The sequence below is a fragment of the Aquila chrysaetos genome, chromosome 24 (genome assembly GCF_900496995.4).
Source record: "Aquila chrysaetos chrysaetos chromosome 24, bAquChr1.4, whole genome shotgun sequence".
NCBI lineage: Eukaryota > Metazoa > Chordata > Aves > Accipitriformes > Accipitridae > Aquila > Aquila chrysaetos.
The window spans coordinates 8,162,409-8,267,038 of record NC_044027.1 but is presented as its reverse complement, the minus strand read 5'-3'; the positions used below and the strand labels follow the sequence as shown (position 1 = coordinate 8,267,038).

Here is a 104,630-nt window from a genome sequence, read left to right as displayed (position 1 = left end):
GGAGGGGATTACAGGGGTTATGGGGACCACAGGGGGCTACAGAGGTCCCAGGAGAGGATTAGAAGTGTCCGGGGGTAGGGTCCCAGGGATGCTGGGGTGACCCCAGGACAGGATTATAGGGGTTATGTGGGTCACAGGGCAGCTACAGAGGTCCCAAGAGGGGGTTACAGTGTTTATGGGTGTCGGGGGGGCTACGAAGCTCACAGGAGGGGATTGCGAGGGTCTTGGGGGGTGTATGGGGGTCCCAGGAGGGGATGACAGGAGTTAGTAGGGTCACACGAAGGGACTGCGGGAGTCTTGGAAGGGTTAGGTTGCAGTTGGCCTTGGGGAGGGGTCACAGGGAGTCCTGGGGGTCGCGCCCACGGCCTGCCCCGGCCCGGCGGGCCCAGGACACATGCCGGACCCGCCGCCGGCTGCGCTCCGCGCCCGGCTGGCCCCTGCCGGCCGCCGTAGCCGGCGCCGCGCGCGCCCCGTCCCCCGGCGGCGAGGCGGAAGAGGCAAGATGGCGGCGGCGGCGGCGGGAGCCCCGCACTGTCTCCGCTCCCCGCGCCCGGCCCCGAGCGCTGGCGCCCGGCGGGGCTGAGCCGCCGCCCCGGCCCCACCGCCCCCTCCCCCCCGCGCCGCCCCGGCCCCGGGCCATGCCCGGTTAGCGCCTCCTCCCCGGCAGACGGCGGGGCCCCGGCTGAGCCCCCCTCCCCGCCGCGGCGGGCCGGGCCGGGCCGGGCCGGGCCGAGCCGAGCCCGCACACCTCCGCCCCGCCGAGCCCGGGAGGCCCCTCATGGCCGGACCGGCCCTGCCTCAGCCCTGATTTACCCGCGCGTCCCCCTCGAGCCGTGCCCTCCGCCTATGCCCCCCCCCGGGGCCGCCCTGCCCCTGAGCCCCGGAGCAGCAGCCCTTTTCCTGGAGGTGGTGGTGCAGGTGTGGGACCAGAAAGATGTTCTCGGCCCTGAAGAAGCTGGTGGGCTCGGACCAGACTCCGGTCAGAGACAAGAATATCCCCGCGGGGCTGCAGTCCATGAACCAGGCTCTGCAGAGGAGGTTTGCCAAGGGAGTCCAGTATAACAGTGAGTCGGAGCCCAGCTTCGGGGGGGTCTGTCGGGGGGCACAGCCGGCCCCGGGCGGGAGGCCAGCCGCATCGGTCCGTCCCGTCTGATGCCCCATAGCGTGCCGGGGGACCCCGGTGGGACTGCGAAACGCATACGCTTTCCTTGCGCGTGGTGGTGCTTTTGCCAGTATTCACCCAAAGTCAAGTTTGCAATTAAACGTTAGAGCTTGCGGAAGTGTGGGAGGAGTAAGGGATGGGAAACTTTTATCTTTCTGTGTGGGACTTAGGAACCTGTAGTGCAGCAGTGTCCCCAGTCAGTAGATGTCCTGAACGGCTGCCTGCTTTCCGCTGACTGTGGCACAAGAGAGAGTTCCTTGTAAATCAATTTTTGTCAGTTAAACCATCAAGAGAGTAACTCCCCTGAGTGTGTGGGTGACCTTCCCTGCAGCCCAGGATAATGGTATTTATAATTAAGCTGTAGTGGTTATACGATAAGGGTCTATTGAAAAAAGCTCTGCCCTGCCAGGCTTTAATAAAAGGTGAGTGATGTATGCCTTTATGTGCCCTTGGCACATAATTTCATTCTGACTGTCTTTGCTGCAACTGATAAGTTAGCTCATTTCTCAGGGAACATTTTCAGAATTTTTTTCCTTTCAGTCTTGAGGCTTATGGTTGCATTCTTCCCTTGAAGCTCAGTAAAGGTTATTTCTAAAATAATGTTTCAGGAGGGCACTGCAAGTATGTGAAATACATCCCAAAGTAACAATTGTGAGACGGGGACGGTAGTTATGTCATCCTTGCTGAAAATAGAGGTGGTACCAGAGAGCACTGCGAGTACCAGGTCATCTGTGTGGATCCAGGCAGGCAGTGAAGTCAGATTGCAGAAGGCTGAGAGATTGGCAGCTGGGGAGAGAGACTGATTTGTAAACATGGCACTGAATAATTTCTGTAAAGGCACAAGTGTTGGAGGAATAGAGCTTATGTTAGATCTTAATCTGAAACAGAAAGTGAAGGGAAAGGTTAACACTTTGGGGCTTGGGGCTTTTTTTGCTTTGTTTAGTACTATCACTATTGACTGTGCTTTTGAACTGATATGTTTTGAAGCTCTCTGCTTTACAAGGGAGAGCATAGGTGCCTTTATCCATAGCACATCTATTAGATATGCCAGTAGTACTTAATTTAGAAAATTAGTGTCTTAGCAAGCAGTCATGAATGTGAACAGAAGCACGATGTTATTGTTAAGACACTTGATTTCCAGCGAGAGATGGAGGGTGAGGATTATTCTGCCTTGGAATACAGCACTGCATCATTAAACATGTACCTGGAGATCTGCTAGTTAAAGACTATTGATCTGTGCAGAGGCTTAATGCAGCCCACAGACCAGAACATATCCATGTGCTTCACTGGTACGTTTGAGATCAGGTAGCTAATACCGGCATGTGAATTATGTAAGAGAAAGGAGTTGACTTTTCAGACAGTGAACGTTTGTGCTGCGGACAGTACGGATCAGCTGCATCCTGCTGGCACAGCAGTCGATGGGGCCAACTCTTTGTTATGTGTTGACTAACTGTATTGTTGACGAACCTGTGTGGATGTGTACCTGCTTGCCATTAATACAGCAAGGCCAAAAATGCCAACAGCTGAACTACCAACTGTAGCTTTGCTGCTTTTTGTCTCATTACCAAAAGCCTCGGGAAAGCTTTTTGGTTTGTGCTCTGTCTTACCAGGATGTGTTCTAGTTACTGCTTTCGTATCTGGAATAAAACTGCAGCTTTCTGTCACTGCCTTAAGGGAAGCTTTCCAATCTCCATAGTAACTCTTCCCAGGACTGCTGTTATATAATATTTATATGAGATATGGGCAGTCTTACGAAAGGCCTTCGAGCACCCTGCATAGCCCTGGCACCGGATAGATGGGGTAGGTTCCAGCACGGTGAGGTGGTCTCAGTTGAAGGTGGGCTCTGAAGGAATGTCATTACAAGGGCCATTGCTCAGGAAGGGCAGAGCTGCAAATTCTATGCATTGCCAATGCTCCTTTCTTAGCAAATACATGACATTCAGCAGAGGAGTGCAAAATGTGTTTAGTAGCCACCATTAACACACACAGATCTTTAAACTCCTCCATTCCCCAGGAGTTGCCTAAACCTAAACCAAAGGGTGCTGTGATGACTGGTTTTACAGAAGTGTTTTCCTTGCTTTCATAGACCATTACTGATAATGAACTGAAGGCTGTTTCCTTCCCAGAAACATATTTAGTGTGCTGAGAATGCCTTGGGTTGCTTGCTGATAAAGTGGGCAGCAAATGGCTGGGACATGGGCCTTGTCACCTGGCTCTTGGTGCCTCGCTGCAGGGCTCAGGACAGGCCATGCTGTGCCAGCCTTCACAGCTGTCCAGTACATTTTGTAACTGGACAGCCCCTGCGTTTGAGGTGATACTGAAGATTGTGTGGTGTTTTAGTGGCACTGAGGATTGCAAGTACTGGATAGTATGCACCTCTAAGTTGAACCAAAATGATTTGTTTTGATGGTGTCTCTCCCACTCAGTTACGTTTTCAAAAGGAAGAGTGTTGCAGGATGGGTAGGTTTAGATTTCTCATGAAATGATGAGAGCAAAGGCCAGTATTAGCCCTCGGCAGCAGTCACTTCCTCTGCATGGGACATCCTATTTCAAAACAAAAGCATTTTCATACTGCATTCCCAGAACACACACTCCTTATTTGCTCTCTTTTATCATCTGCACGGAGCTCCTGTGTTTTATGTGCTGTGGCCCAAATAACACCAGAGTTCCCTGAGCACTATGGAAGGTACAGAGATGAAAATTATGTGGGTCTGTACCATATATGTAATGTCTTGGGTGTTTATGGGAGATCACGGTTCCAAGTATGGGGAACCAATCTTTGTGAAAACTTGCTCTTTTTTTCCTGCTTGGGGTAGCCTGAACTTGGACCAGGTCTGCTGCGTCACCATTCAGATAGCTGTGCTGGCCTGGAGAAGGTAGCAGAGGCCAGAGCAAGTAGGCTTGGTGGAGAGAGAGCAACGTGGATCTGTGGATCTTGTTCCTTTGGCAGCAGTGCTTGTTTGAACAAATTACAAGACAAATTACAGAAGGAAGTACCAGCACCAGGTTACGCAAATGCAAAAGTTTATGAAAGGCAGTGATGGGCAAACAAGGGTGAAATTAACAGTTCTGGCTGGGTTACACCGGCAGGAGGATTCCCTGGGAGTTACCCATTGATGATCAGTGACAGGAGCAAAAGACATGGAAGTGCTAAAGGTTCAGATCCATCTGTCCTATTCCCCAGAACAAGGTACACCTTCTGCTCTGGACTTTATTCTTAATGCTGCATCCATTGTGCACACCACTTGACAAACCCCGCTGCTGTGTGTGCCTGGAGCATGGGCTGCTCTCCTGGTGAGCTGCAGGCCTGCCCTGAACAGTCACCAGTGCTGAAATACCAAAATCAGTAGCTCCAAGAATTCCCTCCAGTCCCTCCCCTTATTACTTTTCTGCCTAAAATGTGCTTTAAAAGACAGAACTTAATTAATACCATGTATCCTTTTGGTAAGCATTATAGACCTTACTTCTTTTGTGTTGTTTGAGAGTAGTAATTCCCAGGCTCTGATTGTAGTTTTGTTAAGTATTTTCATTTGGCACTACTCCCAACAGAAATGCTTCCCCTCTTCCTGCTGTTTCCCACCTTCTCTTGTTTTCTCCTGCGGCTAACGCAGGCATTTGTTCAGCATGTGGCAAACCTGCTTTGCTGTCTGGCCTGTCCCCCCCAGGAAGTCTGCTTGGGGTATCTGCAGATCAGGTGTGCTTCTTTTGGCAGCAGAACCAGCTTAAAGCATTTGAATTGCAGCCTTGTAGCCACAGTCCCAAAGACCTTAATGAGGGCAAGGTTATGACCCTCTGCACGGGGATTATTAGCAGAGGAGTTTGGGGATCTTTGTTGTGGGGTCTGACATCCTTAGTTGCTGCAGTGTCCTGGAAGAATATGGGCAGAGCTGGGAATTCCTGGTTTCTAGTTCTGAGTTGGTCTGAGACCTGCTCTCTGGGCCTGTATCTTCATTGCTCTGCTTCCATTTCCCCATCCGGAGAATGGAAATCCCTCTATTTTTCCTGATGCAGTGAGAATATGAATAAAGTGATTTGTTTAGCTTTTTCCTCATATCTTCATCTATTCCCCATCCCTATCCTTCTTCCCACAGATAATTCTCCTGTCTTTGCTACAAACCTATGGCTGTTTGCAGTAAGTACTGATTTAACTTAAAATCAAAGTAAGGCAGTAATTGTTACTGTCCCATAGGTAACCTCACCCATAAATACTGGTCCTCTTTCCACATTCATACACAGCCCAGGCCTGTGATGTGGCTGTGCCCTGAAGCTCGCTCAGCTCTTCCTGTATTGGAGATGCCCGTCATTGAGTTGACCTGCCCCAGCCAAAGTCCCAAGTACAGATTTTGTTGTGCTAAAAATGATTTACATCACCTGCCTTCTTCCTGTTCTGTTTTTAAAGACTTTTTCTTTCTTCAGGAAAAAAGTCAGTGAAAACTCATGCACTATGTAGGAGGAAAGAGATCCTAACATGGAGAGTGCTGAAGCTGGAAAGGGCCGTTGGACCTGTTCAAACTGAGCATGTGGTGCCACAAGCACCCTACGTTGATCTAAATGTGAGCTGCACAGGGGTGGGGGTCATCTCCATGCCACTCCAGCCATGCCTCCTGTGTGCTGCTCCTACTGCTCATGCAGCTGGGCACTTGAGCTAGAGAAGAAAACTGAAAATGAATAATTTTGGGGTTGGTTTTCAGCCAGTTCGGTTCCTTGATACAACTCAATATGTAGCTGCATGAATAACACTGTTGGCACTAGGAAAGTCCCGGGGGGAGATAAGATTGCCCCTTCTAGGGAGGGCTCACAGTTAAGTCATCTGGGAGGGATCCTGAAAGTGTGCCTTGAGAGCAGCCTAACTATTTAAGAAAAGGTCTGTTTGTCCTTTAAAACTCACTGTTTTGGTATCTCCTGCTGCACTTCATGGGGGAATGTGAATTTTAAAATGCTGTCTAAGGTAGGCAGTGAGAGCATTTAGAAAGGCTTGGGTTTTAAAGGGGACAAATGGAATCTCATTCTGCCTATGCCTTGGACTTGCTGCATTAATTCACAAAAATCAAAGGAATCCTCCATTGATTGTTTCACGATCTGTAAGTAGGAAGCAGAATCACACACAGGGCGACAGGAAATGCAGGAAATGGTTTGTCGTCTGCAGAGATGCTTTGGGACCTGTAAGTGAAGTCAGCCTATAAATACGAAGTTCATTTTTGCCTTTTTTATCCTTTTGCTATTTTAATAAGTAACTTTGTAAAAGAATAAACAGCAGTACCTTTCAGTGTACAACAACAAAAGCACAGTGGAACTGCAGCACAAAATTTCACCAGACAAAACTCTTCCACAGACTTTGTATATGTTGTATGTTTTACCTTAAAGTTTACCTCTTCAACTTTTTTCTGAAATGCCTGCAATAACTCCGGAGTTACAACAGAAGGCAGCCTTCAGACTGAGATTTCCTTGCCCAAACGATGATGCACAACCTAATGCTAATCACCTGAATCTGCCATTAGATATCTCCAAGTGGCCCATTTTTCTAGGGGATAATAGCTCCTATTCAAAACGCAAGCATAAAAATTCTGTTCGTCAGCTTACGTTTCCCAATAGCCTTGTGGTTGCCACTTAAAACAAGGATGGTATTTAAAAAAAAAAAAATCCCGTAATGGAACAGAAAATTTAGAAAACAACACATACTATTTTCAGAAAGAACAAAGTAACATTAGGGTAGACTCAGGAAAGTTCATGATATTAATTGCTACAGAAGTTACTTTGCCAGGTTGTGTAAGTTTATGATATTTTTGACACTTCCTTGGGAGGGTTTGAATGAGTTTCTCCATTGACTGACTTTCCTTGCTGTGGGTACAAGCACATGTGCACAAGCACAGGCAGGTGGTGGTAGATCAGCTGAGTGGCCTCAGCAGCTGGGTGTGAGGCCAGTTGGTGGAAGCAGAGCTGTTGTACCTTTACCCGAGACTGCAGTTTCTGAGAATGCCTTTGCTGAGTGCCATCAGTACACCTGCACCTAAAACCAGCTAAGGGCTGGCTCCTGTGGTAGAGACTGTCTCTCTGACACATGGAGGACCCACAGAGATTCAGTGTCTCTTGGTTTTATTTCGCTGTTATTTAAATGAGTTTATGTCCCCAAAGGGGCATGCTTGTTTTGGTTCAGTTTAGCTTGTTTCTAATGCATGTTAGGTAGACCGATTTTGATTTAATTTTAATCAAACTGTGGCCGTCACAGGGGCAGTTTAAGATAGACCCCTGTGAACGTAAACTACCTTGCCCCTTGTCCCTGCCAAGGATTGCCTCCTCACCTGAGACTGTCTGGGCTCTGAGCTGGAGCAGCTGAAGAGCAGTACACAGTCTTGTTCTGCTTCCCCAGGAAAAGAGGATGCTGCCCCAGTGCAAGAAAGTTGGGGATAGCTGAGAGCAGTGACAGCTTAAGTCTGTGGTGATGTTCACCAGAAACTGCCTCTCAGCTCTCCCAACACCATCCCAGAAGAACGGTTTCACCAGTGCTGGGGTTCAGAGTCACACCCCTGTGGGACAGAGGGAGCAGCACCTCTGAATGCAGGACCCTGCCTATCGGCTCAGCTGAGAACTGGTCCTTGAGCTTTCAGTGGGCAGCTGGGTCTAGGAAGCGAGTAGGAGGTTGAGGGGAGACCTTGTCGCTCTCTACAACTACCTAAAAGGAGGTTGTAGCGAGGTGGGGGTCAGTCTCTTCTCCAAGTAACAAGCGATAGGACAAGAGGAAATGGTCTCAAGTTGCGCCAGGGGAGGTTTAGACTGGATGTTGGGAAAAATTCCTTCACCAAAAGGGTTGTCAAGCATTGGAACAGGCTGCCCAGGGAAGTGGTTGAGTTGCCATCCCTGGAGGGATTTAAAAGACATGTAGATGTGATGCTTAGGGACATGGTTTAGTGGTGGACTTGGCAGTGTTAGGTTAACAGTTGGACTCCATGATCTTAAAGGTCCTTTCCAACCTAAATGATTCTGTGATTCTATTTTCTCAAGGAATGAGAAGTGTTTAAGGAGAAATGGGAATGATAGAGGAGGCAATTGAAGGAGAAGCTTGGCATAAAATGCTAGCAAAGCAATAGGGTATGGCAGAGTGGGAATAAGCACTAGGTAGAGAAGGCAGGAGGATGGAAGGAGCAGAGACTTAGCTGGCTGACGTTCTGCAGATTCTGAAGATTCAATCTTGATGTTGGTTCATTCTGCTGTACTAGAGAGAGTAGCTGAATAAACACTAATTTTAATGGCTGAGACTCCTGTTTTTTGACAAAGCCCATCATGCCTGTGTAATATGGGAGAACTAATTACATCTGAATAATGCTTACAAAAAGTTAACGTGCTTCTCATGGGATTCTTTGATTTGTTTTTAATCAACTTTATTTGTCTGCTTACTCTTTTCCCCAGTGAAAATTGTCATCCGAGGGGACAGGAACACTGGGAAAACCACGCTCTGGCACCGACTGCAGGGAAAGAAATTTATTGAGGAATATATTCCAACTCAGGAGATCCAAGTCACCAGCATCCACTGGAATTATAAAAGTAAGATGGAAGAGGGTGGGGGGAGTGACAGTCATGGGACAGTGCCTTGGGGGTAGAAATTCAACTGCAGCCTCGTTTGCTTCTTTCTTCTGTGTCTGCTTGGGAGATAAAATGGTCTCTCATCACTCTTGTTATTTTAATTTGTTATTCACAGTTTCTCAGTCATGTTTTTTAATAACTTTACTCAAAAACTGTATTTCTTGTAAGTGCTAAAGGATAGGTCTTTGGAAGCCACAATTCAAGGAAAGTGTTTAATAGGTGATCCAAAAGATTTGAAATATTTGTGATATGCTTGACTTGTCAACGAAAACAGGTTTATTATGGAAATCTTTCTCTGAGGCTAACCCTGCTTTTGGTATTACTGTGTGGCGTTGAAGCGAATAGTTTGGTGCAAACTAGTTTTCTACTGATTAAAATATAAAGAGCATCCTGTAACTGGTGAAGGTAATGTTTTAAAAATGATTGTAGTACTAATAACTCTAGGCTGGCTTACTGAAGCACAGAATTATCTTATCAGTAGCTTTTTTAAAGTGCTTGTTTGAGTCTGAGAGATGAGATGTGAAATTTTTTTATTTTCCCCATCTGCTCTGACAGTATAAAGTGGCTGTGAAAGCCTTGGATCTTGCCTGGAGAAGACACTGCAGGCATTGAAATTGCACAAGGCTGTGATCCAACAGTGCATTAAGTCCAGCTTTCAGGTTGCTGATAAAAAATGCCACAGCCTTGTGGGGTGAACTACTGATTCAGTATGAACTTGCTCTGTAAGACTGATTTTGCTTTAAAAAAGGTCAGCAGTTAGTTTGCCTTTATCAGACATTGTCCATCTGCATCACTCCAACCTTTTGTTGAATCAGGTACTCTCTGACTCCTCACAGCTGGAAAAAAACCCATGCAGTTTGGGTAAACACAAAATTGGGTGCTTTGTCTAATTCACCAATCAAATTTGTGTTGCTGGATGATACCGTGATGCCCAAGCCTCGTGATAATGATCACGGAGCCACAGGGCGTGTTCACCAGCAGTCAGCCTTGGGACAGTGCTCTTTCAATCTCTGTTGCCTTCATAGGCTTCAGCGCAAGGAGAGCAAGCAGATACTGCTGTTGTATGTTCACAGGGAGCTGGTAACCAGAGTTCTGGAGACTTTTGTGCCCTTATGAAGACAGGCTTCCACATAAGTCAGCTCTCTCTGGACAAAGGTTGAAAAGGTTTGTAAGGATGGATGGTTGAGATTTGCCTTGGATGTGGGAGAGAAACAGGTCATCCTTGCTCAGTGCAACCAGCGGTTTTGTCTCATTCAGGATCTGATGTTGAGCTAAGCCTGATGTCACAGGTTTTCAGATTCTTTCACAGGGAGTCTCCATGTGACCATGATGCAAAGATGTGCCTGTTAGCTTCTACATTCTTCATAAAGTATTTTTATTTTGGGTACCATCTACCTGATGTTCTGCCTATTCAACTGGCCCAAGGCGCTGACAGATCTGCAGTGTTCATGCAGTGGTGTTCCCCATCTGCAGCAAAACCTCTGGCATGTTGTATTTTAGCAGTGGCATCCTTCCCCCACACTCTTCTTCCTCTCTCTCCGAATATCAGCACATCATTTATTGATAAGCGAACATAGAGCTTAAAAGTTGTTTGGATGATCAAACTATCTCCAAAATAAAACTTGAATGCTTCAGCCTAAACAGGCTTAGATCAGAGTAAGAAATGAAATACCTCTTTCTTAGATATCCAGGTCTAAAGAGTGCACTGAATGTTAATTGTGGTTTTCTACAATATCATAGGTAAAAACTTCAGAGTTCAGTTTCCTCTCTAATCAGCATAGGTAATACAAGTGCTGTTTGTAAATACAGCCTGGGAGTCTGGCATTTGAGTTGTAAGAGGCTTATTCATACCTAATTGTTTTTGTATACATGAACAGGTATACAAAATGCATGTATACAGGTTTTTTGTATACATGCAAAAAGGTGTTTGGAGACAAATGTGTAGAAAGACCCAGTCATCTCGCATGTTTCTGCGTATTTTAGGGACTGTATGTTCTTTTACTGAGCTGAGGCTTAGGCACTGGCTTTTTCAACGTGGGTGCCATCCTGGGGTAGGAAACAGCTACACATGAGGCTGGCTTTTCCTGTATATTGGTAACTGCAGTTGTATTTGTTATTTCTAGTGATTAGTTCTAACATTGGTGTGATATGTTTCTGTAGATCTTGCTAGTTAGTGTTGACAGCAATATGTAGGTATCTTGATGGACTTTTCTCAAGGTGAAGTGTTGCTGAGCTAGTCTAATTAATCTGGAAGGCTACACATGAAATTGTGCCTTTCATTTGTGTTTCTTTTACATTGTAAAGCACTGTATTATTTTCTTAGTAATATTTTCCAGCAGTATAGGAAATTCTCTGTTGACCTTCTTAAAACTTTTTTTAAAAAATAACGCCCTTTTTAAAAAAGTTGTAAGGTATGTTTCCTGCTGTGAAAACTTCCCATCCAAGATGGGTGATGTGGGCACTCTGAGAACTTGGCTCAGATCTAATTACTGCCCTGTTGGCTGAGTTAATCTGTAGAAGAAAAATAAAGTTTGTTTTTCCTGTGATCATGCTCTCAAGCTACCTTAAATAAACATTATGAGGTAGTTGGCAGCAAATATTTACAGATGTTAATTAAATCGCTGTCAAATACTGAAGGATTCTTATGTTGCCTGGTATTAGAAGATATACATTTTAGATGTGGAACATACCACCTTGTCATATCTTCAGAAATCTTATACTGGAGGGATTAATAAAAGTAGAGGAGTTTGAGTTATTTCTTCCTACTCAAAATGAACAAAATTACTTTTCTGTGCCAATTGTCTCTGTAATGGATATTGGTAATTTTTGTGTCCAAGTAAGGAGTTACCATTCCTGACCCTAATGAACACTTTTTTAGATTATGCTAGTCACCAATTTTATTCTCTGTTTGCCAGTCTCAGCAAGGGAGTCTGGAATAAAAATTAGCAAATACTTTTGTTCAGATACTTTGAATGCTTTATAGATGGGTGTGAGGAATGGCAGAGCTGCTCTGCTCTCTAGCATTTGTGATCCGAAGCGTATGAAGTGAATCGTGTAATTGCATGAGAGTAAATATGTTTGAGGGCCTGTGAATTCCTGGTGATGAACCCACCCATAAAGCAATGATTCTTATTTTTAAATGAGCTTTCTTGCAACTGGAGTCTTCTCACACCTCTCCACCGTTTTCTGGGAAAGCAATGTCTTAGTGTGCCACTGGCTACGGAGTACTTGGCCAAATAGCAACTAAGTAGAGATTTTTTGAGTGGTTGATCCATGGTTTATGCTAATCCAAGTTACTTAGTTAAAAGGATGAATTGGCACTCTTTTTGCTGCAACATGCCTTCCAAAGCTGTTAAGGTGAAATGGTGCTATGTATGAGTCGTACCAAAGCCAACACAGCAGCACTAAAGTAATTATCCTCCTGTGTGTTCAGCATAATCAGGAATGAAGCTGGTAATGAAAAGGAAGAACTTACTGGCTACGAGCTAGCTGGAGCGTTGGTGCTAACAGGAGAAAAACCCGTGTGGAAAAATTATTTTCTCAGATCTCGTGCAGTTTCTTTGTGAAATTCTATGCTTCCCCTCAGATAAAAGGTGTAGAGCAGGTCTTTCTGGGTCAAACAGTTCAACTCCTCAGCTATCTGGGAGTGCTGCTGCTCAGCAGGGTACCAGTACTGCGGAAATTACTCAGCAGGGGAATGAATCTTAACTGAGGGTGCATTTGGTTTTAGGGTAAGGAGGTGGAGATCTCTGGAGCTCAGGAGGAAAGTCCCAGTGCTAGGTACTGGGTCACCTCCTAGGAGAGCACTGCACATCACTCCAAGGGCTTACTTTTCTGAAATGGGGTTCCAGCTTCTCTGCAGAAGCCCCTTGTTAATGTGCTCATGTGCTGCTTCACATGGCACTGCTGGAAAGAACAAGCAGCCCCCTGGACTCCTCCTGTGCCCCTGCAAAGTTTGCCTGAGAAAGGAAAACATCTCCAGTCCTTTTGCTGAAAGTCTTGACTGTTGAAAGGTGCCAGGATTGACTTCGCTGGTCTGTCCGTCCCCTTGTCCTTCAGGGACAGCAGCAGCACTGCCAGTCCCAGCTGCAGGGTATAAATTTGGGGGCAGACCTCCACTAGCTGATCTGTGTCCCAGCACCTGCAGGGTTATGGCACACCCTGAATGAACCACGGACTCAAGCAGCCCACGTCACAGGGAGAGCACCCTGCTCTGCCAGTGCCTGCATGTGAGTAGCCAGCTGTACAGCTGGGTGCCAGGCGAGTGAGTAATGGGGAGTGGTTGGACTTCAGCTGTACCTGGCTTGATGGTCTGTAGAAATATTCAGGGACAGAATTAATTTGGGGAGTTCAGTTGTTGGAGCAGCGTTTTTAGTACTGCCGGCTGCTGTATGCCTGTTGTGTTTTCAGTCCCATCTGAGCCTGTGATGCACTGGCTGGGCTGAGCCTGGGCAAGTCTCCTGTTCGTCCTGTGCCCCGCTGCCCTGCTGACAAAGTGGAAGATAAGCGCCAGTTGCTATGAGGAAAAACAGAGGTTGATTTTGCTTCATGCATAAATGTAAAAAAGGATCTTTCTCCAGAAGCAGAGGATCAAAGTTTTCCTATATTCATAATCTGTCTTCACAATATTTTGAAACATTTAAGTTAAGCCAACAGTGAATTCAGTAGAGGAAAAGTTTCCTGGCTTGACAATGATGCTTAGCTGAATTCTCATGCCATCCTATGAGATTATTTTCTACTCTGAGACATTGCTTTACGTTCAGAGCTGCTCCAAGTACAAGCTTTTGCTTTGTAGCCTATAGCATTTCCAAAAAGCAACTGTTTCTTGGAACAACTTCCTGAAGATTGGACTGCTTATTTGGATTCAATAGAAACATCTAACCAAAGCTGCCCATCCCTCATGCCATCTGAAACTTAAGCTGCTAGCTTTCAGTACCAGCAGTAGTATCTCTGTAGTTAGAATTTTGGTTGTCTTGCTTCAGATTTTAGCAACTCAAATATACATTGCTGCTTATAGTTTCCTGATGCTGCAGCTCGTTAAGAGGCAAAATTGCTAGTAATATTTTTCACAAAAGGCGCCTTGAAATTTGCAGAGAGAATGGATTTCTGTAGCCACAGGACTGTCTGCACTGTTTGTCATGTTTACATGAAGATGCTGTTAGTAAGGTTGATCTTCCTTAAATGTGTATATTCCTTTTTTTTCAGTTGTACACCTTGCTTATAGACCAGACTTTATTCTCCAAATTAAATTTATATCTTTTTTGAAAGAATGTGGAAACCTCTGTATGTTATGAAAAGAATCTACACAAAATATTTATAACATGCTTCAAATCTGACATAAAAAATCAAGGAAATCTAGCTATCACTTATGTGACTAAGAGTCTTTAAGAAGTTCTTCAGATAGCACAGTTTTGGTGTACAACTTGCACCTTCAACAGTGGGCCTTCTTGTGATGTTTGGATTGTCTTTTAACTCACTCAAGAATTACTTTTCTTTTGGTATTCATCTCCTACTTTCACAATGTTGGCTTTGGGTTAGGCTCTCTGAGGTGAGCATTGAGTATTGGTCATTTTAGTGAAACCCTCTGCTAATACTTTGTGTTCTTATTGTGCTTTTAGCCACTGACGATATTGTTAAAGTTGAAGTATGGGATGTGGTTGACAAAGGTAAGATTTATAACTTCCTTTCTAATGGAGATTCATTGTTCTTTCTCAATTTTAATTACAAATTTACATGGAATTCAGAAATACCTACCTACTTCTACTTTAGAAAAACGTCTGTACTTATTTTTTTCAAGTGCATGGATGTTACTTCCTGAAAAAATATGGAGAGAGGAGTGTCCTATGCTAGAGCCCATTATTTGGAATCTGAACTTCAGATCAAATCCAGTATTCAGAAGCAGTTGTTTCATGTGCTCTGTGACAGATGAAATAGCCTGCTACTTAGTGTATTCAGATTCTCTGAACTTATTATAAACTTCATCTTCTCTCCTTTATAGTTTTATATGTGTTTAGACATCTACTGAGTTCTTTGTTCTGTTTATAAAAGTTGTTGCCAAGCTGTTTTTGTAAAGGAATGCTATTGTTAAATTGATAAAATGTTATCTGCAGTGAATAACATATGCAGGAGGGAAGGATAAAAGAGAAGCCAATTACTTAAATTCACTAAGGACAGAAAATGCAATATATTTAATCCAAAATCTTTTCTAAATGCTTAGCCAAAGGAAGTATTACAATGTATAAATACATTTTTCATTAGTTTTCTTTTTTTTTTCAGCGTATAAAGTTCTATTTTATAAAAAATAAACAGACCTCAAAAACATATGTGAAGACACAATCTGGGTGCAGTTGAATCTGTTCCCAGAAGGGGTTGGGGTTCAGATGTGAACCTTGACAGCCCGTTCTGTAGCCCCAAATGCAAGTATTTTTTGGCTTTTAAAAGACATTTGGTACCAGCCAGACTCCTGGTTTAAAGTGGGAGTATGGTCAGGAAAGCAGCTTTACAAGTGAGCATCTCTTGCTCTGTGGGTTGTGCTCCTTTTTTGTGTGTTTCTGTCAAATCTGTGATTTGTGTGTTTGGTCAAATCTGTTGACCACAGTCATTGAAACTTAAACTTTTATGGTTTGGCTGCTGCTACCTTTCCTGCAGCCTTAGCTAGAATCTGTGCTGGCACGCATTCCTCAGCAGAACTGCATCCGAGGTGCACTACCTCTGCTGCACCACCTGTGCAACTTCCACATATGTTATCACCAAAAAATAAGAAGATGAGTACAACAGGGAGTGGGAAAGGGAGAAATGTAATTTTTCATGTTAGCTAAATTGTATTTAAAATAGTAAAAACGAAAAGATAATTAAAGATAGCAGCTCTAGTTCAGATGCATAATGGAGCCTTTAGGTTAACCTTGAGCCAGTAACTTTAAATTAAAATCCTGAGCACTTTATGTTTTTATTCCTTTAAACCCCAGTTTTCACAGTGTAGACAAAACCTTACTTAGGTCAGAGTTACTGCTGAAGTCAGTCTGATTACAGTTTGGCTTTCAGATCCTGGGATGACATGTGCAGGGCTGGAATCTGAGCAAAACATCTGTTTTCTCGCTGCCTTGCAACTTTGATATGAATAGATAGACAGTTAATTTGGGAATCATGTGGTTCCAGCATTTATTTCTGTGAATAGCTTCTCTGAGCAGAGTCATCTTCTGAACTAGAGACTTACTTTTTTGGCAAAACAGATTGGATTTGATATGTGCAGATGTTGATAACTCTTCTGATATTGCTTTCATTTCTGACAGTGGGCCATGTGTTAAAAGTCTCAAGGGACTCTCTTCTCTCCCCTTTATATTCTTTTGAAATAAAACTCATTCTGTTGAGATCCTACTTATGGACCACAGATAAGTATTTTTATGGGATCAAATGTACTTAATGTAGTGTAAAAATTCAGATCATCATGATGTAACAAAATCAAATCCTTTCCTATTGCCATAGCATTGCGGATTCTTGATAAGTACAACTTTAGGAAAATGTGCAAATTAACCATTAAGAGCTTGCTCATATCTAACTTTCATCTTATTGTTATCTCATGACATTTTTGTTCTTCCTTCTGTATGCTTAGGACAAAAAATCCTCCTGCGTGATGCTTTTGGTGAGAGCGACACTAATCTAGACTGTAGACTTTTAGTAGTGAAGTGTCCAGTGCTGCTGCAGCATAGAGCTGATAAGACCTGATCCTCCTTTTTTTCCTTGCCCACGAGATCCTGGCTAATGTGCATATTTAGAGTTGTGCAGAATGCTGCATTTATCAGGCTGGATTTGAAACTGCTAAAAAATCCACGTTCTGAACATGTATTTCAACATACTTTTTTTCCAGGCTAAATAATTTGCCAGTGTTTCCCCATTTTGGATGAATTGTTCCTTGTTAGAGAAAATTAAGAGACCTCTATTTAAATTAAGGTGTTTGAAAATGTATTGAAAGCCTGATGTGGGGATGTAGCTAGACCATCTAAAAGATGCATCCATAACCTGCAGTTTTCAACTTTAGTCTTGTAAAGCGGCTTCAGCCTCTTCTCTGCTATGCAGTGCTGCCATTCTTCATGTCTCGGTGTGAACATGCACAGGAGGAATTGGGGAAACTTAATAAGTTACACCCTGAAAAACTTAATGTACATTTTTGCACTGAAGTTAAATGTGCTTTTACTAAGTGATGTTTCTCCTCACGCTTACTAGCAGTGTGCCTCCCTATCCTTGTTAGTTCAGCAGTGTGCTTTGATTTTTCCTTCCAGACTGTTTTAGGAATGCAGGAAGCAGCTCTGTTGGCCCTGCCTGGCTGGTGGCTGGTGCCTTGGTGTCATTTGTTTAGCATATGGGTGTTAATTTGGAAGTGTGGGGAGATTTGTTGTGAAAGCTTAAAACCTGTGAGGTTGGTTAGTGTGCTGAAGCAGGGGGAAATGGCAACTGCTGTACTGTATTGCTCCTCTTACCTTTTTCTTGACTCTTTGGGATTTCATGTTTTTTAATGTGCAGACTCACTGGAAGTGAGTCACTATGGACTTCCCTGCAGCCTGCTGTGTTCTCCTTGGGCCCGCTCAGAGAGTGGGGCTCATTTGTGTAATGATGCCAGTTGTTAAAATCTTAACAAGTCGAGCTTGCCCCTAGCTATGGATTGTACTGAATTTTGTGCAGTGCGTGTAGTAAATACCATCTGCTTTGCTGCCCTTGGAACTAACAGAACATAGGAAAGATACCTCAGCAAAAGTCACAGTCCTGACTCATCTTTCTGGCTTTGCAGCAAGTTGTGTAACTACTGCAGGTCATAAAGCTGTAACAGATCCTGAATGCAGAGAAGCTGCTTGAATGCAGCTGATTCAAGAACAGTTCTGATCTCCTGTCTTGTAACTTCTGCCAGTTTGGTTCCTGCATCTTCTCCCATACACTGACTGAAGGGATCAAATAATATTTTTTTCTGTTGCCCCCAAAATAGCATAAACTCTTTCCCTCATATTGGAGATTTCTTTCCTCTCCCTGCCACTTCACCCCTCTCCCTCCCAGAGGTGTGTTGCAAGAAGGGGGAAAGATCAGAACTAATGTTTCTGTTATTTTCAGGTGGCATAAGTTAGATAACACTGGGGATGCAAATATTCTAGATGTGTATTTTTGAATGGTGAACAGAAGCATCTCCCTCGCCCTGTAGACAGCATTTGTTGGCAAGCTGTACTGATTCCTTGCTATCCTGCAACAAAACTGATGGTACATAGAGGTGCAGAGGCTCTCAGGTGCTGGCCACAAACCCAGTCATTTGGTGTTCAGCAAGAACTGTTCTGTGGACTTTGGGGCACTGCTGCAGGGTTATTTGGTTTCACTGTTGCTATTATCCCTGTAATATTAAGGAGCAGTCATCATTTTAGGTAGAGAAGCTGAGCAATCGCAACATGAAGACCCTTGCTTTCTGATTGAGGCTCCTAGATTACACATCAGTGCAACCTTAAACACAGGACCTCGTTCATATAACACAATCTTCATTGTGTACTTGGCTTTACAGGCCGAATTGCATCTTTTCACTACATACATCTTGTCTTTATCTGGCTCATCCTGCAGTTTTGTTTCCAAAAATAGACACTGTACATGAATATGCACACACATGCGCTTTTCAGCTCTGTTACTCCTTTATAGATGACCTCCTTTATAGCAGTGATGAGCATCATGTAAGAATATTGCTCATTCCTCTTGATACACACCTAAAGCCATAAGAAGGGAGAGGCATGTGAGTCATATATTCAGTCTCAAAGGATTGGTTGTAAATATGTCCAGGTTGGAAAGACACCTTGATTGCTCAGGACAGGAGGAGCTATGAAGTGTATTTGTAGTTGCTTGGGCTTCTGTTTTAATACCTAGAAATTCAGGTCATGCCAAGCATAATTTAGCAGTAACTGCAGAAATAGTGATGTTTTGACATTCAGAGAAGCCACACGTATGCCACTAATTTGAAATGAATTTAATTGAAGTGGGAAAAGGCATGCATGTCCTAGACATCCCACACCTTCAGTTGCGCTGGGAAAAATCAGAGCCCATGCCTGGATCCTGCAGGGAAACACACTGCATGAATGGGGAAGGATCAGGATTAATATTTCTGCTACTTTCAGATGTCAACAGTAAAATGACACAAGGGTATCCAACATTTTGCAGGGATGCAGAGAAGCACCCACCAGACACAGTTAGAGGGTAGGGACTGGAATCTCCTGCTGTATCCTGCAGCATTAAAACTTTCATGAATAACTCTGTATTTCATAACTATTTATCCTTGACCTGCATACAAAAAGAATGAAACACATTGTTTCATGTGCAGCATCTGGCAGAACCATGAATTTTACAAGTAGTCTTTCCATGTTAATCAGCGGAGTCAAAGAGTTGGCAGAAGCTATTTTGGTCCCCAGTGTTGCAGAGTCTTTTAAAGAGTCAATGGGAGGTTTTTTTGTGGGTGCATCCAAGCTGCCAATGTGTTCTGTTGTGAGTGACACAGGGAATTTCTAGAAATTATGAGAAGGAGTTCCAAGTCTTTGCCATTACAATTTAGTTAATTCATCATTACTTACACTAGAAAAATATGGAACAAAGTTAATTTAGAAGCACAGTTCTTAATTGCTGTCAGTAACATCTGGAAGATACTTGATACCTGTAAAACATAATTCGAGACCTTGCAGGGTTGTTCATTGTCCGGTGGTCATCATTTGATAAAACTCTGGAAACTGCTATACATAGAGTTTAAATCATACCTGGGGGGTGAGGACAGATTTTTCATGGTATGTTCACACTAAGCTTCTTTAGCACAAGGTGAAAGAAGGTGTCCTAGCTCTTGCATATTGAGACTTCTGCCAATCCTTAGTGCTGAGTGTCTACACCAGAAAATCACGTTAGCTGATTGCCACTCTGCTAATCCTAGGTACAGATACATAGTGTCTCCTTCTCTGTCTGCTGTGGTTGCAGGCTTTAAGATTTGGAAACATGATTACAGCGTAACTGATGTAATGCAAAATTTTCAGGGAGGCTGAGGTTTAAAAACACTGACTCCTTTTCTGGGGATGCTGAGTCAAATGCCAGGGGTACTTCAAAATGTCGGTTTGTGAACTTATCCAGTGCTTACTGAAGCTGTAAGAAGAGGGAGAAGTCTCAGGGGGTCTGCCCTTTAAGTATAAGGGCTGTATTTTGGCATGTGCTTTAGAGGAAGCAGATGAGTTGGAGAGAAACCTGTAGATTTCTCCAGATGGGATTGTGGCTGTGGGACTGCAGGAAAAGTCTCTATAGTGGTTTTCTAGTGTCTCTCCAAGTGTTTAGTCTGTTGCCTCTTGCACTTTCCTGTGAGCTTAATCAGAGTTTTACTTGTCTTCTAGCTTATTTTTGTGTTTGTGTCTCTGGAGCATGTGGCTTTGGATGGTGCCTCTGGAGGATTTCCTTTCTGCACCTTTGCTGGTGAAGACCAGACCTGACCCTTTGGCTCTGGCCTTCCATGCATGTGTAGGCTGTCTCTCCTCTACTTCTCTACAGCCCCCTTGCCATGGTTTATTTGATTTTGCTTGGATTTCCCCTCGTATAAGTTCTGTCTTTTGGCTGTTAAATTCTCATGGTCTCCTGCCACCCCTTTTTTTTTTGGTCACAAGTCAGCCCAAAGCACCCAACGGGCTCTGAGATTGTGTTTATTTACAAGACTGCTTGCTTCAGGTCAGTGACATAGCACAGCAACGTCATAAAGTCTCTCAGGAAGGCTGTGTATGTAGTTGTGCAGTTCAGTCGTAGCAGCTCCATGATCTTTGGTTCGTCAACACTGACACAACAAAAAGTGGAAAAAATCAGCTTACCTTTGTGGCCAGGGAGTGCACCAAACCCTGCATTATTCAGTCATTGTGACTTTATGCTGTGAACAGTGTGGTTTAAGCTAGCCCAGACTTTCATCCTGTTCATCTTTGAATTAGACTAGCTGGTATTCTTGCACACCGTAGCTGGTATTCTTCAGCAAGGCATGCCTATCCCACCCCTCCTCATTCCCCATGCTTATAGTAGAAGTTGGATCTGCTTTAAGGTCATGTTCAAAACATGGTGGTCCTGCCCAGACACATCCTGCAGTTCTCTGCCCAGTGTAATGGTTTTCTGTTGTTTTTTTGTTTGTTTGTTTGTTTTTTTTACAATTCTTTTTAAGGAAAATGCAAAAAACGAGGCGATGGTTTGAAACTGGAAAATGACCCTCAGGAGGTGAGTCACCTTGAACGCAGATGTCTGCCTCTTAGTGGGAGGCCTCTAGTCCACCTTTGGTCCGTGGAGAGTAAGTTCTATATTTGTTTCTGCTTTAAGGCCAGCCTGGCAGGTGGATGAGGGGCAATGGGATCCCTGATGCTGTTCACTCTTTTGCCTGTGCATTTTATCCCCATTCCTGCCCTCACCACAACTTCCCTGCTGTTTTTCTTTCTGTCTTTTGGGAATGACTGCACCCCAGATGTTTACCTGGTAGCGTTGTACCTGTCTGCACATGGTCAGTGGCAGGAAGTCCTTTTGTAATGGACTTCTTGTGAGACCTGAAGAAGTCACTTGATGCCATGCTCTCTGCTCCTTAAAACTGGGCTAGCAATTACCTTTTGACACCCTTTGAAATATAGAGGAGGAAGGGGCAATAGAAGTGCTACCTAGCACGTAAAAGTAAACAGAGTGGCTTCCTCAAGGCTCTTGCATGAATGTGTCTCCTTTGGATCTTTTGCTGTAGAACAAAGTGCTGTATGGGAGACCATACCACCACATTTCCCAAAACACATTTGGGCTGCCATTGCACTTGTATGGCATCTCTTTCAAAAGATGTATGATTTTATCCTCAGGAAAAATTCAGTTTAAAGGCCCTTGATCCATGATCTCTGCTGCAGCTCTTAAAGAGCTTTATTGCTCCTGTGTCAGTGCCCCTTGGGGCTCAGTGCACACACAGTGTTCCGGTACTTGCTCCATAACAACTTTCTTGAAATTTACAGGAAAGGCAGCGTCACTGATATGCAGAGAGCTGAGCACTCGGTTCTGGGGATGGGTCAGAGCAGTGAAGAGTTACCTGTTTCACCAGGGTACCAGTCCTGCTCAATCTGTGCAGTCAGATTAGGAGAATTTTCTTTAAAAATATTCTCCTATGGGAAAAAGCCTTTATGAGAACAGGTATCACAGCTGCTTCTTCCTTCGCAAACGTGGGTGCATTTTCCACTTCTGTGAAATGAGTGAGAATTGTTCCATAGGCACCAAATTGCAGCAGGAGCCTTGGAGGTTGAGTTGTGACCAGTACTGTACGTTGCAGCGTGCAGAGTCCAAATGATGAAAAGCAAATCAGGTACTAATAAATACTTCCAGCCCTGCACGGGAGAAGCTCGGTAGAAACTACATCCTGGCTTTGTACACCAGAAGCATTAGAAGTACAGTCAATATTTGGGTCAGCAAAGAGATGGAATGGGAGCTGTGTCCTCTGTCCTCCATCCTGTAGCTTATATGGAGTTATCTTGCCAACGCAGGATTTGGGGGCGCATAGGAAAGAGACAGGGCTGCGTTTTAGCATTTGCTGTTAGACCTGTTTTTTTCAGAGACTGGCAGGTGCTTCACATCCTGCTCCTGTGGGCCATGGAAGCTGTGAACCGCCAGGTATCTTGCTTAAATAATGATGATGTGAAATCCACGGGTACTTCTTATAGTGGCTGTCACTTCAGAAAGTTTGCTTATTCAGCACTGTATCAGTTGTGTTCTGTACAAGCCTGAAGTTGAATCAAGTTCTTTACTGCTTCTTTGTCTTTATTTCCTCAGGCAGAGTCAGAAATGGCTCTGGATGCAGAGTTCCTGGATGTCTATAAAAACTGCAATGGTGTAGTGATGATGTTTGACATCACCAAACAATGGTAAGACATCTTCAGCAGCATGCACCACGTGATACTCGCTTGTTTAGTGAAAACAACTGACTTCTAGACCTCTTGATTCCCACATGGACTCTAGAGCTGATAACCAGCCTAATGAGTTGAAGCAAGCTTGTATGCCTTAAAATAATAGCTTTATCTTGTGACGTGTCTTAATATGGGCTTGTTTCAAATGAGCAGTCTCCCTGTGGGCTCGTGTACTGCAGTTTCTGATATACTGCTGTCTGAGGCTTGATAATTAGTGCTATCACAGGTGCAAAGTATGCTGGGCATGTTACAAACCGCTGCTCTCCATCACACAAGGGAAAGAGGAATGCTAGTGAGAAATTCCCAGGAAGACTGGTATTAGTAAGGATTATTTAGAGGCCCTAGGCTGCATTAATGTACAGAAATAATGAACTGTTTGTTTTGCACATCTGCTGAGGAGGGTGAGAGACATATGGAAGCCAGAGCGGAAAGAGGAGGTGGTAAGAGTTCCTGGTTTATATTTAAGCTTGTGTTTTGCAGGTTTGGTACGGGTCAGTGAGCCTGTTGACAGCTGAAGGGAGAGAATCCTTTTCTCCTGCTGACCTCACACAGTTTTGTAGGACTGAGGGAAATACTGCTGTAGGAGATGTGAGGTTGCTGGTGGAAGTGGATTATTGAACTTGTCAAGTTGTTTTTGAATAAAGAATGATACAAATATATTTATAGTTAATGTATTTCTCTGAGGGGGGCAAAGAAGCCACAGTCCTGGAAGGATTTTGGAAAAAAATTTTCTTACATTGGTTTTTTTTCTGTGATTTGTGCATGAAACTGCTCACAGAATGATGTTTCCCACTCATCTGCCTTTATCTCTCTCTCCTATGGTGAAGGACATTTAACTATATTCTGAGGGAGCTTCCTAAAGTGCCGACCCACGTTCCAGTGTGCGTGCTTGGGAATTACCGAGACATGGGCGAGCACCGGGTCATTCTGCCTGGCGATGTGCGGGACCTCATCGACAATCTAAACAGGTAAGGTGGCACCATGGTCACCAGGCAGGGGAGCAGACCTGGGCTACTCTCTGTCATCAACCGTAGATAACTGTATTTCTGCTGTGTTTCAGATGCACATCATGTTCATCCTCTGACCCTGTGCCTAGCTTTTGGGCTTTCATAGCTCTGAATGTCTCATACAGCAGGTTCAGCTTACACAATGGGCTCTTTGATCTAGGAGCCTATTCTGAGCAGATTGTTAGCTATATTCCTGGAAACAGTGAGTGCCTGTCAGCATGTGCCTTTCAGAAGTACTTTTCCCAAGAAGTCATCTTCGTTCTGGATAGTCCTTCTCTTGTGAAAGAATCCTCTCCCTGCAGCACAGCTGTTCTCTGCTCCAAATAATTCTGCTACAAGAGAGCCAGCTAGTGTGGCCATCTTCCTTGCTCTTCTTCTGAGAGCATCCCCACACAGCATTTACTGGGCACAGCCAAGTCATACACCTCCCTTGCCAGCCAGGCAAGATTCTCCCTCAGAGATCTGAGTTGCTCTGTTATTTAGTATAAAATATTACTTGTTGGTCAGGTTTCAATAGATTGTACCTTTTTGTGTGGTTTTATGTTTTTAAGGCATATTTTCATTTTCGTAGTCTCTTTATTTGTTTGTGCCTGTGTCACACACACAGAAATGGTTTCAGTTTTAGGCTTAATCCATAATGTAATCATTTCTTTACAAGTTCATCTCTGTATGTGACTTATGTAGGTCTGTTTGTGGTTTTCAAACAAAACCTTCACTGAGAAATGAACAGCTTGTACAGCTGTGAACCCCCCAGTTTAGTAAACCAATGGCCCAGTGTCCTAACATAGTATTTCTTAGTCTGACAGCCGCATGACACCGCAACGCAACAACAGCTGCGTTCTGCCACCCTTCAGGAGGAACAAAGTGTGAATTTTGTCTGTAAACAGAATAACGAGTCCCTAGCAGAATGACCTGCTAGCCTACGTTTGGGGACTGAGGGGTTGGCTTGTAAATGAGGATTGTTCATGGTATGTAATTCAGCAAGTGCCTCCTCTGTGTGTATGCAGTCCATGTCCTTTGTACAGTTTTCTTCTCTCTACCTATCTGGTTGAGACAGGCCTCCCGGCTCCTCATATTTTCGCTATGCTGAGTCTTCCATGAAGAACAGCTTTGGCCTCAAGTACCTGCACAAGTTCTTCAACATCCCCTTCTTGCAGCTTCAGGTAAGACAGAGAGTATTTCTGTGATGTGCTGGATGGGTGGGACAGATTTCATTTTCTCTGTCTCTAAGGTGGGAATTTCGTATTTGGGGTTTCTTTTGTTGTTAAAAGATCCTGAGTAGATTTTTTTTTTTTTTGTAAGAGTTGTTAAAACAAAATCGTGTTAGTACATTGGTGCCTGTGACTTAAGCATGTGTCTGCTTGCGAGAGGACTCTTCTGTGCTGTGTTTGCAAATGCCTACCTCTAGAGAAAGGCTCCAAGGTGATGAATAACACTGGCAAGAAAATTGCATCCAGTGGTGTAGTTACCAAGTAAAAAATGTTGCTTACGCACATTTGTTAAACTTTGTATTTAAATTCTGTTCAATTAAAACTTAGATGAGAAGAGATTTGGTCATGAACTGAACAGTTCAGGGACAACTGTTTGCTGAACATCGTTGCCCTAACAGTAACTGATCTGCTTGGATCCTATGCACATAGATCCAAGTCTCTCATTTACTTCATAGTTGAGCCTTCTTGAGTGGACTGAGTGGAAAGGCAAAGGCTGAATGGGCATGGAAGGGTGGAATTCTCAGCTGTTGTCCTTTAGAAGAGGACCTTCTGGGGTCAAGGTCCCTATAGGGGGGTCCCCCCTACAGGGGTCCTTTGGGATCAACAGCATATGCTTTTTGGGGGTACATATGATGATGTATCATTGTTTTCTATTGGATGGAAAAAAACAGGCAGTTGATCTTGATTATCCTTCACCAGTAATTAAAATGTCTGTGTGTATTTTTATACAAATAATCCCCACTGAAATGCTAGTTCAGAAGAAGCTTGAATATATTAGTGGATGTTACCATGTCCTCAGGCTGCAGAGCAGAAAGAACCAGGATAAGAAAACTGAATTTATAAAAACCCCAGTAAAACAAGTCAAACAATAAATTTTTGAGGAAGAAGCTGTAGAAATCAGAGATATAAACCCAACTGGCTGCTTCGTGGAGAAGATTGAAATCTACCAGCATGGTGTGGGTTAAATGTTTGGTTTTATAACCTCAGCTCCTATGGTAAAGTGATGTCTTGTGGAAATCGTGCAGAATAGTTAGTTCCCAGGTTACTTTTACTGATTTTGTAGATCTCTCCTTTTTCTCTCAAGTAGATGTTGATAAGAGGCAAAGACATTAGCACAGTCTTCCTGCCAGATTTGTTTCTGAAAGCTGCTTGTAATGATACTGTTAATAGTCAGTACGTGCGATGATTTCCCTAGCCATAGTTACAAGCAGGAAACACCGAAGCACTTGCAGCATCAGGTTTGCTTGGAAGCAGCTTTAGGATGCGAGTCTTAGGGGACCTTTCATTTAGATGTGCTATGTATAAGTAAACATGATCTATTAATCTGAGACTGAAAGCAATTAGGACAATTAGATAAGGTAGTTGTCCCCAAAGCCAGAGAACTTCTTGGACAAATCTTGGTCTTTAGGGAAATAGAAAAAATAAATCTGATATAACCTTTAGTTGCTTGGAGATTCCAGTGACAGTTGCTTAGGAGAGGCAAGGGAAATAGGGTGACCACCTGACATTTGTTTTCCTGCTCAGTGGGCTTGGGGTGCCACTGGGGGTAGTCCAAAAGGTGCAGGTGCCACATAATTAGACTCCCAAATCTTGTGTTTTTCATGTAATGTAATTAAATAATTCAACACTGCAGAAAGAAACCTGAGAAGACTTCTCATTACAGTTTAGTTCCTAAAATGTGCAAGGGGAGATTTGGATGGGCACATATAAACCGTGCTTGTAAATATATTTGCTCTTTCTACCTCAACACAGAAGGTGGCAGTTGAGGAGGTTGTCCTGTGCCTGTCATTCAAGGAGAGAGCGATTAGACCATAGCTGCCTGGCTTTTCCTTCAAAACAGCAATGCCAAAACTAATTCCTGCAGTTCTGTGCTCATACAGGGATTACAGGCTGGTGCTTTTCTGTGCATTCTGAAACAAATCACAGCACAGGATCCAATGTGGAGATGGCTTGTTTCATTTCCCTCTGGTGTGCAGGAGATCCCTGGCCTTGCCATTCTGTGCCGTGGCAGGTGACAGTGCAAATTTGGAGGCTTTTGGTTGCTTCCACCCAGGTTTTGGGGCTTTACTTGATGTCAGACTTCAGCCAAGATGTGCTGCACTTAGTTTTTCCAGTGCTGCTTGTTTGTGTTTGTGCCACAGGTTTATTAGAAGAGCTTTGTGCTGCTCCACAGTAGCTGCTGTTGGGTTGCTCTGGCCATTTTTCTGCTCCTGGAGACCCACTGGTAGTCTTGCCTTTGAGTGCATGGGGAGCCAGGGCTGGTGCTGCTGAGCCTGATTAACAACCAGTGCAGCAGGATGTTAAAATCTGTAGGAAAATCACAGCTAGAATTAATTCCTAAAGGTGGTTCTTATACCTTCAGAGAGACTTGCCAGTAGCAGGCTCCAGAAAGGAGTCATTTCCCTGGTACTTTGGAGCAAAGCAGGGTTAAAGGAGAGGAATGCTGCCAGGTATTAAATGCACATATGATTTAATCAGTCTCAGTCGACCTCTGAGGTTTCTCTGTGTTCCTCAGCCTAGCCTCCCACAGCTCTCAAGGGAAAGAGTTGGTCAGCTGTATGTGAGATTCCAGGCTGTCCTTTAGTGGAGCTGATGTTCAGTGCATTGGTTTTAAGTTGCACATTTCTGTGTTCAGCTTACATTAATGCATCTTTCATGAAGAAAGCAGTGGCTGAAATTCATACCCCCAGTATAGAGCATGTTCCCTCTAGTAGCCCAGGCTCTTAAATTATTTATCAGTTCCTTCCCAGGGGAAGGATTGTCAAACCTGAGAATGCAGTTTAGCTGTAAGTATTGCTGGTGGCCCACATAATGTGCAAATGTGATCAGGTCAACCGGGCCTTTGGATGCTGCACTGGAAGGAGACAAAATTCTGCAGACAGCTGAAATTGCCTTTTCCCAGGAAGTACTTGAAAGTGGCATTCAGCCAAAGCATTGGTCTGTAGCACATGATTTATTCCCTTCTTTTGGGTCATTGCTAAAAATAAGCTGTTTCTTTAATATTTTAATACCAGCATGGTAAAACAGAATTTATTTTTTAAGTATTTGGAAGTCCATTATTAGTGATGAATTTTTACAAAATTAAATGCAACTCTCTCTTAACTAAATCTAAGTTCTTAATTTACTGTGATCTGTGAAAACTGAAATAAATAAAACTCTGGTAGATGTCTTACTGCCAAAGTATGAGGAAAGGCAAACCACTTGTTTAGTAAAAGCCATTATGTAAGTGCCTAAGGTAAGCATTGGAGAGCAGTGTCCCTTCTGTCTCTGTTTATTAAGCTAATTTGCTCAGCATTTATTTCACTCATCCTAGGAAACTGAGGACAAAGAAGCATAAAACTTGCTCTTTTTTGTCTCATTTTTGCTCATACTGTATGAATAACATAAAAGGATGAAATCTATTACTTCTAAAATCTTGAATTTCTTGTATCTTGAATTCTAAAATCTAGAATTACTTATGAAGTCTTGATTAGTACTTCTGCTGTTTAGTGTAGCAAGTTTAAATATGTATAACATGTTTTACTGAAATGTTCTTGTCTGTATACCACAATAAAGGGAATTCGAGTTAACTAATGACTTCATAATTCTTGCATACATGTTAATTGAAGTCAAGTTTCCATCTGCATAGAGCTTATGAATATGATGAATAAAAATTACCTAGCAAAGGAAATATGAATCAGTCCAAGCTCTTAACACAATGACAAATGTAAAAATGAAGAATCTAAATGTCTGAGAAGCAGTAAATTAGCTTAAATGATCATAGAAGCTCTTAAATTTCACAAAAGGCTGTATCTTCCAATAAATTAGCATGTTTAAAAATTATCAACCACTGTGAATCACCTGGTCTTATAATACAAAATAAAAAGTACTTAAACCTTGCTTGCTGATCTAAGTCATGGCAGAATTTGATATAAATCTGCCTGCCCCATGGAGGGCTCAAGCTATGCCCTGACTACTCTGTTGGACAGAGTATTGTGGTCTATGTTCTATAAAGCAGATGAGTTACTTGGTCTTTAAATTTGTACGCTTTCCTGATAGCTCCAGAGTTGTCATGTCTACAAAACTATATTGTCAGTAGTATATGCATGTGGATACTGAATGCCATGGCTTTATCCAAATGTTTGTCTTCCCATAGGGATTTTATTCTGTAAATTATGTAGTAGATTTCCTTTTATGCTTTTTACTCCAATGGGATCTTTCTTCAGTGAGCATATATGTTGTCAAACATGGAATTAACAATTCACCATGGTTATTGATGCTAAACTTTCAAAAATATTTGTCATAGTAGAAAGCTTAAATTTACATTGAAGATAAGGCAGTTCAGTTATAAAAGCAAAAACCTTTGCAGCTTGGAGGAAACCTGGGGTTTCTCTTCTGTCTCCTCCTGTCTGGGCAATGGAGCAGCTTGGCAGCCTGTGGCACTGGTGGACCCCGCTTTAATGGGCACTGTGCAGTGCCGTGAGTCATCGGATGTGTCTCAGCACAAGCTGTCCCTGCTTCCTGTGCTATCTAGTATGTAGGCAGTGGGAGAGGGAGAATTGATGCTTTCAGACACTGAACACTGTGACTTTTGACTCCAGAATTTGATGTGTAAACGGACTCGCATGCCCCTCGCTCAGAGCCTCCCCGGGAGGCACGCGGGGTGCTAGTGGTGGGAGCCTGGCCATTGCCAGTGCCCAGCTGTGTGACAGCTGGCTGCATCTGAGTGCAGGGGAAGGGGCTCTGGTGCAGGGATTGTACTGTGGAGCGGGGCAGTGGTCACAGACAGCTCTAGTCTTGGCCAGGGGATCCTGAATCATGTTTCTGCAGAAATGGATACTGTGTTAGCCGTGTGGCTTGGGGCTGTCGCAGAGCTAGGTCTGCTGGGCAGACGGGTGAGGAGGCTGGTGCTGGATCCACTGCAGGTGAGCCTTTGTTGCTGGCCATGCCTGTCCAGTCTCAGCTAACGCGTGTGGTTATTGATTTCTTCTCATTGCCATCCGGACTATCAGGAAGGGTGTCCCATGACCATTTGCAATTGATTTTGAGCCTTTTAAGCCAGCACTTCCCCTCAGCTGAGGTTTTTGCTTGGATTCTGCTGGAAAGGTGGAAAGGGAAGGACTGAATTAAGCTGTGTTACGTTAGTGAAGCCAACTCACTTTACTGCACATTTGAAATGGACTGGAGTGTCTGTCACCCATCTGTGGGGTAGCAACTGAAGGCAGAGGGGTAGTGACTTCTAAAATTTCACTGAGTTGACAGGTTGTGCTCACTCATCTATCCCAACAGTAAAAAGAAGATTATTGTGAGGTTTTGCATCAGCTGGGTCCTACTCACAGAGGGACTTTTTTAGCACAGGGAAAAATAAAAGATCAGAATTCACGGGTTGCACAACTGTTCTCTGCAGGAGTTGAATCTGTTCTCCAAACGCAACTGGTGGTGCTGTGTATGAAAATCACACATTGATTTATGGCTGAGTACAGCCTGCAGAACAAGTTACTTTCTTACACACAGACTTTTTTTTACTACTGCTTCAGCTTCCCTTTGTGCTTCTGTATTTAAATTGAACACTGTGAGAGGGACCAAAGCTCCTGTTTAATTCATTGCTGTGGGTAGAGTGGTGACACGAGATCTCACTGTACCCTGTGAGCGCACAGAGGTCTGTTTCAGTGACCCTACCTGCTCAGACCCAGCTTGTTTTTTTTTTCTTCAGAGGGAGACGTTGCTACGGCAGCTGGAGACGAATCAGCTGGATATTGATGCAACTTTGGAGGAGCTGTCAGTGCAGCAAGAGACAGAAGATCAAAACTACGAACTGTATGTCACTGAGCCATCTTTTCTAACTGTTTTGTTGCAGTCTAGGTGTCACATGAATGTTGGGCAGCCCCTGCTATGGCACGTGGCCTGACTGAAGGGTCCAGTGAGTGACATTTAGGGTTTCTTTGGATCTTGTAAAATGTGACTTTGAAGTGACATCACCTGAAATAAAGCATGCACTTGGGGATCCCTATGAAAGGGTCTGGTTTCTACAGGCACATGATCTATGGGAGGGCAGCAGAAGTGGAGCTGAGCAGCACACCTGGAGGCAGCACGTGCTGAAGGGATTGTAGATAAGTATATTGCAGCCTCTGATGCTGAAAGGGGATATTTTCCATCTCTACTGCTCAGCACACAAGTTGGTTCCTCTTCTTCTGGCTATTGCATTCCCATGTATTGCGTGTCTTATGATAGGCAGAAAGTAATAGCAACAACATTGTTGTCTTTTGTTCCCTTTGAACACTTCTAGACTCCTCAGTGTATTTCTGGTTTGAAATAGTGGCTAGTTCCTGCTGCTTTGTGTTCATTCGGTGCCTTGTCTGTTTGCTTGCTGCTTGAAATGAGCATTTGCCAGATTTAGCCCTGCAAAGCCAATACATCTGTACCACAGTGAACAGGAATCTCTTCATATTTGTATGTTATTGACAACTGTGTTCCACGAACTCCCATTGCGAGGTCTTTATTGCCATGATGTGCAAGCCAGAAAAGTCAACCCAGAACAAACTGGAAGAAGATTCTTTACAGGCAGCTTTATTTGGAAGTTGGAATCGATGATTATGAAATATTCATGCACAGTCATTTTGACAAGCATTTCTCAGACCAAGTTTCAAGTTCTATAATCTTGGTCAGTGTGTTTTCCTTTGAGAGCTTTGAAATACCCCATATACACACAAAGCAGTACTGTTTCCAGAGTGATCACCTCATTCCTTTCCTTAGGGACTAGTTAGACTCCTCATGCCTTCAGCAATTCTCTTAATGTCCCTACTCAAAGGACTGGGCTGTGCAGGCAGTGCTGTCAGATGGTTTTCCAGTTATTTTTGTGTATACTGCATCAATAATGGAAAGATACTTAAAAGAATCAAGAGCTGACAGAGCTGTTCCAAACTCACACCAGGAGATCTTGCTACTTAGTCACCTCTCAGCCTTACACCAGCTTTAGCATTTGCTGCACCCTCACATGTGCCAATTCAGCTCACAAATCCAGCTGAAGGCTATCTTCTGCCATATCGACTTCTGGGTTAATCTGAGTTGGGCTGGCTCTGAGAAGCATCTGCTTAACACCAGAACTTAAAGGAAATAGGAGCAGCATGGTGCTGGCAGAGGTGGGATGGCAAGACCTCCTAGTTCCAGCAATGGATATTAGACTGGATCATGCCATCCAGTGTAACCACACCAACATACACCATTTTATAATATTGGTGTGCTTCCACTGCCAGAGAGTAGCCTTTCTGGGTACGTGTTCCTGCAGAAATACTAAAGAGTATCATTTGCAATGTGGTAGCATCCAGAATCCTAGGGCCAGGCTGTTCACATTGGTCTAGGCACTGTGCACTAACAAGTCCAAATGCCTGTTCTTGCCTTTTGCAAGCTCAGAGGAGCTTTTGATGCAGTCAAAAGTAGTGACCAGTAGTGGTGGCTGGCATCACCTCAGTAGAAGCCCCTGAGTCATCTGCAGAAACTTCAAACCCAAATAAACATTTGGCCCATGTGTCAGTGCCCTGTCATTTTCCAAACCAGCTTGTGAGCACAGGAAAAACAGGAGATGGGGTGCGTGCACCTGAAGATGCCCACCACCTGGCTGGATAGAGTAGCTGCCCTTCTGCTCTGCAGGACAGTGTGCTGCAGCAAAGTACTGCTGCTCAGCTGCTGGGAAGGGCTTGCACTGCAGGTGGCTAATTGCACTATTAGGCTGCATAATTGGCTTAACATGGCATAAGAAATACCTTAGCCATGGTACCTGACAGAAGAGGAGTTGCTAAAATATTAGAAGCAAGACTTTTCTCTAGGATTCTGGTTTAGCAAATAAACTGACATTTTTATGTAGCTGGCCACCTTCTGCTTTCACTTCAGCTGCTGCACGTTTATGTCTGTGTACTGAGACCAATGCTCTTTGCTTTCAGAAAATAACACTTTCTATAAAGTAGAAAGGTCTTTAAAATATCCCTGGATGCTCCCTGGCTTGAGCCACTGATCCCAAAAGAAAAGCACCAGGCTGTGTCACATCTGAGTTCTTTGATCACACTGACTAAAATAGAGTGCTATTTTAGGATTTTTGAGCTTTTTCTCACACCCCAGGTGGAAGCAAAGAGTCTGTCTGTTTCAGTGGCACCTTGGAAACAGATGAGCTGCAAAGGGGTTACTTCAACCCCAGAGCTGAAAAGTATACTCCTCCTATGGTCATTTTTTATCCCTGCAGGAGCTCTTCAGACTCGAGTCCTTTAGCCAAAGTCCTGATTTAAAGAAATAACCACACTCATATCGCAGGGAACTTGGGATTGGGTAACGTGCTGATTCTTAGTAAACAGTTTAGGCTGGTGAACAGAGTATCTGTGGACACAATGACAGTACATGGTGGGAATCAGAGCTCGCAGTTGTGAGGAAGGTCTGCAGTGCTTATTATTAGGGCTTACGAAGGTCCTTGCATCCATGCTTGTCAGAGGCCCATCATTTTGGGATTATCGTGTTTAACATGCTACTTTGGTGGATGTCAAAATGAGCACCTGGTGCATCGTCCTCTGACACTCACCTTGTATACAGCGTGTACGCTGGTGCAGTGTGACTTGTTGACCCTTGGCAGATGTGAAGCCCTTGCGTTGGTTGCTTCAATTTAGGCGGTACTTGGAGTTCTGCTGTCAGTCACCGTGAATTGCACAGCAAGGGGAGGTGTCCACAGACACCTGGGGCTGCAGGCCATGGTGTGGCTGCTGCAGCACCTCCTCTGAGGTAATTCCTGCTCTCCTGCCATAAAATCAGGCCGTGGAGCAAGGCGAGGTGACAGTGCTAGGACATCTCAGTTATTTCATTCACCCCGTGCACTTCTAGTAGCTGCTCTGTCACAATGACCGATGCTAAATTTGGATCAGTGAGAGCAGCAAGAGAACAAGAACCCTTCCTCCTGCTGTGGCTGGGTACCCGAGGACAAAACGTCATTGCTCCAAAATGTGGATCCCAGAGAAAACACGAGGTGGCACACAAAGCTGCCTCATCCACCTTATGTAAGCCATCCCTTGGCAGCCACTGGCTGGGCTTTGCCTGTGTAAGACACATTTAGATGCTTCCAGCTCTTTCCCTGCACTTAGTCTCCTCTCTGCCTGGCACACCTCTTCCTCTGGTACTTTCCCTGTGCTTTCTCAGATTTTATGTTTTCAATGCTGCTAAAAACGCATTTTGGCCCTTTTTGAGTTCCTGAATTCTTATTAAACAAACAGCAATGACTTTTTTTACTCTGTTCTGAATTTGTATTTAATTTGCTCGATTCTTCCATCTTTAATTGTACCCAGTTTATCTTCTGTCACAAGGAGAACTTTTTTATGTTCAGTGTGCCTGTTCCCTCACCGAATGGTGCACACAGAGAAGTAGTTTGGGGGAAATTGTGGCAGCTTTTGCTGCATATTCATTTTTTTCAGGATTAAGCTGCTGGTGGAAACATTTGCAAAAGTTAGTAAGCAGGTTTAATGTATGGTTTTCATGAGCTTTTATGTTTGGCTGCATTTTTTCCTAGTATTACTCTTTTTAATATCAAAAGACATTTAATTTCGAGGGTTAAGTAATCAACTCTCTTTGAATGAAAGAGAGTTTCTCTTTTTTTTTTCTCCTAGGAATTAATATGAGTTAGTCAAAAGGAATACTAAAGTTATTCTTTGTGAGAAATCCCATCTTCTTTCACACTCAGTTTTGAAAAGCTTCGGGAAATTGTCATCTATAAACCACTGTGTGATTGTTTGATTTGTAAGCATGTAAAGTCCAGCTTCTTCACAGGAATTGTTCATAAGAAATGAGTTTTCAGATAATTTACTCCTTGTGTTTAAGAGCTCTTAAGCAAAATGTTAGGCTTTGTAAAATTATATTCAAAGCAGTTGAACGTCAGATTATCTGAGATACTGTATGATCCAAGCTACAACTTCTGCAGCGGCAGGATCTGTCCCAGGTTTGCCACATGACAGCAGTCCTTCTAGGTACTTTCCTAGCAGAGCCACACGGCTGCCATCTGCATTGTCAGGTCATCCTGGATAGCCAGATGCTACTGTCCAGGTAGGGAAAATCATAGAATTTTAGAATCATTTAGCTTGGAAAGGACCTTTAAGATCATCGAGTCCAACCGTAAACATAACACCACTAAACCATGTCCCTAAGCGCCACATCTACATGTCTTTTGAATACCTCCAGGGATGGTGACTCAACCCCTTCCCTGGGCAGCCTGTTCCAATGCTTGACAACCCTTTCGGTGAAGAAATTTTTCCTAATATTCAATCTAAACCTCCCCTGGCGCAACTTGAGGCCATTTCCTCTCGTCCTATGAATGAATGACAGACCGGTGACTGCAGAAAGGCATTTGCACTCTCCTGATGAGGACTCTTCTTTTGGGAGACACACTCCCTGCATTAGACAGCTTTATTCACTACAAAGTCATTGACTGGGTTTTGGGGTTTTATTTGCTTGTTTGTTTTTTCTGTGTTGAGTACAGCTTGTAACTTTGCAAAGACCATGGTGCTGAGTAACGCTAGCACTGTCTGGCAGGAAGACCTGCTGCTAGAGCTGTTCTCTTGTATCTTCAGCTATACAGAAGTACTGGTCTGGAATCACACTGACTGAAGGCAGAATTATCAGTTAGGAAAGTAAAACCACTTTTGCTTTCTTTTCCCCCTACCCCACTTTTATCGTTTCCACTTGCTATGAATCACTGTTGCCATCAGACAGATCAGGAGCCAACGTGTACTAGATGGGACTCTAGGTCATGTTTTTTGTGGGGGGCTGCATTAAGGATTAATTGCAACTAAACCTGTCATCATCAATCTTGCTAAAGAAGTGGAGAACACGGAGCTTGTCCTATATGTTGTGGAGGGGGTGTTATCCTGCTGCATCCATTTTGCGTCAAGTGGAAAACCTGAGGAGCTCTTGTGGAGGGGCTGTACTCTCCAAGGCCTGGGCAGCAGGATTCAACCCTGCTTGGCAATTGATTTCACATTCAGGGGCCTGGGCTGAGGCGGGAATCAGGTTCAGTACCTTTAATGAGCCCAAAACAGACATGTGGAAATCTAACCCTCAATAACCCCAGTTAAATTAATGTCACATGGCCTATTAATCTTCATTTTCACAATTAATAAAATAACCCAAAGCCTTTCTTGCCACATGAAATACACTTGAAAAATTGATCATAGCAATTTAGAACCAGGAGCCAAAAAGCTTCAGGGTGCTCCCATCTTCAAAAGTAAATGAACATGAGGGCTTACAATTTTAGGAACTGTGAGGCTAACAAGTTCTTTTTTGCTTTTTTTTCTTTGCTCTGGGAGCAGACCAAGAGTATCTTCAAGCCCTGATGAATTTTTGTTCCTGCAGAGCATGTTCATCTTTAAAATTGCATAAAAGTCTCCTCTTGCAAGCAGGTCCAACTGACAGTGAATCATTCAGGGGTTTTGAGGATGTGGACTTGTTACTTGGTCTGAAATGGAAGGACTGAAAGGCAAACAAGGAGCCTGCATGGGTGAGGACAGATAACCCACCTGGACTTGCGTGGCACATTTGCTGTCTCTATATCCCAAGTGAACAAGTGTACTCAGGTCACAGCATGAGTTCATCTTGTGCTTTAATAGGACCTGGTTGACTACACCTAGTGTGGACATGAAGCTGCTTGTTTCACAGTAAGATTTTGAATGAGTCCTTTTGCAAAGGACTGACAAAAAAGATAGAATGAGGAATGCAGTGGCCAGATTGTATAGAATATGAGAAAAAACAGACACGTGGCAGGTTTGGGCTGGTGTGTTCCCAAAACAGCCACACTTGTGCCTCTGAAGAGTGTGTGTAAAGCCAGAGAAAGCATTCATACATTATGTAGTATTTTCGAAGTGTGGAGGATGCTTAGACACCTCCATCCTGGAAATTACTGAGAGCTTGCTGGCAGTGTTTTCATGTATGCTGTTTTTCCACCTACCTCTTTCACGGAAGAAGATATGAATATGAAAGCTCAGCAGGGCTGGTTTATGCAGCCCACGTAGAACCAGTATCAGACCATCCTTATTTCCCTGGTGTCATGGCACACAGCATAGAGATTGGCCCACATGTCTGGTTGGAGATGAGGAAGGTGATACAAAGCACACGTGCCACAGATCTCCTTGGTGCTGTGCTGGGGTAGGAGCCTGTGTCGTGCTGTCCCCAAATAACCATTGTATCTTTTTGCTAAAAATAACTTGCTGTCTCTTGTTCTTATGCCCTTTACATAATGTAGGTGAGCAAGGCATAGGAGCACAGGTGCAGAAGAAGCCTGAATGTGTGTTACTCTCGAGACTAGCTGAGCTGGAGGGAAGGATGACACTCTTTATAGTTCACTTATATAGCATTTTTTCCCTCCAGCTCTTAAAATTCATGTGTTTCTGCAGGAGAAACAGGTGGTAGTCACAGTCCTCCCTCCCTCTGGAGCTGGCTACTTGCCCAGAACAAAGCAGGTTGTTTCCAAAGTGGGCAGCTTTGGTAGTACAAAGTACAGTAAATCTTCAGACACCCTGATTTTGTAAAGTGTCCTGTGCTTTGTTGGGTCCAGCTTTAAGTACTCTTTCAGCTTCATATTCTGTATCCTAAAATGACTATATATGTACTTTGTATATACTTCATATAGGATCCTTGTTCCTTAGTCTTCAGTGTACAATCATCTTATCCTACCTGAGTCTACCCAGTTGCCTTGATGGTGGGACCCAGCATCCTGATCAGAGTCTCAGAGGTTGCTTGGTTCTGTTTTCATGTAGTGTTGGTGATTTAGGTGCTCACATAGGCAGTCAGAGAGCTCAGCTCAGCCAGGAGAGCAAGCAGCGCTGGCATCAGTATCTTGGATGCTAGATGCAGCAGTGACCAAGCTTGCAGGCCTTCCAGCCAGGATCACTGTTGCTATAAACAGGAACAGGGGTGCATGTAGATCAGCTGGGATTAATCTCTCTTCACAGTTGGGAGGCAGGAGCCTTTAACCCTGAGTAGGGCTTGGGAGGAGGAGGAATAAATACCACAAAGCAGAGCTATTCAGCCATCCTGCCTTCGCCAGGAGCCCTGAATCAAAGCTGGAAGGGGAGGGATGACAGAATTTAGCACTCAGTGCTTCTGGCATGGATCTGTGGAGCCGCACGTCCTGTGCAGGCAAGTCTCGTGGATGACTTTTCAGGCCATAGCAATTCACATGGCTTTGTGGATTCAGAGCATTCACTTTGGACAAGGGTTGAATTGCCGGTACCCTTGGCTTATCTTTCCCTCGCCACAGATGCCTTGTGTAGTCTCCCTTGAGGGATGCTGAATGGCATGTATGGTGACCCCCTCATCAAGAAAGGAGTGATGTGCCATTGCTTGGCCCTGCAGCACGTTGACAGAGATGCATTGAAAATACACCGTTATATTCTTGCAGGGTGTGTGATGCATTGTGCACGTCCCAAACAAACCTGATGCAGTCTCCACACAGCTCAGTGCAAGAGTTAAGCTCCTTTATGTTTTCTCGTTGGTGCGTGACAAATCATGCATCATTTTCAATGGAATGTGTTGTCGCATAGCTCACCCCAGATACTAGTCCCCTGGGAGAGAGGATGCTGGAATGGATGCTCTGTCGCATGCTCTGATCTTAGCTCTGCCAGGAGCTTGTTTTGTTGTAGCCAGTCTGCTGGGTGGAATAAGCATATAAGCCTTGCCCCAGATCCTGGTAGAAGCATCAGTGAGGCTACCACAGCGTGGCGCTAATTTAGGTGCCTTGACAGTGGTCGTGGGTGATAGGTAGTAGGCGGCCGTGCGACAGCCAGGCTCGTTTTCTGCTCCTCCCAGGCATTGTTGCGATTGCAGCCTTTAGTCCAGTCTTCTGGAATGAGTGAGGCGAGTCTTTCCTAGCCATTCTCATGTGAACTTGGAGCAAGAACACTTGTTAGATGACTATTTCTTTTGCACTGTTGAATTTCTTCCCATTTCTGTTATCCAGGATCATCCAGTTCTTTCTGTATCTTATCCCTGTCCTCCTCTCTGTTGATGCTGCCTCCCAGCTTGCAAGCTCATGAGCATTTCCCTGGTCTCTGTGCCGCTTCACTGAAATGCTGAAATATATCTCAAGGCTAATCCTTGAGGAACTCTACCAAGGATTTCTCTCCTAGCTAATACGGCTTTTTAGTGCTACTCTTTATCTCCGCTGTAGCCAGTTCCTTAGTTAGGAAGGACTCCTGGTTTTCCAATTCAAGTAACAGCTTCCTGGGGATGTTGTTCTCTAGGGCTCCAGACACTGCTGGTCACAGAGTATATTAGTTTGTTCCTTAAAAGTGTATCAGGTTGCTCCTTAAAATGGGAAATGATATCTCAAGGGGGTTTAGAGTCTTTTAGCCCCTGCTGTTTGCTTTCTGCTTAGCAGTCATTCCAGTTAGGATGTCTGTCGGACTCAAGTCCCTGAAGGACGAGGTCGTGCTCTGTATGGGAGAGAAGTCTCTGTTTTGACATACTCATTGCCTGGAGCACAATGGAGTCTGTCTGTCTCGCAGAAGCAGTTGAACCCAGAGCCTCTGTGCATGAGTTCATTAGGCTTAATGAAATAAGAGGCAATTCCGTGACGTCCTAGATTTTATACATGATACTTCACTTTCAGTGTCGTCTTTATATCTCTCAGATGAGCAGCATGTAGCAGATTTTATTTTGAGACCATTTCGTAGTAAGAGCCTGCCTTTCTGTTACTGTTTCTTTGCATGCAGCTTGTGCAAAGACTGCTAACCAAATGGGCTGCAGAAGGAGGCTGCAGCAGGATCAGGCTTGGTTTCCTTTTTGAAAAGGATAGAGCATTTCACCCTCTCTAGCCGTACAGGCTTTATTGCTCTTCTAGTCAGGAATCCAGCCAGGACCACAACTTGCTTCAGAGCTTCTGCTGCTTGGCTCCACTGCCTCCCACACAGGGGGGGTTGTGTGCAGGGGGAGAGACTGCCTGTATATCTCCACATTGCAAGAAAGATAATTGTAGTCAGTCCTCTGTGAGCCCTCTGGATAGCTCTTTTCTTCTGACATTCAAGGATTCTCCTCTCAAATCCATTCTTGGCTGAAAGAAGAGGTTTTTATAGCATTTGAGTTTTCTTGAACACTCTGATCTCTTCTGCTGAATCTAAAAATGTGTCATTCCTGTAGCACTTACTCCCTGAGAGACATATGTCCAAGAACTGACTTAAGGTTGTGTTTCAAGCCCTGGCATGTTGTTACAGTCTGTCTATCCAGGGAGTTCCCAGTAGCAGTGCAAATGTAGGTTTCATCCTGCAGTGCAAAGCAGGTTGGGATTCTCCACACCTCGACGCAGATCAGGTGAGTTTAGCTCACATGGGTGAACCAGATTTATTGTGGCCCAGGGAGTCGCAGCATCACCGAAAGCAGACCGGTACCCTCCCAGCTCAGCACATAGCCAAAGCAGCCCAGCATCATGCTCGGTGCTCTGCTGAGCATGTTTTCTCTATTCCTTATATTTACAATTTATCTTCCTTGCAGCTTCCTTGAAATGATGGAAGCCCGAAGTCGAGGACACACATCGCCACTAACAACTAACGGACAAAGCCCTTCCTCTGGCTCCCAGTCACCCATAGTACCTCCGAGCTCCACATCAACGGGCAGCTCCAGCCCTGGCACCCCACAGCCGCCCCAGCCGCTTTCCACAAGCTCCACCATCTCTCCTGAACCCCCCCCATCTTTTTCACCAGTGCCTGCACCCGAGGCCCAGCAGCCACATGCGCCTCCACCAGCTACAGCCTCCCCAGCACCTACAGCTGCAGTCCCACCACCAAAGCGCAGCATTATTTCACGTCTGTTTGGGACGTCTCCTGCATCAGACCCCTCTCCTCCCCAGCCAGGTAGGTGCTGGAGTGCAGTGTCTAGGCAGGGTGTCACCCATGGGCGTTTCTGTTTTCCTTTCATTTTTACCCTGCGAGAGGCTGAGCAGACAGGTGTCTGAAGGGCACAGGCCCTGTGTGTGTGCAGCATGTGTCCAAAGAGAGCTGCGCTGTCAGTCTCTATTTTTCTCCTGATCAGTGTTTTGGTTTGTGCTGGGCTTAGATGGGGGCTGTGTCCAGCCAGCCAGCTGGGTGATGGGCTTCAGGAGGAAGGTAGTGAACATGCAGGAGACACTAATAAAATAACTGTAAGCTTCTCACCAGGAGCACAAATGCTTCTTGAATAGCAAGAAAAATTGTTAGAGAAGCTATTTGAAGCTCTGTCTTCATAAAAGTGTGGCAGCTCAAAGGGGCTCCTGTGTGTTAACAGAGAACAGCAGAGTGCTGGTTTTAAAGGTTATTCAGCCAGAAATGATCACGTAAGTCCAGGCTCTGCAGTGGATTCCCCTCCGGGGAAATATGCTCCTTCAGAGATGGTCTGAGGAGGAGGGCAGCTCGCCTTGACTTCTTCCTTAGCACTAGTACACAATGGAGCAGAGTAGCGCAGCATTCATTCCAAACCCCTGCTGGACAAAGTTGCAGGGCAGAGGCATCGAGGGTTTTGTTGCATGTAATTTTACTGATCTGGACCTTAATTTGCCTGTCACATTCATTTTCTTCGCAAAGCTGACTGGAGCTGCAGAGCTGGCACTGCCTAAAAATCATTAGCGTGACATGGTTTGAATCACCCTTTGGAAATACCTTCCCTCTCAAACTGTCAATCCCTAGAGCTCACAGTACTCTCGAGACACCCACAGAAAGAAAGGAGGAGGTGCTGGGAACATGGTTTGCAGTTTCAGATGTTGAAATCTTTTAGTTTTAGATCTGCACACAATGTTCTGCATCCTAAATCTGTTACCAGGTATGACACAGTACACCCATTTCAGTTTGTTTGACTCTTCCTACTCAGAAACAAACAAACCAACAAAGAGGAGCAAATGTTAGAAATCCCTTGTAAATAAAAAAAACTTTGTCATATTGATACATAGAAAAAAACCCAAGTAGTCTACTACCAGTGTTACAGTCTTTGGGGTTTGGGGTTTTTTTTTTCTTCTTTTTTTTTAAATCAATCACTTGGCTTGAGAACTGTTTTAGGCTTGTGGCCTGCAGTCCTGATATCTCAACAGTGCTTTTTAGGAGGGTTGCAAAAGGCAGCTAGGAAAAGCTGATCTGTCAGTGTTATTAGGTTTATGTAGCATGCCAAGGGTCTGTGCCTCTACTGGAACATACGTAGGGACTAGCTAATTGGAAAGCAGTTGAAAAATATGGGAGCTGCTATTTAAGCTTTCCCTTGAAGTCTTGTAGTAGTAGTTCTTTTGGCTTGTTTTTTCTTACACCAGCGCTAATCTATGGCACTAGTAATAGGGTTATTCGTACACAAAAGTGATCTGAAAGCTGTACTAGTAGAGCAAAATCTAGAAAAAAAAAATACGAATCTTGTTCACCCAAAAGAAAGGAGACTAGCTGTGAAGTGCTGTCTGGGCAGAATAAAAAGGTTGAATATTGCAAATTCTGAAAAGGTTAATCACTTTAGGCTTCTTGATTATGTTCATTTCATGAGTTTTCATCCTGATACCTTGAAGATGGGTAAAGGTGTCTCTACAAATAAGCTATATTAAAGCGAGTCTCTATTTGCAGCAGCTCTTGAGCTTCTGGTTACCCAGGGCATCTAAAAGCACAGTGTGAACAATTCTGCCTCTGACAGTTACAGCCGAAAAAGCAAGAGGAGGTGAGTGGGTGAACTGAACAGTCTGGAAAAGTTAGGAGAATAATGAAGGGACATCACACAGGAGCAGTGCACACAGCATAGGTATAAAATCTGGCTGTGGTATAGTAGCATTCACTGTAGAGCAGAGTCAGCTGCCATGCTAGAGAGTTTTTCAGACTATTTAAGAGCCTGGGTCAGCCTGGTGCATCTTAAACCACAGTGGCTGTGTGTGGTCTGTGAATGCTTTCGTGCAAGATTCTGGATTGGTTTGAGTATCCTGTTCATACGCTTCCTCTTCCCTTGCTGTGTAGCTGAGGTCCTACTTCGTGGCTGCTGTCTGTGTGCTGAAGAGGCCCTGGGTAGGATAGATCTGTAAAAAGCAAATTTCTGTCTTGCTTGTGGTGAACACTGTGTTTTACACCTACTGTTGCTCATGCAGATGCTGCTGCTGCCGCTCCTCCTCCCCACCCTGAAGCTCCTGCAAAAGTACAGAGTGTGGAAGACTTTGTTCCTGATGACAGCCTGGACCACAGCTTTCTAGAAGACCCAGCCCCACAGAAGGACAAAGGGAAACCACAGACTAAACACCGTGTCGATAGTGAAAGGTAAGGAAAGGAGGATGGAGGGAGGGTGAGACAGGTGCATACCTGGATGTGCAGTCTGAATGATGAGTTGGGCCTGGCTAACCTGTTGCAACTGTTCAGAAAGTGATTGCAGAGCAGTTAGCTGCCCCTAAGCCTTTCTGGCTGTGGTATAGTCAGTTGTTCATTGTCTCCCATTTAATGATATACACTGCTCCCTGGGAACGAGGAACAGCAGTAAAAGCTAGTTATCATCTTCCTGGTTTTGCTGTCTTGCTTTCATGCTCAGTGATAAACCACTGGGTTGCTTTGGGTGAGGAAGGGATTTCCCTTCTGGCGAAACGTGCTGAAACATTGGAGATATTTTCCTTGTGGAACACAATGTACTTTGCAGGGATATTATGTTTTGCCTAATGAATACTTTCCTGCTGCAGAGGCCCAAAGCATGGCCAGACTCCTTCATGGCCTGGTACTGCCATTCCTGAGGCATTATAAGGGGTTTGTGTTTGTTGGAGTACACTTGGGGGCATTCCATGGCTTGATGGCATTCTGGAAGGAAGGATGGAGAGGGTTGTGCTGTTGGGAGTGTCACTGCCTGCTTGCCTGCAGATTCCAGAAAAGTCTTAGGGGACGCCTTTCTTTTTCTCTCTAAATTGGAGGGATACGGATTTGGTGAATGGACTGTTGAGTGGATAAGGAATTGGCTGGATGGTCATATCCAGAGAGTGGTGGTCAACAGCTTAATGTCCAGATGGAAATCAGTGATGAGTGGTGTCCGTCAGGGGTCCATATTGGGACCAGTACTGTTTAATATCTTTATCAGTGACATAGACAGTGGGATCGAGTGCACCCTCAGCAAATCTGCAGATGACACCAAGCTGAGTCATGCAATTGACATGGCTGAGGGACAGGATGCCATCCAGAGGGACCTGGACAAGCTCGAGAAGTGGGCCCATGTGAACCTCATGAGGTTCAACAAGGCCAAGGGCAGGGTCCTGCACCTGGGTCAGGGCAGCCCCTGGTATCAATAAGAGGCTGGGGGATGAAGGGATTGAGAGCAGCCCTGTGGAGAGAGACTTGGGGGTACTGGTGGATGAAAAACTGGACATGAGCCAGCAATGTGCATTTGCAGTCCAGAACCGTATCCTGGGCTGCACTAAAAGAAGCGTGGCCAACAGGTCAAGGGAGGTGATTCTGCCCCTCTGCTCTGGTGAGACCCCACCTGGAGTACTGCGTCCAGATCTGGGGTCCCCTGTGCAAGGAAGACATGGACCTGTTGGAGCGAGTCCAGAGGAGGGCCATGAAAATGGTCAGAGGGATGGAACACCTCTGCTATGAGGAAAGGCTGAGAGAGTTGGGGTTGTTCAGCCTGGAGAAGAGAAGGCTCTGTGGAGACCTTATTGCAGCCTTTCAATACTTAAAGGGAGCTTACAAGAAAGATGGGGACAGACTTTTTAGTAGGGCTTGTAGCAATAGGACAAGGGGTAACGGTTTTAAACTAAAAGAGGGTAGATTTAGACTAGATACAAGGAAGAAATTTTTTACAATGAGGGTGGTGAAACCCTGGCACAGGTTGCCAAGAGAGGTGGTAGATGGCCCATCCCTGGAAACACTCAAGGTCAAGTTGAACGGGACTCTGAGCAACCTGATCTAATTGAAGATGTCTCTCCTCATTGCAGGGAGGTTAGACTAGATGACCTTTAAAGGTCCTTTCCAACCCAAACTATTCTATGATTCTATAATTCTGTCCTCCAAATGGCAGATTGCTGGGCTTATGCTGTAGGCTGGATTTTCTTTTTTTCTTTTCTTTTCTTTTTTTCTTTTCCTGGCTTTGATGTTTTTAACCAAAAAAAGGGAAAAGGGATTGTGTATACTGAGCTGCTCAGACAAGAGGATGTGCAGCAAGCTGTCTGAAAGCAGACTGTCACTTAAGAGGTGACCTAAGTGTACTCACAGGCTTTGCATCCCTCTGCTTAGAATAGTCCTTGCCTGCTGCCTCTTGTCATCAACACTGGATTAACCAGGAGAGTAATTAAATGCTGATACAGCTCATCTGTGAATGTGGTGGATTCTGTGTCTTTTGACATCTTTGTCATGATTCGGTGTTCTCTAGTTCAACCACAACAACTTTAAATCAACGCTGTGTGTGAAGCTCAATGCCTGTCTAATGCAGGTCAGCCTGCATCATCATCCCTTGTGATGATAGAACACGTGGATGTTTTATTTAAAAAAAAAAAAAAAAAAAAGGAGGAAAGAAAGAAAGGCAAAAAAGTGGTGGTTGCTAGAAGCATGCTGGCCTACAAAGAGTCTTGCTTGCAGCTGTGGCTGACCTGGGATATTTTTCTTGTGTTTAACAAGGAAATGCCAGGACAGCCAAGCCTGATCTGCCTGGGGTTTACCGAAGGACTGGGTCCTGGAGTGCCCTTAGAGCTCTTTAGCTGCAGTTCTTGCTGTGGGTAGGAGGTTGGATGTTTAACAAAGGCTTTTCTTGTCCAGAATGTCGGTCACTGGAAGCAAATAGGTGTTAAACTCTACAAAAAGCCAAACATCTCAAACAGTGGTGCAGGAGCCCTGGTCCTTGGTTGTAGAGTTGTCATGTTCTTGGCTATGATGCCTTTCTGCACTCTGTCCCCAGTTTTGGTAGCCCTCCAGTGCATATGAGCTGGTGGGGGCAGAAAGAGGGACACCTTTGGGCTTTCCCAGAGCACAGAGGATGCTTGTTCACAGCTTCATCCTTTGATGACAGTGGTAACCATCTGCAGTTAGAACAGCTCTGTTTCACTAGGAAAAGACCTTGCAGCACATCCCTGCAAATTCAGATGCTCATTATTTCTCTGCAGCTTGGCATCCATGTCTTGCTCTGGTTCCTTATGCAGTTCACAGTTTTCTCAGTGGTCTGGCAATTTTACCTTCCGTTTCTTGCCAAAAAGAGCCTACCACAATAAGCCAGATGTGCTGAAATTCAGAGATGTAGATGTGGTTCTGACTGTCACCTGCAATAATTGATTTCCTTCAGGATGCCAGTTACAACCCTGTGGTGCCCAGGAGCGACATAAAAGTTCTGTAAGTACCATCCCTAATAATCAGCTTCTACTGCAGTGAGTAGGTTGTAGTAGCAAAATCTACTGCTGCAGAAATTTATCTCTGACCTAAAGAACACAAAAGTTCTCCTGTGAAACCACTCAAACCTAATGGAGATTTTATTGGTTTTAAAAAATGAAATACTGGAAGCTGTTTTCCCCTTGCATCTGAGTGAGGAACAAAGCCTGAGAACATACTAGAGATGCATTCAGGTCTCCTGAACATTTTTAAGCAGATATCTGAGTGCTAAGCTTATGCAGCTTGCCAGCATTTCTTCTCAGTGTGCTGTAACCAAGTGTAAGCTCCAAAACTGAAGAGCCATTGAAGATGTGGCAGAAGAATGGGCTGTGTGTTGAGAATTTGTGAAGTTACTTCTCTTACCCAAATAAGAGGAATTGCCTGGCTGTCCATAAGCAAGAGTCTTGTAGTTAGGTCATGTGAGAACACCTTAGTGCACAGTGTGTTACACATGTGAAGCAGAGATAGTTACATTCACAGAATCACAGAATCACAGAATGGCTGATGTTGGAAGGCACCTCTGGAGGTCATCGGGTCCAACCACCCTGCTCAACCAGGGCCACCCAGAGCTGGTTGCCCAGGACCATGCCCAGATGGCTTTTGAGTATCTCCATGGATGGAGATTCCACAACCTCTCTGGCAACCTGTGTCAGTGCTTGGTCACCCTCACAGTGGAAAGAGTGTTTCCTAATGTTCATAGGGAACCTCCTGTGTTTCAGTTTCTGCCCCTTGCCTCTTGTCCTGTCATTGGGCAGCACTGAAAAGAGCCTGGCTCCGTCTTCTTTGCACTCTCCTTCGGGTATTTAAATACATTGATAAGGTCCCCCCAAGCCTTCTCTTCTCTAGGCTGAGCAGTCCCAGCTCTCATGTGAGAGAACCTTTCCTCATGTGAGATAAGCTCCAGTCACTTAAGCACCTTTGTTGCCCTTCAATGGACTCTCTCTGGTATACCCATGTCTCTCTTGTACTGAGGAACACCCAGAACTGGACACAGCACTCCAGGTGTGGCCTCACCAGTGCTGAGCAGAGGGGAAGGATCACCTCCTTCAACCTGCTGGCAATACTTTGCCTAATGCAGCCCACGATACCATTAGCCTTCTTTGAGGCAGGGGCACCTTGCTGTCTTATGTTCAACTTGGCGTCCACCAGGACCCCCAGGCCCTCTTCTGCCAAGCTGCTTTCCAGCTGGGTGGCCCCCAACATGTATTGATGCATGGGGTTGTTCCTCCCCAGGTACAGGACTTTGCACTTCCCCTTGTTAAACTTCAGGAGGTTCCTGTCAGCCCATTTCTCCAGCCTGACAAGGTCCCTCTGGGTGGCAGCATGGCCCTCTGTGCATCAGTCACTCCTCCCAGTTTGGTGTCATCTGCAAACTTGCTGAGGGTTAACCCTGCACCATCATCCAGATCATTAATGAAGATGATAAACAGGACTGGGTCCTGTGTTGATCCCTGGGGTACACCACTAGTTACTGGCCTCCAGCTAGAGTTCGTGCCACTGTTCACCACCCTCTGGGCCTGGCCATTCAGCCAGTTTTCAATTCATCTCGCTGTCTGCTCATCCAGCCTGTATATCAACAGCTTCCCTAGGAGGATCTTATAGGAGACAGTGTCAAAGACCTTACTGAAGTCCAGGTATCCACTGCTCTTCTCTCACCTACCAGGACAGTTATTGCATCGTAGACTTTTATCAAGTTGATCAAGCATGACTTGCCCTTGGTAAATCCATGCAGACTACTCCTGATGATTTTCTGTTCATTCATGTGCCTGGAAATAGTTTGCAGGATTAGCTGCTCCATCACCTTCTCAGGGATCAAGGTGAGGCTGACTGGGCAGTAGTTACCTGGGTCCTTCTTCTTGCCCTTCTTGAAGATAGGAGCGGCATTTGCTTTCCTCTTCAGGAAAGCCTTCAGGCACTTCTCCCAGTCGCCACGATTGATCAAAGATTATGAAGAGTGGCCTCCCAATGACATCTGCCAGCTCCCTCAGCACTCGTGGGTGCATCCCATCAGGGCCCATGGACTTAAGTATGTCCAGTTTTGCTTTGTCCAGGATCCCTGACCTGATCCTCTTCCACCAAGGGTGCATCTTCCTTGCTCCACATAATCCCCCTCGTGTCTGAGACCTGGGATTCCTGAAGACCTGTCTTGCTAGTAAAGGCTGAGGCAAAGAAGGCATTCAGTACTTCAGCCTTTTCCACGGCCTATGTAACCAGGTCCCCCTTCTCATTGAGCAATGTGCCCACATTTTCCCTAGTCTTCTTTTTGTCACCTATGTACTTATAGAAGCCCTTCTTGTTGTCCTTGACATCCCTGGCCAGATTCAATTCCCTTTAGGCTTTAGCTTTCCTACTTCATCCCTGGATGCTTGGACAGTGTCTCTGTATTCCTCCCAGGTTACCCGTTCTTGCATCCACCCCCTGTATGCTTCCTTTTTGTGTTTGAGTTCATCCAGGAGCTCCTTGTTCATCCGTGCAGGCCTCCTAGCATTTTTGCCTGACTCCTTATACATTGAGATGGACTGCTGTTGAGCTTGGAGGAGGTGATCCTTGAATGTTAACCAGCTTTCTTGAGCCCTTCTTCCCTCCAGGGACTTATCTCACAGGAGTCTTCCAGGCAAATCTTTGAAGAGGCCAAAATCTGCTCACCTGAAGTCCAGCTTGCTTTTTACCCTCCTCCCTGCCCTCAGGATCCTGAACTCCATCAAGGCTGCCTTCGACTTTCACCTTCCCAACAAGCCCTTCATTTTTTGTGGGTATGAGGTCCAGGAGAGCACCTGTCCTCGTTGGCTCCTCTATCACTCAGAGGAGGAAGTTATCAATGCACTCCAGGAACCTCCTGGATTGCTTACACCTTGCTGTCTTGTCTGTCCAGCAGATATGGGGGTGGCTGAAGTCCACGAGCACCAGGACCTGCGAACACGAGGCTGTTCCTATCCTTTTATAGAGGGCCCGATCCACTTGTTTTTCCTGGTGAGGCAGCCTGTAACAGACACCCACTATAGTGTCACCTTTACCTGTCCTCTCTTGAATCCTAACCTATAAGCTCTCAGTTGGCTCCTCATCCATCCCCAGGCAGAGCTTCTTGCACTCCAGCTGTTCTCACTTAGAGGACAACTCCTTGGGGAAGAGGACAAGGTCTTGTTCTCGTTGTTGGAGCAGTATGTTATGCTGTATAACTGAACTGCTTCCTGAACTCAGGGGTGTGTTTGCTTCCATTTGTAAGAACTTGTTTGCTTTTCTGAGCTTCAGAAAGAGGCTGTAAATCAGGTATTTCTTGTCCATTTTGTTGAGGTAGGGAATTCTTGATTTTTTTGCAATGATGTCGTGTGAACTTCTCCCATTCCCTACTCCATAACATCTCTAAACAATGGAGCAAGAGTTGACATGGAGCAGTAATGTTAGAAAAAAACACTTCGTTTTCTTAAGTGTGCTATCATTGAGGAATGTGCTCGTGCCTGTGGAACAAGGCTATTCTTGCCCAAAGATCAGACAGCTGCTGAGACTTTCAGCACTTACTGATGTCTCTCAGTGTTGCTATAGCTAAATCCCAGCACAGATCTACAGAGATTAATGGAGCCCTGGGCTTTGTTTAATGGTGTGTTATGGTTCTCTAGCTTGCAATAAAAAGAACTCCCAAAATCAGTTTCTTTACCGGTTAATTAGGAGGGCAGTTCAATCTCCCAGTTTGCTGTTTCAGGTCTTAATTTTCTGCTCTTTAGCCTGATGCCCTGAGCCAGTGTGTTATGTGACTGCACTGGAGGAGCTAATCTGGCTCCAAATAGGCTCCCCTCTTCCCTCCTGCTGGGCCAGGCTGGTCTAGGTCCATGGGTGGGCTGTAGGTATCTCAAAGTAAGTTTATGCTGCACCTAACTATTCCTCTTCTGTCTTCTCAGCATCACTAGGCATTTATCTTAAACATTCATTAGATTTCCTTGACGTTACATCTGAAGGGCTTTGAACTGGTTCTGTGCTTTTATGGCATCTGGTACTTATATAGTGGTACCCAGCTGCACTAGACCAAGTGAGAGAAGCTGAGGACACTGGTTCACAGTAGAAGGCCCCCATCTCCTAGAATACAGCCATGCAGGCTCATCCTGTGGTGTGTGATTCCCTTAGCTTATCTGCTTTATTAGAGTTTGCGTTTTTCCTCTTTCTCTAGCCCCCAAAACTGATGTGGCAAGAGGATTCCACGGGCTGCCCATGGGGCTGGCTCCACTGGCCGCACGGCAGGGCTAGTGGAACACAGTTGATCCAGGTTTGAGACCTTGTGCTCAGGTTGCAGCAGGATTTGTTTCATCACCAGCAGCCATTCTGTGTATACAACGGAGGGCTCACTGAGGAAACCCCGACATGCTCTTTGATCAGTAGCTCAGACGCAGACCTCGGCGAGCGTAGGCATTTTTGGTGGGTACCTGCGCCTGCAAACACTTTGGCTCAACAGTAAGGCAGGCTTGGCAGCGCGTCAAGTGTTGGAGAGAGTGGTGCGATGTGCTTGTTTTCGCGTGCTCTGAATTCCTTCCAGCTGGAACCTCAGGACCACAAGCTGATACTAATTTTGCGTTGTCAGACCTTGTTTATACTGCAGCAGTGATTTTCCTGATGTATATTCACTCCACTGCTTTGCTCTTAAGCTGTCACTCAACGATTTGTGTGGAAGTTATAGAGGGAGGCAGTGTGTTCACTGCAAAGGGAGATGACCCACTTTGTGCAGGTGTGTGTACACATGTGGATGTTCTGTTCTTAATGCTTTAAAGGCTGCAAGTCTTGTATGGTGTGCAGTAGAAGGCAGCAATCTCTGAAGAGTCCCCATGCTTAATAGAGCAGTGACATGTTAAAGAAATGCAATGTCACTAGTTCAGAATAATACCCTGCCATTTTTAGGATGCAACTCCATTTTCTTTTCAGTGCATTTCAAGAGGAAACCCTACCCTGCCAGTGCTTCACAGACCTCAGAAATCATTCACTTGTAATTTCTCCAGCCTTGGAGGCTGTTTTGGGCACCAGTTTTCTTCTCCTTTGTGTGGGACGGGCTGTGTGCCTCCTTTCTGGCTCGGTATGAGAGCAGCAGTGTTATTGATGAAGGGGCTCTTCAGCAGCCTGTCTCTGCTTAGCTGGGAGCTGCCTTGTGAGTCCTGAAAGTGGAGGGATCCACACCAAAAGCAGAAGGAGGGAGCGGATGTCGGCCCTGATCTTAGCACTCTAACCCAGACAAGCATTGGTTGTAATCACTCTCAATGTGCTGCACTGGTTGTCATAAGCGTGGTGTCCCATATGTCATAAATGACTCCATTATCTGTTGGCAGATGTATTAATTCTTTAAAACTAACTTGTAAACCAGTAACTAGCCATAAGAAGAGCCTGAGCGAGTAGTACAATCATCCGGACTGTGTTAGGGCCTCAGCATTTCCCATCCCATCAGCTCACCATCCTCTACTGTCTCTGCCAGTACTGGCCGTGTGCTGGTGACTGGGAACACCACCTTCTTCCAGATTAAGGATTTTAGGTTTTTGTGATTCCTTTTATGCCTCTAAAATCTAATCTGTTCCAAGCTATAATCTTTTTTTTTTTTTGTCTCTGCATAAAAATGAAGGCTGTGTTTGTACAATCCGTATCAAGTCATTAAAAGGACAGTGACCTGTGTATGGTAGGTTATCAAGAAGGAGCTGGGTATCCACTGCAGATAAAGCAAATAGAATGAGGAAAGGTGATGCAAAGGCTCATCAGCCAAGGCTGGGAAAAATATCTATAATCCTGACATGAGCAAATCCTTCAGAAAGTATTAAAATTGTTGAGTCCTGGGAACAATCAGACAAGAATCCTCAGCTGGTAATTTCAGCTGCGAAGCTCTCTATCAAGATGCCTCTGAACACATAACTGTGTTACATCCAGGGAGTCTGACAAACTCCTAGCTCTAGAAGTGTGTCCTTAGGTTAATTTAATTTGGGGAATGTTAAAGCATGGTTATGGTGTCTGGGTAGCTGCCTGCTTCAGGGAGAACCAGAGAAATAGAAATAATTCCAGGAGGCTAATAGCTGCAAGTGAATTCCCATAGTCGTGGCAGTATGTGATCAGGTTTAATTACAGAATGTGGGGATTAAGGCAAGCAGTTCCCATGGTTTAATTGACTGATCCTTGCATGTTGGACTGGAGAGTGTTCTGATAGAGCTGAAGCAACAGACTGCTCTATAGCACTGAGGCTCACCTTTTGCAGCCACTTACTTTTAGCTTGAGTGGTAGCAGCCACTGTGTGACGCATCCTTCCGTGGCCCATTTTGTACAGGGCTTGTGCCACCACTGCAGCCTGCAGGGAGCAGGTCCAGCCTGAACAGCGTAGCAGCTGGGCAGTGTGCAGGGGGAAGGCTGGCAGTGCTGCTGTCCTGGGCTGAGGGATGTTGACTGGAAGAGCCAGGCAAGCGGCAGTCTGCTTTCAAGGGGAGTCATGTCTGTCCTAGCACATCCTGCTGGTGCTGTGTCTGATCGTTGTCTATTTTGCAGTGATGGAGAGGTGCCCGGGGGGAACCCCATGGTGGCAGGTTTCCAAGATGACCTGGATCTGGATGACAAAATCCCCAGCAAACCTTTGTTGGCAGCAGAACGGGTGCCCAGCAAGAACGTCACCCTCTCCAGTGAGGAGGAGGAAGAGGAAGAGGTGAAGGACTCTAAGGTTGTACTCATACCCGATGAAGACATCGACATGGAGCAGGAAAAAAAAAGGTACGAAGCACGGCCTGAAGTGTGGGGTTGTGCTGGCAAGCTTGGGCCTCTTCTCAGTCCTGCCACTGACTTCTCTGCACCCTCTGGGAAATCTTGGTGTCTCTGTCAGCCTGTTCCTTCAACTGTAAGCTGGGGCTGTATTTACTTTAGTTGTGACTGCTTTACACAGTGTTTTCTGCACTGCACCTAGGCAGCATGCCTTTGAGCACTGTGCTCCTGTGGTCACTGGTATGTTTCTGCTTGGGAATGGCCCAGCCTTCTTCTCAAGTTTGAACAAGAGACAGTAACTGAGTGCCTGAATGTCTGTTTGTAGCAGTGTGAGGAGGACAGAGGAGTAGAGTCTTGTGGTGAAGGGATTGGAAGTCATTCACCACACCCTGTGCTGGAGAACGATGAACTGGATCATGTTCTTCACATACCACATCCTGTGGGTGATAGTCAGCTGTGGCCTGCTGGTGCAGGCACCTGTGCATCAGCGTCCACAGAGATACAAGGGTCATCTTCAGCCTTTGAGTGCTGTGTGTTTGACCATCCTGCCCCGAGGATGAACTACCTTTCCTGTTGAGATGCACATTGCAGTGCTTGAGGCAGGCTCAGCTATTAATTGGTCATTGTGCTTTGCTTCACACAATGGGGGTGGACAGGCTCCGACAACTTGTTTCTTTTTCTCAGGTCTTCCAGAAAATCTCTGAAACCACAGAGTGAAGCAATTTTGACCAAAGTAACTGACCTGAAACCTCCTGACAGTTTACCTCCACGTTCTGGGTCTGAAAGAAACAGCAGCAGCAAGGTCCACACTAGCCTGCCTGCTGCTGCTGCTGCCACCCCAGCAACAGTCCAGGCGCCAAAGACCACTTCCCAAAGCAAAGGACATGCTCTCAAGCAGAAAGTGGTCAAAGAGGAAAAGCCTGAGGAGTCTGACAGTGATCAAGAGGGACCAATAGCTACTCAGATGCTCTCATTTGTAATGGATGACCCAGACTTCGAAAGTGAGGATTCTGACAGCCAGAAGAAGAAAATGGTAAATAACATGCATGAATCGCTGTGCGCTGCTGCGAAGCTGAACTTGAAGTGTTGAGGCATCTCACTGAGCAGGGCTTTCATCTGCTGTCCCATCTCTCAGCAGCAGTAGCAGCAAGTCAGGTGCTAAGCAACCTGAAGAGATTGATATAAGCACAAACCCACTAATGCTCTGATTGTTGAAGCCACACATGGCAACAAGGTTTGTGCTTACGGGTTTTAATGTGCTGTTTATTCTCAGTAGGTCCAAAATGCAGTCAGTCCAGTAGTGTGGAAGGTATAAAATACAAAGCTAATGTTTTTTCACCCAAAGTTTAACATGTAGAAGTGTATGCATGCCAGAGAGAGTGAGCTCCCAACAGTCAATCCAGCAATCGAAAGGCCATAACAAAATTTGCTTGGCAAAGCTTTTTACGGAAATAGGAAAATCTGCCTGAGAAGGACTTTGCAGTATAGCCGGGTTAGCTATAATGTCTCTGTGACGTTCAGCACATGGGCAGCTGCTCAGTGCTGCCTGCAGGTGTCTGCTCAAACACACAGTGCAGCAGGAGTCCCCTCTGCCCCTGTCGTGTATTAAAGATGGAGAAAAGACAAGTATCTTCTCTAGGCTGGTAGGAACTTGCTGCTGTGGCTCTAGATATCCCTGATTTCAGTGATCTGTACTCACAGCCAGAAGAGCAATCTCTAGAAACTGCTAACCGTGATTTGGGATGGGCAATTGCTGTACAGGGGTACTCCTGGTGTCTGGGTTAGCTGGTGTTCAGGAGCGTTTTCTGTGTTTGCATCATTCCAGAATCCTGCAGAAAGGTCGGTTGTCCTAGTTTCTTTGACCTTGCCCATGTGCCATGCTGTTTATTAAGTAATTTTCCATTCATTTAGCATTTTCAGTACCTGCTTTTCTTGGCACTTTAATGTGAAAGCAAAAGTATTTAGAGCAAGTTTACTTCTCTTAGCATGCGATGATGAGAGATGGGATTTGTGAGGGAGCTTGCCATTGCAACAGTGTCAGGGAGATGCCCCACAACTTGTCAATGCTTTTCAACTACAAGGTTTACTGGTCAGGCAAAGCAGTAAAAAAACCACCATTAGCAAGGAGGAGGGGGGCATTGCCTAGGTCAACAGCAGAGCGAGGCCGTGTTTGGTCAGTATGGAGGATACAAAGAAAGGATGGTTAACGAATTCTGAAGAGGATCAGTTGGCAGGTGTCAGAAGATCATTAAACTTCATTTCTATTCCCGTCATGCAGAGACAGAGGATTTTGGGGTGATATCCAGTCTCTGCAGCATCCTGTTTTTTAGCCCACATTGAAGGGGCAAATATGCCCTGGGAGCACATTTTCTTTTGACTTGATGAAGGGAATTACTCTGCAAACACAAACCACTTCCTTGGCCCTGCTGCATGTTGCTCTGGTACATGAGACCCCGCAGAGCTACACAGAAAAATGTTTTGTCTGTCAGGTCTGGAGGTGAGTTTTCAGCCGTTTAGATTTTCCCCAAAACAGAGGTGCCTCTCCAGGGCAGTTAGAGGCTGATGCTGTTAAGCTAACACAGTTGAAGGTCTCGTTTAATCCCTTTACATCAGGGAATGTTAAGCATGAATGTTAAGTTACCAGAGCACACTTTCTAGTACCAGCACTACTGAGGCATTTTACTGAGGCAAGAAACAGATAGAGCTTATAAGATCAAGGACATTAATTTCCAGACAGTAACAGCTCAGTTCAGCTACCATTTCCTTCCCTCCTCCCCACCTGCTGACATCTGACATCTTTGTGTACAAAATGCTTAGAGATTTTGGTTGAAAGATTTGTTGGTGTTGTCTGCCTTTTCTTGTCTCTAGGATGAATTCCCAGTCCGGGAAGATCTCTCTGAAATATCTGATGACGATACCTCGTTGACAAAGCCACCCCAACCTGTGAAATCAACAGTCCACTCCTTTAAACTGAAAAATGACTCAGATCTCTTTGGTTTGGGTTTGGAAGAAACTGGTCCCAAGGAGAGCAGTGAGGAAGGTAAAGGTCACACTTTATTTTCACTCTTGCTGATTTTGTTTGTCAGGCATCTGTTTTTTCCAAAATGGTTCCAGGGTGTAAGCAAACCAATTTGCACTAAATAAAATAGCCTGTAACTTCATGCAGTGCCCTGTGTGAGTCTTTAATGTGGTTTAACACAGCATAAATAACTTTCTTTAAGTTTTTCTCCATGGGGGCGGGGTCAACTTTGCTTGTCTGCGGCATCAGCCATGTATTATTTTTGTCCCAGCTGGAAGCAGGAGCACATCTTTCACACGCTGCTTCTGTTTAAGGCTTCCTGCTTAGCCTTGCATGCCTGGGAAGTGCTGTTCAGCATTACAGTGTCTACCCCCTCAAGAATTTGGATCAACTTGAGCAAAATGCTCTGACATACCCTGCCAATTTGCTCTTCTATTTTTGGGAAAGGTGGGGTGGGGTTCTGATCACAACCTAAGTATTCCTCGGTCTTCCCCCCCCCCCGCCATTCCCTGAGGGAACGAATCTTACTTGTGCAAATAATTTCTGCTGTCTTGGCATTACTGCAAAGCAACTTCCTATAGATCTGCCCCTGATGTCACCACAAAAGATGGGAAGTTAAAGACTTGAGGGGAAAAGCTGTAAGCAGCACCAGAGAGAGATGCCTTTGAATAGCTATTTCAAAAGTGTAAGCAAGGTGTCACAGGCTGCGATGGCTTCATCAGCTTGTCGCTTTGAATTGCTGAACAGCACAGCTTGAAATAGCTAGAAGTGCGTCTGCAGAGGCCCAGGTCAATAATTTAGCTTCAGTTTAGCATCTTTAATAATTCAATGTGGGTTCCTCCTATCTCCTCTTTCTGGAATAAATATAAAAACATATCTTGGTAGTCAGATAGTTGGAGCTTGACGAGCAATTAGACTTCTCTATGGCTGACTTGTATTTACAGATCAGCTGAGATAAAAACAGTGTGTAGGTAAGATTGACAATTGAATACCACATGTGAAACATGGTACAGTTATAAAGCCTCCTGTGAAACAGCCAAGTAGATACTCTCCTGTTCAGGAAGGTTTTGTGCAAAGGCAGTGGACCTTCAGCAGTCAAATCAGCAGCCAAGTCATCAGCCACAATAACTTGGGATAAATGTTTTGACAGTGATGGACTCTGGGACTCATTTGATACCATGAAAAGTAGCCACCCCTGTAGAGCAGGGCTGCAGCGCTGACGCTTTGGCCTCGTGGTGATACAATTTCCATACACAGTTCAAACAACAGTGAGTGCTAGCCTGTCAGGATGCTCCCATCTGTTGACACCATGTCCTGAATGGTCCTTCCATTACTAGCTCAACTCACAGAAGCACAAACCATGCCTGGTAGGATTTCCATCTGCCTTCAAATATTTAGTGGTCAGAGGAAAATTGTTCCCAGGAGCTCTTCTTCAGTTGTGGAAATAATAATCTGGTCCCCAATTTGGCCTTTGGACCAGTTTGTAGAGCTGGTCTCTATATTTGTTTCTTAGTAGCTGTGATACAGTGAACACTCAGGTCAGTGTTCATAACACAGAATGATATAGATAATATAATGCTCATAATTAAACTAGATGTATATGGTTAAGTTAGGGTGTGACTGCTGGGGCCTGTGTTGGTTTCTAAAGGGGCTCAGTTTGTCCTGAGATGTTGGGATTGCCTTTATACGTGGCTCCAGGATGGAATATTTTGTTCTTGGAAACTGGGACAGGGCAGAATTGCATCTTTTACTGTTTAAATTGATTAAAAACAATGTCGGGTTTTTTTGTTTGAACAGATAAGCAACCTTCTAAGGAGAAAAAGAAGAAGAAAAAGAAAAGCAAAGAGGTACTATTTAATTATTCAGAGCTGATCTGCCATATTATCTACCAGCCAAGGAGAGGGGTGGCCTTCTACAGTGTACTGTCTGTACCTGGTGGACTTCCTTCCATTCTCACATCGTACAGCCAGATCTGTGCCTCCCAGGCTCTGCAGACCATTAAGCTTAAAAGCAAGCTTTTAGAACAGTTGAATTTTGAAAAGGCAGTGTTCGAGTTTATAAAATATAGGATTAAATAGAGCAGTGCATCTCTGCTGGGTTGTGTCTGTTGATAGCACCATGACTTCTTCCAAGCAGAGGGGGGTCCCCGACAGACCTAATCTCAGAGGCAGCAAGGGAAGTCTGCAGAAGGCTTTGTCTTTGACATTTCTGCCTGTTCAGTACTGTGGTATTGTCAGGCACAAACTGCCTGATGGACCACTACTATGTATAAACCAGATGGTCTTTCCTCTCTTCTGCCCAATCTCACAGAAGGGTCTTCTGGAATTAACTCCAAGCCAGCCTTTGTAGTAGATGCTTCACTCTCAGTAAGGTTCCTGTCAGAGCCAAGTTTCAGGGTGATATATGCTGGGTTACTGGCATGCTCAGAGGGTTTACTAATAAAAATTTTCTCATTTTGCAGGAAGAGGAGAAGTCTGTGAAAAAGAAGAGCAAACACAAGAAGAGCAAAGAGAAGGAGGAGAGCAAAGAGGAGAAAAAGAAAAAGAAAAAGAAGAGCAAGGAGAAAAACAGCGAGATAGATGAACTTGAGGCTTTTCTTGGAGGAGGAGGAGCCAGCATGAGCAAGCCGCGAGGAGGTGGGGACTATGAGGAGCTGTAGGCTGGCTGCATGTACATGCAGTGGACTCTTCTATTGTTGCTGTCTCCATCTTTTCTTACGAGTCACACCAGGACAGGTGCAGATGTGTAAAGCTTTGGCTCTTTGCCATATATTCTCTCAAAACAGAGTTGGCAAAAGAAAAGCTTTACATCTGTGTGTGCTGTTCTGGTGCATTTGTTACACAAAGTAAACCTAGCTGAGATGTACTTGAGTAAGGGGAAGGTTCAGGGCACAGTTCCCAGGCCCACTTCCAGGCTGTCGTTTTTCTCCTTCCAGAGATGCCCTGTCGGGTAGCTGGCAGGCTGTGGGAGGCAAAGGGGACCTGTCTCCTGCTCTGCCTCTGCTATATTCCACTCCTGCACACCTGAAATTCCTGTCTTGTTAAGAGGAGTGCAACAAAACATGCCGCATGAATGCATCGTGCTCGCCTGTCTCAAGTCTTTAACTTTTTATCCTTCCTATTTTTTTAATGAGAAAGGTGGTATTGGCCATTGCTCCACCCAGCAGTTGATGAGCTTTAAATCGAGCAGATCATGCTATGGTACAGCTCTCTAAAACAGCAGCCACAGGGCCAAAGTGAGAGTGTGTGTGATTTTGGAGTCCTTTGAATGGGACCTTTCTGCACAGCAGCTTAATTAGCACTTACTGGTGCTGCTGTTGGAATTCATGAGGCCCCATTGATTTCCGTGGCCCCAGTGTCTCAGACACTACACGTAAGCTGCTATGCAGTTTGGGAAAACAATGCAAAGTGCAAAGCTAACCTGAAAGAGAGAGAAAAATCAGTGCTTTTCTGCATTTCCCACCCTTGATTTTGCATATACTAGAATCCCCTCCCTTCGGTACCTCTCAGGGACATGACTCTCATGTGGAAATTAAGATATCCAGAGCTTCAGAACTGTCTACAGGGAAGTGTTAGCATGGCAAGGCATTTGCTTCTCAGGCATTTTACAGTCATGCTGTAAAACACCGGCTGCCTCTCTACGCTGAGAGGGACAACCACTGTAGCTCAGACAGCATCCTTCCTGGTCCAGCTTCTGTCGATACTGCAGCCGTGTTTACTGGGCCAAGCCTCCCAGCAGCCAACATGCTGCCTTTCCCTGCCCCAAGTGGAGAGCCTCCTCCTATCCCATGAGTTTGGAAAGCCTTTTAATTTTTGCTTTGAACTTAAACCCATGGCTTGGTACTTGCTCAGCAGCATCGGTTGCCATTGGATGGGCACTACAGGCCAGCCCTTCACACTTGCCTGTGTCTCAGTGAGCAGCCCCTGTGTTTGATGGAGCTTTTTAGTTCTCCATACACCCTTCTGGTTTGGTTCTGGTGTCCCTTTCACAGCTCAGACAGTGAAGCTCCCTCCAGGTTCTGTGCATTATATTACCCTGTTGCTTGCAGGTTGATTTGAGGTTTGGTTTTGTTCTCCCTCTCCCCTTTTTGTTGTAAAATGTCAACCATGAAATCCAAACTGGAGTTTCCTTCTACATCCATATAAAGCAAGGAGTTCTTTTGATCCGTTATCCACTCCAGAGTTGTCTTGGCCAGCAGGCAGTTACCTGCTCCGTTTTTCTTTTTCTTTCCCCCAGCCCCCAAAATGCACTTGCAACTGTTTCCCTATAAAGCAAACTGGGTTTTTTGCTGCATGAGCAGTATATTTTTCAGGTCTGTTTGCCATTAGCATTTGCCTACTTCTCTGAGCATTACCACATTTCACATGACACTGTAGGGAAATTGCATGGGACAGTTCAAACTTTGCACGTCTGGGGAGGAAAAAGTAGATTGGGACATGACCAGTTTGTGGCCTCCCGTGTGAAAAGGCAGGCAGGTGTTTGAGCTTCAGCTGGCTGCATTCCTGAAAGCACTTCTGTTCTGTGAAGATTTTTGGGTCATGTTCCATTTTGCATCGAAAAAACCTGGTACAATCCATTCTGACTATAAAGCTCTGTTGTACAACTGCCTCTGCATGTCTTCTTCTCCACCACAAGCATGTTTGCCTGGGCTCAGGAGCTGTGTGTCCTTCCAGGACTGTTTCACAGAAGGACATCCCACTGCCCCTTCCTCATGCTGTTGCATTCTTACACTTCATGAAACAGGGCGCTAAATTAAAAATCATTGAAAAAAAAAACCCCACAGTTGAACATAAAAACCATGAGTTCTTTCCCCAAAACTAAAATTTGTCCTGAGAGAGCTGTTGTTTCATGCAGCGTAAGGGAGATAGCGTTTTTGTTCAGCTCTGCTTACTTGTGAACGCGGCTTTTCGTTAGCAGAAGGCTGTACAGGCGCTGAGTCCCCTGGAAACATTGATGTTGGCATTGGTTTGTCTTTCACCTGGGCCAGATTTGACCACCGCAGGAGCCTTTACACTCCCTGCAGCTCATGTTCCTTGTCAGCACAAGGAGCTGAGACAAAAACAAGGAAAGATGAGTCATTGTGTTCCAAAATACTCCTTTAAAAGAGAAAAGCAGATGCGAGAGTTCTCTTTACTTACATTAGAGCCCCAGGAGGGTGTGTGGCATGTTTTGGCTTTGGCAGCAAGGCCAGAAAAATCCCACCCTGTGAGTGAAGTGGCAGCATGGAAGGGAATAGCAGCAAAGAATGCTGAACCAGTTGGGGCTACAGCATGAGGTGTAATCCAATGCCAGCAAGTGTGAGTGAAAGGAGAAAGAAATAGACCTTGTCTGAGCTGGGGTCTCCCATACCCAGTCTTTCAAATAAGCTAAATATAAGAAGTATGTGTATGCGCCTGTCATTATGGGGAAGCTTCTGCAGGATCACATCGATATAAATAGTTCCTGTGAGCATCTCTAGAGGTACCAGTGTATTTGCTTTTGGGTTTATGAGTCATCCAAAAAAAAATCAAGAGCTTGAGGCTGAGGAGCTGCAATTTCTTGCAGTTAATGCTGGCCAGAGCTGCATGCAGTACAAGGTCTCAGTTGGTTTAGAGCAGCAGCAGGGAGAAGTGCAGATTTATCACTGCATTTGTAGCCTGCCAGCTGGGCCTGGTTCCCAAGTGCAGCAAGGGGAGCCCTGTCCTTGGGGGCTGCTGCTGGAGGCACATGCCTGAAAGCCATATTGCCTGTTCCCCTGCCTCTGCACTGCTAGCTGGTTGAGATCCGCAGGGCCCTCGGCCACTATATGATTGCATCTTGGCTTCCACTGTGCCACCTTGAAGCCAGAGCATTCATGATAAGTCATGAGAGGTAAGTCTGAAGTCCCCTGTTCCCACCTGCTGTGTTTTCTCAGCCAGGATTGCTCAGCTGCTGACCAAGCCTCTGCAGGGTGCGGTACAAGAGCTGCCTGATGGGCAGCCTCTGTTTGCTGGAGCATCAGGGCTGGTCTGGCAGCCCTCCAGGAGGAGAGAAGATTAGTCTGCAGGAGTCTGTGTGTCTGTTTTGTGGACAGCATGTGTAGTATCCTGGCTGGGACAGCCAGGGCTGTGCTGCTAACCCAAGACATGAATGGGAGCTGTGCACCCAGCGTTTATTCTGGGGAGTGTTCCTTGCTGTACCTGTCCCTGGTGTGGGATGATAGAGCGTGACGGTTAGCAGCTCCTGTCACTCTTGGCAACTTCTGGCGTGTGACTTGATGGAGCTGCTGCGACAAGATGGGGGTGAAGTCGTATTCCAAGAGCAGACTGACATTTTGATCTCTGCCGGCTTCACAGTGTGCCTTCTGTGCTGGCATCCCTGTGGCTCCCCAGCTGGGAGCCCATTTTAGCAAGACCTTCCAGCTCACCTGCACCCGAGTGGCCTGGAACTGTCTGACTCCTCCATGCTTGTACATACTCTCCCTGAGGATTCCTCCTGTGCAAAGGCAGCAGGTTCACAGCATCTTTCTCCTGATGGCCCAAGTCTCCTTAGCACAGGTGGCCATCCCTGCTTGCTAAAGCGCTTGTTCGTGTTAATCTGTGTTAGTGGCTGTCACAAAACTCATCCCTGCAAGAGAATCAAGCTGCTGAGCCATGCACCCCAGCCCTGCATGGCACAGCCTGTGCCAAAAGGACCACGTCTCTTGATACCCAATCTATGGCTTCCTCTACCCCTGTGTCAAAATACCAGATAGAAAAATAGTGCAAAGACAGACTGACCGTCCTTGCAGCTCCCACCACCCCCAAACCAGCTCAGTCTCTGGCATCCCTGTGGAAAGCTGTCTGTCAGTCTTCTGCCTTGAGGCTTGAGAGCTGCTTGATAATTGCCATCCAGATTTATTCCTGGCCAATTTATGCTTATTTGTTCCTTTGCCAGCACTGTTGTTTAAATACTGCTCCCCCCTCCTAGCCCTGTGCGGACGGGCCTTGTATCCCTGCGCTGCTTTTGTTCTGCTGGACAGGCTGTCCCCTGGCTGTGCTAGCAGCCATCCTTGGCACCGGCTCCCCTTTGAGTTCATCTTTCTGTGGCCGCGCCAGTCCAGATGAGGTCATGCCAGGGCTGGTACTTAATGATTCCCGCACAATACATCTCCTGCTGCAACCTGTAATGGGGCTGGCCTTCACAGCTGTATTCTGCTGGCAACTGGCAGCTAGCAGCTGGCTTACCAGTGCACCAGGTCTTCACCATTCCCCATGATTTACGACAGGAGCCACGTGCAAGGAGTGCAATGATCCTGCCCTTTGAGGGATTCAGCTCCACCCTATTTCTGTTGCTCCCGTAAGGTCACAAGTTTTTCCCTGGCTTGCTGAGGCCCAGGGTGGGAATTTGGTTCCTTCCCTTCAGCAGTGAACGTGAAAAGGTTATTGAAACTCGGGTTTTAGCGGGACACAAAATGAATGTGGGAACTTGCAGGTGCTCTCGGAGGAGGATTGCCCTGCGAGCAACCACAGGCTCCTGGAGGTGCTGCAGGGCCAGACAAACACCTGGGCTGCGCAGGACAGGCCAGGCAGAGCTGAAGGGAGGGCAGCTAGCAGGCAGATGGCTGGGCTGGGGGCAAGATGTCTAATGGGTGTGCTGCCTGCAACTTCCCTGCAGTCAAGGATCCTGCTTCTTGGAGAGACTGTAGTGCTTGCCTGTCCTTCTGGGATGCCCCTGAGCTCGCAAATGGGTGATTCTGGGGAAATCCTGCAGTAGGATGGGCTTAGGGACCGATCGCTGTAACCTAGCAACAGTGTCCATCATGGCATAATATAATTAATCCAGTGTTGGCTCAGTCTACTGCTTAAAGATAGCAGGGCAAGTGGTTGAGCCTTTTTAACTTGTGGGTTTGCCTCCAAAACAAGCCTTCAGTATCTTGGCCATGTCACACGTGTTCCTGGCCGTAGGGTGGCTCATGGTGAGTGTCCAGTCTTCCATCTTTCACACACTTCACAGGGAAGTTGCTGAGCAAAAGGAAATAATCCCCTGGCACCTTCAGAGAGCCATCGTGGCTGAACCCGGTGGGTCTCGTAGGCTCAGGCAGACCTTGGTCAGGTGAGATATGGTGTAGTTGGCTAAAGCTGCGGGTTCAGGCACGGAGTAGCCTGTGGGAAACTGGAGCACCATTACAGGTTAAAGCAGGAGGTGTTATCTGTATGCTTGTGTGCTCTGCTCAAAGCTGTATGCAGGATACTGCTGTGGAGCAGCAAGCCAGCCTGTGAACCCATAAAACTCCTAGTTATCTCCAAATTGTTGGCAGGCTCTGCCTTACAGCAGGAGCAAGGAGGCAAAGTAGTGGGGTGGCTTTCCATCACCGCAGAGGTGAGATGGGGCAGGGAGGAGTGTGTGCTGTGTCTCCTGGTGCAGGGGACCCCCGAGAGATGCCACTCTCCCCTCTTCCACGTGCCTCTCCTGGCTCCAGGATAGCGTGTGTTGGCATGGGGGAGCTCTGCCTGTGCCTGAGGTTTGGCCTGGGTGGCAGCTGCAGACGGAGACTGTGCTGGCGTCTGCAGACTGGCTGCGGGAAGGAGCCAGCAGGCTGGGAAAAGAGCAGGCTTTTCCCCAGAGCTGGTAGGAGAAACACCCCTTCTTGTGCCTTTGGCAGGAAACGTCTCCGTGGAAGGGTGCGGGGTGGTGGGCTCCCACCCTGGCCTCGCTGCCTTGAGCACTGCCTAGTGTTAAAGTCATCAGCCCAGCAGCAAGGAGGTCAGTTTGTGCATCACTGCGGGGCTTGATGACTTTGGGGGATCACGAGTGACTGTTGCTGGCGTGTGGCATTGCTTGGGTAGGCAGGAGGGATGCCTGGCAGCCCTGCCCAGCACTGGTGCTGGCTGCTCTGCCTGGGCTGCTGGGGCACAGCTCCCACTGCACACTGGTGCTGCATCTGGCTGGCAGGGCAACGCTGAGATCCCTCCTTGCAGTCACTCTGTGGGGCGAGGGCACCCCAAACAGGTGTCTTCTTGCCTCTGGCGGTGCTGCGGGTCAGCAGATGGATGCCCTGTGCTTAAGTTCAAGACTCGTTGCCTGCCTGCCTTTGGGGACCAACCCGTCATTCCCAAGGAGGCAGACAGGAATGTGGGGTTTACAACCCCCTTTACAGGCAGGGACCCTAAAGCCAGTGGCTGCTTTGCAGACTTCACACTCACCCTCTTCTGCCACCAAAGCTGTTGGGGTCTGCGGGACAGGTTCCAGCTCCCTCCTGAGCCCCTGAAGCGGGCAGCAGGGTCTGGCTTCTCTCTTGTTTCAGAGCTGGGGGAAGGAAAGTGATGTGAGGGAAAGAGGAGGAGAGAAGCTGGAAGGAGGGGAGAGCCTCCCTGCACCCAGCCCGGGGATCATGATGCCACCAGCCAGCTCAGCTGCTCCTCGCTCAGGGAAAATGAGAGCATCACCCCCAGGCAGGAGCTGTGGGGTGCCCAGCAGGCAGCTGCAAGGGGCAGGTGAGCATTCCATCCCATCCCATCCTAGCTCTGCCTGCTCCCAGCTGTGGGATCCCCACGTTGCCTTGGAAACGAGGGATTTTACAGCAGCTTGCAGTGGCGGGGAGAGGTCTTCCCCATGCCTATGCCACTGTCCTGTTCTGTCCTGCCCTGTCACCCCAGGCCTGCCTGTGCTGCTCCCCACCTCATCCCTTTCCTGCAGACAGGGGAGGGGGCGTGACAGCTGCCAGCCCCCGGCTCTGGCCACCCCAAAGCCTCTCCACTGGCCCTGCCGTGGATGCGCTGTTCCCCAATGGGCTGCAGTGCACCGCCCGCCTTGGCTGCCCACGCGGTGAGGACGGCAACTGGGGAATGATGAGCCCAGGGTGAAGGGAAGGTATCAAATATTAATCCCTGCTGTAAATTCAGCAGCGTGGGAGTGGAGCATTGCACAGCATCCCCAACACCTTCCCGGTGCCATCCATGTTGCACGTAGGTCCCCAGATGGGCTCTTTCCCAGGACCCTGGGGGCATGGCAAGGCGCTGGGTGCCCATCAACCCATTTCCCATAGGGTGGCCATAGGTGGGTGCAACAGCCCACCCATTCCCGTTTTGGGGTGCCCCATGCCGTTCCCCCAGTGCTGGAGCCCTCACCCTGGTAAACACTGCTTTGGTGGCTGCAGCACCCACGGGGAGTGACCCAGCAACACGCTGAGCCCAGGGGCTGGCAGCCACCCCCTGCCCGCCCGGCCTGGCCGGCCCCTGCTGCCTCCCCTTCCCGCAGCATCGCGGGCCACGGGTGGCACGGCACACATCCTGCGTCGCCTCTCAATGCTCGGCACGGGAACCTGACCCGCTCCTATAGCTGCACACCGGGGTCATGCGGACGTTTCTGCTGTATTTGGGAAGCTGAGCAAGACCCAGAAGCCATCTCCTCACCTGCCTCACTGGAGCTGCTCACGCTTGACTCGAGTTGTGCCCCGGCCCCGTTTCTCACTGAGCCGTCACCCCGCAAGTGCAATCGCCCTGACGCTGGGCTCCATCTCACGGGTGGCCCTGAGGACAGGCTGGCGGCTGCCTGTGCTGCACTGTCACTTCCCATCGCGGTCCGTGTGCTGAGCTGCCCAGCCCGCACCGGGGCTGCTCGCCTCCCTCTCGACTCGCTGCTGTGCCGTCAGGGCTGCCCGGCCCTTTGCCAACAAAACTGATGTGGGAACCTCCTGCCAGGCAGCAGCAGGTCCTGAGCTGCCAGCAGGGATCTGCCACATCACACACCCACCACCCCAGACAGCACCGAGCACCCATGGGGCAGGATTAGCCTGCCCTGTCCCCTGGGCTTGCAAGGGCACCCTGTGGGAGGGCAGCTCAGCCCCCATCTCCCCAGGCTGGGCATTTTTGGGACCTGCTGCCTGTTTGGCATCCGCCAGCCTGTCACATCCTGCTGAGCAGGTCCCAGAGCGTGACTGGCACCGGCCTGGCTGCCCAGTCCGTCAGGATAAGCGAGCGGGTTTGCAGCTTCAGCACAAGGCACATCCATCTGGGTGAGGATGTGCCATCTCACCGGCTCTCAATAATTAGCCCAGCACACGTGGCAGAGGTGGACATCATTTCTTGGTGTTTAACGTCCTTCAAATTATTTTTCCCCGGTTGCTTTCCGAGCTTCTCTGAGGAATTAGCTCCTTTTGCTCTTTCGGAGAGGGCTGTGCTGGGTTCCCCTGACACCATCCCACCAGTGCCCCAGTCCCACTGCCAGACTGGGGCTGGGGGAGTCCTGGGAAAACCCCCTTACTGGAGGCCTTCCCTTGCCACCCACCTCATCCTGCCTGTGCCTGCTTCGCTGGTGAGGCTCTGGCACTCCTGGCAGAGTGATACAGCCTTTTGCAAATGCCCAGAAAGGTCTTTCTAGCTTTGAAACTGCCCCGTACTGGGAGGGTCAGAGCTGTCCTCCTTCACCCATGTCTGCGGGGTCCCCACCAGCCTTCCTGTCCCTTGCCACATTGCTCTGACTCAATGGGTCCCCACTCCCAGTGTGACGCGAGGGCGGGGGCCAGGAGAGCCCTTGCCCAGCAGGTTTGGGGACTGGCCTCCACAGCTGTCCTCGGGGCACACATAGGGGGGACCCCACTTTGGGTGGCCCCTTCCTGCTCTGAGCTGCACCAAGGGCTACAGGGGCTGGTACTCAGGAGATTCGATATCCTGAGCCAGGTGGGTATCGAATCTCATGAGCGAGCAGAGAGAGAGCAGGGCTTTGGCCTGGGCAGGCAGCTGATGAAACTGGCCAGCCCCAAACCCTTTGGGTTTTTTCCATTTTCCTGCCACGCAGTGCTGGGGCTGGCTCTGCGGGCTCACCTTGCCACCGCTCCCCACCACCCATGGGGACGTGCTGGTCAGAGGGAGGTACTGGTAACGATGTGCGGGAGAGCCAGGGACGGAGCAGGGCTCTTGGTGACCCTGGCACCAGGACTGGTAGGACAGTGGCGAGGAGGCACCCAGCTCCACTGCAGCCATGGCGGGACAGGTGGCCTTCAAGGACAGAGGTGGTGGGTGGCCTGCAGGCACTGCCTGTCTGCATCATCTTCTGGCCCTGTGTTCCCAGCTCTCTGCATGGCCCCAGTGGACTAGTCCTTGGGGAGGCCGAGCAAGATGCAACCCCCCCCAGCCTCGCAGGCTGTGTAGGACAGATGTGAGCCCCCATGTCCCCCCCAAGCTGAGGTTTGTCCTGCTTTGGGGCTGGCCAAGTGCCAAGCATCACCACGGACCCCCAGTATGACCTGTGGACACATTGTTCCTCTGTGCCTCAGTTTCCCCCTTGGCTGGGACACAGCAGAACTGAGTCTGTCACACGCAGACATGGTGACCAGGGTCACACTGCATATGGTGACAGGGAGATGCACAAACCAAGCCCTCAGCCCCAGCCTGTGCTGCCCACCCCTGTCCTCCCTGGCAGAGCCAGGGCCTGTGCAGCACCGGTGTCGGCAGTCAGTGAACAATGAGCACGAACAGCTACAGCTACAGTCACCTGCGCGGCATGGGGTGGGCCTCTCCCCAGCCGCTGTCAGCAGAAACTGGGGCAGGAGCATGCTGCTGGTGGGGAAACTGAGTCACGGGGATGCAGTGCGCATCTTGGTTCCGCTCCCAGTTAGGTTTGGGGGAGGACCCAGCACTGAGCAGGCAGAAACCCCAACAGAAGAGTGGATTTGTCCCTGCACCAGCCCAGCCTGGCTGCTCCTGGCCCTGATGGCGAGCCATGGCAGGGCAGCTGGGCCACACACCCCAGACACGGGGACAGAAGCTGCTCCTGCCTGTGGACAGGTACCAGGCTGGCCTTTTTCTTGCTGTGCTGCGGGAATGTGCCCTGGCTCGTGTTGTCTCTCTGGCCACTCGCATGTCCCCCACTGGCAGGACAGGGGCCCCCCGGCAGCTCGGCCAGGGACAAGCCCCGACCTGCACAGCCATGGCGAGGACCCAACACCACTGTCCTCCATGCAGGGGTAGGGGACAGTCCTGTCCCTCCCCGCCAGAGCCCTGCTGCCCACGGGGGGCTGCTGCCAGGGGCTGTGCCAAGGGGGTCCCTTCGGTCCAAGGGGCTGCCACCCCTGCGGGCAGCAGACACAAAGCTAGGGGGCAGCCCCGCACCCCTGCCCGAGGGCCACCCCAGGACTTCTCAGCGCCCAGGGGGTTGGGCTGGGGCTGCCCCCCCCCTCCCCGGGTGCCCCAGACTGGGTGCCTGGGGGTGTCGCAGCCCAAAGCAGCAGCGTGCCTGGTGCTCAGGGGAAGGTGTCAGCCGCTGCCAGAGCCCCTCTGCCAGGCTCCCAGCAAGCCCTGAACAGCCAGCACAGCCACAGCCTTCAGCTCCATCCTTCTCCTGTGGGATCTTCCCCTTCTTCTTTCCCCTAGGCTGCCCCTGGCTCGAGGAGGAGAAGGAAGAGGAGGAGGAGGAGGGGGAGGAGGAGGTGTCCACAGCCCCAATGACCTCAGCACATGCCATGGCGCTGCCATCTCCGGTGGTGTGGAGACATGCCCATTGTCCGGTTGGATCCCTCAGCACTTTCCAGCCTAAAATAGCAGCCACACAGAGGGAGCAGATGGTCCCGCCACCCCTCGCCACAGGGCTCGTGGGACATGGTCCAACCCACTCGTCCCCTGCTCTTGGGCAGCCGAGGCCCTGTGGCCACCCCAAAGTGCAGAGCTCTGGACAGGTGACCTCGATCTATGGAGGTGTCACCCAGGGCAGGGACAGAAGGTGGCACCGCAGGGGATGCCCTCAGGGCGGGCATCTCTGTGCCAACCTGGCAGCAGCATCTTCCACAGCGGGACTCCATGCATTCCCATAAGATTTGGGCTCCTGCATCATTTGGGTGACTGCACCCATGGGGGATGCTGAGCCCCAGCATCCCCCTGGGCAGCAAGCTGGCCTGACCCACGCTCCTGCGTACATCACATCACGAGCCTTGCTGGTACTCAGCTCTGGTGCGGGGCTGGCTGGCACAGGGCCGGCAGCAGGCGGGAAGCAGATGGAGCAGCATGGTGGGGGCTGTGGGGGCAGGGAGCTGGGGGCAGCTGGAGCGGCTGAACTGGCAGTCGGAGCACTGCATCCTGCAGGGAGGAAAATGGAAGCACTGGGGGGGACAGCAGGGCCTGGCTGAGCATGGCCCCAGGGCCCTGGGGGGCAGCTCTGCCCTGTCTGTGCAGCAGGGACAAGCTGACCCTGCTCCCCCCACCCAGCTACTGCATCCCTCTCATCTGTGCAATGAGTTCCTGGGGCTCAGCCCTGTCCCAGGCAGGGTGCATGCTGCTGGCCCCAGCAGGCTCAGCTGTGCCCACAGCGTCCCTGGGAGCACAGGGGGCACGCCGGGGCAAAATGCATCACCTGGGGCTGCGTTCCTGCAGGAGTCACGGCAACACCAGCGTGCTGCAGACCCTGTGCTCATCCCAGCACTCCTCTGCCCAGTGCAGACACAGGAGACCATGGAAGGATGCTCCTGGGGCCGCAGCGCCCGGAGGGAAAGGTCTTGGCTACAGAGGATTTTGAAATCGAGCAAATCCCAGTACACACACCCCGGTGCAGAGACACGCAGAGGGCGGCAGACCTCAGCTCTGGGCTAAAACCGCATGAGCTCCCTGTGGGTCCCCAGTGTCAAGGCCCCTTGCTGGGGCTTGGCTGTGGTTCCTTGGCCACTGTGGGCAGCGGGGGCTGGCTCAAGGAGGTGGGAGATGGGGAAACTGAGGCAGAGCTCCAGCGTCGGGGCTGGTGTGTGCCGAGAGCCATCAGCCACTGCCTTTGCCTGTCTCGGCACGTTGCCCGTTGCATCTCTGAGCATCCCCCCGCAGGGCTCCAGCCGCCGCAGGCAGAGAAAGCCCCGGCGCCTCTGGGAAAACGAGGCCACTCCACGGAGGAGCTTATTGGGGGATTTCACCGCCCGGTTGGCCACGGCCGGGCAGGGCCGCCGCGATGGGCCAAGGTCAGGTGGGATGCAGTGGTGCCGGCGGGGACGGGCCCGGGCCGGGGACGGGCCCGGGGGGCTGCGGCACCGGGGGGCTGACAGCACAAGGGCCTGACTCCCCGCAGGGGCGCAGGACACGGGGCTGAGCTCCCCCGGCACCTCTCCAGGAGACGCCGGTGCCTCGTCCAGGGGCACCGGGGTCCCGCGGGTGCCCACACCCGGGGTGCTGGGGGATGCCCCCGAGGGATGGCGCCGAGGGTCCCCCAGACCCTGCCCGGGGGGGGGGTCCCGCAGTGGGCGGGGGATGCTGCGGGGGGCGGGGATGGGGGCCGGGGCCGAAGGGAGCGGAGCCGGCCCAGGGACAGGGGATGGGGATGAGGATGGGGATGGGGATGGGGACCGGGGGCGGCGCCGGTGGGTGGCTCCCGGTCCCGGCCCCGGCCGGTAACTCCGCCTGCCGTATTTATGGGAAAACAAGCGGCGGCGGAGCCGGGCGGCCGCGGCGGAGCGTCAGGCCGTACTGAACCGAACAGCAAACGAACCGGGCCGGGCCGTGCCCCACCCGACCGGGCCGGGCCGGGCCGGATCGGGCGGAGCCGGGCCGGGCCATGGCCACCGGGGCGGCGGCAGCCCGAGCCTAACGCGGCGGAGGCGGCGGGGATGCGGCGGGGGGGCCGCCGGGACGGCAGGCGCGGAGCAGGTAAGGGGGGCCCGCGCAGGGGACTGGGGCCTCTCGTACTCCTAGGGGACCCCGACCGAGCCATCCCCCCGCGACCCCCCCGATCATCGCATCCCATCCCCCCATGCCCCCCTCCCGAGCCCCCATCTCATCCCCTCCGTGTTCCACATCCCTATCCCATCCCCCCGAGACCCTCCCGGGCCATCCCACCCCGTCCCGTCCCATCCCATTCCCCCCATCCCATCCCCCCATGTGCCCGTCCCCATCCCATCCCTCCAGCCCTCCGGGGGCCATCCCCATCCCGCCCTCCCCGGCCGAGTCATCGCACCCCATCCCTCCGTGGCCCCCATCCCCATCCCACCTCTTCCCCATCCCATCTCGCCGCAGTGCCCGGGCCGGCCCCCCTCGCCCCGGTTCCCGGCGATGCCGGCCCCGGGGCAGGCTCAGCGCCCTGCGCGGCCCAGCGGGCCCGGTGCCGCCCGGTGCCTCCCGGTGCCGCTGCGCAGCGTGGGGGTGCCCGGGGCCACCGCCCTGGGGTCTGCGGTGCGCGGCGGCGGCAGCGCCCGGGGCAGCCCCGCTCCCCCCGGCCGCCTCCCCGGGGGCCGCCCCGTGCACCTCCACAGGGTCCGGGCACTGCAAATCCACCCGGGGTCCCCCGGCCCCGGGGTGACCCCAGCCCCCCTGTCCCCTGGCCTTGCCCGTCTGCGGGGGCCCCTCCAGGGTGGGGTGCCAGGGCCTGGCCGGCAGAGAAGGGCGCTGGGGGCTGGCTGGGGTCAGGGCGTCCCTTGCTGCCCCTGGGGTGCTGCTCAGCCCTCACCTGGATGCCAGCGCCGGGGGTACGCTCCTGGGCTGGGGCTGGGGGTGCTGGTCCCCCTGGCAGGATGAGCCCCTCCAGGGGTTCAGGCAGGGCAGGGCGTGCTGGGGCACCGGGGGGGGCTATGGCCATGCAGCCGTGTGTACAGGAAGGGGGGGGGGGGGGGGGGGGGCTCAGGGCAGAGGCTGGGGGGAGTGTGGGGGGTGCCAGGGGCACACGGGTTGGGAGGCATGGGCAGGGGCACAAGGCTGCGTGGTCCAGGGCTGGGGGGGGCACAGGGGGTGTGTAGAGGGGCAATGCGATGTGCATGGGCGGGCAAGGCTGTAGGTGCCCAGGGCACTGTGTGTGTTGGGGTGCTCTGGGGCTGGCACAGAGGGGGAAGCGTCTGTTTGCCACATACACGGGGCAGGGGCTGGGGCGGGGGCAGTGGATTCCCTTGCTGCGGGCAGTGCCCGGACAGCGTGTGCACAGGCAGTGTCGGCCGTCAGCGCCCTCCCGGAGCGCGCAGGCCTGCGCACAGCGGGCCTGTGGGCTGGCAGTGCCCACGGCGCAGCGTGTGCGCAGGCACTGCACCCGCGGCAGTGTGCCGGCGGTACCTCCAGCGTCGTCTGCACGAGCACAGTGGTCACAGTGCACGTGAGATGCTGCCCTGGCCGTGTTTCCAGATGTGGGCACCGCTGGCATGCTCGGGGCAGCGCGGGTGCTGCTGGCACGCTGGCAGTGAGCTCAGTGCAGCGCAGCGTGCGCTGGCAGCCTCCTTGGGCTGCCTGCAGGGTGGTGCAGTGGCAGCATGCTCAGCGTGCTGCATGTGTAGGCAGTGTGCTGGCAGGGTACCCGGTGCAGTGTGCCCAGGCAACACTCAGGCGGGCAGCGTGCTGCTCGTCTGCTCAGCGGAACATGTGCAGGGAGCGTGTGCGGAATGCCCAGGCAGCGTGCACGGGGCAGTGCGCTGGCAGTGTGCTCAGTGCAGTGTGTGCAGGCAGCACCCTTGCTGTGCGCATGGGGCAGGCAGCAAGCTGGCAGTGCCCTGGCGGTGCTCAGTGCAGCATGGGCAGGCTGTGGGGCAGCACACTGGCAGGGCGGTGTGTGCATGCAGCTTGGGGCAATGGACAGGCAGTGTGGGGGCAGCAAGCTGCCAGTGCGTGGGGCAGTGCCCTGGTAGCGTGCTCTGTGCAGTGTGCAGGCAGCGTGAGGGCAGTATGCTGGCAGCGTGCAGTCAGTGGGGGCAGGCTGAGGGGCAGTGCCCAGTGCAGCGTGTGCAGGCAGCGTGAGGGCAGGCTGCAGGCAGTGCCCTGGCAGAACGCTCAGTGCAGAGCAGGTAGGCAGCACCCTCACCGTGGGCATGAGGGAGGCAGCGCACAGGCAGGCTGCTGCAGTGCCTGGGCAGTGTGGTGTGCGCTGGCAGGACACTGCACAGCCCGGACGTGCTGCATGCAGGCAGCGACCCAGTTCCCGGCAGCCTCCCGCAGGCCCCTCCGGCAGCCCGGGGTTGCTCCCGCTCCCAGCACCCTCATGCTGCTCCCACAGGCCAGAGCTGCGGGAGGCCGGGTGCTCACATGCAGCATGGTGGGAGCAGCGTGCTGGGCAGCGTGGGGTGCTGGGCAGGGAATAAGGGCAGCCCCCGACTGCAAGTAGGGCCCACAGGCAGCAGCGGGCGCAGGGCTGGGTGCTGAGCAGGGTGGAGGCGTGTGGGTGGCACCGGACTCCACAACGGTGACAGGTAGCAGTGGACTGGCACAGGGGGGGATCCCACTGGGTGCCCCTCGGCAATGCTTTGGGTGTGCCGGAGCAGAGCTGCTGTGCCAGGGACAGGGTGGGCAGAGGTGTCTTTGTGTCCTGCCCAGCAGTGTGGGCACGGGGGGGCTCTGCGACAAACCGCCTGGGCCCTTCCCAGGCTGGAGATGTGGGCATGGGGCTGGCTGTGTCCCCAGGGGCCTTGTGCCCCCGGGGGGGTGGCTCCGGTGCAGGGAGCTCAGTGGACATCAGCAGCCCTGAAAGTGCTGCCAGCCGGTGTCAGCATCCCCAGGGTGACACAGCGTGGAGACCCTGGGCAGGGAGACTGGTGCCTGCCAAAAGCAGGCAGGTCTGGGGGTGAAGCGGGGCATCTGGTGCCCACCAGCCGGGGGGGGTCAAAAAGTGGAGGGGATGCCAAATCCTCTCCCTGTGGAGGGGACTCAGTGTCAGGGACAGGTGGGGTGTGGGAGTGTGGTGGCACTCGGCACCAGCAGTGTTGGTGGGGCCACCCCAGCTCTGCCCCCCGCGATGGACAGAGGATGCCCACGGCTTTGCAGGCGCTCTGCTCTCCCTGTGGTGCCGCAAAGCCCTGGCTCCCCCCAGCCCCCTGCAGCGCCGCCGCCCCAGCAGCCTCCCCATGCACCCACGCTGTCCTCGCAGAGGAGGAATAATTTGGAGAAACCATGGCAACCCCAGGCGGTGCTGGGGATGCCAGCACGGAGCTGTCCCTGGGTCCCCGCACTGCCATGGCCTCACACGGCTCTGCGGGCAGTGGGGCGCTGCTGTGGTGGGTGGGGGGACATGCCAGTGCCCGTGGGATGCAGTGCCCATGTCCCCAGGGCACAGGGGTGCACACGGTGGCCTCGCTGGGCTATGGTTTGGTTTGGCTCAGCAGGGCTGCGGCTGCAGGGGTCTCTCGGGGTGCTTGATCTCCCCACCAAGGCACCCCATGGCCCCAGCAGCCACCCCTCTGTCATGGCCAGGGCTTTCCTGGGACCCTCACATGCCTTTTTTATTTTGCAGTGCTAGGATGGAGCCGCCACAGGGCCCTGGGCCAGTTCAGCCCACCCACCCCCTCCCTGCTGCTGCCGGACCAGGTAGGACCCTGGGCTCCAATTCCCTGCCCACCAGCCGCCCTGACACCATGGGGATGGGCTTCCCAACGCTGCTGTTGGCATCAGTGCACCATGGGGTGCTGCCTTCCCAGATCTGGCCCAGCTCCCAAGCATTGTAATGCAGCGGGGCTGATGCTGAGCCACTGCTACGAGGGCAAACCTGCTCCCCCAGCCCCGGAGACACTGGGATCCCCATCTCCTCCTGGCACCAAGCTCTCCCCAGCCCACTCCAGGGACAGACACGCCAACCCCATTGGCTTCACCTCAGCTCCAGCATCAGTCCCCCACCCCTGGCTTCGGGGTGAGCCAGGGCTTTACCCAGGTAACAAGGGGGGACCCAAGTCTCCCTCCCCATCACTGCATAGTCAATACTGCTTGCCAAATAAAGTCTATTCCTTTCCTCCCAGAAATACCTTCCCTGTGGTCCTCTGCTGCTGTTTAAAGCCAAATGCCTTTTGCTGGCCTTTGCCATGCACCTTTAGTGTATTGTGGAGCAGCTGGTGCCCACCTGTGCTCCTGGGCCCCTTGGCCAGGTGGCCAAAAACACAAACCCTTATAGGATGTGATGAATTTTAAAGCTGGCCGGGTATCGCCGCTGTGGGCAAAGCCAGTTGTACAGCCACTCGGTGCCGATGGTAACCTGCAGCTGGCTCTCGATGGGCTGTTGGTGAAGATCAGTGCCACAATCCACCAGGTCCTGTGGGCAAACCACCTTGTCTGCTCCCCCAGTCGCTCTGGGGGGCTTGTGCTGATGACCCCCCTTGTCACACAGCAGTGTCACGCATGTGGCTAGGGACTCTGCCCACCCCGGCCACCCATGCAGCGTCGTCCCGGAGCAGGTGGGGTGCACGGTGCTGGTGCATGGTGGGTGCCAGAACCCGTGTCCCTTGGGAGCTGCAGCTGCCATCCCACTCGCTTTCCAGTGGGAGATGTGTTGTGGCTGCAGGACGTGGGAGAGGACAAAGCCGGTGGGCGCTGAGCCAGCACAGCCCCTCCGGCATGGGGTTGTTGCAGATGGGCCCTGGTCTATCCTGCTCAGAGCTGTGGGAAGCAATAGAGGAGTCACTGCTGGCACACAGGGTTGGGGCACCCCCCATAATACCCCTCTGCCAGCCCCCGGTGCTGCCTGTGCCAGTCTGGAGGAGCCCCAGGGAGCGATGCGGCTGCAAGCAGCCAGGACTGTTGGCACCCCACAGGGGTGTTCATGGGCCATGGTGGGTGCAGCTGCCACAGGGAGGCAGTACGGCTCCTGCCCCACCGGAGCCCCAGAGCTGCATGGGCTTCCCAGGTGCCATGCTGGAGGCTCCTGGTACCCATCCCTGGGTGATGCTCCTGCCTGTGCTGCCTACAATGCTGGTGCTGGGCACAGCGTGCACTGGGACGTGGGCGCACGTGGTCCTAGGAGACCCCACAGCCACTCGGATGCTCACAGCGGAGGGCCGGGCACGTTGTCTCCATCCACTATGGAAAACCCTAGTGTTGAATCCCCCCCAGCCCTGTTCAGAGCTGCCGTTTCCCACGATGCTGCAAGAGGGTCCCTGTGTCCTGCACCTGAGGAACAGGGGCATGGTGGTCAGTGGCCTCGTCTCCCTGTGGTGAGCTGGCGCCCCTCCCAGCTGCCCTGCGGTGCTCAGTGCACCCATGGGTGTCCTGCCATCCTCTCCGTTATTTGCATCCCAGATTTGGAGTCTTTCCAGCTTCCTCCCCCAGTTGGGATCTGACTATTAACAGCAGCAGCAGAGGCTGGGATGCCCCCGAACCCTCATTTCTGAAGAGGTGGCCAAACCCCTGCTTCAAGCCAGGAGCTGTGGGGATTTATCCAGTGCCATTGCGGCTCCCCGAAGTCTCCGCTGGGATTTAGGCGCCTATCTGTTCTCTTGCAGGGCCGGCTGCCTTCCTCTGAGGCCATCTGAAGGGGAGCTGGCGGGAGAAAAGTCGCTTTTAAGATGACACGAACAGACCCACCTGACATCCTGGTGTCTACGGTGTACCAAGACATAAAGGTGGCCACCGCAGCCCCCAGGGATTCGATTGTCTGCCAGCCCTTGGCACAATGTGACGCCTCCATGTCCTCGTCCCTGACCCACGAGCCGCAGCCCTTCAACAAGCGCCATTGCAGGAGCTTCGACTTCCTCGAGTCGCTGGACGAGCAGCTGGGCACCCCCCCCGGCCATGGAGCGCCCCTGCCCGCGCCCCGGCACCCCCGAGCCCACGCCAGGGCTGCCGGGCAGGCGGGCGCCGCCAAAGCCGGACCCTTACGCCGGCAGAGCCCCACCACCGAGGAGCGAGCCGAAGCGACGTGCCCGCTCAAAGAGCGCGCCGCGGGTGAAGTCCACCTTCACCCCCGTGCCGATCAGCGTCGCGGCGTCGCCGCCGCTGGCCCGGCGTGGGCGGGAGGCACTGCGGGTGGCCCGGGAGCCCTCCCGCCCCGAGCCCTCGCCGCGCCGTGAGAGCCAGGTTCCTCTGCGGGCGCTGGCTAACGAGGTGCACCCCATCAAGCTGCAGCCACAGCGCAGCAGCGTCAGCCGCATCTCCCCGCTCTGCCTGGGCAGCAACTGCTTCGAGGAGGGGCCGGGCGCCAAGGTGGGCGCCAGCCCCCACGTCAAGTGCCGGGTGGACATCAAGCCGGACGAGGCGGTGCTGGTGCATGCCGCGCGCAGCCTGCGGGCAGCCCAGAGCCGGCAGGAACCGCCACGCTGGCCCCGTGCGCCCGGGGCTGCCCGCAGCCTGGCGGTGCCGGGGAGCAGGCAGGCATCCGCGTCCCGCACGCCCACCCCCAGCGACTCCTACACTGGGGACCCCCCGTTCCTGCCCTACCCCAGCGAGTACTATGAGGCGGACCCCCGGGCGCTGGCGTACCAGACGGTGCCGGTGCCGGCCTCGCGGGACTTCAGGGAGTACCCCGAGAGGGGCTGCATGACCTTCTCGGCCCCTGGCGTCCCCGCCAAGTTCTTCTACGCAGAGGAGCCGGCGCGGTGCCCCAGCCCTGCCATGCCCCTCCGCAGCTCCGGCTACGCCAGCTACCCCTACCCTGGCCGCCACGCCATCCCCCAGCACTTTTACGCCGAGGACCCGGCCAAAACCACCATCCACACGGTGCCACCCCGGACGTTGTACGTGGAGGAGGCACGGGGCTACCCAGTGCAGGAGGCACCTGCCCGTGCCTTCTACGGGGACGAGTCCCGCTTTTATGCCCCCCGCAGCACCCCTGTCAAAACCCTCTATGCTGAGGACGCCCGGACATACCCGGCCCTCGGCTCCTCTTCCCGGGTCTTCTACGCCGAGGACTACGGGAAGTACCGGGAGCGGGAGATGCTGTCACGGACGTGCCCTCTGCCCCGCAGTGCCCAGCCCTTGCACTTTGGCGACTGGTACTGCCCTGAGCGGAGCGCGCTGCCCTACCAGACCTTGCAAGTGTCGCGCTTCGCCCCGCAACCGCCCGGGCGTGAGGCCATGGTCTCCTCCTGGCACGCCAGCTACGGCGTAACCCCACCGCGGCTGGGCCGGGAAAGCCAGCACTACTCCAAATCCTGGGATAACATCCTGGCGCCGGCGGCACGCAGGGAGGAGGTCCTGCAGCGCGGGCGCAGCTATGAGAACCTGCTCGCCCAGGAGCAGCACCGTGCCTTATCCCCTGAGGAGCGCCGGCAGCCAGTGGTGATCAACCTGTCGAGCTCACCCAAGCGCTACGCTGCCCTGTCCCTCTCGGAGAGCTCCATCCTTGAGAGGGTGCACGCCGATGGTGGCCGAGGCCCTCCGGGCCGCTCCTGGTACGTCACACCGGAGATCACCATCACCGACAACGACATCCGTGCCGACGGGCTGGGCAGGAGCGAGAGGCGCTCGGCCAGCTGGGACGTGCTGGACGGGGCGCAGGAGCGCGGTCCCTATGCCGTGCCCTGCACCCCACAGCCCGTCCCCAGGGAGAGCGGCTCGGGGCGCCAGCGCAGCCTGGAGCAGCTGGACGAGCTCATCACTGACCTCGTCATCGACTACAAGCCAGCACCAGGCCATCGTGCCGGGGACAGGGACAGCCTCACTGAGCAACTCAAGCAGCTTCTGAGCAGCAGCGCCCCAGGGCCCCCCCGGCGGGGCGAGGGCAGGAGGGTCCCCCCTGGCATGCCTGAGGGACCCCGACCCACGAAGGAGCAGCCGGGTCCCAGCTCCCATGCCAGCACCCCGCGCCCCCAGCCTGCCCCACTGTCCGTCGGTCCCTTCGAGAAGTCACCAGAGAACTGCTCGCCCGACCTGAGCGCGGAGGAGGACGACATGATGATGTGCTCCAACGCCAAGTGCCGGCGGACGGAGACCATGTTCAACGCCTGCCTCTACTTCAAGTCATGCCACAGTTGCTACACCTACTACTGCTCCCGGCACTGCCGCCGTGAGGACTGGGACACACACAAGGAGAGCTGCGTCTATGGGCGCGTGGGTAGCGTCTGCCGCCACGTCCTGCAGTTCTGCCGGGAGAACGCCGAGGTGCACAAGGCCTTCTCGCGCATCGCCAAGGTGGGCTACCTCTCCCGTGGCCGTGGCGTCCTCTTCCTGGGCTTCCCAAACGCCGGCTCGGCCGAGAACTTCCTCCAGTTTGGGCTGGAGAGCCTGCTGATGTCCCCCACCTACCTGTCCCTGCGGGAGCTGGAGAGCTACTCGGACAACCTGGGGGAGTACGCCCGGGAGCTGCGGGAGACGGGAAACCAGTATGACCCCGACGAATGTTTCCTCCTGAATGTAACCGTGGCTGTCACCCAAAAAGTGCCAGAGAGGCCGTCGCCGAAGATGCAGGTGCCGACGGTCAGGAAATACGCCAAGGTGGCCTTAGCCTCCTCCAGCCCCGAGAAGAAAATCCTGAAGAAGGAGCGGGACATGGAGACGTTGATCCTGACACCCCCACCCGGCACGGCGGACATCGACAAGGAGGGGGAGGAGGGCCGCAAGGCGCGGGAGGTCTGCTTCATCAACATCCAGCGGGAGCTGCGCATCCGTGGCGTCTTCCTACGGCATGAGTTCCCTGCCGTCTACGAGCAGCTCTGCGACTTTGTGGAGAGCAACAAGCGCTTCACCCCCACCACCATCTACCCCATCGACAAGAGGACAGGCAAACAGTTCATGTGCATGATCATGGCAGCCTCCGAGCCCCGCACCCTCGACTGGGTGGCCAGCCCCAACCTCCTGGATGACATCATGTGAACGTGGGGTGGGGACCCCTCCCCTGGCACCCCCGGGTCACCCCCCTTTGTAGATAGGTGTTGCCCTGTCCACACGGTGGGATGGGGACCCCCTCTCGGATGTGGCACCGAGGGGAGGAGGCTGCAATGGGCTGCGGGCGGCCAGCGTTGGCTGGGGGGGGGGCCGTAGCCGGAGCAGTGGGGGGGCCAGGCTGGGGGAGGCCATGAAGCGATGGGAGCACGGGACGAGGTTTGCTGTGGGGCACAGGTCCCAGCCAGCATCCTGGCAAGACCCCACAGAGCCCTCTCAGGGTGAGCAGTGCTTGGCTAGAGCGGGGGCACGCCAGGCACCCCCCCCCAGCCTCTGCCCACCGGACAGCCTGGCTGCCTGCACACGCAGAGCCCCCCGTGCCTGCCCACGTACCCTGCCTGCACCCGGGGCCCTGCCCAGCCCTCCGGGCCGTGCCCCCCAGCACCTGGGGTCCCGTGGACCGCCGCAGCGCCACTAAGGCTGCACCGAGTCCACGGGTGCTGCTGGCAGCTCTATAGTCTGCAGCAGTGGCCCCATACGGTTCACGGGTGGGAGCTGGGTTGCACAAGGTCTCTGTTCCTATAGCGTCTGCGTGTCCTGAGCATGTTACCGTACGATCTTTAGATGCAGCGGGGAGCCTATGAGGGTGGCTGTAAGGCACCCTTGGGTGCCCCCCGGGACCCTCTCCGTGAGGTCTCTGGGTACAGGGTACAGTCCTGGCAGGGGGGCAGGGGCTGCGGGGGGTCCCTGCCCATTGACGCTGGCAGAGGGCCACGCTGTGGCCCCGGCTGTGCCCAGTGCCCGGTGCGGAGCCAGGCCTGGCCCAGGGGTGCCAGGGGAGGGCGGTGGGCGGCCACGGTGCTGCCGGGGAGCCCAGCCACATCGCCAGGGCTCGGGGTGAAGGACCCGAGTGAGGCTGGCAGGGCCGGGCGGGGGTGGCTGTGCGCGGCGGGGGGGGGCCAACCGTGGGCAGCGGGGGGACCCGCCAGGCCGGCGGCGAGGGGTGCTGAGGGCCAGGGAGCCGTGGCGGCAGGGCCGCGGCTTCGGGACTGCCCGAGGGGTGTCGGGGAAGGGGAGCAGAGCCGGGAGCAACGGCACCACCGGCACCACCGGCACCAACGGCACCACCGGCAACACCGCAGCGCTCAGCCGCCCCGCCGCTCACCCGGGGCTGCCTCACGGCCCTGCCCGGCCCCGGGCTCACCGGCCGCCCTGCTCTGCGCCCCGCGCGCTGCCTGCCCACCCGCCCGCAGGCAGGCTGCCCGCGGCCCAGCTCCCCAGCCAGGGCCCCTCTCCCCGCCGCCCCTTCCACCATCGGCGGGCCTCGGCGTCCCGGTGCGAGGCCGCGGCAGAAGGTCCCGGTGCTCCGGTTCCCCCCCCTCCTCCGCCCCACGCTCCGCCGCCGCCGAAAAGACACCAAGGAAACGGAGTGCAGGGGACGCCCCCGCCGAGGGAGGGATCCAGAAAAGCACGGCTGTGGGAGGGGACATCGGGGAGGGCTGAGCACGTGCGCCATGCGGGCTGGTGGGTTGGGCCGTTTGGGCCGGAAGGGGGCGCGGACGTCGGCGGCGGGGCGGGCGCGATGGCGGCGGCGGCGGCGGCGGAGGCGCTGTCGCGGGTGGCGGACGTGGAGATCGACGGCGGCGGCGTCTTCAAGTACGTGCTGGTGCGCGTGCGCGCGGCCGGCGGGCCCGGGAAGGACGTCGTGCGCGGCCACGGCTGGGCCGAGTACCACGGTGAGGGGCGCAGGGCACCGGCACCGCCGGCCGGGCTCGGGGCTGGGGGCGGCGGCGGCGGCGGGGGGGATCGCCGGTGGGGCTGCGCGTGGGGCCCCGTCCCGCCCACCTGTGGGCCCGGGGGTACGGAGGGAAGCGGCCCCCTCCACGGGCCCCGGCAGCCGGCGAGGGGCTGCCCCGGGGCGGGGGGGGGGGCCGTCCGTGGGCGGTGGCTCAGGCGGGGGTTCCCGCTGCCCGGGCACGACCCCTCCGGTCGCCTTCCCCGCCGCCCCACGGCTCCCTCCTCCCGCAGCCGACATCTACGAGCAGACGGCGCGGGAACTGGCGCAGCAGGGCCTGGGCTGCGAGTGCCTGGGGGGCGGCCGGCTCTCCCACCGCCCCGAGGAGAGGAAGATCCACGTCTACGGGTACTCGGTGGTAAGCGGGGCGCCGGGGGGGCAGCGGGGAGGGGAGGGCACGCCCACCCGTGGACGCGGCTTCTCCCTCCCGACCGGTGCCTGTGCGGGTCCCGCTGCTCGTGGCTGAACCGGCACCGCGTCCCCTCGGGAGCAGGAGGGCAGAGCTGGAGCTGCCCACGTCCCCTCGGCGTCCCCCAGAGTGCCCCGAGGAGGGTATCGGTGATGCTGGTGCAGGTTTTGCCAGCTCCGGCGTGGCACCGGCCCCTGGCCTGGGTGCCGTGCTGTCTGGCAGCCGGAGCCAGGCTGAGCTGCCCGTGGTCTGTGTGATCAGAGCTGATCGGTCTTTCACAGACACGGGCTCAGTGGCGTCTTCCGCAGCCGGGGGCTGCTGCCGGAGCCTCTGGTTGTGGTGAGCCACCCCAGGGCTTCGCCAAGCTCTCCCGTGGGAGGTAACCGTGGGCTCTACTTTGGGACCCTCTCTCCTCTGCCAGGGCTTTGGGCGAGCGGACCACTCCGTGACTACAGAGAAGCTGAAAGCTGAGTATCCGGACTACGAGATCACCTGGGCAGATGAAGGCTACTGACTCGCTCTAGCCGGGCAGCGGCACTGACGCCAGCCTGGCGCTGGTGCGGCCAGATCCGGCATCAGGGCGGGGGCAGCAGGCTCCCTGTGCTCAGCAGCACTCTGGGCTCTCCTGTCTTTTCTTTGTGTTGAACTCGCCTGTTCTCCACTGTCACCGGACTTCCCACATGCCGTGGGTGATGCCCGCCTACCCAGCACAGCACAGCAAAGCCTCGGTGAAGCCGGTGGGTGCTCTGCCCTGGCCTCCCAGGTAGCGAGGGGGTTTGTCGACGTGTGTATGTGAGAATTAAACACGTTGGGGAGCACAGCTGCTTGTGTGGTCATGTGTTCATGGCTCGGCTTGCTCCTTCCTCTGGGTCTGGGTTGTACCCCCTTACAGCAGGAGTGACTCCCTGGGTTTCCAGCCCCTCGTGGGGGGCGTGACCCCGGAGCTGGCAGGGTCTGGGGTGGGGACAGCAGAAGGTGTGTCAGGATTAGCCTTGGGAAGGGCTGAGGCAGGAGAGGAGAAAGCAATGGGTCCCCACGCCTGATGGAGGGAAGGGCAGGGTGGTACCACGGGAGGGACCACCCTCATCTCCTGCTGGGAGGGAGCCAAGCTGCCCGGGAGCATGGTTTGGAAGAACGTGCCCCTTCCCACACCAGCAGGTCGTCACACCTTGAGGCAGAGTATCCTTCAGCTCTCTGGACAGCCAGGACTGGCTCCTGTCCCTCAGTATTTCCCAGGGAGACTTTCTGCTTGCACTTCTAGTGAGGAGCAGGGTGAGGAGACTGGGTAAAGCTGCTGGAGCCATCGGTGGCAGGAGAGCTTGAGAGAGACGTGCAGGTCACGTTGGCCGGCTGGATCGCTCTTTTGCCATTCCATACAAGGTTGGGGCTGGAGGAACCTCACATGCCCCCTGGTCCCAGCCCCGTTTCACTTGTCAGGCTGCGATCCTATGTGCTCCCAGCTCCTGTCTGCCCACTTTGCCTGCTGCTGCCTCCCTGCCTTCCTTTCTTGCCATCAGGGATGCGGGTTACCTAGATAGGAGACGGTTCCTCTGTGCCCGGAGCCATGCAGCGTTATCATGACCTGCTGAAGCTCAGACCCTGTGCCTGGTGTTCTGCCCCAAACTCAAAAGGTAGGTCATGATGGATGGGGAAGAGCTTCATGGGCCAGGCTGGGGGTGCAGGGCCCACTGCCCAGCTGGTGGCTCGGGGCTGGAGCTGTGTCTCCTGCAGAGGATGGTGCCCACCAGCCTTGCAAGCTGGTGGAGGGGAAGAAAGCTGGGGGCTGTGTCCATGTGCCCAGGACACGCACAAGGTTGCACTGGGCCCACTCGAGAAAAACAGCTCCCCTGTGCCTAGACCTTACCACCTGCAAAGAGTTGATCATCTCCCCCGTGCTGGGGTGAATGTCACCCAACAGTCACGCATGCACTGGACACTGGTGGCTGTTAGGTGGGGGCTGAGTGCCTTGCATTGGTCGCACGGAGGAGCGCAGCTTCCCTTCAAGTCACTGAATTGCAGAGCTTGGAGGCACCTCTGGAGATGTGCAGTCCATCCCTCTGCCCCAGCAGGGCCAGCTCCAGCAGGTTGCTCGGGGCTGTGCCCAGGTGAGTTTGGGGCATCTCCACAGATGCAGACCCCACAGCAGCCTGGGCACCTGGCTCTGGTTTTGATGACCCTCACAGGAAAAAAGGTTTTTCTTAAGATTAAGTGGTGGTTCATGTTCTTGCTTTGTTCTCCTTGTCTCTCGTCCCTTCATGGGGCACTTGCTGCTCAGAAGAAGCTGGCTCCTTCCCTCCGCTCCTACCTGTCAGGTCTTCATAGACATGGGTGACATCCCCGTGCCTTCTCTCCTCCAGACTGAGCAGCTCCAGCTCCCTCAGCCTCTCCTTGTGGGAAGTCCAGTCCCTTCATCGTCATGGCCCCTAGCTGGATCTGTGCCAGTATGCCCATGTCTCTTGTACTGGGCGCCCAGCATCCATCCCCCTGTGTCTCCCCAGTGCAGAGGGGAGGAATCAGACCTGCTGGAGATGCTCTGCCTATGGCACCCAGGAGGCCAGTGGCTGCTTTGTCAGAGGCTGTGGTGCTGGCTTGTGGTCAGCTTGGTGCCTGCCAGGTTTCCAGGCAGCAGGGGAAGGGCAGGGCTCCTGCCTGCAGGTGCTGCCAGCCCCGGGGTGCCCAGGCTGGGAGGGTGCTGGGTTTCTGGCCTCCACCGGTCCTGGCACACGCTGGGGGAAGGAGCTGAACCTTGCATTTTACTGCCCTGTTGCAATCGTGCTGCAATCTGCTGTCCAAGGCCATCGGCTAGGAGGGGAGAAAACTCTGCGCTCAGCCTTCAGCAACAGGGACCCAGGGGCCCGTCTCCAGGCACAGGGGCTGCTGGCAGCAGAGGCAGGAGGGGTCCCCTGAGGCAGTGCCAGCCCCCATGAGCCCTGGCAGCAGCTTCCCCTGCCCAGGTGGGGAAACTGAGGCAGGGGCAGTGGTTGCCATCACCAGGCAGCTCCGGTGGTGCCATGTGGGGCTCTGACTGCCGAGCCATGCTCCTTCCAGGCTGTGAACAGCCCTTCCTGGGGCTCTGCTGGGGTTGTTCTGTCCCAGGAGTGACCTGGTTGTGGCCCTAGAGCTGTCCCCCTTTGCCCTGTGGCAGTTATGAGCTGGGTGCTGAGATGCTTCTGCCAGCTGGAGCAGTGCAGGCAGGGGTGAGGGCTCGCTCAGGGCCAGGGGCTGCCTGCTGGGGCTGGGGAAGGGGGCAAGGGCTGGAGAGAGGCTGTCGAGAGCCTGGTGAAGGAGCGCTGCAGGCAGCCTGCCAGGCTCTGCGCTGGCCTGGGCACCCTCCCAAGGCGGCTGCTGCACAGACTGCATGTGGCAGTGGGAGCACAGGGCTGCCAAGCCGCTCTGCCCAGACTGGGCAAGCTGAGACCTGCCCCCTCCCTGCCATCTGCATGTCCCTGGGGACTGCCCTGGTGGGTTGCTGGGGCTGGGGTGCACTGGAGCCCCAGCTTTTGGCAAGGACAGCTCAGCTGAGTGCTGGGACAGGCTGTTCCTCCTGCCTGTCTCTGCCTCCTCTCCCAGCCTGTCCCAAGTCTCCAGAGCACCAGTTTTGTTCTGAATTCAAAGCCCCAAAGTTTTTATGGCTAAACCCCCCAAGTCCTAAGGATCCCTGCCTGCTGCAACTCACCATTGCCTGGGTGCATCGTGACCGATTTATACCTTTCCTGCCTTGGGGTCACTCCTTGCATTCCATTCCCACTGCCCCCCCCAGCACAGCTGCCCTCCCTGGCCAGGGTGCACCCCACTGCCAGCCTGTGCCTTGCACCCAAAGACTGTGCCCTGCAGCCAGAGCCTCTCCCACTGCTCTTTATTCTCAGGGGTGCCAGCTTCTCTCCCGGGGCTGGCAGCATCGCCAGCTCGTCAGGAAGAAGTGGCCTTTTCCCTCCGAGCTGCTGTGTGCCACTGGGCTGTGCTAGCTGGTCCCATCCCAGTCAGAGCAGCATCCAGCATCTTGTCCTGGTTGGAAAAGGGGGGCTGAAGAAGGGGGGTTTGGTGGGGAAGAGCAGCCGAAGGTCTCCTGGGGATGCACAGCTGCCAGCTCACCACCTGTGATGCTGGCAGTGGTGCCAGGCAGCAGGACCATGGGTGACCTGTCCCAGCCTGGTGAACCGCCTCACCATAAACCCTGCTGCTGGGGCTGGGAGACAGATAACGGCGGGGCTGAAGTCCAACGGGGCAGGTCCCCGGGAGCAGATTCCAGCCCTGGGCTCACGGCGTGGCGTCCCTTGACGGCCCCGTGCCTCTCCCGGCTCCATTTTACTGTTGCTGCAGCCCGGAGGCTGAGATGGCTGGGCCGGTGGTGCTCACCCTCCTGCTGCTGCTGGGTGAGCTCTCTGCCGATACGGGGGTCACACTGCGGGGAGGGAAGGGGCTCCATCCCTCCCCAGTGGGGGCTGCCATGGGGATCGCTGCTTCCCCAGCTCGGGGGGGGGGGGGCTGTTCTGGGGGGGGGGCTGGGGCAGGTACAGCCCAGCAAAATGCTCTTTGGGCTCCGCTAGCAAAGATCAGCCCCGGATTCCCCAGGGCAAGCTAGTGCCAGAGCCACCATCGCCAATGGCTTTGCTCAGCATGGGAAGGAAAATGCCCAAACTTTCCTGTTTTCCCCCAAAACAAAGGCTGAGACTCGGAGCAGGAGTGGGATATACCAGGCTGGAGGGTCAGTGCCCCAGCCCTGGCAGGCTCTGGCACCCCAAGGGTGCGCGGGAGCCGGGCTGGCAGGGGGAGAAGGCAAAGCAGGAGATGTGGGAGTTGTGGGGTGTCAGGGCAGTGGTGGGAGGGTCCCATCCAAGGGGCAATGCCAAAGGATGATGCCACTGAGAGCTCAGCGCTTCCCCCAGCAGGGTCCCGAACCAGGGAGCCCAGAGGAATGTCACCTGCAGGACACGTGTGCCCTCTGTCACCTGCCACGGGCACCGTGCCCAGATCCTCGTGGTCTTTTCAGCCCCATTGTCTCTCCCATAGCTGGGACCATCCTCCCCGGTGGGTCCATGGTTGTCAACAGCTGCAGGAGTGCCGCCGAGCAGCTCTGTAACTTCATCTGTGACTGCAGCAACTGCTCTGATGAGAATCAGTGTGGTGGGTACCTGGCCCCCGCAGCCCCACTCCCAGGCCCTGCCCCTGGGGTGAGAGCAGGTGATGGAGCTGGGGGCCTTGTGGGTGCAGGTCCCCAGGGTGGGTGCAGGTCCCCAGGGTGGGCCTAGGCCCCTTGGGGTGGGTGCAGGTGCCCAGGCTGGATGCAGGTCCTCTAGGTGGGTGCAAGACCCCGGGATGGCTACAGGACCCCAGGGTATGGGTGCAGGTCCCCCAGGGTGGGTGTGGGACCCCAGGGTGGGTGCAGGTCCCCAGGGTGGAGCCAGCCTGCCCTGACACCCCGTCCACCCACCCTCAGGGTACCTGCGGGGCTCGGCGGTGCTGGGCACCCCCTTCACCTGTGATTTTGAGGAAGGCGACTGTGGCTGGCAGGACGTGAGCACCTCGGCTTACAGATGGGTGCGGGGCCGGGCCAGCCTGGCCACATGGGGCACGGGGCCCCACTCAGACCACACTGTGGGCACCGACTTGGGTAAGCGGGGGCTGCTCGGCTGGTGAGTGGGGTCCAGGCACCCACAGCACCGCACCTCTGCGTCATGGGGACCCTGAAGCCAGGGTGCCAGGACACCCATCCTTGTAGGGTGCAGGGGATGGAGCAGACCCATGGTGGGGCAGGAGCGGTGCTGGCCACAGCTCTGGTGCCATCCCATGGGGCTGCAGCCCCTGCTCTGCTCTCTGCCCTCCCCAGGGTGGTTCATGGTGACCGTGTCCCCCCCGGCAAAGACCATGGCCACAGCCTGGCTCAGGTCACCAGTGATGCGGGAAGCAGCTGCCACGTGTGAGATCAGGGCCTGGTACCACCTCTCAGGAAGCGGTGAGGGTGCCCATGGCGGGCACGGACGGGCCTCGGGGTACCAGGCACAGGGAAGTGATGATGGGGGGCAGTGGGGAGGGATGGGGCCATCTGCCCCCATGGCAGGGACAGAGCCACCGGCACCTCGACATGGGTCCTTGCCATCCTGCTTGCCTCTTCCATGCTCCGCAAGCAGAGCTGGTGGGACCCAGGGGTCCCGGCTCTGGTCCTCAGAGCTGGTGGGGCGCAGTTCGTACCCGTGCCCAGTGCCAAGGGCCATGTTTTGGGGCTCCCCGCAGGGCTCAACCAGACGGAGTGGCCACTGCTGCGCTTGGCCATGGCATATAGGGACGAGGTGGTGGGGCTGTGGCAGAGCCCCGAGCGTGGAGGCGAGGGCTGGCACCAGCTGGTCGCCTACCCAGGCCGGATCGCAGAGCGGTTCCAGGTGAGACAGGGCAGTGTCGGTACCTGGGCATTGTCCTCGCAAGTTGGGGCCAGAGGAGCCAGGTGATGCACCGGGAGCCAAGGATGCCCTGGCAACTCAGGCAGATGCTCAAGCTCATGCCATCCTCGTCCTCTCATCGGCAGCTCATCTTCTCCCTGACACAACCGCCTACGTGCACGGCAGAGCTGGTGCTCGATGACATCATCTTCAGGAACTGCGGCTTGCAGGGTGAGTCCCACATCCGCTGGGATGAGACGTGAGCAGGGATCCCTGGGGGAATTGGTTTGGGCTTTGCACCCCGGGGGGAGCTCTCCTGCTGCCTGCTGTTTCTTGCCCTGGCCAGAGCGTGGGGCAGGCAGTGAAAGCCTGTCCCTCAAGCAACACCAGGGAAGGGTGTGAGGGGAGCCCAGCATGTGCTGGCATCCCTGTGGGGCCAGCCATTTGCTGACAGCATGTCACACCACCCCAGAGCCCGGGCAGCAGGTCTGTGGGGCAGAGGAGAGCCGCTGCAGCCGGGGCTTCTGCCTGGCACAACACCGCTTTTGTGATGGCACCGATGACTGTGGAGACGGATCGGACGAGGATGCAACGTGGTGCAGTGAGCATCCCTGGCCCTGGGGAGGGGGTCCTGCCCACCAGTCCGCTGACCACACGGACGGGCTAAGGGTCTGCGCCGGTGGGGGAAAGCCGGGCCATGGGGCTGGCAGGGGTCACCTTAGCTCTGCCGCATGGCTGTGCAATTGGAGGGGCAAAATCACCCCAAGGGTTTTGCGGAGGAGTGGCATCAGCCCAGCCCATTGCAGGGACCTCCCTGTTGGGGGGAGGGCTGGGACCCCCCAGTCCCTGGGTCAATCTGCTCTGCCTCCCTCCCTGCAGAGTCCTTCACCCTCTGCTCCTTTGAGCAAAATCTCTGCAGCTGGGAGGTGGAGGTTGGGCAGCCGGCGTGGGAGAGAAACACGAGCCTGAACCTCGGGACCGCATATGGTATCCCCACCCGGGACCACAGCAATAACAGCAGGGCAGGTACATGGCTGGGCACTGGCACCCCAGAGGAGTCCCACAGCAGATCCCTGGGGCATCACTGGCCCTGGGAAAGACGTGCCATCCGGCCCCTGGGGCAACACGCACCTGGGCTTGGTTTAAGGCTGTGCTGGGAAAACAGTGTCTTGCACCTGCACGCCCGACCTGGCACCACTCAGCCCCTTCCTGACATCTCCTGCAGGTTTTTTCCTCCATGTGGGCAACACCTCAGCCACAGGGGCCAGCAGCCCGGCCCGGCTCAGCAGTCCCACTTTCCAGGCCACCAACTCCTGCTCCGTGAGTCACAGCCAGGACCCCGCGTCACAGCCTGTGTGGGCATGGTGGTGGTGGGGCACGGGGTCCCCAGCTGTGGGGACACCCGCATGGGGCTGGGGCTGCAGTTGGCCCTTTGCTGGGGATAAGCAGTGGGTTTTTGAGGGTGGTTTGCTTGCAACTGTGGTGCCTGTTGGAAGGTCTGAGCTCCTCCAGCCCCACCTTTGTGAGCATCCCGTGAGGCAGCAGCCATGCCATGGGGTGCAGGGGGGCTGCATGCCCCTGCCCTGGGGCTTCAGGGCTCGCTCCCCCCCCCCCCCCATCCCCAGCTCGTGCTGTACTGCCACCTCCACGGCTCGGCCACCAGCAGCCTCAGCATCTCCTACGTGACCAACTCCACCAAGCACCTGGTGAGGGAGAGGACAGGGGACCTGGGCAGCTGCTGGGTGCGGGAGAGAGTGGACTTCAACACAACAGAGAGCTTCAAGGTAGGCTGGTGCCATGCTGGGGCAAGCTGGCCTGCCTGCGGGGCGAGGGGCACAGGGGACCCCCAGTATGCACCCATGGGATCAGGGTTGAACTTGGAACTGGACACCAGAGCTGAACCTCTGGTGCTGGCATGTGCCACCCTTGTGTCCCTATGCCCATACCTCCAAATCCCCCTACCAGCCCAGGGACTACACCACTGGAAAGCATGGGGGTGGGGTGTCTTCAGCCATCCCATGTCACGCCATGCCTTCCCACTGTCCTGTCCCCCATGGCCACCCACACAACCCAACCCCCTGCCAGCTGGCCCTGGAGGGCACCCCAACAGCCCCCCTGGGCAGCCACAGGCCATGGCTGTGTGCAGGGGCAACACCATCACCCCAAGCCTGCTGTGGCCCTGCCAGCCCACTCCGTGCACCCCTTCCAGCTGCAGCATCGCCCCTGCTCCCACCGAGCCCCTTCCTGGGGGAAGCGCATGTCAACCGATCACAGGAGCTGGGTTCCCCCCGTCCTGCAGCTCCCCAGTGTCCCCCCTGCCCAGCACCATTGCCCGGCCCCTCCATATCGTGCAAGACCCCATGTTGATGTTGCCGGCATGGTGCTTCCCTGCAGGTGCTGATCGAGGGGGTGACCGGCAGCATGGGGACTGTGGCCATCGATGACCTGATCCTGTCTCCGGGCTGTGTGCAGGAGCAGGGTGAGCCGGAGGGCAGCCATCCCCCACCCCTGGTCCAGTGTGGGCAGTGGTCCCCAGGTGTCTGTGCCCATGGCACCATCCCTAAAGGACCCAACGCAGGGTCTGCCCATCCCTCTGCTCATCCTGGGTGCAGAACGGCAAGCACTTGCCCTGGGGCCCACAGCCTGGGTTGCCTGGGGTCCTTGTCCTGCAGCTGTGACACTCCATTTTCTGCACCAAAACCTCCTGCCCGAGCCAAGTCACACAGGCAGTTCTCACCAACCCCCTTGGTCCCCTTTGTCTGGTGGCAGGAGGCAGAGCAGGGATGGGCTGGGGGAAATGGAGAGCCAGGGAGATGCTCAGGGACAGGGGACTGTGGCCTGAAGGGATGATGCTGATGATGCTGCCTGGCCCTCTCACCGCCGCTCTCCATCCCGGGGTGTTTCATCATCAGAGAAGCCTTTGACCACACTGCTGAACCAGGCGGGTGCCGGACCCTGCGCGGCTGAGGAGGTGGCCTGCGACAGCGGGGGCTGCATCGCCACAGAGCTGGCCTGCGACTTCGCCGAGACGTGTGCCGATGGCTCCGACGAGAAGCACTGCGGTGAGAGCCACAGGCGGGCACCGGGCACCCCGGTAGCCAGGAGGTGGAGGGGACACAGGCATGCCTTGGCTGGCACGGCCAGGGGACACGGGTGCCCGCACAGCCCCCGGGAAGCACGGTGGCCCGGCAGGGCTGAGCCTGAGCTTTTGCAGGAGCAACCACCTTCGAGGCGGGGGCTGGGGGCTGGCACGATGTCAGTGTGGGGCAGCTGCGCTGGGGTCTGCAGAGGGCCACTGAGCCTGCCGACACCATCCTCATAGGTGAGGCTGTTCCCACCACCGAGACAATGGTCTGTGGTCCCCAGCGCTGCGGGAGCTCCCAGGGTGCAGGGACCCCTGCTCCCGCCCGGCTGGGGTGGATGGGTGCCACTGCAACATGGGTGGCAGTGATGCCCAGGCAGGGTGCTAGGCTAGGGGTGCTGCCAGGGATGTGGGGCCCCTGCCCCAACCTCTCAGGGTATTTCCATGCCCAGGGGCTTTCCTGGCCCTCCAGGCAGGAGAAGGACAAATGGTGGCTGCTGCGAGGGCACGCACACCGCTGCTGGGCCCCTCCGGCCCTGCCTGTGCCATGGAGATGAGCTACTGCATCCACAGCAGTCCCCAAGGTAACCCCCCTGTCCAGCCCCGGGGTGCCCTGCCTGCTCCCTGCCCTCCCCCCACCCCGGTCATCCCTGGGGTGCCCTGCCCGCTCTCTGACCCACCCTGGCACAGGGCAGAGCCCCCCATGCCTGCCTGCCTTTGCTGCCTCTCCCAGCCCCACTCTGCCCCGTTACACTGTCCTGGAGCCAGAGTGTCCCTGTCCCCACCTCTGTCCCCTGTGACTGTGGGCTGCGTGGGTGCAGGGGCCACGGGGGGGCTCCAGCAGGCGGCCAGGGGCTGCCAGTGTCTGCAGACCCTGCACCGCTTCTTGTGCCAGGCTTCCTCACCATCAGCATAGTGGATCACACCACTGGCACCACCCACCTGGCCTGGCACATGCAGGGGCACGGCAGCAGAGCAGGGGGACGTGTCCATGTCCCACTGGGAGAAAGGACCCGACCCTTCCAGGTGCACGCGGGGGCACAGGGACCAGCCTGGTTGGCTGCCAGCAGGGCAGTACCAGTGCTGCCAGGCACCCTGGGCTCACTGCCACTGCCACGCTGCCCCCAGGTTGAGCTGCTGGGGCTGGTGGATCTGCAAGACTCGGCGAGCGCCGCGATTGATAACGTGACATTTGTGCAGTGCCACATTGACATGGTGCCACCAGGGGCCACGGGTATGGCCAGCGGCGCGTGGGCAGGGAGGACGGCCATGGGCAGGAGGGGACCCTGGCCCCCCTGCCCACAGAGACGGATAATGCTCCCATGGGGGCTGCCTGGTGACTGTCACCTTGTCCCCAGCTCAGGGACAGGACCATGGTGCAGAAGCCCTAGGGCCAGGGCTGAGCACGCATCCAGTCCCAGGACACCTGCATGGGGTGAACCTGGGGAGTGGGGCAGGGGAGCAGAGGAAAAGGGACATTTGGGGGACCCATTTGCTTTTGGGGTGCCTTATCCCCACTGCCTCACCACTATCACCTCTCTCCGGCCAGCGCTGTCCTGCAACTTTGAGAGGGGCATGTGCGGCTGGTACCAGGATCAGTCCAGTGACTTCAAATGGGTCCGCGGCACAGGGCAGGGGCAGGGCTCCGACCACACTACCGGCTCGGGTAAGGGGCTGGCTCCTCTCCTGGGGACCCTGGGCAGCCCAGGGCACCCCGCAGCCTCTTGTCCCAAGGGCTGAGATGTGCCCTGCACTCCAAGCAGCTCCATGCCCGCAGGGCGAGCTCGGCCGGGGCAGCCCGGGGACACCCGGATCCAGGACCGGGGTGCGGGTGATACGGGCACAGCTCGGAGCACCTGTTCATGTCCATGTCCCCTCCACCCTGGCTGTCCCCGACACTCAGGCTACTTCATGGCCGCGGACCCCACTGCGCCGTGGAGCCGTGGGCAGAGGGCACAGCTTGTCACCTACCGCCAGGAGCCCATTGCCACCCCGCACTGCCTCTCCTTCTGGTACCGCCTGGCCGGCCCACAGATTGGTATGCAGCCCCATGGTATCCTCCTGGGGATGCCCCAGCTGGACTGTGCTCCCCTGGGGACAGCGGGGTCCCCACAGGGTGCAGGATGGCTGCCTGAGGCTACCCTCTGCCCAGGCACCCTAAACCTCAAGCTGCAGCTGGAGGGAGCGGAGGAGACGGTGCTATGGACCCGACGGGGGACCCAGGGCAGTGTTTGGCACCGGGGATGGGCAACGCTGCCTGCCACAGGCCGGCGGCAGTACCGGGTGAGGACCGGGTCCCCACTGTGCCACCAGGTGCCAGCAGGGTGCAGGGCTGTCTGACACCGCTCTCTTGGTGGCAGGTGGCCTTTGAGGCTCTGCGGGATGGGTTCCTGGGGGACATGGCACTGGACGACCTGGCACTGACAGCGGGGCCCTGCGGGGCTGAGCTCTCCTGCTCCTTCGAGGCGGATGCCTGCGGGCTGGCAGCCAGTGGGCAGCGCACCTGGCTGCGGCAGAGCAATGGCACTGGCACCACTGCCGGCCCCCCCGCTGACCACACCACCGGCACTGCCACAGGTACCAGGGCCATGGCTTCCTGGGGCTCTGGGGGAGCCCTGCTGCCTGCCCTGAGTGTGCTGCCTGCCCTGAGTGCCATTCCTGTCCTCCATGCCAGCCCTGCCTACCTGCCCTGTATCCTGCCTGCCCTATATCCTGCTTGCCTTACCTGCCCTGCCCATCTGCCTCAAGTCCTGCCTGCCCTGCCCACCCTCCCTGCCTGCCCTGCCCAGGATGTGCAGAGGGCACTACTGTACATGGCTCCCCAACCCTGGGGCTTCCCCAAACCCAGAGTTTCCAAGCCCCAGGACCCCCCAACCTGGGGGGGATCCCCAGCCCCAGTGGTCCCCTGGTGCTCCCCCCAGCAGGGCTGGGCAGGGGTCATGGTGCAGGGGCTTCTCTCCCCCAGGCCATTATATGGTGGTGAGCACGGGCAGGGACTCCTTGTCTGCAGGGCACGCAGCTGCCCTCACCTCCCAGCCCTACCAGCCCTCTGCGCCTGCCCAGTGCCTGGCCTTCTGGTACCAGCTGAGTGCCAGGACCCCAGGTGAGCACGGCGACCCTCCCTGACGCCCCTGGCGGCACCTCCGGATGGGGGGGGGGTGTCCCGCATGGCACGGCCCTGGACCCCTGCTCCATGGTGGGTGCCCTGGGCAGGCTTCCTCGGGGTCTTTGTGGAGCAGAGCGGGGTGCGGAGGAAGGTGATGGGCATAAGCACCATGGAGGGGGACGCCTGGCACCGCGGCCACGTCACCGTCTGGCCGGATGGGGACTGGCAGGTGAGACGGAGCCGGGTGCCGGGGACCTCTCGGCCAGGAAGGGGACAGGCTGCGGGTGATGAGGGGTGCATGGCAGCTGCCAACCTCAGTGTGCCACCCTGCCCACCTCCGGCAGGCAATATTCGAGGCAGTGGGAGCTGGGGGCAACCATGGGTACATCGCGCTGGATGACCTGCACGTGTCGGACGGAGCCTGCCCCGAGCCAGGTGAGAGCCTGTGCCATGGGGGCACTGTGGACCGGGTGGAGGGGGACAGGGCACCCCATGGTCTGTCCCATCCATCATGGCTCTGCCGTGGCCACTGGGCACCCTGCTCCTGCCCTGAGCTTGGCCTGGCCCAAAGCTGGAGGTGGTGGGGAGGGGATTGGGGGCTTTCCCCCCACCCCAGATGCCCCATCTCCCACCAGGCTGCGCAGGGCAGTGGGTGCCTGCAGTACTGGGTGCGTCACAGCCCCCCCCCCCCACCTTTCCTCCCAGTGTCCTGTGACTTCGAGCGGGACATGTGCGGCTGGAGCAGCCCCTCAGACCCCCGCCTGCACAGCTTCGCCTGGGGCTGGAAGAGCGGGGTCCCCCTTGCCAAGTACCCCAGCCCTGAGCAGGATCACACCCTGGGCACAAGGAATGGTAGGAAACACCCTTTGTTCCCAGGGCATCCTGGCATGGCCAGAGTGAGGAAGAGGAGCTGGGGATGGGTGGGGGGACATTCATGGGTGACATCCCAGGGGGGGCCTGGCTCCACAGCATCCCTGTCCCCTCCTCACCTGAGAGGGACCACTCAGTCCCAAAAGCAGTGAGGAGTGAGGCTGGGGGGGGGGGCCGCAATCCTCCAGGCACTGCTCTGGGCATTTTGTCGGGGGGAGCAGGATGCACAGGGTGGGCTGCACAACTGGGGACACCCTGCACTCTGTCCCTGCCCATCCAGGTCACTACGTGCACTTTGACACCAGTGTGCTGGGCCCAGGGGGCACCACTGCCCAGCTGGAGAGCCAGCATCTGCCTGCTGCTGCTGACTCCTGCCTGCAGTTCTGGTACCACATGGACATCCCGGAGCACCTCTGTAAGCGCTGCAGGGGCAGGGAGGAGGTGCTGTCCCTGGGGAGGTGTCATGAGCCCATGATAGGAGCAGGGGGCTCAGTCAGGGGCTGAAAACCCCCTCCCCACCCGTGGGACCATGGACACTCTGGTTCAGCTCTGGCCAGGCAATGGGGATGGCCCATTCCTGCTGGGTGCTGCCATCCCAGCAGAGGATGGCACATCTGGGAGGGCTTGGAGGTTCTTGGGGGGCCTCCAGACAGCCGTTGATGTTGGGGTGCCTGTTCCCCACCATGTTGCAGCCTGTGGGGAGCTGCGGGTGATGCTGCACAGCGTGGCGGGGCAACGCACAGTGTGGACCGTGGTGGGGCACCAGAGCCAGGGCTGGCGGGGCGGTGTGGTGCCTGTGCAGAGCCCCAGTGAGTTCCAGGTGAGCGAGGCCACCCTGGGGTGCAGGGTACCCTCCGGGGGTGCAGGGTGCCCTCCCCATGCGTCATCCCCTGAGATCCCATCTTCCCCTGCAGATCATCTTTGAGGTCACCACACGGAGGTGGCCGATGGAGGGGACAGTGGCGCTGGATGACATCGTGTACAGTGCCGGGAGGGGCTGCCATTCCAGCCAGGAGGTGCCAGTGGAAGGTGCGGGGCAGGTTCTGGCTGTCAAAAGTTGACCCAGTGCCAGTCGGGATGCTGGCGCTGAGGCTGGGGCTGAAGCCAGCTCTCCTGGGCAGGGGGTTGAGCCTAGCAGCGTCTCCTCTCCCTGCAGAAAAATCCTCTGGCAGCTTTGTGGCAGAGGTGGTGCTCGGTCTTCTGGCTGTCATCACCCTGGTGCTGGTGGGTGCCGGAGGCTGGTACTGGCTGAAGCGGCGAGGGCTGGTGAGCAGGACGCCAGCGGAGAGCAACACTCCGCAGGGCTTCGACAACATCACTTTTCGAGATGTAAGGACAGGGGTGAAGGGCTTTCCTGCTTGCCCCCAACCGTGCCAAAACAGCATTTTCCTGAAGGTTCAGCAAATCCCGGTGGGCTCCCCCTGAGCCCGCACTCTGCCAACACATCAGGGAGGTGCAAAGGTCTTTGCCTCTTATCTGGTTGCTGGCAAATGAGCGACCCTGGGCTGTAGGACTGACCTAGAAATGCTGCTGCTGCTGTCAGGCAGTCGCTCCAGAAAAAGCTGAGGCTGCGATCCTCCTCCACAGAGCCCTGCAGGGAGCAGGTTGTGCAAACATTGCTCATCCTCTTCAAGCCAGCAACTCAAAACCATGAGAGGCAGCTTAACCTACAGTTTCCTTTGATGGGTTTGGTGCCACATAGTCCCCAGCAGAACCACTGGCCCCAGGACTGACCCCAAAAGAGGATGTGGGGCCCCCTGGGTGGGCTGAGGGGTTTGGTTCTTCTGCTGGGGTCACGGTCGGCCGACACGCACATTCTCCCCTCTGCAGCCTGGAAGAAGTCCTTGTATTTCAACTTAGACACAGCCTACGCTTATTGTAACCGACTCCTGTTCACCTTTCTTTACAGGACAAGGTCATTATATCTCCAGTGCCAAAAGAAGGGGATGAGAATTGAAATAATAAGCCAACAGCAGTAATTGCCTCCTCACGCCTGCAAGGCATATGCAGGGCAGAGCATCCCTCCAGCAAGACCTCACACTCCAGCAGCCGCCTCCGGCCCTCAGCATATGACATCAGGGAGCTGCCACAGGCGCTCACCCCGGGGCACCGGCCCCACACAGGGACGTGCTGCTGCCTCCACTACCTCCAAGCACTCGGGAAAAGCAATTTTGTCTTTTGTAACATGAACTTTCTGCACCAAGATGTAGTGACATGCCCGTGCTTTGACAGGTGCTGTCAGCAGGAGTTTCTTGCAGCAGCCATCCTCATCTGAACAGGGTCCTGAACGTGGAAGGGGGCAAAGCATGCAGTCCTGGCCCCGCCCAGGCTGGGCAGATCCGTGGGTGCTGCATGGGGCACGAGCCCCTTCCCACATCCAGGATTAAGCACAAGAGCTCCCAGGACACAGAGCCACCACGGGGATGAAGCCCAGTGCTTCTGGCTGGTTTTGGAAGGGGGGTGGGGGTTGGGAGGGTAGAGAGGTGGCCCGGAGGGCAGGGAGCAGTGTGGGGGGCACCATGCAGCACAGCTGAGGGCAGAGAGCAGCTCTGACCCCCCTGTAGCCCACCTACTGCAGGACTGCCCATGCACCTTTCAAGGGCTCTTGATAATTTGCATTTAAATGTCATTGGGAAAAAGAAAAATGTTCCTGCGGTGCGGGCTGGGCTCAGGGCCCAGGTGCCCACACCTGCACCCAGGACCCCTCTCTTCCCCCCCCAGCTTTCAAAACTTAATTTAATACTGTGCAACTCCTAAGCAGCCCATGGCCAAACCTGCCACCCAAGTACCACAGCCAACAGACCCATTCAGCCTCTGCACGGGCGAGCAGGCCATCAGGGATCCTGCTCTCCTCAACCCCCCACACTGGTCCAGAGGGGATCGGGGCATCCTGCTTTCCCAGTTTGTGACCAAAGCCCGTTTTTCCTCTCGCCCTGCTGCAGACAGCTCTCCCTTCAGCTCTGTCCCACTTAGGTTATGCCACAGTCACACTGAGTGCCATCCCTACAGCTCCACCACAGCACTGTCCTGGCAGCACCCTGCAGGAACAAGCCCCCCAGCAAAGCTGTGCTAGTGGGAGCTGGATAAGGGTGGAGGAGAGACGTAAGGAGGGCTCAGGCTTCATACAAATGCCCGACTGAGTGTCTCCACATCCACCTTGCTCTGTAGAACTCCACAGAGACTCCACTCACCTCCGCACAAGATAAAACCACAGCACTGATTTCATCTCTGGGCTGCAAGCCAAAGCTGCAGTCCTCACTGACAGGGAAGGGAGCAGAGCAGCCAGGAAGGCTGTGACAGCCCCGGCCATTACCCCCGACACTCCAGGTAGTCCCACTAATTATGCTTCCAGAAGGAAGAGGGTGCTGCAGCTCCAGTCACACCCAACCACAACATTTACTACCAGCTGGTAAACACACAGCAACTACCCTGTGCAACTGAAGGGTATCAAACTTTATTATAGATCTCTTTAAAACAGGCTGGAAGGAACAAACAAAAATGTCACTGTGATGCAGTGACTGAGTCATCATTTCAAATGCAGACACTGATCAAGCCCCAACTCTCCCAAATTATTTATATATAATATATCCCACCCATCCCCCAAATTGTTCCAATTAAATGATGACATTTCAGACCACCCCTGTCTTAACATTAGCTGCTTCTAAACACCAAGACGCACATGTTTTCTGGCAAATCAATGCGGTATTTTTTTGGGTTTAGTTCCTCAATCTGTGGAAAGGAGGAAGGAAAAACAAAATCAGGAAAATCGCTTCTTTAAGGTTGCCTTTTTACAGCAGGTACAGATTCAGCAGATTTCCCCCCCAAAGCAAGTCTGAAACCCTCTTGTTCAGCTTGGCAATACAAAGATTCTGGTGGTTAAGGAGAACCAGCCAGATGAGATCAGTCTGAACAAACTGATTTCGAGGCTTTGTTGTCATTTCCCTTTGGGGCCGGTTTCCAGAGGTTTTCCAATATCCTTCCCACGCAGTTTAAGGCCTGGAATAAGACAATGGAGACGACCACCATCAGCTGCCATCAACACTCGATCATTCACCCGATAACTATTTCCTCAAATTTTTGCTAAGGAAGAGAACATCCAAAAGAGGGCAGGGGAACCAGAGTTAGGGAGAATCCTACTTCAATTTCTAGGAGCACCAGACCAGTTTCAGCCAAAGCTCCAATTCTTGCTGGCACTCTAACTATCTTCCTAGAAAACAGTATCTGAACCAGCCTAGGAGAGTAACATCAACACTAGTGGCTGCAAGATAACTTTCCCAAGTATAATCACGCCTTCATGCGTCTCACTGATTTTGAGGGAGACAGCATACAGGCGTGGTCCCCAGGGCATGGTCCCATGCATGAAGATGAAGAACAAAGGAGAACAAGAGCTCTGAGTTCTGGTTTCAGTCAGCAGATCCGAGTTTTATCAGAACACAGCTTAATGACACCACACCCACAATAACCTACAGCCAGCAACTGTTCCTGACATGGAAAATGTAAATGTCTTAAACCAAATCATCCCTCCTAGGCACTGAAAACATTGTCATTACTTTTGAAGTCTCCTTTCTTAACTTACCAATGGCTCTTTCAATCTTGCCCATAACCTGGTTATTGGGGATTGCTCTTCCTGATTCATAGTCAGCAATAACTTGTGGTTTTTCATTGATTTTCTAAAAAGAGAGGATGCGTCTCAAACACTTGCTCCATACAGAGCAAACACTCAGCACCAACCCGCCCCGTACTCACACAGATAACAGCCTCTAATTATGCCAGGACTGGAAGACAATGTGCTATTTCCAGGCTTACTCCACCATGACTATAACCTCCCTCCACTATTTGAGTGTCACAACGATGGTGACACCTATCCTGGACAGACTTCTGCTTCCCTCAGCCTCCCAGGAGGAGCAGTAACACCATGTATTGCTGTTCCTTAAGACAGCAGTGAGCTTCTGAACACTGCGTCAGGCCCAGATGGTACAAAAAAACCTCACATCAGTGCTGAGTTGATGGGAGGAGAGAGGAAAAAAGCAGCCTACCAGCTTACCAGCTGCAGCAATGCTCCATCTCCAAGCAGGTCTTCAAGGGCTGCACAGATAAACCCTTAAAACATTTCCTAGATAACTAATGTTGCCTGGAGATCAGACATCAGAGACGTTGCGTTCACCAAACTTCCTGCTCATGATACCATCCCACTGCAGCTGCCCATGAGGGGACAGGAAAAGTGTCCACCTTCGCCTTGAGGTGCCTAGACCTGCCTCAGGAGAGCGCGAGCAGAGGCCAGTGGGCCCTGGCCATACTCACTGTGGCCAAGTCCTTCTGTGTCATGCCCTTGCTCTGTCGGCCCTGCTGGATCACTTTGCCCACCTCCAGGGGAACTCTGTCATGGTGCAGCTCTTCTGTTTCTCGGTCGAGCTTGGCTGTGTTCTTTGTAATAAAGTGTTGTTTGTTTTGGCCTGCTGCCCCTATCATTCAAAGCAAGAACAAAAAAAAAAACCAAAAAAACCAGCAAGGACAAACAACAAAACAAGGTTCAGAGCTGTACCAAAAAGTATCAAAGTGCTTTTTCTAAGTACTCAGCTGCCCAGGGTCCCAGGGAGCTTTCAAGATTTCAACATGCCAACATCAGCACTGATCGCAACCGGATCCTGCCCGTCAGAGCCCATGTTATCTTAATCCTGTTAATGCTGATGTCTAAACACAGCCATGCAGAGCCCTCCCCTTTCTCTACTTCACATCTGAACTTCACTCCAGATAGGCAAGATCTTGCTGTTGCTTGGGGATTTAACATTCAAACTTCACTCCAGACATGCATGTTTCTGCTACAGTGTGGGAGGGGTTCATATTTGAACTTGAACCATGTTTGCTCAGGTATGAGGCAGCATCAATAAGTGGCTTTTAATCAATTCTCTGATGCCTTTTATAAGTAAGCTCTAACTGTACTTAGCTTTGCTGAAAGCCCAAGGTTCAAAAACATGCTATTTATTTTGTCTCATTTCAGTTACAGTATTCAAGTCATAGTTTGAATCCTTTCTCTCACATTAGTCTCTGACACTCAGTCTCTTGATAAAGCTGACTAAACCTTGTCCAAGCATCATTTATTTATTTATTTCCAACCATCATAATCTCATCCCTACGGTGAGAAAACCTGAGAATTTACATTGGACAGGAAACAGGGAATTTGTAAAGAGCAACACCCCAGGAAGATAAGCAGTCACTGAAATCCTTACGCATATGTTGTCAACAAGAGAAATAAGTTTCAAAATTAAGTTTTGTGATCGCGAAAGCGCTCCGGAGCGCTCTTCAGACACCACCCAGAGCTCACCTCTGGGCAACCAGAAACTCGGAGCCAGCTACAGGAGAGCACTCCCCACTTCCCCGGGGTGCTGCCCACCCCCCTCCCCCCCCCGCCGAGTGCCTGGCCGTTCTCAAGTCTATGCGGCCCCAGTTAGGACGACCTTTGCCTTAGCTGGGGGGTGCTGCCTTCTGTCCCCATACCCCACACCCCCGCCCTTCCAGGTGACCGCCTTCAAGAGCGACTCGGTGGGGCGGGCCAGGGGGGCAGGCAGGCCTCGCATGGGCTGGGAGGGCGGGCCTCGCACCGCACCGCTGCCAAGGAACCGGCGCCCGCCGGGCCGGGCACCCCGGGCCTCCCCCCCGCCGCCGCCGCCAGCGGCTGTCTGAGGAGCCAGGCCGCGGGATACCCACACTTCTTGGAGGTCTCCACGTCCTCTCCGCGCCGCTGTGCCGCCAGGATCGCCTGGGGAGAGTAAAGGTGCCGAGGTGAGCGCTCCGCTACCTAGAGTCGCCCCCTCAGCATCAGCCGGGCCCTGCCGCAGGCTCGCCCGGGCCTCGGCCGCGCCAGGCCCAGGCCTAGGCCCAGGCCCAGGCCCATACCCAAGCCCAGACCCAAGCCCAGGCCGCTCCGCTGCTCCCCGTCACAAGCCACCCGCTGACCTGCTTGGACTTGGCCTGGGCCGCGCTAGGGCCCTTCTTGCGCAGCACCGTGACCGTGTCCCAGTCGCTCTCCGCCATGGCACCAGTACCGACCCCGCCCGCCGCCGCGCGCCTCCGCCCGGGGCCGCGCCCGCCGCTCAGGGGGCACAGCCCAACGGCCGCCCCTCCAGAGGCGGGGCCGGCCGCCGTGCCCGCCGATAGGGCGGCGCGCACGCCCTTCAGGAAAGGTGGCCTCTCATTAGCGGGGAGAGGCGCGATTGCAGCGGGCGGGGCCTCGGGCTCCCCAGTGGACTTCGGCATAATAGCGATCCAGGGGTGACGCAGTTGCTCACAATAGGCACAGAAACCTAGCAATCAGCCTCCTCGCTATCCGATTGGCTAGTCTACGCCAGAGTGGAGGCGGGCGGTCACGTGCCTGTGCACTCTGACAGGCTGCTGTCACTGTCAATAACCCGGTGCCCAGAAGGGGACTGGCTTAGTCCTCGGTGCTGTCAGAATGGCTGACCAATAGCCGCGCCCGGCTGGGCAGAGCTGGGCATGCTCCGTGGCGGCGGCGGTGGTTCGCGGCGGGTCGCAGTGGCTGCCTCAGCTGCCCTGGCTCTCGGCCGCTCCCCGCGGCCTTGGCCGCCCGCATCGGTTCGCGGACGCCGCCGGGGCGAGGGAGGGCGGCGTGGGGCCTGCCTGCGCAGGGCGGATTCCCACTCCCCGCGTGCCCGGGGAGGGGGGCTTCCCCTCGGGCCTCTCGCAAGGCGGGGGGTGGCGGGAGTCCCGCTTCCCCGGCCCTCGGCTGCCGGTCACCGCTCGGCAGAAAAATTTCCCCGGTTTGTGTCCGTTTCGCGGGAAATCCGCGTAAGACAGCGGGTGAGGGGAGAGCTGCACCTCGAGGAGGTGGCAGCGTCCCAGCTCCTTCAGCTGGGAGAGAATAAAATCCCTCAGCTCCGCGTCTGAATCACCCGGAAAGTTCTGCAGTAAAGGCGGGAAAACCCCGAGCTGCTGGCTGTCGTCATTTCTGGAATCAGGGGTGCGGGAGTTAACGGTCCGTGGCGGCGTCAGTGTTTTTGTGGGTCTTCCTCGCAGCAGCATGCGGGAGGAGCGGCTGGTTCCCAGGTCGCAGGTGTTCTGGGCATCGCTTGGACATCGGGTGCCTTTGGGGGGTCACCGCTCCGCACAGTCGGCCCGTGGCCTCTGTCACTGCGACGCGCTTGGCCCCGGCTGCCCAGGAGACTTGGGAGTGAGCCGTTTTGGGACGCGGCAGCGGAACGTTACTCGGTGTTGCAAGACCTGCTCCTCTGGCTGTGCTGTGGCCACTGGGGTGTTGCAACTGCGGGTTTATTCGGAGCAGCCCCGGTGGTGCCTGTCCCACAGCTGGCGCAGCTGGTGAGACCTTGCTGACGGTCTCCTGCCTCTTTGGGAACAGCACGTCCTGCCCTGGCACTGCTGCTAGGGTCACGGTGGGTTCTGGAAACGGAGAAGGGGTTTTTCCTTGCTGAATTACATCAGCTGGGTCAAGAACTTTAGCAATGTAGAGGGTTTCGTGTTTGCTTTCCCAGACAAGTGCAGCCGTACCGGGAAAAGGGACGTTGCAGTGGAGTGAGTGAAGCGGTGCCAGCACGGATGTGAGTGTCACCCATCCCGGGGATGCTGCATTGTGCTGGTGCCGACACATGCATGGGGATGCACCCCGAGTCCCCACGGGAGTCCCCGGAATCACTCGCCCT

At 52.7% G+C, this 104,630-nt stretch overlaps 5 protein-coding genes across 9 annotated transcripts; 4 read left to right on the top strand and 1 right to left on the bottom strand.

The window, feature by feature from the left end:
- The first annotated feature begins 489 nt into the window (after positions 1-489).
- RABL6 (RAB, member RAS oncogene family like 6) lies at positions 490-60,527 on the top strand. Of its 4 annotated transcripts, XM_030000055.2 has the most exons (16): positions 490-1,064; positions 8,567-8,701; positions 14,359-14,406; positions 16,350-16,379; positions 20,922-20,974; positions 22,544-22,635; positions 23,505-23,645; positions 24,742-24,847; positions 30,588-30,691; positions 40,379-40,737; positions 42,963-43,128; positions 52,699-52,917; positions 53,590-53,938; positions 55,774-55,945; positions 57,722-57,771; positions 58,386-60,527. In XM_030000055.2, the coding sequence occupies exons 1-16, from the start codon at positions 935-937 to the stop codon at positions 58,581-58,583; spliced, it is 2,352 nt and encodes a 783-aa protein (XP_029855915.1). In that variant the 5' UTR covers positions 490-934; the 3' UTR covers positions 58,584-60,527. The 4 variants fall into 4 exon arrangements, with proteins under 4 accessions (XP_029855915.1, XP_040975768.1, XP_029855916.1 ...); XM_030000056.2 differs by lacking the exon at positions 16,350-16,379 and having other exon boundaries at positions 491-1,064; XM_041119834.1 differs by lacking the exons at positions 14,359-14,406; positions 16,350-16,379.
- Positions 60,528-71,831: 11,304 nt separating this feature from the next.
- On the top strand, positions 71,832-81,738 carry AJM1 (apical junction component 1 homolog). The gene is given in 4 exon segments (XM_030000993.1): positions 71,832-72,296; positions 75,032-75,105; positions 77,007-77,285; positions 77,287-81,738. Coding segments are annotated over 2 exon segments (3,243 nt in total). The 5' UTR covers positions 71,832-72,296; positions 75,032-75,105; positions 77,007-77,069; the 3' UTR covers positions 80,314-81,738.
- A 137-nt stretch (positions 81,739-81,875) lies between these two features.
- On the top strand, positions 81,876-83,346 carry PHPT1 (phosphohistidine phosphatase 1). Its single transcript, XM_030001192.1, has 3 exons — positions 81,876-82,058; positions 82,351-82,475; positions 82,948-83,346. Exons 1-3 carry the CDS (start codon positions 81,905-81,907, stop codon positions 83,038-83,040), a joined length of 372 nt encoding a protein of 123 aa, XP_029857052.1. The 5' UTR covers positions 81,876-81,904; the 3' UTR covers positions 83,041-83,346.
- A 3,400-nt stretch (positions 83,347-86,746) lies between these two features.
- On the top strand, positions 86,747-98,269 carry MAMDC4 (MAM domain containing 4). Of its 2 annotated transcripts, XM_041119972.1 has the most exons (28): positions 86,747-86,899; positions 87,537-87,650; positions 87,964-88,137; positions 88,354-88,479; positions 88,758-88,903; positions 89,047-89,131; positions 89,373-89,501; positions 89,780-89,926; positions 90,126-90,220; positions 90,526-90,684; positions 91,295-91,379; positions 91,813-91,962; positions 92,115-92,222; positions 92,435-92,566; positions 92,878-93,008; positions 93,111-93,648; positions 93,886-94,020; positions 94,135-94,265; positions 94,343-94,559; positions 94,948-95,085; positions 95,196-95,317; positions 95,433-95,523; positions 95,794-95,940; positions 96,239-96,373; positions 96,651-96,778; positions 96,873-96,987; positions 97,115-97,287; positions 97,868-98,269. In XM_041119972.1, exons 1-28 carry the CDS (start codon positions 86,860-86,862, stop codon positions 97,913-97,915), a joined length of 3,939 nt encoding a protein of 1,312 aa, XP_040975906.1. In that variant the 5' UTR covers positions 86,747-86,859; the 3' UTR covers positions 97,916-98,269. The 2 variants fall into 2 exon arrangements, with proteins under 2 accessions (XP_040975906.1, XP_040975905.1); XM_041119971.1 differs by lacking the exon at positions 86,747-86,899 and having other exon boundaries at positions 87,227-87,650.
- A 1,121-nt stretch (positions 98,270-99,390) lies between these two features.
- Positions 99,391-103,064, bottom strand: EDF1 (endothelial differentiation related factor 1). Its single transcript, XM_030000919.2, has 5 exons — positions 102,913-103,064; positions 102,664-102,715; positions 101,260-101,420; positions 100,535-100,628; positions 99,391-99,954 (listed from the first exon to the last, which is right to left on the bottom strand). The coding sequence occupies exons 1-5, from the start codon at positions 102,988-102,990 to the stop codon at positions 99,893-99,895; spliced, it is 447 nt and encodes a 148-aa protein (XP_029856779.1). The 5' UTR covers positions 102,991-103,064; the 3' UTR covers positions 99,391-99,892.
- Between the last annotated feature and the right edge of the window lie 1,566 nt (positions 103,065-104,630).

What these genes read in the sequence shown, in the direction of transcription:
- RABL6 (XM_030000055.2), top strand. Translation starts at nt 935, where the DNA reads ATGTTCTCGGCCCTGAAGAAGCTGGTGGGCTCGGACCAGACTCCGGTC. An exon ending in CAAGGGAGTCCAGTATAACA is followed by an intron (nt 1,065 to 8,566) that starts GTGAGTCGGAGC and finishes TCTTTTCCCCAG; the next exon opens with TGAAAATTGTCATCCGAGGG. An exon ending in CATCCACTGGAATTATAAAA is followed by an intron (nt 8,702 to 14,358) that starts GTAAGATGGAAG and finishes TTGTGCTTTTAG; the next exon opens with CCACTGACGATATTGTTAAA.
- PHPT1 (XM_030001192.1), top strand. Translation starts at nt 81,905, where the DNA reads ATGGCGGCGGCGGCGGCGGCGGAGGCGCTGTCGCGGGTGGCGGACGTG. An exon ending in CGGCTGGGCCGAGTACCACG is followed by an intron (nt 82,059 to 82,350) that starts GTGAGGGGCGCA and finishes CTCCTCCCGCAG; the next exon opens with CCGACATCTACGAGCAGACG. An exon ending in ACGTCTACGGGTACTCGGTG is followed by an intron (nt 82,476 to 82,947) that starts GTAAGCGGGGCG and finishes CTCCTCTGCCAG; the next exon opens with GGCTTTGGGCGAGCGGACCA.
- MAMDC4 (XM_041119971.1), top strand. Translation starts at nt 87,380, where the DNA reads ATGATGCCACTGAGAGCTCAGCGCTTCCCCCAGCAGGGTCCCGAACCA. An exon ending in CGGAGCCTGCCCCGAGCCAG is followed by an intron (nt 95,524 to 95,793) that starts GTGAGAGCCTGT and finishes CTTTCCTCCCAG; the next exon opens with TGTCCTGTGACTTCGAGCGG. An exon ending in CACCCTGGGCACAAGGAATG is followed by an intron (nt 95,941 to 96,238) that starts GTAGGAAACACC and finishes CTGCCCATCCAG; the next exon opens with GTCACTACGTGCACTTTGAC.
- EDF1 (XM_030000919.2), bottom strand. Translation starts at nt 102,990, where the DNA reads ATGGCGGAGAGCGACTGGGACACGGTCACGGTGCTGCGCAAGAAGGGC. An exon ending in CACAGAAGGACTTGGCCACA is followed by an intron (nt 100,629 to 101,259) that starts GTGAGTATGGCC and finishes CTCTCTTTTTAG; the next exon opens with AAAATCAATGAAAAACCACA. An exon ending in CAAGATTGAAAGAGCCATTG is followed by an intron (nt 99,955 to 100,534) that starts GTAAGTTAAGAA and finishes GTCTTATTCCAG; the next exon opens with GCCTTAAACTGCGTGGGAAG.